The sequence below is a fragment of the Chiloscyllium plagiosum genome, unplaced genomic scaffold (assembly GCF_037043375.1).
Source record: "Chiloscyllium plagiosum isolate Xiang-an unplaced genomic scaffold, Cpla_swu_hap1 HiC_scaffold_3, whole genome shotgun sequence".
NCBI classification, from domain to species: Eukaryota; Metazoa; Chordata; class Chondrichthyes; order Orectolobiformes; family Hemiscylliidae; genus Chiloscyllium; species Chiloscyllium plagiosum.
This window is the reverse complement of record NW_028270141.1, coordinates 7,367,522-7,511,700: the sequence shown is the minus strand read 5'-3', so window position 1 is coordinate 7,511,700 and position 144,179 is coordinate 7,367,522. Positions and strand designations below refer to the sequence as shown.

At 41.3% G+C, this 144,179-nt stretch overlaps 1 protein-coding gene across 1 annotated transcript; it reads left to right on the top strand.

Annotated features, from left to right (window-relative positions):
- Positions 1-38,746: 38,746 nt before the first annotated feature.
- LOC122540659 (uncharacterized) lies at positions 38,747-141,069 on the top strand. The gene is made up of 12 exons (XM_043676683.2): positions 38,747-39,810; positions 63,063-63,161; positions 67,528-67,612; positions 71,754-71,927; positions 94,223-94,468; positions 98,607-98,681; positions 108,537-108,635; positions 116,517-116,632; positions 121,694-121,810; positions 129,402-129,515; positions 131,242-131,392; positions 137,679-141,069. Exons 1-12 carry the CDS (start codon positions 39,451-39,453, stop codon positions 137,744-137,746), a joined length of 1,704 nt encoding a protein of 567 aa, XP_043532618.2. The 5' UTR covers positions 38,747-39,450; the 3' UTR covers positions 137,747-141,069.
- Positions 141,070-144,179: the final 3,110 nt, after the last annotated feature.

Here is a 144,179-nt window from a genome sequence, read left to right as displayed (position 1 = left end):
TGATAGCATTTTTTTTCAAAAATTGTAATAATTCCTGCACCCTGTTATATAAAATCTCCCTGGTTTCCAAACTCTGATAGAAAAGAAAATGACAAAATTGATGCAGGATGAACAGCCTCTTCCTCTAGATCACACTATATCATATTTGGAATTGTTTTAAATCAACTAATCCTAATCACAATTTATTCCCTCTAATTTAATTTGATTTCCCTTCAGAGCACATTTAAATTATTTTCTTCTAGTCAGTGAATTGCTTAAAGGTTATCAAACAATTTAAATTCAGCTTTCAGACTAATTTGAGACTGGGCTCAATTGAAGCTAATGTTCTGAGAGGTTGGAAAGGATTGATTTAAAATGTAGTTCTGGTGTATGATGATTTTCCTGTTCATTTGTTTTTAATGAGACCAGTTCAAATTGGCTCGACAAGATGTAATTTTCCCACAGACCAGAATCCTTGTTCTTGTACAAACCAACAGATTCTTACAGTTCAGATAAAAGTCAAAGCAGAAAACATGTTCTTCTGGACGGAGATGTTGTTTGTTTGGAAGGTAGTGTTGAAGAAGCCTTGGTGACTTGCTACCTTGCACCAAGGTGGAGCGAGTCAATGTCTAGAGTGCTGCATGAGATGCAAATCCAATGTGCTGCTTTGTCCTAGACAGCTTCTTGGGAGTGTTGCTAATCTTGCTATGGTAGACGCTGGAATTGGAATTCAATAAATATCTGGAATTAAGAGTCTAACAGTGAACATGAATTCATTGTTGATTGTTTGGGAAAAACTCATCTGGTTCACTTAAGTCCTTTCAGAAAGGAAATCACACTGGTCTGGCCTACATGTGACTCCAGACCCACAGCAAGTGCTTGACTCTTACATGCCCTCTGGGCAATAAATACTGGTCGAGCCAGTAATACCGTCTTCCCATGAATGAATAAACAAAATGGCGAATGTGAGTACTGCAGATACTGGCGATTAGAGTCAAGAGTGTGGTGCTGGAAAAGCACAGCAGGTCAGGCAGCATCTGAGGAGCAGGAGAATTGACAGTTCGGGCAAAAGCCCTTCATCAAAAAAAAGGCTTGTCCAATAATATCTCTGGCCAAATTTTGACAATGAAAGATTCAACATTGGTTAGGTCATTGAATGTCATGGACATTGCCTATGTCATGGAGATAGTCATTGTTTTGTAGACTTTAGCAGTACAAATGTTACTTGCCATTTATCAATCTAAGCCTGAATGTTGTTCAAGTCTTGTTGTATGTGGGCATGACAACTTCATTAACTCAGGAGCTGTTAATGATACTAATGGAGTGAAGTATCCAGTGCATCACACTAACTGTAAGTGAAATGTTACTAAACTGCATCCCTCACACAGAGTTTGGTCCATCTGAATAACAAGTTAGGAATTCAGACATACCCATGGAATGTTGTATCCATTTAAAGTCAGAAAATCATTGTTATGCATGTCTGAGTACCTAATGTATACATCTGGCAAACAAAGATCAACACTAAGACCACAAAATCATATAGTTACCATCAGTGTAATTTAGTCTCAAACCCACAAGAGCAGTATATAAAAAGAGCAAACCAAACTTTGCTTGGTTCAATGGTAGCATTCTTGCCTCTGACACAGAAAGTATGAGCTGGTATTTTACCAATGCCAGGGGATGTAAGGGAATTGTTACTTCTTTTGAGGCAAACTTCCAGTAGGTTTCTAGGGGGAATGTGGTTGGGTATTCCCTTACAGTGGTTCATGACCTCACAAAGAGGCCGCTCAGCAACAACGGCTGACCCTACTGCCCCAGTGCTGCAGTATTGGAGGATTCATGCATCTCATTTCCCCACAGTCTCAAGGGTTTGCCTATTTGGCTCTTGAACAGCTCAAGAAAACTCTTCTCTCTCCTTTTGAGGGTTACTAGACGTTGAGGTGTTCTCTTCCTCTGCCTGCAATCTCAGTGATATGCTCCTATTTTCCCAAGTGTGACTTTGGTATACATTTCTGATCTTTCCTAGCTAATTATCTAGCTGAGTATAACTGACTGTGTTCAATGAGTGTCTGTGCCTCACTCTTTTCTCTCAAATATGTTTTAGCATATTTCATGTGCGCCAACAATATAATTCTTACTGAATCATGTCATTGCATTAAGAGAGCAACATGACATATCTGCATATGATGTTATCATCTTCAAAATGAAATTTGGCTGTTCCAGTTCTCCATCCTGGGGAGAAGGAAGTGGGCCTGATCAGGTCCTTTCAGATTCTATGGTTCATAACTTGTAGTTTTGAACACAATTTCCAATCTTGCTTCACAGATTTTTTTTTCTTAAATTTGTTTTGAGTTAACCTCCCTTAAAGTTCAAATCTGAAGCCAGTTAATTACTTTAAATTATTAGCATCATTAAGCCTTAGCCCGTAGTTTCTTCCTGTTTTCCCTGGTGATGCTATTTTCCAGTCCAGTGCGGCACTAATTGACATATTTTTAATAACTGTCCGACATTATCAGCAAATCCAATCTATTCTGAGTGCAATTTTTTTTTAAAAACTTCTCTAAGTGGTGTTATGCATGACTGCATGGCAATGATGCTGTATAATACTCATGAATAAATACTGAACAAACTCAGGTAGAAATTCTTTTCCTATATCTTTAAGTAGATACAGCAACCAATCATGTTCCTGATTCAGTATGTGGATGTACCTACGAGAGAAAGTGTAAAACTTGACCATCTCTTGGGAAATAAGGCAGGGCAGGTGACTGAGTTGTCAGTGGGGGAGCACTTTGGGGCCAGCGACCATAATTCTATTCGTTTTAAACTAGTGATGGAAAAGGATAGACCAGATCTAAAAGTTCTAAATTGGAGAAAGGCCAATTTTGACAGTATTAGGCAAGAACTTTCAAAAGCTGATTGGAGGCAGATGTTCGCAGGTAAAGGGACGGCTGGAAAATGGGAAGCCTTCAGAAATGAGATAACAAGAATCCAGAGAAAGTATATTCCTGTCAGGGTGAAAGGGAAGGCTGGTAGGTATAGGGAATGCTGGATGACTAAAGAAATTGAGGGTTTGGTTAAGAAAAAGAAGGAAGCATATGTCAGGTATAGACAGGATAGATCGAGTGAATCCTGAGAAGAGTATAAAGAAAGTAGGAGTATACTTAAGAGGGAAATCAGGAGGGCAAAACAGGGACATGACATAGCTTTGGCAAATAGAATTAAGGAGGATCCAAAGGAGTTTTACAAATATATTAAGGACAAAAGGGTAACTAGGGAGAGAATAGGGCCCCTCAAAGATCAGCAAGGCGGCCTTTGTGTGGAGCCACAGAAAATGGGGGAGATACTAAATGAATATTTTGCATCAATATTTACTGTGGAAAAGCATATGGAAGATATAGACTGTAGGGAAATAGATGGTGGCAAAATGTCCAGATTACAGAGGAGGAAGTGCTGGATGTCTTGAAACGGATTAAGGTGAATAAATCCCCAGGACCTGACCAGGTGTACCCGAGAACTCTGTGGGAAGCTAGAGAAGTGATTGCTGGGCCTCTTGCTGAGATATTTGTATCATCGATAGTCACAGGTGAGGTGCCGAAAGACTGGAGGTTGGCAAACCTGGTGCCACTGTTTAAGAAGGGTGGTAAGGACAAGCCAGGGAACTATAGACCAGTGAGCCTGACCTCGGTGGTGGGCAAGTTGTTGGAGAGAATCCTGAGGGACAGGATGTACATGTACTTGGAAAGTTGAAACTTTATTGCTGGAACAGCACAGCAGGTCAGGCAGCATCCAGGGAACAGGAGATTCGACATTTTGGGCACAGGCCCTTCTTCAGGAATCATTCTGCAGACCTCACTTTCTCCTCGATGTACTTGGAAAGGCAAGGACTGATTAGGGATAGTCAACATGGCTTTGTGCGTGGAAAATCATGTCTCACAAACTTGATTGAGTTTTTTGATGAAGTAACAAAGAGGATTGATGAGGGCAGAGCAGTAGGCATGACCTATATGAACTTCAGTAAGGCGTTCGACAAGGTTCCCCATGAGAGACTGATTAGCAAGGTTAGATCTCATGGAATACAGGGAGAACTAGCCATTTGGATACAGAACTGGCTCAAAGGTAGAAGACAGAGGGTGGTGGTGGAGGGTTGTTTTTCAGACTGGAGACCTGTGACCAGTGGAGTGCCACAAGGATCGGTGCTGGGTCCTCTACTTTTTGCCATTTACATAAATGATTTGGATGCAAGCATAAGAGATACAGTTAGTAAGTTTGCAGATGACACCAAGATAACAATGAAGAGGGTTACCTCAGATTACAACAGGATCTGGACCAGATGGGCCAATGGGCTGAGAGGTGGCAGCTGAGTTCAATTCAGATAAATGCGAGGTGCTGCATTTTGGGAAAGCAAATCTTAGCAGGACTTATACACTTAATGGTAAGGTCCTGGGGAGTGTTGCTGAACAAAGAGACCCTGGAGTGCAGGTTCATAGCTCCTTGCAAGTGGAGTCACAGGTAGATAGGATAGTGAAGAAGGTGTTTGGTATGCTTTCGTTTATTGGTCAGAGTATTGAGTACAGGAGTTGGGAGGTCATGTTGCAGCTGTACAGGACATTGGTTAGGCCACTGTTGGAATATTGTGTGCAATTCTGGTCTCCTTCCTATCACAAAGATGTTGTGAAACTTGAAAGGGTTCAAAAAAGATTTATAAGGATGTTGCCAAGGAGGTTGGAGGATCTGAGCTACAGGGAGAGGCTGAACAGGCTGGGGCTGTTTCCCCTGGAGCGTCGGAGGCTGAGGGGTGACCTTATAGAGGTTTACAAAATTATGAGGGGCATGAATAGGATAAATAGACAAAGTCTTTTCCCTGGGGTTGGGGAGTCCAGAACTAGAGGGCATAGGTTTAGGGTGAGAGGGGAAATATATAGAAGAGACCTAAGGGGCAACTTTTTCACGCAGAGGGTGGTACATGTATGGAATGAGCTGCCAGAGGATGTGGTGGAGGCTGGTACAATTGCAACATTTAAGAGGCATTTGGATGGGTATATGAATAGGAAGGGTTTGGAGGGATATTGGCCGGGTGCTGGCAGGTGGGACTAGATTGGGTTGGGATATCTGCTCGGCATGGATCGAAAGATCTGTTTCCATGTTGTACATCTCTATGACTCTATGACTCTAAATATGAACCCTGTTTGAAAATTTTTCTTTAGGTAACTAACAAATTGATTAGTCTGGTTAAATAGGTTATTCCATTGATAATTTTGAGAGTCCTGATTTAAACTCAGATTTGCAGTGGGGATGGCAGCGTGAGTATCTCTGGGTGAATCTTGGATTTAACCTGTAGTTGTCTGGGACAATGGGCTTCGCATTTCAAGTTAGAGGCAAAGAAACTGCAAATGCTGGAATCCAAAGGAGACAAACAGGAGGCTGGAAGAACAGCAAGCCAGGCAGCATCAGGAGGCAGAGAAGTTTCAGGTAAAACCCTCCTTCAGGTTTCAAGTGGCAGGACACCGTGGCTCAGAATATGGCTTGAGGTTGGGATAGGAAGCCTAGTGCCGGAGAGGTACAATGTTTCCTTGCCTAACAGCATACTCCCTCTGGTCCACGAGGAAAGTGTGAAAAATATAAAATTCTTTTTTCACCTTTTTCTGAGGTAGTTCTTTTCTGTAACCAACATTCTCTCGTGAGCCAGAAACTGGATGTGCAACTTGCACCACCTGCTAAAATCCTAAAAAGGTGGCTTTTGTCTTATAAGGCCTTGAAAGTTTTAGAATTCACGTCATGTAATAATTCAGGAAGCCCTCTGGAAAGGAGTATCACTTATTGTTAAACACCAGATTACAGCCATTACCCAGGGCACATGTAGGCTGTCCCCAACCTGGGACAGACAGTTCTACAGACCCATCCTCTGGGTCTGCTTTATTTCTCTCTTTTTATTTGTTTATATCCAAAAGATCTATCATGTATAACTGAGTGACTTTCCCACCACCAAGTCACCCTGATTTGTTTGGTTTGTTTAAACTACTAACCAACATTAGTAATCATCCATGTAGCCAATTAAATATTTAAAAGCCATGTCCATCATAGGTAAGGAGAGTGGGAAAGGACTTAGTCAAAATGGTGGCACGGTGGCTCAGTGCTTAGCACTGCTGCCTCACAGCACCAGGGACCCGGGTTTGATTTCAGCCTCGGGCGACTGTGAGGAGTTTGCACATTCTCCCAGTGTCTGTGTGGGTTTCTTCTTGGTCCTCCTCCCACAATCCAAAGATGTTCAGATTAGGGTGGATTGGCCATGCTAAATTGCCCATAGTGTTCAGGGATGTGTAGGTGAGGTGCATTAGTCAGGGGTAAATATAGGATAATGGGGTGGGAAAATGGATCTTGGTGGGTTGCTTTTTGGAGGGTCGGTGTGGACTTGTTGGACTGAAGGGCTTGTTTCCACACTGTAAGGATTCTATTCTATTCTATGAAATCAAAGAATTCCTACATTGCAGGAGAGGCCCTTCAGCCCATCAAGTCTGCATTGACCCTCCCAACCTATCCCTGTTAATCCACCTAGCCTGGACATTACAGGGCAACTTAGCCTGGCCAATCCACCTAACCTTCACACCTTGAACTGTGGGCGGAAACTGGAGTATCCGGAGGAAACCCACACAGATGTAGAAAGAACGTGCAAACTCCACACAGTCGCCCAAAGTTGGAATTGAACCCGGGTGCCTGGTGCTGTGAGGCAGCACTTCTAACCACTGAGCCACTGCGTCGCCCCCTGTGTTTTGATTCATGTTCAGTCTCAAATTGATCAGTAAACTGACAACAGATGTGAATGAAGTTCCCACCCAGAGGGATGGATATTGCACCAATGTTAATACATTGAATAATCTGTTATAGCCGACCATAGAAGTTTAAATTCAACCCAAATAGAAAACATTGAAAAAGCTCAGAAGTCCAGGTAATATCAGTAGAGAGAAGCAGGGATTGATCAGGCGATATCTGCTTGCACGTTTTGGAACCCTGATGTGAGGCTCATATGTGAACTCCAAGCCAGCCCAGATAATTGGCACACTCAAAGTAATGACCATCTGGGAGACAGTGCTGTTATTGGCCAGCTCCACATTTAGTCATAGCAATGGCAAGTGTCCGGATTTCCAAGATGGAGGCCCCAAGCAGAGAGCCCTGCAATCCCACCAGGACAGGTTATCCTCTTCGGAGCAGGAATAAAGGCGTGAGAGCTCAGCAACATGGAATTATCTTTGGTTGTGTACAAGGGGTTCTGGGGTTGCTCAGTGGTTAGCACTGCTGCCTCATAGCTCCAGGGACCCTTTCAATTCTAGCCTTGGGTGACTGTCTGTCTGGAGTTTGCACATTCTCCCTGTGTCTGTGTGGGTTTGATCTGGTTTCCTCCCACTGTCCAATGATGTGCAGGTCAGGCGGATTGACCATGCTAAATTGTCCATACTGTTCAGGAATGTGCAGGCTGGGTGGATTAGCCATGGGAAATGCAGGGTCATAGGGAAATGGGTCTTGATGAAAAGCTCATTGGAGGGTTGGTGTGGATTCACTTGGGCCAAATGGCCATCTTCCACACTGTAGGGTTTTAATGGTTCTAAGTAATCAAATAAAAAAGCCCAAAGACTGTCAGGCCATCAGGACAGAGAGGAAAACCCTCTGTCAAGTGTTAAGGGAAACAATTGTGATTTTTCAGTCTCTTGGGCTAGTCACTGCAGCCAGGAATCTACCCATTAAGCAGTCAGACTCCATGCACAGTAGGATCCATTCCAATAGCAGGCAAGCACTGACACTGTTTCAAAATGGCGTTATGTAGGGTCTTAATTGCCCTAATTGATGGCCTGCTTAAATAGAATAGGCACTTTCCCAGTTCTGACCACCACTCAGAAATGGGAATATTCATTTACAGGATCTAGGCATCACTGACGATAGTGAGAAAGAGAAAAAACTGAGGCTTGTACAGTAGGTAAGGGGAGTACATCTAACAGTCAAGGCAGACAAGAGCACAGCAGAGAATGAGGTAAGACTGATAAATTAAACTTCATTTACTTCAATGGAAGACGCCTGACAGATCAGGCAGTTGAACTCAGGGCACAGTTGGGAACATGGGATTTCATATCTATTACAGAAACATGGCTGAGGGATGGATAGGACTGGCAGCTTAATAATCCAAGGTATAGATGCTATAGGAAGGATAGAAAAAGAAGGCACAAGGTGGGGGGTGGTTGGGGGGTGGGGGGGGTGGGGGGGTGGGGGGGTGGGGGGGGGGTGGGAGTGGTGTTTTTGGCCAGGGAGAACATTACAGCTGTACTTCGGGAGGATATTCCTGGGAGAATATCCAGTGATGTTGTGTGGGTGGAACTGAGAAATAAGAAAAGGACATTCACCTTGTTTGGATTGTATTGTAGGGCCCCAATAAATGGGAAATTGAGAAGCAAATATGAAAGGAGATCTCAGATATCATTAAGAAAAGTAGAGTTGTAGTGGTAAGGGATTTTAACTTTCCAAATGTAGACTGGGACGGCCATAGTGTTAAGGGCTCAGAAAGGGATGAATTTCTTAACTGTGTACAAGAAAGCTTTCTTATTCAATATGTAGATGTACCTAACAGAGAAGGAGCAATACTTAACCTTCTGTTGGGAAATAAGGCAGGGCAAGTGGTTTAGGGTGAGAGGGGAAAGATTTAAAAGGGACCTAAGGAGCAACACTTTCATGCAAAGGGTGGTGCTTGTATGGAATGAGTTGCCAGAGGAAGTGGTGGAGGCTAGTACAATACAATAGTTAAAAGGCACCTGGATAGGTATATGAATTGGAAAGGTTTAGAGGGATATAGGCCAAATGCTGGCCAATGGGGCCAGATTAATTTTGGATATGTGATCAGCATGGACGAGTTGGACCAAAAGGTCTGTTTCCATGCTGTATGTCTCTATGATTCTATGATAGGGGAGTCAGTGGGTGAATACTTTGGACAAATTATCATAATTCTATTTGATTTAAAATAGCTATGGAAAATGATAGCTGGAGTAAAAGATAGTGTATTCCTGTTAGTGTGGAGGGCAACGCTGGTAGGTTTAGGGAATGCTGGATGATTAGAAAATTGAGGCTTTGATCAAGAAAAAGAAAGAGGCATATGTCAGGTATAGACAGCTGGGATCAAGTGAATCCCTAGGAATACAAGGGCAGTAGGAATATACTCAAGGGGGAAATCAGGAGGGCAAGAAAGGGCCTTGAGATAAAATCCCTACAGCAGGGAAACAGGCCATTTGACTGAACAAGCCCACACTGACCAAAGATTATCCCACCCAGTCCTATTCCCTTATACTTCCCCTTGACTAATGCATTTAAACTACCTGAACACTGTGGGCAATTTAGCATGGCCAATTCACATATTTGGACTGCAGGAGGAAACCAGAGCACCCGGATGAAACCCATACAGACACCGGGAGAATGTGCAAACTCCACACAGACAATCACCCGAGACTGGAATCGAACCTGGGTCCCTGGTGCTGAGAGGCAGCACTGCTAACCACTGAGCCACCGTGCCACCCTGAAAACGATGGGACCGATGTGACAGCTTTGGCAAAGGAATCCAAGGAGATTCCACAAATACAATAAGGACAAAACAGTATCCAGGAAGAGAATAGGACCTCTTAAAGATCAGCAAGACCGTCCATATATGGAACTGCAGGAGATGTTGAAATGAATATTTTGCATCAGTATTTACTTTGGAGAAGGATATAGAAGCTAGACACCTTGGAGAAATAAATAATGATATCTTGAAAAATGTCCATATTACAGAGGAAAGTGGTGTTGGATGTCTTATAGTGCATAAAGGTGGATAAATGCCCAAGACCTGATCTGGTCTATCCCAGAACTCTGTGGGAAGCTAGGGAAGTGACTGCTGGGCCTCTCGCTAAGTTATTTGTATCATTAATAGCCACAGATAAGGTGCTGGAAGATGGCTAATGTGATGCCATTATTTAAGATCCTCAGCTTTCTGACCCACAGACCACAATCAGTGAAGATAGGTAACTGCACCTCCTCCACAATAACAACCAACACTGGGACCCCCTAAAAGATGCATCTCAGCCCCCCACTATACTCCATGCACACCCGTGACTGTGTAGCTAAACTCCAAACAAACACCATCTACAAGATTTGTTGATGACACCCACCATGGTAGGACAGATATCAAACAACGACAAGTCAGAATATAGAAGTGAGATAGAGGGCTTGGTGTCGTGGTGCAATGAGAACAACCTTTCTCTTAACGTCAGCAAAACAAAAAAACTGATCATTGACTTCAGAAAGAAAGGAGGAGACCATGCCCCTATCTACATCAACAGAGCTGAGGCTGAGAGGATGGAGAGCTTCAAGTTCCGAGGAGTGACAATATCTTGTGTTTATAACGGAGCTGGTGTCTGTGTGGCTGGGAGAGAGAAGTGGAGAGATTTCATATAGACCTCATCCAGGTCGCCAATTCCAAATAAGACCCTCTGGGCCCTAGCTTAGGAGATCCAGGTCTTTATCTGGGAAAGCATGTGACAAGGTAGAGAGTGTAAACACAGGGCATTGAGCTCAGTGCGGGAGGGAGGCATGGCTGTGGCTTGTTCCATGGCCATTTCTACAAGAAGCTGCTTTGTGATTGAGGTGCTGCTGGTTAGATCTCAGTGAGTGTAGGTGAAGAGGGAGCAGCAACAAGGTAAGGGTAAGCTAAAACTCTTTTTTCCCCATCTCCCCACAAGTCTGTTAGTTGTTAAAGAGGCAGAGATGGCAGCCAGTGCAATGCTCTGCTCCTCCTGTCAGATTTGGGAGATCAGGGAGCAGTCTAGTGTCCCTGGCCACTATATCTGCAACTATTGTTAAATCACACCACTGGGTGCTCCGGTTTCCTCCCACAGTCAAAGATGTGCAGATCAGGGTGAATTGGCCATGCTAAATTGTCCATAGTGTTAGGTGCATTAGTCCGAGGGAAATGGGTCTGGGTGGGTTGCTCTTCGGAGGGTTGCTCTTCGGAGGGTTGGGCCAAGGGGCCTGTTTCCACACTGTATGGAATTTAATTTAATCTAATCTAAAAAAAACTGGCAACCTGTCCTGGACTTCCCACATAGATGCAATGGTCAGGAAGGCACAACAACGCCTCTTCCTCCTCAGGTGGCTCAGGAAATTCAGTATGTCCATAAGAAGCCTCACCAACTTCTACAGATGCACCACTAAAGCAACTGCCTGGGTGCAATGGTAAGGCAATTGCTCTGCCCAGGACCATAAGAAACTACAGAAAGTTGGGTGCATGGCCCAGACCATCACAGAAGCCAACCTTCCATCCATGGACTCCATTTACACAGCTCACTGCCACAGAAAAGGTGCCAATATCATCACACCCTGGTAATGCTCTCCTACAACCTCTTCCATCAGGTAGAAGATACAGGAGCTTGAACACATGCATCGGCAGGTTCAAGAACAACTTCTTCCCTGCAGATATTAGACTGATGAATAGACTCTCTAACTTCAAATAATGCTGATCTTGCTAATGTTGATCTTGCCTAGTACATGCACTGTGCGAGGTAACCTATATGCCTTTTTCTAAGTTCCTTTTTCATCTGTATTTCCTTGCTTACTATGACCTGCCCGTACTGCCCGTAAATAAAGCTTTTCACTATACTACAATACATACGTGACAATAAATAAATAAATAAATAAAAATGATGTAAAAGCCAGGGAACTGTAGATCAGTAAGCCTGATACCTGTGATAGGTAAGTGGTTGCATGGGATTCTGAGGGATAGGATTTACATGAATTTGGAAAGACAAGGACTGATTAGGAATGCTCAACATGGCTTTACGTGTGGGAAATCATGTCTCACTAGCCTGATTGAGTTTTTTGAAGAGTTTACAGAGAAGATTGATGAAGGCAGACCCATAGATGTTGTCTATGTCAGTTACAGCAAGGCGTTCGCAAGGTTCTGCATGGTGGACTAGTTAACATGGTTAGATCACATGGAATCCAGGGAGAGCCAGGTATTTGGATACAAAATTGGCTTGAAGGTGGAGGTAGAGGGTTGCATTTTGGACTGGAGACCTGTGACCAGTGGTGTGCTACAAGGATTGATCCTTTGTCATTGACATGAATGTTTTGGATATGAATATAAAAGATATGGTGAGTAAGTTTGCAGATGGCACCAAAATTGGTGGTGTGGTGCACAGTGAAGAAGGTTATCTCAGAGTACAATGGAACCTTGATGGGCTGAGGAGTTGCAGATGGAGTTTAATTTAGATCAATGTGAGGTGTTGCATTTCGGTAAGGCAAATCAGGACAATGTTTAATGGTAGGGCCCTGAGAAGTTGTGCCAAACAAAGAGACCTTGAGGTGCAGGTTCATAGTTTATTGAAAGCAGAGTCACAGGTAGACAGGATAGTGAAGAAGGCTTTTGGTATGTTTGCCTTTATTGGTCAGTGCATTAAGTTATGAGCAGGTTAGACCAAGGAGAGCCAATGGATGTTATCTACCTGGACTTTAAGAAGGCCTTTGGCAAGGTGCTGCACAAGAGGCTGCTGAGTAAGGTAAGGGCCCATGGTGTTGGAGGCAATGTGCTAGCATGAATAGAAACCTGGCCGTCTGGCAGAAAGCAGACAGTGGGGATGAAAGGGTCCTTCTCAGATGACAGCTGATGACAAGTGGTGTTCCGCAAGGCTCAGTGTTGGGAACAGAACATTTCACTTTATATATCAATGATCTGGATGAAGGAACTGAGGGCACTCTGGCTAAGTTTGCAGATGATACAAAGATAGGTAGAGGGACAGGTAACATTGAGGAGGCGGGGAGGCTGCAGAAGGATTTGAACAGGTTACGAGAGAGGGCAATGAAGTGGCAGGTGGTGTACGATGCAGGAAAGTGTGATGTTGTGCACTTTGATAGGAAGAATAGAGGCATGGACTATATTCTAAATGGGGAGAAAGTTCAGAAATCTGAAGTGCAAAGAAACTTGAGAGTTCTAGTCCATGATTCTCTCAAGGTAAACCTGCAGGTTGAGTCAGTAGTTAGGAAGGCATATACAATTATGACATTTATATAATTGAGTATAAAAGCAGAGATGTACTTCTGAGGTTCCATTAGGCTCTGGTCAGACCACATTTGGAACATTGTGCACAGTTTTGGGCCCCATATCTCAGGAAGGATGTACTGGCCTTGTAGCTTGTTCAGAGGATATTCATGAGAATTGTCCCTGGAATGAAAAGCTTAACATATGAGGAACATTTGAGGACTCTTGGTCTATACTCAATAGAGTTTAGAAGGATGAGAGGGAACTTAATTGAAGCATACAGAGTACAGAATGGCCTGGACAGAGCAGATGTTGGGAAGATGTTTCCAGTAGTAGGAAAGACTAGGACTGAAGGACATAGCCTTGGAATAAAGGGAAGACCTTTTAGAATGGGGATAGGGAGAGACTTCTTCAACGAGAGAGTGGTGAATCTATAACATTCATTGCCACAGCAGGCTGTGGAGGCCAGGTCATTGAGTATATTTAAGACTGAGATAGATAGGTTCTTGAGAATCAAGGGGATCAAGTTTTATGGGGAGCAAGTGGGAGAATGGGGTTGAGAAACTTATCAGCCATGACTGAATGGTGGAGCAGACTCAATGGGCTGAATGGCTTAATTTTTGCTCCGATGTCTTATGGTCATATAGGAATTGGAATGTCATGTTGTGGCTATACAAAACATTGGTTGGGCCACTTTTGGGATACTGTGTTCAATTCTGATCTTCCTGCTATAGGAAAGATGTTGTTAAACTTGAAAGGGTTCAGAAAAGATTTACGAGGATGTTGCCAGGGTTAGAGCATTTGAGCAATAACTAGAGGCTGAATAGCCTGGGGCTGTTTTCCCTAGAGTGTTGGAGGCTGAATAGTGACCTTGTAGATGTGTATAAATTCATAAAGGGCATGGATCGGGTGAATGGCCAAGGTCTTTTTCCCAGAGTTAGGGAGTCCAAAACTAGGCGGCATCATTTTAAGGTGAGAGGGGAAAGATTTAAAAGGGACCCAAGGAGAACATTGCATAGGTGAACTTAGGCAATTAAAAGCTTTTGCCACAATCAGCAAGAAATTGGCAAACACACACTCAAGACCAGATTGACATGGGGACTAGTGTTTATGGGACTTGAATCCAGCAGCAGTGACCCCCAATACCCACTCCTTCCTTGACCTTCAATAGATTGAGCTCCCCCCCACTCCCAGGACTGACAGTGGCCCACCCCTTCAGTGGCTTAACCTGAAAGCCTTGAATGCTGAGTGACCAGACCCCTGACCGATACCTGGACAGCTCCTTCACCGAGTCCTCTCTGGCTTCTCAGGCTGGTTACATCAGACCTAAAGGGCTGGCCAAGGACCACACCCTGGACTTTAGATGGACAGACTGCCTGACCCTGACCTGCCCCACCTCCCTGTACTCCCACCCCCACCACTACCACCCCACACTGTCCACCCCAACCCTTGGAGAGGTCCCAAGCCCCCGAACCGATATTGCAGTGCCTACAGTAGGAGTCACTCTGGATCTGACTGAGGACTGATCCCCTCAGACATTTGAGACATGGCTACTTGCCTGAAGCTCACAAATTGTCTCTGGCACATGGTGTAGGTGTAATGCCGATGTAACACTATGCCAGACTGTCATATCCCCATTCCCTTTTGACCGAGGCCTGTGACAAGCTGCCTGGCCTTGTGATGACTCTCGAAGGCAAGACAGGACAGATCTATTGCGGGCCCTTAAGGTGTTCCCGAGGAAGCGAACTGCCAAAAGGTGAAGCAAGATGAGGCATAGAGGCTGTGTGCATCGAGGCAGGCCCATGCTGAGTCAGTGCTAAGTGGGCGAGCAAGCAACCTTGAAGATGCAGCCAAAATACAGATAAAGCGCTCCTGCAGCAGAGAGGTGCTGATGTGCTTCAATGCACAGTATTGAAGAGCACTGTAGGTGGATTAGGGATGTGCCAAAGTAAAGCTGGTATGTGTCCTATGGCAAACCATTTGAAGCATATATATTTCATGTCCTCACTCCCCCACTATCCGCACTCAAATGGTCTAACTGAAGACATGGGTTTTTTTAAAAGTTCATTTGCAGGACGTGGACGTGCTGGCTGGCCAGAGTTTGTGGACCTTTCCTAGTTGCTCTTGGTAGCGATTGGTACAACTGAATGGCTTACTAGGCCATTTCAGGGGGCATGTGAAAAAGTATGGTGCTGGAAAAGCACAGCAGGTCAGACAGCATCCGAGGAGTTCTCCTCAAGCTTTCCATTCTAACTCAAAAACTGTGCACCACCCTCATTACTCTGCTCTTCATTGCCTTCTGCTGGTTAAATGTTTTATGTGTGTCTTTGTGACTGATACCTCATATTAAAGTTCTGATCTTTTCAGAGCACTGTGCTGCTTGATCTCTGACTTTTATACAGAAATTTTTGTTTTCTTGATTGTTGTATTGTAATTCTTCATAGATGAACCCTGATACTAACAGGAAGCTGATGAGCATAGAGGGGAGTGTGATAGTATCGGGTAAAAAGGGAGGATGACAGGACAGCAAAACCTCAGACAAGGCTGAGGCCATAGGCGTCTTGTTGAATTTAATGACAGGATCTGATCTTTGTTTCCCGTTTGCCCAACAGCCTGTTAATTCATCCAGTGATAGAAGGAAGCAGCCTAAACCATTGGGAATGTTTCTGGCATTTGGGAATAAGGGAGAGAATGAGAGACTGGATCGTATGCCACCAACTATGACAAAGGTGAGAGAGAGCAGAGGGAGGACGATGGGGTTCCTTGAACCATAGAGTCATTATGGCACAGAAAGAGTCCGGAATGTGGGGCTGGTAAAGCACAGCGGGTCAGGCAGCATCCAAGGAGCAGGAGAATCGATATTTTGGGCAAAACCCCTTTGTCAGGAGTGAAACTGGGAGCCTCGGGGGTGAAGAGATAAATAGGAGGAGGGGGCTGGGGTGGTAGCTGAGAGTGCAATAGGTGGTTGGAGGTGGGGGTAAAGGTGATAGGTCAGAGGGGAGGGCGGAGCAGGTAGGTGGGAAGGAAGATGGGCAGGTCATGATTCTGGATTAGAGTGGTGCTGGAAAAGCACAGCAGTTCAGGCAGCATCCGAGGAGCAGGGAAATCGATGTTTCGGGCAAAAGCCCTTCATCAGGAATATAGGCAGAGTGCCTGAAGGGTGGAGAGATAAATGAGAGGAGGGTGGGGATGGGGAGAAAGTAGCATAGAGTACAATAGGTGAATGGGAGTGGGGATGCAGGACATGGTTGAAGAGCTTCAGGACAGAGGAAATGACCTGGGAGTTGCAGTGGGAGAGGGACTCCCTGAGATTCTTGTAGAGAGAGGAGGAAAACTTCGTCAAGGCAGCAGGTCATGAGGACAGTGCTGAGCTGGAAGGTTCGATCTTGGATAAGGTGGGGGGGTGGGGGGGGAATGAGGAAACTGGTGAAATCCACACTGATGCCATGGGGTTGGAGGGTCCTGAGGCAGAAGAAGAGACATTCTTTCTCCAGCCGTCGGGTGGTTAGGAAGTGGCGATGGAGGAGGCCAAAGACCTGCATGTCCTTGACAGAGTGGGAGGGGGAGTTGAAGTGATCAGCCACAGGACGGTGGGCTTGGCTGGTGCGGCTGTCCCGGAAATGTTCTCTGAAGTGCCCTGTGTCGTCTCTCCCCAGTGTAGAGGAGACCGCATTGGGAGCAACGGATACAGTAAATGACATTGGTGGATGTGCAGGTGAAACTTTGATGGATGTGGAAGGCTCCTTTGGGGCCTTTGACGGAGGTGAGGGAGGGGGGGAGGTGTTGGCGCAGGTTTTGCAATTCCTGCAGTGGCAGGGGAAGGTGCCGGGAGGGGACGGTGTGTTAGTTGGGGCGCGTGCACCTGACCAGGTAGTCGCGGAGGGAACGGTCTTTGTGGAAAGCGGATTGGGGTGCGGAGAGAAATATATCTCTGGTGGTGGGGTCCATTTGTGGGTAGCAGAAATGGTGGAGGAGGATGATGTGATGTACACAGAGGTTGGTGGAGTGGAAGGTGAGGACGATGGGGGTTCTGTCCTTGTTATGGTTGGAGGGGTGGGGTTTGAGGGCGGAGATGCGGGAAGTGGATGAGATGCACTGGAGGGCATCTTCAACCATGTGGGAAGGGAAATTGCAGTTTTTATAGAAGGAGGCCATCTGGTGTGTTCTGTGGTGGAATTAGTCCTCCTGAGAGTAGATGCGGCAAAAGCGGAGGAAGTAGGAATACGGGATAGCATTCTTATAGGAGACAGGGAGACAGAGTGGGGGGGGGGGGGGGGGGGGGGGGGCGGTATACTCCAGGTAGCTGTGGGAGTCGGTGGGTTTGTAGAAGATGTCAGTGTTGAATCAGTCCCTGTTGATGGAGATGGAGATGTCCAGGAAGGCGAGGGAGGTGTCTGAGATGGTCCAGGTGAATTTAAGGACAGGGTGAAATGTGTTGGTGAAGTTGATGAACTGTTCAACCACCTGGTGGGAGCACGAGGTCATCAATATAGCGGAGGAAGAGGTGGGGAGTGGTGTCGGTGTAACTCTGGAAGATGAACTCTTCTACCTTGCTGACAAAGAGACAGGCATAGCTGGAGCCCTTGCAGGTGCCCATGGCTACCACTTTCATCTGAAGGAAGTCGGAGGATTCAATTAGAGGAAACCTTCAAGACCATCAATAATACCCTTACTGACATAAAATTCACTAAAGAGGAGGAAAACAACAACAAATTGCCATTCCTGTCACAGTAGAGCAAACAGCCAGTGGGGATCTTCAAACCAGCATCCACAGGAAAATAATATTGAACTGCAGAAGCAATCATCCCAACACCCACAAACGAAGCTGCATTAGAACATTATTCCAACGAGCCAACACATACTGCAGCACAGAGGAACTACGCAGAGCAGAGGTAAATCACCGTGTATTCAAAAAGAATGGGTACCCAATGAACACAGCATGCCGGTTTCTCAGCAACAAACCCAAACAAGCAGACAAAACACGTCCAGAAACCCTAGCCACTCTCCCCTACATCAAAGACACCTCGGAAATGACTGCCAGACTACTCAGACTCCTTGGCTTTAGGGTAGTCCACAAACCCACCAATATACTAAAACAGCAGCTAATGAACTTGAAAGACCCTATACAGACAACAAGCAAAACTAATGTCATTTACAAAATACCATGCAAGGACTGTAACAAACACTGCATTGGACAAACAGGCAGAAAACTAGTCACCAGGATATATGAATACCAACTAGCCACAAAACAACATGACCCTCCCTCACTAGTATCCTTACATATAGATAACTGAGGACACCACTTCGACAGGGACAATACATCCATCCTAGGACAAGCCAAACAGAGACACACACGAGAATTCCTAGAAGCATGGCATTCCAACTGGAACTCTATCAACAAATACGTCGAGTTAGACCCTATCTACCACCCCCTGAGAAAAAGAACAGGAAATGACATCACCACAGGAAATGACACCACCAATCCAAAGAAACTCAAACATATAAATAGAAAGCAGGAATTGGCAGCAGTGCTTTGCACAGAGACACACTGAAGATGTTACCTAATAGGGTGACAAAATGTTTGGAAATGAATCTTCCATCTTAGCGAGCAAACCTACATGCACATGATCATGTTGAACGGTGGAGCGTGCTCATTGGGCCAAGTGGTCTAATTCTGCTCTTATTGAGTTTGTTTTCTATGTTCTCTGTCCTAAAAAATCTGTAGAATTTTAATGCTCTCAAAATGAAAAAGTTTCCTTCTGGAATTCAGCTTCTCCCATGATCTGATGTCAGTGCCATGATTTATTTTTGACTTTCTGCAAATAATTTAAAAACGAATGATAAAACCAGATTGTTTGTTGTTAATGAGAATTCTTCAATATAATTAAATGTTTAGCCTGCTCTATTATGTTATTGTTGATTGTAACAAGAGATCTTGATTAGCTCATACCAGAATGAAATTAACGACATCAAAGTGGGAACACAAACCACAGAGACCCCTAGTTCTTTGTGAACAGCTTCCTTTGAGATCAGCAATGCCTTCACTGCTGATTTCAAAACCCAAGCCATTTTGTTACATGAGACACAAACACAAATGTCTAATGCCCCATATAATATAGAACACAGCCAAGGTAAAACAATATGGAAGAACACAAGAGATACCAAAACAATAATAGTATTTTATCATACTTTTTAGAAATATTTCAAAGTGTTCCATGAATAGCAGTGATTGTTATGCTGAAAATATCAGCAATTATCTTATCATTCCTTAGTACCATGGATTATGAAAGCCTGTAGACTAGTAGGGAAAGCAAAAATAACAAAAGGAAGAACAGTTTATGTTTGTATCGAGCCTTTCATATAGTGTTCTCAAACATAAAAGTACCATATATTTAAGAGAAATATGGGGGTCAGCACGGTGGCGTAGTGGTTAATACTGCTGCCTCACATTGCCAGGGACCCTGGTTCGATTCTAGCCTCGGGTGACTGTCTGTGTGGAGTTTGCACACTCTCCCTGTGTCTGTGTGGGTTTCCTTCCACAGTCCAAAGATGTGCCAGTTAGGTAAATTGGCCATGCTAAATTGCCCATAGCGTTCAGGGTTAGGTGAACGGGTCTGGGTCGGCACTCTTTGGAGGATCAGAGTGGACTGGTTGGGCTGAAGGGCCTGTTTCCACAATGTAGGAATTCTAATTCTAACATAAATTTAGGACAGATGCCAAAAATAGAGTTTGTTGGAAAAGCTCAGCAGGTCTGGCAGCATCTGTGCATCTGAGGAAGGGTCACTCAATCAAGTTTGGTGAAAGAAGTAGGTTTTAAGTTTCACCTGAAGGAGGAAAGAGACATGGAGTAATTTAAAGAGGGAAATCCGCTTGATTTTCCAAGGTAAGTGAAGACACAACAAAGAAAGTAAAGGGAAGTTTGTAGTAACTTCTTCTGTAGAGCTTTAAAGAGCAAAGTAGAATCATGATTGAACATGATCAAAATGACTAGAGTTTACAATCATACTGTTTCATAGTTTGTTTAAGAAGGTTTCCTTGTTAAATTGACCTGGGTTCATATGTACATGCAACATGAGCTCATTCTTAACTAATGCTTAAAGAGGAAATGTGTGTCTGTTTGTAACACACTTTCAATTATCAGAGGGTAAATATTTACCACAAGTGAAATTTTGTGAGTGAATGAACTCAAGTGTATTTGTACAAAATATGCTGGTTGCCACCCACTAAGGAATGGATTCAGATTGCCCAACTTTATTTCATGTTGGACTCTAGCTTGCAGCTGAGATTGGAAACAGACTCATTCCATCCATTTGAATTGGTTTAAACCCACATCCAGAGCCAAAAGAGTTATGTACTAACTCAGAGTAACACCCAAGCCTTCAGGTTTCAATTTTATTACCAGAATGAGTAAGATGTAACATGCCTTCACAGGATGTGTTGTGAAATACTGAATTCACATTCTTATTCAAATGACATATTATCACCTGATTTAACATGCATTTCCTGGGTTAGGCATTGCTTGGGGACTGGAATTTTATTTGCAAGATTAACTAACAAAGTGCCAAATTTACTAATTAAAATATACTTTGTGCACAATGTCTAGCTTCAGCAAACTGAGGGAATCAAACCCTTCTCACAGTTTACTTACAGTTGTAAATATATTTTTGGTTAACCCATTATATAGATTTAGTGTTGAATGAAACTCATATAGAACATAGAACATTACAGCGCAGTACAGGCCCTTCAGCCCTCGATGTTGCGCCAACCTGTCATATCAATCTGAAGCCCGTCTAACCTACACTATTCCATGTTCATCTATGTGCTTGTTCAATGACGACTTAAATGTACTTAAAGTGGGTGAATCTACTACCGTTGCAGGCAAAGCATTCCACACTTTTACTGCTCTCTGAGTAAAGAAACTACCTCTGACATCTGTCCTATATCTATCAGCCCTCAATTTAAAGCTATGCCCCTTCGTGCTCGCTGTCACCATACTTGGAAAAAGGCTCTCCCTGTCCACCCTTTCTAACCCTCTGATTATCTTATATGTCTCTATTAAGTCACCTCTCAACCTTCTTCTCTCTAACGAAAACCGCCTCAAGTCCCTCAGCCTTTCCTCGTAAGACCTTCCGCCCATACCAGGCAACATCCTAGTAAATCTCCTCTGCACCCTTTCCAAACCTTCCACATCCTTCTTATAATGTGGTGACCAGAACTGTACACAATACTCCAAGTGCGGCCGCACCAGAGTTTTGTACAGCTGCAGCATAACCTCATGGTTCCGGAACTTGATCCCTCTATTAATAATGGCCAAAACACTGTATGCCTTCTTAACAACCCTGTCAACCTGGGTGGCAACTTTCAGGGGTCTGTGCACCTGGACACCAAAATCTCTCTGCTCATCTACACTATCAAGAATCTTACCATTAGCCCAGTACTTTGCATTCTGGTTACTCCGACCAAAGTGAATCACCTCACACTTGTCCACATTCAACTCCATTTGCCACCTCTCAGCCCAGCTCTGCAGCTTATCTATGTCTCTCTATAACCTACAACATCCTTCGTTATTATCCACAACTCCACTGACCTTAGTGTCGTCTGCAAATTTACTAACCCACCCTTCTATGCCCTCATCCAGGTTGTTTATAAAAATGATGAAAAGCAGTGGACCCAACACCGACCCTTGTGGTACACCACTAGTAACTGGACACCAGGATGAACATTTCCCATCAACCACCACCCTCTGTCTTCTTTCAGCAAGCCAATTACTGATCCAAACTGCTATATCTCCCACAATCCCATTCCTCCGCATTTTGTACAATAGCCTACTGTGGGGAACCTTATCGAACGCCTTGCTGAAATCCATATACACCACATCAACCGGTTTACTCTCATCTACCTGTTTGGTCACCTTTAACTCAGTTTGTTAACTATGTTCAAGTCCATCTCTAATATTTAGAAATATCCAATTAGACTCTAGGTCACCTTTTTTGGGTTTTCACAAATTTGAATAAATATTAGCAGTAACTAATATTGTTTTTCAAACAGAGCCATGCTTCATAGTTAATGGCCCACACACTGTGTGTCTGATTAGCTTAAATCTATTCATACAATTTTCCATTCAAGTTTTAGGTGTAGGAAATGACTCATATAGATGATGAACTTCTTTTCAAATAGGAGTTTGACTAATAATTACAAAGATGATAAATTGAAAATATGTTTATTTTGAAACCCATCCACAAAATCTGTCACCCTGCCATTGATTCCACCCTGCTCCTTGGCCACTCTATCAAACTGAAACAGGTAGTTCCAAACCTCAGCATCCATCTGCTCTTGGCTAAGATACCAATTACGTGTTTTTCCTGATGCTTCCAACTCTGTAGCACACCTTCATTTAGCTGGAATCTTGAGGCTCAGTATGACAATTCTGCTCCTAGCCAACCCCCCCATATGTCTGACTTCCTTCATATTCTGCTGCCGATTGTGCTCAATCCCTTAATAGGTCTGACTCATCAACCAGCCTTGTCTTTGCCAATCTCCAATGGTTCCTAGGCCACGAAGTCTCTCATTTTAAATGCATATATTACATCCTTTCAGGCTTCACCTCATTTTTGGAAATGATGCCAAGTCTATAATCTACTCCCCTCCTTAATTGTCTGATCTTCTAACTCTGCTCTGATTTTCAATTCCTGCTCTTCAAACTTCCAATTAATCAAGCCTCACAGTGTGGAATTGTCTCCCTAGTCTCATTGCCTCCCCAGATAGAATACCTAGAGAGCCCATCAGCTCATTAGGTCTGCAATAACCCTCCAAAGAGCATCTGACCCAGACCACCCCAATTTACCATTGAATAGAATAGAATAAGAATTTGTTGTCACATGCTTTTACATGAAAAGTAGAATGAAATAAGTCACCCCATCATGGCACCTATATCAACGCCAGACATCAACCATAATAATAATAAATGTAAAATTAGGATAAAGTTCATCACACTTCAGTTAACAGCTCCTGGAATCAGGAAAAGGCTTTTAATGAACGATGGAATACCCTGAAGTCGCAGGAAGGACTAGAATGCTATTCTAGACCACTGGAATATTGGGCCATTAACCTCCATCGAATAAGACCACCACATTAGGCCAAGACCATCTTTCTCCTCCTTCAGGTACCCAGGCCTAGCTGTGGACCTGGAGCCTCAGCCTATGTTGTGAGTCTGGGCTAGGGGAGTCAGCCAGGGGCCTGCTCCTTGCTCACTGGGAGACCCCGGGCTGGGGTGTAGCCATATTTGGCTTGTCTTGGTGCTGCTGCCGCTGCTGCCAGAGGCCTCCTCCTTCATCCATCACTCTCCGGACTTTAAAGAAAAGAAAACAAAGAAAAGGGGACAAAGAGTAAAAGTAGAAAGAAAATAAAAAGGGAAAACCGACCAGCCCCAGGCTCAGACCCCTACTCTGTCACCATCTTCAAACATTTGATGGACTTCAAAGAGCAATTTATCATGGCCAATCCACCTAACCTGCACATCTTCAGGGCTGTGGGAGAAAACCGGAGCACCTGGAAGAAACCCACACAAACACAGAGAGAACATGCAAATTCCACAGAGACAGCCACCTAAGGCTAGAATCAAACACTGTGAGGCAGCAATGCTAACCACTAAGCCACAATGCCATCCTGTCTCTCCTTCCATTTAAAACCTTTCTGCACACCCAATGTTTTGACCCAATTATCAGCCTTTTTTCTAGTGTAGCTTGATAGGCATTTATTGTGACTACAGGGAGAAGAGGACTGCAAATGCTGGAGATCAGAGTCAAAACGTATGGTGCTGGAAAAACACAGCCAGCCAGGCAGTATTTATTGTGATTATGCTTTGGCATATTTTCTGCACTAAAGACACAGTGTATTGTCACAGCTCATTAAGAGACAAGACAAAAAAGTTGATTGTTTACAGAAAATTGTAATTTGCAACAAAGGATTATGAGTCAAGAATCACTGGGACCATGCTGCTTAGTGTCTCAGTGTTAGCCCTTGTTTTAATTTCAATTAAAAATTTAGGAATGGTTAAATGGCGCCATCTTCTGTTTGCTTGTAGAGTTGTCATACCAGGGCTGTGACCTCAGTCATTCAACATTTCTGGAAGCAATTTTCAACAAAGCTCAGCTGTCACAAGAAACAAGCTGAAATATATCTAAGTGAAAATATAGCCTATTCAACTACTCATCATCTCAAATGCTGTAATCAAAGTGTCTCTCAGTTACTCAGAGTAAACCTGCTGTGCTGTAGTATAGTAATCACCCCTTGAACAATTTTCTCTCCCTCCTTTAAGCAATCTTCTTAAATTTGAACTTGTTACCCACCAGTGTAACTGATATATATACATATATATGGAATAGCATAGCATAGTAGAAAGGACAAGCATTATATGAACAGCACATTCTTACCATTTCTCAACTGATGAGCATTTCACTACAAAAGATTAAAACGAGGAGGATGAGATAGATGGAATCAATTAAATTGATCCTCACAGTTCTCAACTAACTCAAAGTTCAAACATCCTCTGGCACAACTTGCACTTGCATATGTAGTCCTGTAAATAACAAACCTTCTGTTATGCATATACAACAGCCACTTAGTATTGAAACCCTTGATCATTTTAAATTGAATGAAACAAATCAAAATCATATTCTGAAAGACTTAGGTAACTGGACCAATAAATTGTAGACCCAAGTAATTTGAAGTAATTTGTATCAAAGCAAGTAATCAAAAGAAAGTATAATGTGCTGGCCAGGAAACTAGCCGAGGAATATGGCTATCAGCTAGCTCGGATGGATGGTATGTAATATAGAGTGATGTCAACATTACAGGTTCAATTCCTGCACCAGCTGAGGTTACCATGAAGGACTTTCATGCTCAACCTCACTCCTCACCTGAGGGATGGTGAGCCTCAGGTTAAACTACCACGTCTCTCCCTCCCTCTCTCTGATGGGAGTACAGCCCTCTTGGACTTCATGTTTACTGAGTAAATGTCTCCCTGCAGGTGTTTACACAATGACTGACATGAGAAAATAAGGATACAAGGTACTGATTTGAGTTTGGAAAGGAACAGAATATAAATCATAAGGTACTGAATGCATTTCTTGTCAACTAATTGTAGGAAAATATTATTGCTCTCCAGAGAATGAGGTAATCAAACAATTGAATCAATAAGAATGGCTGTTTTGTTTTATTTCAATCAATGAAATCTTTTAGCAGATTTAATTGGGATTTTTTTTTAATAACCTATTCTCCTAAACAACCTGATCAGAGATGTTATTACACACCTCTAGAGTAGTAGGGCTTGATCTGTCCGTCTTCTTTCCCACCTTTCCACGGATCCTCCCCACTGACTTCCTACCTGCATCCACCTATTCCCTTCCCGGCTACCTTCCCCCTCACCCCACCCCCACCCTCACCCCTCTATTTATCTCTCAGCCCCGTTCCCCCCTCCACAATCCTGATGAAGGGTTTACGACTGAAATGTCGATTCTCCTGCTCCTTGGATGCTGCCTGACCTGCTGTGATTTTCCAGCGTCACACTTTTTGACTCTGTATGATAAGTGAGTCTGAGAAGTGCCATGATGAGGTGGATAAGCTGGTGTATGTTTAATGCTAACCTCTTTTGGAGTGACCCACCAGTGACCCATTCTCTTCTGCTGTACATAAAACAGGCCCTTCATGTAATTTAGCCAAAGACAGATTGGTGGAAGTGAATTAAGTACACCAACACAAGCCCAATACCACTGGCAGTCACAGTGAGTGTCACAAGTAATGGAAGGCAAATGCTACTTGGGCCTAACAGGAAATGTTCTTTGAGGCTAGATTTATGGGATACAGTTAGTGCGTTTGGAGTCAGAAGCCACACTTCTTTTAAATTTTCAAAGTCTGCTTAAGGGTGGCAATACTTCCTGAACTGAAAAATACTTCCATTGTTCAGCTATAAGCACACAATGTGAGATTATAAAGATTGCAAATCAGGAACAATATCAACACTATCATGGATTTGAGCTATAAGTAGAGACTGAATAGGCTGGGGCTGTTTTCCCTGGAGCGTAGGAGGCTGAGAGGTGGCCTTATGGAGGTTTATAAATCATGAGGGGCATGGACAGGGTAAATAGATAAAGTCTTTTCCCTGGGAACTAGAGGGTATAGGTTTAGGGTGAGAGGGGAAAACGTTAAAAGGGACCTAAGCGGCAATGTTTTCACGCAGAGGGTGGTGTGTGTATGGAATTAGCTGCCAGAGGAAGTGGTGGATGCTGATACAATTACAACATTTAAAAGGCATTTAGATGGCTATATGAATAGGAAGGGTTTAGAGGAATAGGTGCCAAAAAAGTACAGCCAGTCAGGCAGCGTCCGAGGAGCAGGAGAGTCAATGTTTCGAGCATCAGCCCTTCATCAGGATTGTGGAGGGGGCTGAGAGATAAATGGGAGGGGGGTGGAGTTGGGGGGAAGGTCACTGGGAAGACAATAGGTAGCTGAAGGTGGGAGATGGTGGTGATAGGTTGGAGTGGAGGTGGAGCGAATAGGTGGGCAGGAGGATGGACAGCTAGGACATTTCAAGAGGACTGTGCCAAGTTGGATGGTTGGATCTGGGATAAGGTGGGAGATAGGGAGATGAGAAAACTGATGAAATTGACATTGATCCCATGTGGTTGGAGGGTCCCAATGTGGAAGATGAGACATTCTTCCTCCAGGCATCGGGTGGCTAGAATTTGGTGGTGGAGGAGGCCCAGGACTTTCGTGTCCTTGGTGGAGTGGGAGGGGGAGTTGACGTGTTTGGGGCAGTGGGGTTGTTAGTGCGTGTGTCCCAGAGATGTTCTCTGAAACATTCCACAAGTACTGTCTCCCCCATGTAGAGGAGACCATATCGAGAGCATTGGACACAGTAGATGGTGTGTGTGGAGGTACAAGTAAATCTCTGCTGGATGTGAAAGGATCCTTTGGGGCCTTGGAAGGAGGTGAGGGGGGAGGTATGAGCTCAGGTTTTACATCTCTTGCGGTGCCAGTGGAAGGCGCTGAGAATGGAAGGTGGAATTGGTGGGGGAGGGTGGTGTGGACCTAATAAGGGAGACATGGAGGGAATGGTCTCTGCGGAATGCAGATAGGGGTGTTTTGGAGGGAAATATATCTCTGGTGGTGGTGTATGTTTATAGGTGGCAGAAATGGAGGAGGATGATGTGTTGTATCCAGTGGTTAGTGGGATAGATGGTGAGGACCATAGGGGTTCTGTCCTTGCTGTGATTGGAGGGGTGGGGTTCAAGGTGGAGGTGCGGGATGTGGAGATGTGCTTGACTCTGGTCTCCAGCATCTGCAGTCCGCACTTTCCCCCCTAGCAGGATATGGGCTAAGTGCTGGCAAATGGGACTAGTTTAGATTAGGATATCTGGTCAGCATGGACTAATTGGACCAAAGGGTCTGTTTTTTTGCTGTACATCCCTGACTCTGTGTACTTTCATGATGAAAGTGTAATTAAAATCTCTGTAGCAGTTACATAGAACTCAACTCGCTATTCATAGCATCATAACAACATGGATTATTTTACGAACCATAATAGAATTCTCAATCACATGAGTGTTTCTGATTGTATATAAAGCAGTTGTGTCCAATGGAATCACTGAATATCTGCAGTCTGACTGCAGTGACATTGTGTTGATGATCCTCCTTATAAACTGTACAGGCAAGCACACTTTGCCTGCATCTCTACTGGCGTCAAATCTGCCATTTTGCTCCTTTACCAATGTTCTGAATTATAGTATGGAATTATCAGGCACATCGTATTTTAGTGCAGCTTCTAGGTTTTTGCCAAGCACTTGCCTTGACTAGATCCTGATGCTTGTTTAGGTTTACACAATACTTGACTGCATTGCCACCCCAAGTGTCTTATTGAAGCTGCTCATTATTGGTCAAACATTCTTTATTTGGCTAACATGGAATTTTTATTCTGATTAGTCAACCTGACCACTGTGGCAGTTACCCAGGCCCTACACCATGCTGGCTCAGTGGCAGAATTTTTGCCTGCCCTCTGAAAGGCCTAGGTTCAATTCCAGGCCAAAGTATAGCAGCCCTCTCCTTCCATTCTTTCATGCCAATTATATTTCTGAGTCCAAATTGTGCTACTCCATTATGTCTGTTGACTTTTGTTTGTAGCAGAGGGAGACAAAATAGCAATGTTTAAGATGCATTGTGACCAATATATAAATCAGCAGGGAATAGAGGGATACAGACTGCGTGGAGGCATAAGCTTTTAGTTTAGGAAGGCATCATGTGTTGGTGCAGCCATGGTGGGCCGAAGGGCCTGTTCCTGTGCTGTAATGTTCTTTGTGCTTTGTACATGGTTTCTGCATTGTGCTGGTGTCTTATGTTTTTATCCATATGACAAAACTATTTTTGTACTTGGCAAATAAGAAGATTCCCAATCAGGAGGAAGAAAAACACCCACAATGGTCAAAAAACACTTGGACAATATGTGTTTCAACTTACCAATTTACAATAAGTGTACAAAAAGCTGAACATATCCAAACACAGGAATGATGGTGGGGGTGAAAGACAGTTATCTGGGTTGGATTGACAGCTAATGTGGATCAGAATAATGGTAAAACTTTGCAAAGGCCTTTACACTCCTAGGATACATCTCATGATCTCTCCTTGTTACTCCTCCAAGTGTAGACAATATCTCCTCTCCTACACAGACTCAGCAAAGCAAGAAGCTGATGAAAAAGTTCCATCGCATCTTACAAATGCAAGGTCCACTGCTGTAGATATAATTACCTTGGTGAGATCTTGTATGTAGTTAAAAAGGGTGGCACTGAGTGAAAATCATGCCACAATTGGGCAGCAGAAGAGAGGATAGGAGCAGTCTCACTCAGCTGTGCAAAGAATCAGGGCCTCTAAGGTCAGAAGAAAGGAATCTTTACTTGGAAGAGTATCAGGCGATGTACCTTCACATGTCAGAGTTCTCAAGACAGTGAAGGCCTTGGGTGGAGAATGGAGGAATTCATCCAGTTCGTATGTACCACAATGGCCTAGAGTTATAAGCAAATGAGCTCCTCTGTTGAAGAGTGGCCTACCTCTTTGAGAGCTACATGCAGTGGCATTCAGAATGAATTAAGGAAGTACACATTGAGGTCCACTTGAGGTGCTGTGGTTCTGGCGGCATGATGATCTCTGAAGCAGATGCCATCATCCTGCAGCTGGTGATTTCTACCTGGCATGGGCTGAGGATGTGATCAAGCAGTAATGCAACTCATGGAGCATCCTCAGTCTCCTTGGTTCCTCCGGGAATAGGAACCTTTGTGCAGCAGGACCAAATAAAAGAGGACACCATGAGAATGAGATAATGTAGCAGTATCTGGAAAAGACACAATGGGCACCTCCACGATGAGGGTGACTAGCACATGCAGGTTTACCTCACATTGAGGTGGATTAGCAGGCTGGTGTAACCCCTTGGATACCAACAAGTGTACACAAGATAGGAGTGCCTGTGTTCATAGACCAGAGCACTCAGTGGGTCACTGTGATGTTTTCTTACTGTCTCTAGCAATTATGCTCCTTCCTTTGCACAATATCTACATAACAAGGCTTTAAGGTATACATTTGGGACTCCGTTCACTGCAAGTGTGACAGGAAAAGTGGTGTGACATCGTAAGGGAGATGATAGGTTACTCTATGGACAGGACAAAGTAGAGTCAGAGTCATAGAGATGTACAGCATGGAAACAGACCCTTCGGTCCAACCCATCCATGCCGACCAGATATCCCAACCCAATCTAGTCCCAGCTGCCAGCACCCGGCCCATATCTCTCCAAACCTTTCCTATTCATATACCCATCCAGATACCTTTTAAATGTTGCAATTGTACTAGCCTCCACCACTTCTTTTGGCAAAGTATTTGGGTAGTTGCCTATCCTACGTTGAGTCTAGATTAGAGTGGTGCTGGAAAAGCACAGCAGGTCAGGCAGCATCTGAGGAGCAGGAAAATCGACGTTTCGGGCAAAAGCCTTTCATCAGGAATGTCACCTGAAACGTCGATTTTCCTGCTCCTCGAATGCTGCCTGACCTGTTGTGCTATTCCAGCACCACTCTAATCTAGACTCTGGTTTCCAGCATCTGCAGTCATTGTTTTTGCCTATCCTACGTTGATGATAAGTGTTAGGTAGCTCAGGCCAGGTCTTCAATGTTGGCCAAGTGTCTCAGATTCAATGTCATGCTATGTCCGTCACCCAACGTCAGAGACACTCTGATAAAATGCTCCTGAATCGAATGATCCCTTGCATTTTGATAAGTTTGTTGTGCTCTGTTCTAGTTCTATATGCAACCAGAGTATTTCAGTGTTCTGCATTTTCCACCCTAGCCTTCTCTTCTTGCTCACTTCCAGTTCTTCACCTAATAACCAATTTATTTCTAGGGTCTTACCATTCTCATGATCCCATCCCTCTTGTGGGCAGAGGTCAGGGGAATGGTGGTGGGGTGGTGAAGGGAGGGCACATTATGGAGAGCACAGTATAGACATCACCACAACGACTAAGATTGAAGGTTGCCAGCTGACTGGTCTCAGCACTAAAACCAAGTATTTTCAGAAACGCTATGGCCTGTTCGGTAGCGGTCATGATGAACAGGTATCATGGTTTATAGTTCCTGTTGTGGGGTCAGTAGTCATGTCTTCAAAAGATATCTCTCCTCATCCAGGACCCATCCATCAGCTTTGGAGGTTAAAGTGAAGATTTGTGGCACATGGAACTTTAAAAGGATAAAGGAGTCATGCAGCTATCAGGAAAATGAACATACGCACACGTATACACTAACACAGACTCACAAAACACACACGCACACAAACATAGACATACACACACCCAAACACACATACGCATACATGTGCACACACACAGCCACACTCACACATACAAGCATATACAGGCACACAAAAACACAAACATACATAGACACACACACACCAACACACACAGGATACACACATACGCACACGCACCCTCCAGCCTTTGTTGATAGAGAGAAAAGCCTTATGCTTGGCAGGGCTTTGGGTGCCTTGATGGTTGTAAGGATGCCTTGCTAATGTACCCTATCCTGAAGAAATCCACCGCGCTCTGTGTCAGAGCTGCCACCTCCATTGTGAAATAATGTGCAATTCTGGCAAAAAGGACATTGTTAGAATATAATGGCTGCATGTAAGATGCCATTAGAATAAGTTGGATGGGCTGGTTATGTGGCTATTGGAGTTTAGAGGATTGAGGGCTGACTCAATGCATATGAGATCCTAAATGATCTTCACAAAGTTGACATGAAAAGGATAGTTCCTTTTGTGGGTCACTCCAGGATTGGGAGCACTGTTCTAAAACAAGGAGTTGCTGTTTTTGGACCAAGATGGGCAATGCCACCTGGAGGGTCCGTCATGCATTGACCCCTGATTCTGGAAGTCACTGCTGCTCACGGACCTTAGAGGTCCACGCAGCGCCAGGTAAAATGAAAGGGAATGTAGAAGATGAGGAGAATTTTTTTTCTCATAGAAGGTTGTGTGGCTTCAGAACTCTTCCTCAGAAGGTGGTGGAAGTGGAGTTGTTAAATATTTTTAAGATGGAGGCAGATACATTCTTGATAAGCAAGATAATCAAAGATTATGAGGTGTAGATGCAAATGTGGAATTTGAAACAAACAGGTGATTTTATTGAATGGCAGAGCAGACCCAAAGGGCTGAATAGCCTACTCTCCTCTGATTTGTATGCCAGCAACTGATCATTTGGAGAAAGCAAAAAAATTGAAACCAACAGTGACTTTTACGTCTACAGGCAGGTAATAGCAATCAGTATCACAAGATTTCATGCCTTCAGCAATGAAATGATTCTTGCCTATTACAATTGGTTTGGAAAGTTGTACTGTTCTGTTTAGGAGACTTCTTCAAATAGCTCTAACTTCAGCAGTAAATCCAATGCTGAAGTATAGCCTCCATTGCCTTCTCTTTCCCCTCCTGTCTCCTCCTGCTGCTCAGAAATCCACCCTTCCTGTGGAGCGTGCTGTTGCTCATTGCCACTCGTCTCAAAATCTGAGGGTCATGTCCCCAATGGCTGCTGCATGGACAGTTGTGGACAAGTATGGACAGGTGTGGACAGGTGTGGACAGATATGGACTGGTATGGACAGGTGTGGACAGATATGGACTGGTATGGACAGGTGTGGACAGGCATGGAGAATTATGGACACATATAGACAGGTTTGGAAAGGTATGGACAGGTGACCATCCTATTGCCCTTGGCAGCCTTGCCTGCTGAGGTAAGGATGGTAGTTTCCTTCCCTAAAGGACATTCGTGAACCATCGAGAATGCATTCACGATCGTTGTTAGACTCCTAATTCCAGATATTCTTATTAAATTCAAATTGTATCATCTGTCATGGTGGGATTCAAACCTGGGTCCTCGGATATTATCTGGGTCTCTGGGTCGACAGTCCAGCAATAATACTATTAGGCCATCATGTCCCCATTTAAAGGGCTGTTGTAATTCTGCAATGACAAGTTCCTTACTTTGTATCTTTAATTGTTCTGCACCAAATAGCATGTGTAATCTGTGCACCCTGCAACTTGTCCAATAACCATCTTTCATCAGCTTTTTAAAAAATTAACCTGTTCAGACATGGTACTATGTGACACACCTCAGTGGCAGGTAGGATTTTAACTAGATTTTCTGGTTCCCTGGGGTAGGTTTTAATGAGCCTTAATGGACCTTTTAACAAATATAATTGCCCTTAATTGAGGAGCAGATGGCTTGCTGCCCTGGTAAATATTTTCTGCACCAGAACAGTGTCACAGAACTGAAATGTCAGCTGGTGCCAGTATCTCTTGGCTCCATCTGCCTCCCTTTCTCACCTCCATGTGGGCTGAATATTCAGCACCATTTCTACCCACCATCATTACTTCAATCACCATTATACTGTTGGTCTTACACTACTCCCTCAGCTGCCTTTTTTTTTAAACCTCTTGATTTAGGTAATCAAACATTCTCCTGGCTCGGCTGGTAACTTGTCAAGCAAAGATCAGTCAAAACTTGCTGCCCATTCCCTAACTCACACAGTGTCCAATGAACCAATCATTCCTTGAATGATCTCAGTGAGCTACATTCACACCCAGCCTTGCACCTTCACAATTAAAAAATAAATCTCCTTCCTATTTTCAAATCCCTCTACGTCGTTGGTGATCACTGTCAGTACTCTTCTTCCGCCTTCCCCCTCTCTCTGATTTATGCTCTTGCAGATCTCTGATTTGAATCACTTCATTATTGTTCGGTATGACTTTGGTTCTTTAAATGCTAAGCTATGAAATTCCATGCTTAAATCTTTTTAACTCTCTATTCTCCTTTAAGGTAATCCCTAATATCTTTGTTCAAGGTTAAAGCCAACTGTTCTAATATCCCGTTGTCCAATTCCAATGCACGTCTGTGGAGAACTTTTAGACATTAGATTAAAGCTATTATTAATTGCAAATTGATTTTTGTTGTTAACACATTAGAACATCTTCAAATATCTTAAGAGGCCTATTTTATGAAATTACGGCTGGAAAACTCCCTTTTTTTAAAGTGATTGGAAAGCTGGTTGGCTTTAGGAATGAGATATCTCTCAACCCGACCTGTGAGGACGTCTTTCAGATCATGTGCTAAGCAGGGTGACCCAGCGGGTTTGGTGGTTGGTCAGTTCTGAGGAGAGTGATTTCCCGCTCCACCTGGTCAGTCGGAGGCAGGCAGTTACTGTGTGACACTGTGCAACTTCAGCTTCCTGCCACACCCCCCATCCAGTACCTGGCTGTATAGCACAGCAAAAGACAAGGAGCTATCTGAAGCCAAGTGGCAATTTTTGAGCAGGGGGTCAAGAATCGGTGCTCGTGGTGAATGATTTCAGCATCCACACTCCTGACCTTCTCCAATCACCCCAAAATCTGGGTATATCTAGGCTCCCACCTTCAACCCAGTAGCACCTGCTCTATTGTAGTAGTTAGGAAGGTTTAGTTTTCTCGCCTGCTGATTAATGTGAACACTTAAGGGTCTTAGTCCACTGTAGACAGGGCAAGTTGCCATCAGACATTTCTCCAGGTGGCAGAAAAGGGGCAGTTATCTCCTAGGTGCCAATCTGTCTAATTATTTGCCAATCCCATCACCTTCCCCATCTCTTCTAGAGAAGTGAAAATCCAAGTTCACATCACGGGCAAGGAGACTTGTTTTAGTAGAGGTATATATCACAAATTAAGGTTTGTGTTCTTGGTGGCTTCAGGTTTACAGTCCTTAGTCATTCTGCAGTAAGAATATTGCTCAGTAAGTCTTGAGGGAAAAATGCTGACCAATCTACCTTTCCTTTCATAATCTCAAAATCTTTAGATTTAGCGTGAAGTGTATGACCTGAGTTAAATCAAACATATCCTAAAGATTAGTTTTATATAGGCCCTAAATGAAAAACTCATTTAAAACTTTGTTCAGTTAACAACTAATTTGCTGCTGCAACAGGCACTGAAATTGCTCCTGCCAATAGTCAAAGCAAAATATAAACAATGGGAGATTCTCATTGGGATTTCTGAAGAATACTGATATTGGACTTCAAACATTAACTCTGTTTCTCTCTCCACAGATGTTGCTGGATCAGCTGAGCTTTTCCACCACTGTTTCATATTTTAAGAATCCCAGTTGCTTCTGTTTTAGAGAAATTCTAAAGTGATCAACAGAAGGAATTTAATTTCACGTATATATGCACATAATAATATGAAGAAAGGTTCAATTTACCATCTTTTTTTGCGCACTGTTAAGAATTAAAAGATGTCATTACTATAACAGATTTGTAGCCATTTCAGAAATTTCAAATTACAAGTTGGCAAATCCCACGTATGCATTCAAGTACTCCATCTCCCTATGGTTTTATGAGCTAATACACATGTATTCATAAATCTTAAGACTACTTAGCTAGCAATATTTGCAATCTTCATCCAAGCAAAACTTAATTTGTCAAATAAGTCAAAATGAATAAAGGCCAAAGTTTATTTTGATTATATCTTTCCAGCTTATGGCAAATAAAAGGACGGAACAAACTCAGTGACGAATATTCTGAAAACAGAAATTTGATCCCTACAATGCAGGAGTATATTCTGCAACCTCACTTTAGAAATACTATTTTTAGATACTAATGTAATCTGTTGATACTAATATCAGCATTTCCCTGTTTTGAAAAAAAACAATGGAATAACAAAATACTGAATACAAAGTGGATCCAACAATCTTAAAAGTTTTTGAAAGAACAACTGCAAATAGAATTAATTCTTCTTTCATAATCTCTGTCACGGTGATAGATAGCATGAAAATAATTTGACACCAATTTAACAAGTTCCACAGTCTCTGTGAAGCCACCTGTGAGACACATGACTCAGTCAGAAGATGTGTTTAGTCAACACATCGATATTTTCAGAAACAAGCTCAAAGTTTTAAAAAGTAATCAACAATAATTTTCATTTATGTAATGTGTTTAACATAGGAAAACATTCTATTACATTTACAGAAATATACTCAGATAAAGAGCAGAAGGAGATATCAGGAGCTATGATTTACAGCTTGGTTAATTTTTTTCTTAATTCACCACATGGGACATGGACACCACTGGCTGGCCAATAATTATTGCCTGTCCCTAACTGTACTTGAACGGAATATCTTGCTAGGCTGTTTAAAGGGCAGTTGAGAGTCAGCCACATTGCTGTGGTTCTGGAGTCACATGTAGGCCAGACCAGGTAAGGATGGGAGTTGAATTCCCGAAAGAGCATTAGTGAACCAAATGGGTTTTTCCAACAATTGGCCATGGTCTCACAGTCACCAGTAGATTCTTAATTCTAGACTATTTTCTAATGATTAAATTCAAATTCTGACCTCTACCATGGTGGGATTATAACACAGATTCCCCAGAACATTAGCTGAGTTTCTGATTTAATAATCTAGTGTCAATATCACAAGGCTTTCACCTCTCCTCAGAGTGAGAGGTCTTAAAGAGGGTTTTAGAGAAGAACAGAGAAAAGAAAATGAGGAAGGGAATCCTGACGGATAATGTATGTGCAGACACCACAATTCAGGATTCTCCTGACTGGTATCTCAACATGTAGGGAGCAGTATTGACTTGAAACACACGATAAAGCACGCAACCTCAGTCGATAGAACAATGACTGTGAACAGTCTAATCTAGGCCAAGATTTTTGCAGTTCTGAAGAAGAGTCATTGGAGTCGAAACATTAGCTCAAGTTTCTCTCTCCAGATGCCACCAGACTCCAGCATTTTCTATTTTAATTCAGATCGTAAGTATCCACAGTAACATAGAATCCCTACAGTGTGGAAACAGGCCATTCAGCTCATACCAACTCTCCGAAGAACATCCCATCCAGAACCACCTTATCCTTATACCTTATCCCTATAACCCTGCATTTCCCATGGCTAATCCACCTAGCCTGCACATCCCCAGACACTGGGCAATTTACCTAACCCACACATTTTTGGACTGTAGGAGGAAACAGGAGCACAAGGAGGAAACCCACGCAGACACAAAGAGAATGGGCAGACTCCACACAGACAATCACCCAAACAACCTGGTTCCTTGGCATTGTCAGGCAGCGGTGCTAACCACGGAGCCACTGTACTTTGCTTTTATTATTGTTTCCTTACAGCTAGGTGAAAATATTGAGTGAAGAAAGTGCAAAATGCTGGAGTGGCTAAAAAAAGGATAAATAATGATGGTGCACCAGTGTTGGAACATCAATTCACCATGCCATAAAGTGGAACACAAACTTCATTCCAGATTCAGTCTCAAGTGTATATGGTCAACTGCTATTCAGAAACATGTGATTTTCTCATGGAGTGGGAGTGAGTTATTTTACACAACCTTTACACACCTTCTGATACTACATTCATGGTAGTTTAGCTAGAGGGCACGTACTGGAGCTCCATTTGATTTCGTAGCCCTGGCATTGATACACAAGAATAGAAAAAATTGAAAGTCATATCCATAACTGTTATCAAAAGCACCACTAACCCCAATGTTTTACATCTTCCTACTTTAAGCTGAAGATGAATCCCTTGAACTATCCAGGAATGGGGAGCATATGACAGCAGTTATTTTACTTAAAAACAGATCATTTGGCGCCAATTTAAACAGAAATGGGTGGAAATCTTCCTCGAGGCTGTAATGATCCAGTTTGAAGCACAGCCCAAGGGGGTACAGCAGTAGACTGCCTTTGCTTCAGGACATCTCTGCAATAAAAGATTAAACATCTCAAAATGGCTTAAGTCCTAGTCCGTCATTTTTAGTTAGTAACATTAATAACTGTAAAACCCACAACTTTGCAATTCACACTCTTATCGATGATGTCTGTAATGTAGTCTGCATTACAGGAAAGGAATTCTTAATACATTAAAAAAAATTTTAAACTGAATAGCTGAGGGATGGAGAAATAGCAGAGGTGCTCTCCTGAGGTTAGGATTAATAGACACTGAAGTAATAATTGAAGTAATAATGATGTGGTGTAATGATATTGTAAGTACCATCACAATAATTTCCCCTGGCTGGCAATTTAGAAAAATGCCAAATGTATAAAGTGGTGTTTGTAATTTCACGAATGATATAAATTAAATCTATCTGGACCATGCTCGCGGTGTTAATTCCTACAGTACACTATTGCCACGCTGTTTCCAAGTGTTCCCGTTCTATACTTTCTGCAAATGAATTATTCTTGGACGCGTTTTTGACAAAGCTAACAAAGCAGGTGTCAAAGCGTAAAACAATGTATAGCAAGTCGTTTCTTTGCAAATTAAATCAAAATGCGCTTCAAGAGCAGAGAGAGAGAAAGCCTTTCCACAATGTGTGGGTTTGCATATCCTTTGATACAGCCGTGTGCCTGCATGTTTCACGGCATCTTGAAAACGTAACCTGCGAGACAAAAGCATTCTCGCTCAAAACATATGCAGTTTGGCATTTTTCTTTGTTGATGCAAATTGTCGATTGTTACTTGGGCACTTCCATTAGCACATGATTTATCTGCTTTGCTGGATGTTGCGTTCAATTCCCACGACTCCAATGTTCATCCTGCATCTTGCAGCCAAGCAAGCTGTACTCTATAAATGCCATCAATTGCGGGGGTGGTGAAATAAATCGAGTCAGTCGATTGCAGTTGTCCAATTGACATTACCATCATGTAAGCAGCTGATCGAAGCAGTTCCCCTCCTTTTCCCCAGACAGTTATTACATTTTAGGCAAACCGTCAGAAACAATTTGACAGCCTCCCACTTCGTCACAAGTAAAGTTTTAATTTGCAAACAACAAAAAGAAAACAATTTTAAACAGAAATTGCCGGAGAAACTCAATAGGTCGGGTAGCACCTCTGTAAAGAATGCAGTGTTCATGTTTCGAATCCCCCGACCCCTTCTTTTTGGAAATGCTTCCCTTCTTTGTTCCAAATGTTATTTCTTGCAAAGACAGAAATTTGCAGGAGAAGCTCAATCGATCCGGCACCATCAAGCGGAGAGGGAAAGCAGAATTAATTATTCGAGTCCAGTGACCCTTCTCCAGAACGGCATCCTTCTTTGTTTCGGATTTTAGCTTTGCATTAACAGAAATTGCTGGAGAAGCTCAGCAAGTCCGGCAGCATCTGTGGAGAGGGAAAAGGCGAGAGTTCACCTTTCCAGCACAGCGAGCCCTTCATTTCGGAAGTGCATCCTATTTTAGTTTTACAAAAAAGAACCCCAGAAATTGCCGGAGAAGCTCAGCAGATCCAGCAGCATCTCTGGAGAGAGAGAGAGAGCGAAAGAAAGAAAGTGCGGTTCTCGTTTCGAGTCCTTTTCGGAAGTGCATCCTTCTTTGTCATACATTTTATTTGTAGCAAATTTTTTTTAAAAAAATAACAGAAATTGCTGGAGAGGCTCAGCAGATCCGGCAGCACCTCTGGCGGGAGGGGGAAAAAGCAGAGTTCACGTTTCGAGTCCAGCGAGCCCTTCTTTCCAGAACTGCACCCTGCTCTGCTTTTGAATTTTTTTTTTTTGTTTTGCAATAATGTGTTTTTGGACGATTTGATCTCTCATGGCCACCGTCATGTGTACAGCACCACGCGCAAGTTGAGACATTGCAGGAAGAAAAGTTTGGGCAGACCCCCGCTCGCTGGGCTTCCCTCTCTTGTCAGTCTGTCTCTGCCTGCGGGAAGTGGAGCTTTTTGCATTTGTGTGTGTGGGTGAGAGAGAGAGAGACAGCTCGTGGGCAGCACCGCCGCGCGCCCGGCCCGGCCCGTCCCGGGCTCAGATTCCAATTTGGAACGTTGGGTCGTCCAACGGCTCCCTAGCCCCAACGTTTCCCTCACGAGGGGGGCGTTCCATTCGACCCCCCCCATTGTTCCTCCGCCATGCTCGAGCCGCTCGCGCGCTGGCTGCAGGTGCTGCTGCTGCGGGGCAGCGAGTGGCTGCTCGGGGGCGGTCTCCCTGATCCCGGTCTCGGCGCTCCACCCGCGACCGCTGTCCGCCTGCTGCCGGGCTCCGCCACCGCCTCGGCCGTGCTGCTGCTCGTGGCTGCCGCCGCCGCCGCCGCCGCCGTTGTTGTTGTTTTCCTCCTCCAGGGTCGAGGCCACGCCGCCGCCGCCACCACCACCAGCCGGGCCCTGCCGCTTGAGGAGCGCTCGCTGCTGGAGGAAGCCGCGAGTCCTCCCTGGAAGAAGCCGAGGCAGCACGAAGAGGCGAGGAAGAGGAGGAGGAAGGAGAAAGCGAAGGTGAGGAGGGGGGAGGCAACCAAAATAAATAACAAAGAGCTAAAGGCCAGGCGTGGAGAGGAAATGTAGAGAACAATGTGCACCGCTGGTCATTTCCAAAGGAGCTTGTGTGAGTTCTGACTGGACACACTGATGGGGTTTTGGGGGGGGAGATGCTGTCTACACTCACCCATAACTCACAAATAAAACACACACAATACCAACTGTAGTACTGGGAATCTCTAATACCACAGAGCTTTCACCCCCTGGGCCTGAGGAGTGGACATCGCGAATAAACATAAACCAACATTGTAGAGGCGTTTGGGTGGCCATATGAAGAGGAAGGGTTTGGAGGGATATGGGCCGGGCGCTGGCAGATGGGACTAGATTGGGTTGGGATATCTGGTCGGCATGGACGGGTTGGGCCGAAGGGTCTGTTTCCGTACTGTACGTCTCTATGACCCTATAACGTACATCTCTATGACTCTATAACTGCTCACAGTAGGATATCCTTTAACAAAGAGAAGTTGCTGGAGAAGCTCAGCAGGCCTGGCATCATCAGCAGATTTCTCTCCACAGATGCTGCCAGACCTGCTGAGCCTCTCCAGCAATTCCTTGTTTTTGATTCTGATCTACTGCGTACTTTTGGTTTTTTATTAACGGGATATCCTATATTTATTTCCAAGAGGATGTCCAGTAATTGTCAAGTCCAGTGTATCGGAAAAATACGTGGTTTGTATCTCTTTGTTCATGCAAGAATGTCTTGACTGAACTGTGTGGACGTGTGTGTGGAATACATTTTTTACATATAGTTGAAATAGTGCCTTGTGAGGTATGTTCACAAATTCTGTCTTTCACGTCACCTGTGGGATTTATTCTGCAAATAAAATACCTGGACTACACCTCTTCCCATCCTGCCTCCTGTAAAAACATCATTCCTTATTCCCAATTCCTCCGCCTCCACTTTCCAGAGTGACCAATTCCACAATAGAAAATCCCAAATGGCTTCCTTCTTCAAAGACCGGAATTTCCCCCTCGTGGTCGACGATGCCCTTCAGCACATCTCCTCAACTTTCCGCACCTCCGCCTTTGAACCCCACCTCTCCAATCAAAACAAGGACAGAACTCCCTGGACCTCACCTTCCACCCCACCAACCTCAGTATACATCGCATCATCTTCCGCCACCTGCAAACAGACCCCACCATTAGGGATATATTTCCCTCCCCACCCCTGTCAACATTTTGGAGAGACCATGCCCTCCACAACACCCTTGTCAGATTCACACCCCCCTCCAGCCCTCACCCCACTCCTGGTACCGTCCCCTGCCACTGCAGGAATTCCAAAACCTGTGCCCACGCCTCCCTCCTCACTTCTGCCCAAGGCCCCAAGGGGTCATTCCACATCTGACAGAAATTTACCAATATTTCCACAAATGTCATCTATTATATCCATTGCGTCCGTGGTCTCCTGTACATCGGGAAAACAGGATGCTGACTTGCAGATTATCCCAGAGGTGTTCTCTGAAACACCCGCACCAACCAACCTGTGGCTGAACACTTCAACTCCAACTCCACCCAGGACAGGCAGGTCCTGGGCTTCCTTCATTGCCAAACCCTTACCACCTGATGCCTGGAGGAAGAACACCTCATCTTCTGCCTTGGGACCCTGCAACCACATGGGATTAATGTGGATTTCACCAGTTTCCTCATTTCCCCTTCCCCCTACCTTATCCCAGTCCCAAGTCTCCAACTTGGCACCACCCTCTTGACCTATATTTTGTCTTTCCCATCGATCTGCTCCACCCTCCTCTCTAGCCTATCACCTTCTCCCCAACCTTCATCTACCTATTGCATTCTCAGCTAGCTTCCCCCCCCCCATCCCCCCCCATTTATTTCTCAGCCTACCGGCTCACAAGCCTCATTCCTGATGAAGGGCTTACTCCCGAAACGTCGATTCACCTGCTCCTCAGATGCTGCCTGACCTGCTGTGCTCTTCCAGCAACACACTCTCTTGACTCTGATCTCCAGCACCTGCAGTCCTCACTTTTTCCTCGCAAATAAAATGTCTCTGCCTACAAGTATGGGTGTACCTAGGGAGGTACAGATCCTCAGTTTTTTTTATCATACCGTATTGGTGTTTATTATGAATGAATAAAAACAAAATTCTATAGATGCTGGAAATCTGAAACCGATGTAGAGAATGCTGGAGAAACCTGTTGTCTAGCAGAACCTTTGGAGAGAAAGAGTTAATGTTTTGAGTCCAGTATGACTTCTTCAGAACTCCTGAAGATATTCTGGAAAACATAGGTGTGAAATGTTAACTCCTGCTTCTGTCTCTAGAGATGCTACCAGAACTGCTGAGTTTTCTGTGTTACTTTCAGTATTGACCATGATCATGCAACTCAGCAGCCTTTAGCCATTTTTTAATTTAACCTATTTTTCTAATCAACCTGTTCAGAGATGTTATTCTGGATCTCTGGAGCAGGTAGGACTTGAACCTGGGACTCTTAGTCCTGACAGAAGGACAATACCACTATGCCACAAGAGGGCCGATAGCAGATCCCCTTCTCCAAAGGGGGCATTAATGAACTCCAGTGGGGGGTTTAAATGAGATCAATGATAGTTTTTCATGGTCTATGTGACAAGCTTCCAATCCTATATTCATTCATCAGATATAAGTCCCACCAGAGGTCCTGGTGTGATTCAAACCCCAATGGTGGTGGGTGAGGGAGGATCTGGATTACTAGCCTAGTGACATTACCACTGGGCCACTGCCATAATAATACATTTTCCACATGGGAAGAAGAGATTAATCACATTCAGGATGTCAGTGATCAGTGACATTTTCACTTTTCTTTTGACACTTTGATGGTCATTAATGACAGTTTACTTAAAATTTTAAAAGAGAAACTACATTTTCATTCTGGCAGGTGCCAAAAGAGATCAGGATCTGTAGGAATAGTTTACCCTAGAGTGCTGGCTCAAGTTGCTGCTGAGGCTAAATGTCAGTGCTAATTTTACCGGCGCTATATATCTACCAAGTAAGTAATTGTAAATTCTCATTCCAAGCCCAACATTGCAGTGTGTGAGATTGTGGTAGTTCACTGCATACAACTACGGATCAGACAGGCAGGAAGGCTAAGATACATTTCATGATGTTATGCTCTTCTTGAAGTCGTGTGGTTAAGTGTGAGAAGAGTTCTCATTCATCTTAGTGTACAAGGGAGAAGTTTTCAGAAAACCATTGTAGAAATACAAAAATGGAAGCCAATAACAACAGCAAATTAATCTATATAAAAAGCAGATTCCTGTGTCTAAGCATATATGAATGTTAGGATTTGTATTTACTGCTAGTGTACTACAAGATAGAAAGAAACTTGCTCCAAAATTCATCTAAAGCCCTCTAAAAATTATCTGTTGGCAATGTAAGTAAATGTTCTAAAAAGCACGTGTGCACAGAATACATGTCATACTATCTTGGGCTATAGATAGCAAGATGAAGCAAGTTGAAACATCGAATGTTTATGATATAGAAAAAGGCCATTTGGTCCATTGTGTTTATGCCAGCTGAAAAATGAATTATTAAGCCTAATCCCACTGTCTAACATTTTGTCCATATCCCTACAGGTTATGGCAATTCAGAATTATACCCAGAAACTATTTAAATGAGTTTAGGAGTTTTAACTCTCACTACCATTTTAGGCAGTGAGTTCTAGACCCTTATTGTCTAATGGTTGAAAAATGATTTTCTCATCTCCCGTGGAGTGCTTCTACTAATCTGTTTAAATCTGTGCTCCCAAGTTATTGCTCAGGCCCTTCCCTTCCTTTTTCAGGTCTCCTGCAATTAATTGCACCTCAATCAACTCTCCCTTCAGCCAGCTTTGCTCTCAGGAGAATAACCCTAGTTTATCAAATCTTTCCTCAGGGTTGGAACATTGGGTCAGTGGTTAGCCTCACAGTGCGAGGCACCCAAGATTGATTCCACCCTTGGGCGACTGTGTGGAGTTTGCATGTTCTACCTGTGTCTACATGTGTTTCCTCCGGGTGCTTCGGTTTCATGCCACAGCCTAAAGAAGTACAGGTTAGGTGGATTGGCAATGCTAAATTGCCCATATTGTCGAGGGATGTGCAGGCTAGGTGGATTAGTTGTGGGAAATGCAGGTTTACAGGGATGAGGTAGAGAGATGGTGGGATGCTCTTCAGAGGGTTCGTGTGGACTTGATGGGCCAAATGGCCTGCTTCCATATGTAGAGATTCTTTGATTCTAGTTGCATTTTTCCAGTCCTGGCAATGACCTTGCATTCCGATCATTTAATCTGAACTATCAACCATCCTTTCTCAGCCAGCATTCCGACTCCCCCCTTCCCATTGCGTAAATTCTACTCCCTCCACAGTTCATGTCAGCTCTGATGAAGAGTCATCCAGACTCGAAACGTTAGCTTGCTTTCTCTCCATGGACGCTGCCTGATCTGATGTGAACTCCAACGTTTTTTGTTTTCAGTAGATTCCAACATCTGCAGTAATTTGCACCTACAATGTCCTCGCAAATTTGTACCCTGTCTAGTATAATTACATTGTTTTTATAGCGGTGACCACAATGGCACACAGTACTCAAGTACTAACTAATGATGTATGCCGTTTCAACATAATCTCCTTCTTCCACCAAAAAATGGAAAGATTCCATATGCCTTCTTAACCACCATTTTGACCTGACCTCCTATCTTCCAGAATATCTGGACCTTCACTGCATGGACTCTCAATTCCTTTGCACCTCCCTCTACTCTCCCACATATTATGTATTCCTTTCCTTTGTTTTACTATCACAAATACATTATCTCACAATTCTCTGGGTTGAATTCCATTTGTCACTTGTCTCCTAACTTAACCTGTCTGTTCATACCTTCCTATAGTTCACAGCTGTCCTCCTGTATTTATTGGAACTCGAACCGGGTGGAGCTCATTGACTGAGATCCTTGAATGGGGCTATTAACCTGGGCCAGTCAGGGAGCTCTGGCTGACAGATATAAACAGGAGATTAGCATTACCGCTGTTAGGCGGTAGTGTAGGGGTAATAAAAAAACAGGAGTGAAAAGAAACAGGAAGGTTGGGGTAGAGAGAAAAAAAAACAGGAGATTAATAGTGGTAGTGTTTATTCATTCCCCAGTATAGTTTTCTGCCTGTTTGTCCAATGTAGTGTTTGTTACAGTCCTTGCATGGTATTTTGTAAATGACATTAGTTTTGTTTGTTGTCTGTATAGGGTCTTTCAAGTTCATTAGTTGCTGTTTTAGTATGTTGGTGGGTTTGTGGGCTACCATGATGCCAAGGGGTCTGAGTAGTCTGGCAGTCATTTCCGAGATGTCTTTGATGTAGGGGAGAGTGGCTAGGGTTTCCTGGACATGTTTCGTCTGCTTGTTTGGGTTTGTTGCTTAGAAATTGACGGACTGTGTTCTTTGGGTACTCATTCTTTTTGAATACACAGTACAGGTGATTTTCCTCTGCTCTGCATAGTTCCTCTGTGCTGCAGTGTGTGTGTTTGCTCATTGAAATAATGTTCTGATGCAGCTTCGTTTGTGGATGTCAACAGGCAGAAAACTAGCCACCAGGATACATGAACACCAACTAATCACAAAAAGACATGACCCTCTCTCACTAGTATCCTTACATACGGATGAGGAAGGACACCATTTCGACTGGGACAATACATCCATCCTAGGACAAGCCAAACAAAGACACGCACGAGAATCCCTAGAAGCATTCTAACCGGAACTCTGTCAACAAACACATCAAGTTAGACCCTATCTACCAGCCCCTGAGAAAAGGAACAGGAAGTGACTTCACAGGAAATAACATCACTACAGGAAATGACATCACCAATCCAAATGTACAAATAGAAAGCTGGAATTTTTAGCAGTGCTTCACTTGGGGCCCACTGAAGATGTTACCTAGTAGGGTGTCGAAATGTCTGGAAATGAACCATACAGCTCAGTGAGCAAACCTACATCCAAAACTTGATGTCTAGATATTTTAATACATCTGGAGCAGCTGAAACAAATCCAGACCTTGCTTAGAGGCATGGGCATTACAACTGCATCACAGCCCTATATAATTTACAGTCTGCTAAGATTGGATTACCTCGTGTAATTATATGGTCTATCCCTTGCTCCTTTTTTAAACAAAAGTGAGTTTTGTGACACAGTGACAGTGTCTCTACTTCTGGTCCAGACAATCCATATTCAAGTCCTATTAGCTGCAGAGATGTGTCATGACATGTCCAAACAGATTGATTTAAAACTAAATACAACATTAGTAGTCCTTCAATCCTTCATCACACACTTGTATCCAGTTAACACTCAACCCAGAGAATTGTGAGATGATGCATTTGTGGAAGTAAAGCAAAGGAAAGGAATACATAGTAAGTGGGAGAATAGAGAGAATTGCAAGGGAAGTGAGAGTCCATGCAGTGAATGTCTAGATATTCCTGAAGATAGGAGGTCAGTTCAATAAGATGGTTAAGAAGGCACATGGAATCTTTCCCCTTTTTTTAGCTGGAAGAAGGAGATTATTTTGGAATTGTATACATCATTAGTTAGTGCTTGAGTACTCTGTGCCACATAGGAAAATGGTGGACCTTGCACTATTTCCTCCCTGGCTTCTTTTTATTTCTGTGGCACATTTAAGCAGGCTCTGATAATTTATCCACTTTCTAGGATGCTAATCAAATTAATACTATTTTTCTCTCATTGTTTATCACATCCAATACTTTACACATCATCTCCTTGACTACAGTATCTGTATCATTCCCTTTTTATGAGCAGACAGCATTTGTTAGGATCCTTTATATAAAATGTTTGTTTTGAAATCAGAATTAATTGCATCATTGCATGATTTGTCCAATGTCCGTTATATTCCACCCAGGATTACAAAATACATATATACTTTTTTAAAAACTGAGGATTGTGAGTGTTTACAATTCCCTTCCCCAAAAGGCAGTGGGTGCAGAATCTTTAATTATTTTTAAGGCAGAGATAGATGGATTCTTGATCACCAAGGGAATGAGAGATTGTTTCCAATTGCAGGAATGTAGAGTTGATATTTAAAATCAGATCAGCCATGATTTTATTGAAGGGCTCGAAGGGCCAAGTAGCTTATCCTTATTTGTTGTTTGTATGTTGTAAGAGTTCTTAAAGTTGGCAGTTTAATAGAATTCAAAAGTTCTAAACTATAATGCCTCTGAAGAGAGGCAAGTTTCTTCTCGTGCAATTATTTTATTAGAATGCTTTGACTCTTCCTCAACTCCATTGAATCCTAATGAAATTATGTACACAGTCTGTCCCCCACCCATTATGGAACATATTTTACTGGATCAGGTCATCTTCTGGAATGACTTATGCCTTCGAATTTTCTCTGCGTCCTTTAGCTACAAATTAGTTTTGCTCAGTAACTTGATGAAAATGCATGCTGACATTAAAATGGTGATGGGAATGGGGCATCTGGGATTTTAGTTAATGGCAGGACAATTGGTACATTTTCTGAAACAATTATATTTGTGGGTTAAGAAAGAAACGGGGGAATGAAGGCGCAGCAGTGAATTTAGCATGAGTAAATTAAAGTCAAATCAGGGGCAAAAATATATTCCAAATGAGAAAAAAGTCAAAGGCAAAATAAAAATAGAAAATGTAAACGTTTGGCATTTTTAACATTTCTTCTGCAGTGTTTGACTGCAGTCAGGAATGTGATTGGACTCTGCAGATTGTTTATTTTCTGGATTGGCATTACATTAATAATCACTACATTGCCATAAGGATGCTTACACTCTTAATTATTGTACTTAACTTCTTGTATTACGATTAAGGAGTAATTATTCTGAAAATCCAACAGTTTCTCAAAAATAGCAGGAATACTAAGGTTTGGATGTCTTTTGACTAAAGCAAATGGCATGGCACTGTAACTCAATCAGCAAGTTCTGGAGATTCTCAATTTGTAGCATAGCTTTCAATTCCTTGAACCTTCCAACTTATTTGCTTATTAAAACAGTATATGTTGTTAAAACACCATTATTTTTGCAGCCCAATCCAACGCAACATATTTTCAAATCAAACTTAAGATAAGTTCAGTTTGAAACCCTCTGTGATTAATAATCGGTTTCTACTGATTGGCAACAAAACCCATCAGTTACTCACGAGGAACCATCCAAATAGCATTCAAATATAAAAGAAAGCCAGCATTCAAAAAGTGATATTCTCTTAGGAAGTGGGTGTACTGTACTAATGAAAAAAACAAATGCTGCTTTAGATTCTTAAAGTAATTTCTCAGTTTACTGCTCTTACAAAGCTTTGTTTTAGATGCTTTTGTCCTAATGTGCCAGATATTGTTTTTTTCCAGTTCTAATTTTTATTGGTTTTGTTTTGCACTATAGTTTGAAGGTGTGAATGCCAAATTATGGGGCGGATTGCATAAATAAACAGCAAAATGGCTTGCATGGAATCTTACAATGGTGTCTCCTTTTCTCAGAACAATCCTTTTTTGTTTCTTTTGAACTTTCTGACACATTTGATATTGAACTCTCGTAAGCCTTCATGATGTGCAGACTTTTGACAAGTGCTAATGTACAATGTTGTAGAGCTAGCAGAATGCACAGAACTGTAGACCACTTCCTCATTTAGATGTGGTGGTTTGTCACAATTTTATGCTGTACTTTGCTTAAAATGTACCATATTTTCAAAATGCCAAAGAAATGCAGGTTTTAAAGATGAAACAATAATATTTATTATCAGATTGGGTACACATATGCAGAAGGCAGGCTGTGTAAAGCAGCTATTTAAAAAATAGTTGCCCATACTTCCCGTTTTGATCAGGGTTTGGCAGGACATTGGATTGGGAGCCAGAGTGGAGAAGGCTGCTGGGTGGAAAGATTACCTGCTGTGTCTAACTGTGGTTAAATATTAAAAGTTATAATAGAAACATAAAATATTCCTCCTATCTCCATCCCCTCACAATCCATGACCTGCATTCACCCCTTGCCCTCCCTCACTCCTGTATCCATCAATATGGCTTCTTATACTCTCCATGCCACCCATATCAATGTACCCATAACCCTTCATAGCCCCATGTCTTGATAATTCCCATGTCCCTTTATAACCCCAATGCTAACCTTTGTCCCCAATCTATGTGTTAAATAACCTGATATCCTAGGGCCTTCCTCAGGAGGCATGCTTACAAAAAATAAATTTAGTGTGTCTACTAATGATTTCACTCTTTAAAAAGAAGCCACTGTTATTGGTAAAAAAGAAATTTGATGCATTTAAATTCCTTCAACTAACCCCTTGTGTAGGCAAACATTTCACTCAAGTGCTTCATCCCTTAACTGTTTAATCTCTTAGATAAACAGACAATTTCATTCTACAAGCACTTTGAGCTGTCCATTGTGAAAGTAATGGTTCTGATTTTCCATTTGCCACCCAATAGTTATTCCAGTGCAGATTGGAATTGTGCATGAGATTCCTGTGAAATCCCTATCATAACAGACCCCTAAGGAATTGCATGGGAAATTGAAGATTCCACTGGGCAGTTTTCTCTCTGTTTAGAACCCACTGAGAGTATCCATTTAAATCAGTGACTTTGGAGAGTTATGTAAATATTATTGAGGAAATGTTAGACTATTAAATGCGTACTGAAACTCCAGAGTAAATATTCAACCGACCCAATGCTTAACTCATGTACTCCCTCTGCAGCACTCCCAGACCACATAAAGCCCCTGGACCCTGACCCGATACCCAACACCCACCCTACTCTAGACCTGACACTCTCCATCTCCTGTACTAGAACTGTTGCCCCTATTCTTCCAATCCCCTGTGCTCCCACCCCACCATGCCTCTGGATCTGACACACATTCCCCCACTCTGGATCTGATCTACAGCATCCCGCTCCCCAAACAATCCTCCCCTCCCCTGCTCTGGACTGGATCAGCCTCCTTTCTCAATCCATTCTAAAAGCTACATCCTTACCTGGCCATCTGACACCGTACCCCTTCCAACCTTTTGGCATCCTACCAACTGCCCACCTACCCCCAACATGCCTCATATCTTACCTACCTGATGTCCTAATCGTCAACATCCTACCAATATGACACCTTACTCCTTGGCAGTCTATCTCTGACCCAGGGAGTAACTTTCCCACCTGGCATCTTACTTGGTCATGGTAGCTTTTGGCTGACCATAGCATCAAGAAGTCCCAGCAAAACTAAAGTCAGTAGAAATCAGGATGAAAAGGTCTCCACTGTTTGAAGTCATACCTCACACAAAGGAAGATAATTGTGGCTGTTGGAGTCAGTCATCTCAGCCTCAGGACACCCCTGAGGAACTCTGCAGAGTAATGTTCTAGGCCCAATCATCTTCAATTGCTTCGTTAATGTCCATCCTTCTGTCAAAAGATCAGACGTGGAGATCTTTGCAGATTTGTTCCATTTACTTTCTTTGCCACCTGCTGAACTTGTATGCTAATTGTGTGTGAATTAAGCGCATGAATTACCAAATCACTTTGTGCTGCAGTTTTCAGCGGTCTTTCTCTGTTTAAATAATATTCAGTTCCTCAATTCTTCCTTTCAAAGTGAAAAACTTGATATTTTCTCACATTATATTCCATCTGCCAAGTTTTTTTCCTTTATATTTCCCTCTGCAGACACTTTCTGCCATCCTCTTCATTTGACGTCCTGCCTATTTTTATGTCATCCGCAAACTTGGCTGCAGTATATTCACGTTTCTCATCCAAGCTATTTATATATTATAAATAATGGTAGACCCAGAACTGATCCCTGTGGCACTCAACTAGTTACAGGTTGCAATCCTGAAAATACTACTTTATCCCAAATATGTATCTTCTATTAGTTAGCCAATTCTCTTACCATAATAATATATTATCTCCAACACTGTCAGCTTTAATCTTTTTCAGTAGGCTAATGTGTGATAACTTATCAAGAAATCCAAGTATACTACATCTAGAGTTATAGAGTCCTACAGCACAGAGACAGGCCCATTGGCCCAAACTGGTCCATGCCAACCAAAATGATCGAGATGGTTGGGTCCAAAAGGAGATAGCTGCAAGACTGGGTCTGTGGCGGGTGGGAAGGAAATGACTAAGAAGGAGAAGCATAATTGACCTCATCCTCACCAGTCTACCGGCTGCACATACATCGATCGATGACCATATTGGTAACAGTGGCTACCCCACACAGTATTTCTGAGACGCAGTCCCACTTTTACATTGTGAATATCCTCCATTATGTGTGTGACACTATCACCGTGGTAAAATGTGCATCTACTAGTTCGCTTTTATCTATCCTGTTTGTTGCCTCTTACTGAAAGATCTGAACAATATCCAGGTATGGGCTGATAATTAGCATGTAATGTTCACACCACACAATTAAGAGTCAAATTGAACTTGAAACGTTAGTTCCCTTTCTGTCTCCACAGATTGTGCCTGACCTGTTGAGTTTCTCCAACACTTTCTGCTTTGCTTTGCTGTTTTCCTAACTTAGAAACATTATTCAAATCATTTTTGTCACTGTTTTCTCTCATGGCATTTATCAACACATTATTAATGAGTTTGGGTGGAGATTTAAAACACACTAAAATGGACGAGAGCCTCTGGGTGGACTAGAAATCAAGCTTTTTTTTTTAACCCACACTCTCAAATCAGACGACCGGTATCACATTATTGTTACTCACTGGATCTTGCTCTGGGTCGAAAGATCAGTGAATTTATCTGCCTAATAAAATTCCCTGTGTTCTACTGTAATTTAGTGTACATGGCACAGCTTTAGATGTTTTAGCAGAACGTTACAAGTTGTTATTGAATGAAAACATTTTTCCTGTACTGTTGTATCCGCCACACGTCACATAACCTGATCTATCCACTGTATTGTACCATTCCTTTGTGTACCTTTGTATTTCCCTTCTTGAAATTGAATGCCTTCAGCACACAGAAGCTTCATCTCTGTCACTGTGCAATAATTGAATTGCTACATCTGGAACTTAACCAAGCTCTAAATGAGGCAATGAAAATGTTTGGTTTAATTCATTACAGAATGTATTCTTCACTTTTTCCACAAGCTAGAACAACAGGTACCAAATCGTATTTTTGTTGTTTTTGTTATCAGAAGTTCGTATTCTAAGTTACTCTATTCAGTCTCAACTACGATTCACAAATCTTCATTTTTAAAGTTCATTTACGGGATTTAGGCATTACTGACTGAGCTAGCATTTATTCCCCATTCCTAATTTCTCTCCGGAGGGTAGTGAGTAAGCTGTCCTTTTAAATTGCTATAATCCATGTGGTGCAGGTACACTCTCAATGCTGTTAAGAAGGGAGTTCTAAGGTCTTGATCCAGTGACAGTGAAGAAAGAGTTATGTCTCCAAATCTGGATGGTGTGTGCCTTGGACGGGAACCTTCAGGCAGTGGTGTTTCTATGTATCTGTAGCTTTTGACCTTGTAGATGGTTGAGATTACAGGTTTGAAAGATGCTTTGAAAGATCAAAGGTGAGTTGATAAGGCTTCATTGCTAAGGCTGCTATAAGAACATCCGATTGTCTTGTTACTAAAGAACTGATATTATCTCTTCAACTCCTCATAAAACGTCCAGAAACATCTAAGAGTTGAGTACTGTATTTGGTCTTGCTCTTTTTGCATTCATATTCCTGGGTGCATATTAGAAAAATTTTATGTTCAGATAATAAAAATGAAGAAAGCAGATATGTTCTATTTTTAGTTCATTACTTATTCGTAAAGTTTTTACTTAAGTGCTTTTGTTTATTTTGCAAACTTCGTTTTGGTATTCAACCAATTATATTCAGTGTGACAGACATTTTTAAATTTGATTCCTGATGAAGGGCTTTTGTCCAAAACACGATTCAATAGACAATAGGTGCATTCAGCCATTCAGCCCTTCGAGCCTGCACCGCCATTCAACATGATCATGGCTGATCATTCCTAATCAGCATCCTCTTCCTGCCTTATCTCCATAACCCTTGATTCCACTATCTTTGAGAGCTCTATCCAACTCTTTCTTAAATGAATCCAGAGACTGGGCCTCCACTGCCCTCTGGGGCAGAGCATTCCACACAGCCACCACTCTCTGGGTGAAGAAGTTTCTCCTCATCTCTGTCCTAAATGGCCTACCCCGTATTTTTAAACTGTGTCCTCTGGTTCGGCACTCACCCATCAGCGGAAACATGTTTCCTGCTGCCAGAGTGTCCAGTCCTTTCATAATCTTATATGTCTCAATCAGACCCCCTCTCAGTCTTCTAAACTCAAGGATATACAAGCCTAGTCGCTTCAGTCTTTCAGTGTAAGGTAATCCCGCCATTCCAGGAATTGACCTCGTGAACCTACGCTGCACTCCCTCAATAGCCAGAATGTCTTTCCTCAAATTTGCTCCTTGGATGCTGTCTGACTATAATTTTTAAATTATAGTTGAGTGATAGTAATACTTAAAAAATTAAGAGATATTAATTATGATATAAAACAATATGGTATAAATTACATTAAACTTGCAAATCCAGAAAATAGAATGTTAAAATTTGACACATTTATCTATATATGTGTCAAGTAACCTTTTCTTTCTCGTGCTTTGTTTGAGCTTGCCGTTTCCCAGTATTTATAGGGTATGTTTGTCTATTATTGTGTGGATTCATTCTTTAACAAAGGACCTTCTAAGTATTTTCTTCAGGAAAACATTTAATCTCTACTGGAGTTTAATCTGTGTGTTTTATAAATTACGACTTTATATATAGCCTTTAAGTGCTAAGAAATTAAGAAAATAGGTTCTTAATATTTTCTTCTATCATGGTATATCAAAGGCAGAAAGTATTCAACTGATCTGTTTCAAGGCATGTACCAATGCTGCTTTATAGCCCTAGCTGGTAACAGTCCCTATGAGGGATTGGTCAAGATCACTTCCTTTAATTCCTGGATCTCTGACCTGATCTGCTTAGAAAACCAGGTACAAAATCATTTCCTGTCTCTTGTTTGGTTTCTCTGCTGTAGAGAATGATATTGACATAGGTCAATTAAGTAAAAATCTCCTGAACAAAACTCTTCTAAAGGTGACATTTTCAAGGTGCGGTTTCATTTCTGCTAGGAATGAGAGATGGTGGTACAGGGTACACACGAATCAGAAACCATAATAATTAAGTAAAACTGGTATTCGCTCAAGGTGTTAGTGAATTTGTTGGTCCCTGGTTAAGATATTGGTTTAGACAACTTCACCAACAGAAGCCAGAACGAGCAGAAATTTGTACTTGTGTCACGATTGAAAAGTGGTGGTGGGGATTTCAACACCCTGGTGCGATGTTTAAATTTTAAAAGAAAAATCAAACCCAATTAAATTAAACCGTATCCTTGAATGTAAGTGATTCAGACATGCATAAGGTTCAGGTGTGGGTGTGGCGGAGGGGGTCAACCAACTTTCTCCCAGAAGGTCAGTCATACAAATATCTTTGTCAGGATTTGTGCTACGGACCTTGTGGCTTGAGTTTCCTGATCCTTAAGGATATCCAGGAGCCAAAGACACTTGAGACAGCTGCATAAATTTCTTGACTTTACAAATGGAATAGCCCCAGAGCCTTCACCCAAAGCATTCCTGGCCCTTTCCCAAAGCTAGGAATCCCTCCCTGCTTCCCCACACCCCCCACACACAGACACACACACAGGATTCCAACTTGTTTCATGTTATGACAACTGATAAATTTAAGAGACTGAACAATATGGATATTAATATTTTACTGAATGATGTTATCATCATACTTATGGTTCATGCCATTTATGGAAGCAAATGAACATTGCCTTATTTTTCTTTTCCGTCTGCGTGTCAATGGAATTAGAGATTAAATTCAGTTACATAACCTGACAACTCAAGTTATAAAGTTGTAGAGATGTACAACATGGAAACAGACTCTTCGGTCCAACCCGTCCATGCCAACCAGATATCCCAACCCAATCTAGTCCCACCTGCCAGCACCCAACCCATACCCCTCCAAACCCTTCCTATTCATATACCCATCCAAATGCCTTTTAAATGTTGCAATTGTACCAGCCTCCACCACTTCCTCTGGTAGCTCAATCCATGCGCGTACCACTCTCTGTGTGAAAAAGCTGCCCCGTAGGTCTCTTTTATATCTTTCACCTCTCACCCTAAATCTATGCCCTCTAGTTCTGGACTCCCCGACCCCAGGGAAAAGACTTTGGCTATTGAACCCTATCCATGCCCCTCATAATTTTGTAAACCTCTATAAGGTCACCCCTCGGCCTCTGACGCTCCAGGGAAAACAGCCCCAGACTGTTAAGCCTCTCCCTATAGCTCAAATCCTCCAACCCTGGCAACATCCTTGTAAATCCTTTCTGAACCATTTCAAGTTTCACAACATCTTTCCGTTAGGAAGGAGACTAGAATTGCACGTAATATTCCAACATTGGCCTAACCATTGTCCTGTACAGCAGTGACATGACCTCCTAACACCTATAGTCTATACTCTGGCCGATAAATGAAAGCATACCAAATGCCTTCTTCACTATCCTATCTACCTATGACTCCACTTTCAAGGAGCTATGAACCTGCACTCCAAGGTCTCTTTGTTCAGCAACACTCCCTAGGACCTTACCATTAAGTCCTGCTAAGATTTGTTTTCCTAAAATGCAGCACCTCGCATTTATCTGAATTAAACTCCATCTGCCACTTCTCAGCCCATTGACCCATCTGGATCCTGTTGTAATCTGAGGTAACCCTCTTCATTGTCCACTGCACCTCCAATTTTGGTGTCATTTGCAATCTTATTAACTGCCTCTTGTGTTCGCATCCAAATCATTTATGTAAATGACAAAAAGTAGAGGGCCCAGCACCGATCCTTGTGGCACTCCACTGGTCACAGGCCTCCAGTCTGAAAAACAACCCTCCACCACCACCCTCTGTCTTCTACCTTTGAGCCAGTTCTGTATCCAAATGGGTAGTTCTCCCTGTATTCCGTGAGATCTAACCTTGCTAATCAATCTCCCATGGGAACCTTGTCGAATGCCTTACTGAAGTCCATATAGATCACATATGTTTCCATGCTGTAATGTAATGTAATCTAAAAAAAATCTAATCACATATACCGCTCTGCATTCATCAATCCTCTTTGTTACTTTAAAAAACTCAATCAAGTTTGTGAGACATGATTTCCCATGCACAAAGCCATGTTGACTATCCCGAATCAGCCCTTGCCTTTCCAAATACATGTACATCCTGTCCCTAAGGATTCCCTCCAACAGCTTGCCCACCACCTGCGTCAGGCTCATTGGTCTGTAGTTGCCTGGTTTGTCCTTACCACCCTTAAACAATGGCACCACGTTAGCCAACCTCCAGTTCTGTACTATCAAACAACAATTTGAATAACAGTATAATTCTTTAATTTACATACATCAAATGTATTTAATGAACTATTCTATCATTCACGTTAACTAAAATATATCATTATATATGATCCAGTACATCATTCAAAGCTATCATCTAAGAGCAATATCTAATCCAAATTCAGAAGAGCCACTAATAAATTAGTATTTCTTTGCACACACTGAATTATCCAGTAAATATTTCCATATTTCATTAGCAACCAATTTAAGATTGTCAGTTGGCTTGCTTTGTGAAACACCTGCATATACTGGAAATTACATATATTAATACACAGGGCACTGTTCTTTTCAGATAGAAAGAAAATGAACATGTACCGTGTCTGTTTCAACCTAATAAAATAGATGGCAGCCTTTTGCTGATTCATTTTTGAGATCCAGGTTAAGTAATCAGTGTTAACCTGCCTGGTTCAACATCTTAACAAAGTCTGACAATTAACTGTCAATCAACATTAATGGATGCATTCTCCATGGCAATCTCTCCACCAATTGAAGTCCAAAGGCCAACTAATCAGCACTCTAACAGCATTAGGTGTTGCATTTCCCCTTGAATTCTTGTAAATTTTTCTGATGTGCGCAAGCTTTGACAAAATTTCTCTTTTCAGCAATTTGTCTTTTTGAAAAATTGCTTTCAAACTAATTGGTTTTCCATGACTTTGTAGTATTATCTTACTGAAGAGTAAGATTTAAACTCTAATCTGCTAAACCTTAAACACTATCAACTTGCATTTATATAGCTCATGTAATGTAGTGAAATGTCCCAAAGTTGCTTTGCAGATGTGCTATGAAGCAACATTTGAAACAGCTATATGAGCAAAATATTGGTCACAGTGGTAACTCAGAAGAAGGGAAGAGGTGTAGAGCTTTAGGGCTAGGCTACCAGAGCTTGTTGCCTAGGCAACTGGAAACACTATTGTGAGTGGCTTAAATCATGAGTGCTCAAGGGACCCACAAAGTAGGAGGATCTTGAAAGGTTATAGGCTGGAGGATATCATGGGTATTAAGTGATCTCTCTTTTTCAACAACTTTAGACATCCTGTCAGAAATAATGTTTAAGCAGAAGAAAAGCAGAATGATATGGAGGCCTGTTGTGTGATGCAGTGTTTCCTGTGGTGGAACATTAACTACAAAAGTGCATGCTGTGGCCTGACAGCTATTATTATGAAGGCGAATTATTAAGTGCCCTCATTGATGTTTTTGCTTATAGCATTGTTTCTAACTGGATTGTTCGCCAGCCAGTCTTGCATGATGGACTTGTAAGCAAGAGATTTAAATCTGTGGCAGTCGTTTAACAATATGAGAATGAAGTAGAATGAATATTTTAAGCATGTTGCTAACTTGCTAACCTGTTTTCAAGAGTCCACTTAAATACTGTGTGAATGTTCACTCTGATGAAACATGCAGAAAGCACATTCAAAATTTTATTTCCTTTTTTTGTTCAAATTCTCTGTTCCTTGGCACCTTCACAATTGGTATTCTGCAGTGTCCATTTCCGTTGTTAATTTCTGAATTCTAGTGCTGTTTGCTCATTCCTGATGGTGTTTTTGAGGAGAAATATTGCATGTTTATAAGAAAGGCCAACTAATGAGATCTATGGGTATTTCCAGAATGCACTTTGTAGAGACAAATAAGACACAGACTAATTCTGTGTTGCATTCTTAGCAGAACCTCTGACAGCTACACAATCAAAACGCATGCAAAAATAATAAAGAATCACAGTCATAGAGTTATATAACAAGGAAACAGACCCTTCTGTTCAACACATTCACGCTAAAGAGATATCCTAAACTATTCTAATCTCATTTGGCCCATATCCCTCTAAACCCTTCCTATTCATGTAACCATTCAGGTGCATTTTAAATGTCGTAATTTTACTTGCCTCCATCACCTCCTCTGACGGCTCATTACATACCAGCACCACCCTCTGCATGAAAAAGTTGCCCCTCCGTTCTCTTTTAAATCTTTACCTGCTCACCTTAAATGCCTATTTTAAAATTCATAAATAAATTTCCAGACATACATAGGAATAAACTAAATAGGAGCAGAAGATCATTCACCCCCTCAAACCCTCTCTACCTGTCAAAAAGATCATGATTGAACTTTTGAGTTTTGAATTCTTCAATCTATCTGATCCTGATAGCCCTGATTAATGTATCTAGAAAGAATCTATCCTGTCTTAAAAATATTCAGGGATCCCTCCACCATCTTCTGAGGCAGTGTCTCAAGGTTACACAGCACTGTGAGAGAGCAAGAAAAATCTCCATCTCCAGTCTTAAAGGAGATTCCTAGTTCTAAAGCAGTGTCCCATAATCATGGACTGACCCACAAGAGGAAACATCCTTTCCATAATTTCCTATTTAAGACTAATCAGGATCCTTTATACTTCAGTCAAGTCATCACCAACCCTCCTTCCAACTGCCTAAACTCTAGTGGAAAAATGTCCAAAGTGTCCAACCTGCTTATTCAAAGTATCAAACTGGTAAACCTCTTCCAATACATTTACATCTTTGCTTGTATTAAGGAAACCACAACAGCACACAGTATTAAATATGTGGTCTCACCAATGCACTGAATAACTGAAGAGAAGCCGCCTTACGTTTACGTTCACTTCCTGTCATAATGAAGGACAGTATCCACTTAGCCTTCTTGATTATATATTGGACCTGTATATTAAATTTATGTGACTCAAGTGTGAGAGCAACCAAATCCATCTGCACATTAGAATTCCATAATCCTTATTCATTTAAGCAATACTTCGCATTTTCATTCTTTCTTCCTTCCTTCCTTTTCATTCTCCCACATTATATTCCATCTGTTAATTCCATCCTATCTATATGTGTCTGCAATTTCCTTCTGTCTCCCTCATGGCATACTTGGTGTTGCCTGTGAATTTAGCTACCATGCCTTTGCTCCCTTCATCTAAGTGATTGAAATCAAAGTTGGGGCTGCGGCACAGACCTTTGTGGGACTCCAGTTACCACAGCCTGCCAATGAAGTAAAGGCCCATTTACACTAAGTCTCTTCTGCCCACCAGCCAGTGTTCTATCTATGCACATATTTGCATTCTACCTCTTCCAATAATATGAGCTTTTATTTTCTGCAATAATTTTTGCTGTGGCACCTTATCAAATGCCTTCTGGAATAACGAGTATGTTATATTTACAGGCACCTCTTTATCTACAGTGCATGTTACTCCTTCAAAGAGCTCCAATAAATTGGGTCGACATGGTTTCCCTTTGATCAAACTGTGCTGACTCTTGACAATTGCCTTGAGATTTTCTAAGAGCGCACTATAATCTCTTTAATAATCAATTCTAACACTTTTCGCATGACACCTGTTGAGGTGACTGGCCGATAATTTTTCTGTTTTCTTCCTCCCTTTACAGAGTTTGTTCTATGCATGCTGTCTGCACGGCAAGAATGGGGGTATAACTATAGCAGTAATTTCTGACAGATTAGCTAATGTTTCTTAGAAATATTTTAAGTGACTGGAGAAATTCCATCCGGAAATTCTAAGTGAAGTTTTAGTCTGCATTGCTCACTTGTGGCAGTCAAGAAAACGACTGCTCTCAGTTTAAATGCCAGATTTTTGATCCACTTGGAGATATTAGAAGCATGTGAAAGTCATCATGGTCCCAGAGGACTGTATTCTGCGCTCATTAGAGAGATAGCTGGTTGGGAATTTACCCCAAGGTCACCACATCTCACGTGAGAGGTGTGATTGGGAAGCCAGAGAACTTCATGGTGATCTCCCAGCACTGGAATTGAACCCATGCTATTGGTGTAATTCTAAATTACAAACCAGTTGTACAGCCAACTGAGCTAAACTATCCTAAGCTACTGCATTTGGTACCCATTATTCAACTATTGAATGTGCTGTTTATCCAGGCCCATTTGTATAGTCAACTTTTATCACACTATAAAATACAAATTTGTGCTCTTTAAGCTTTGAAAGAAGTAACAGATAAGCAGATTGGAAAGCAGTACACTACTTAATTATCACTGACAAATAAAATAGTTTTCCGCATTAGGTATGGTACATTTTTCAGAACTCTTGTGGTGTTTCTGTTTCTCAGGGCTTTTTTTATTCATTATCAAAAGTTTGCATAAATACATGTCTTTTCTAAGGCCATTGTACCTTTAGATTGTACTGCATTTGTGTGAAGGATGCATCAATTAATTTATGTTCTTTGCATGTCTACGTTAATGGCAGGATTAATGTTAATTAAGGAATTATTTGATGTAAATTGTGATTCTATTTCCTGGGAACTAGTTCAGTCTGAGAATTAAGTTGGGGAGGATGGAATTGTTCAAAGCCCTATTTGTTTTGTATTTGTCGTAGTAAGTATGTGATTGTGGATTGCCATCTCCCATCTCAGAAATCACTATTCTGAGAAGACTTTGTAGACAGTTCTCCCAGGGCAGCTAATCTTTTGGATTTTTACCAGCTTCATGGTCTTTGAAATCAAATTGGCCTGAAGCAGGAAAAGTATTCCTTTTTATAGTTGGTCTTGATACAGCAATGTTATACATGTTATCTGTGTTGGTGAGTCAGATTGCAATTTTGAATACAGCGAGAGCTTGAGTTATTTATATCCCATTGTACCAGGTCATACATAGGAAAAATAAATTTCATTAGTATTATTTGAAAAGTAAAATTCTACACAGCAATGAATATCAGTTCCTTTCTACATGGCATTGCTCACGCAATTTTTTAAAAAAGTGTCATCTGATTTTATTGAAAATTCTCACAGATATAAATTTGCAGTAGAACACTGGTTGAGGTTTCACTATGATACAACGAAGAACTGGGGATGCTGGAAATCTGAAATAAAAACAAATTGCTGGAGAAACTCAGCAGGTCTGGTAGTATCTGTGGGAAGAAAGCAGAGTCACCATCTGGAATTGGGTGACTGCTTTCTCTCCATGGATACCAAAGCAGCTTAGTTTCACCAGCAATGTCTGTTTTTGTTTGAAGTTTCACTGTGTGGAAGTCAGCAATAATCGTGGGCAATTTGCGTATTCCACAGTTATGCTACGTTGGCACTATTTTGTGATTAAAAATAACATTCACAGTCTATGCAGTCTGGCACAGCTGACCTCACAATCTTTTGATCCTTTTAAGTTTTGGTGTCATTTATCTTTGTCCTTTAAGCCACATCATTAAACCTCTTCTTATTAAGTGTTCTGTTTTGTTGTTTGAACAAACATGTCATCTGCAGAGGGTAGGAAAAGCTTTGTCATCATTACATTCTAATAATGATTAAAGAATGAGGAACAAGACCAGACTACTCAGCCCTTCGACCCACCTCTGCCATTCAATATTATGGTTGATCAGATATAAACTTCAACTCTGCATTCCTACATGCCCCCAATAAAACATCGTAAAACACAATTTTGTTATACTCATTAATAAAACGTAATTTCCTTTACCTAGTTTTTCAAAAGAGCACTTTTTAATGTAAGTCCAAGAAATGTATTTGTAGAAGAATTAAATAGAAAATACTTCAAACAAGAAATTTCAGTAATCTCTTTTAATAAATCTGTTTTTTTGCAGCTTGGCATAGAAATATTTTATTAGTGTATTGACTGAAAGAACAGCTATCTGTATAGGTATAAAAAGAAATCTCATTGACCTTAAGCTTACAATCACATCATGGTTTACAACAGCTTCAAGATAATCAAACCACATAGGCATACTCTGTTTTGATCCATTTTTGTTCGTATTCTAATATAAATGGTGCTCGAATCTTAAGTTTTCTGAGCTATTCTAAGATAGAAACCAATGCCACTTTCAAATGGATCAATTCAAATGGACTGCATCTAAAATAGCTGTCTCAGTATCAGATTGGCTTTTGAAATATGTCCATTTTTAACATTTTTTAATGTTTATGTTTGTACTACGAAGTACATCTTAAGTATTTTGCAGTTGGTGCATCCAAATCTGATTTTTGGTTTGGAAGCCGTATTGCTGGTACTCCAATAAATTAATTAAAATTAAAAACTAATTCAGTAATAAAAGCTCAGTAAAATTAAGTTTTCATGGAGTATACAGAATACAGAAAGTCTCAACTTGTGAGGAAGAGTAAAATTGCAGTTTATTGGTAAGTCCTATCAGGGATTTAATAGAAACTTAGTGGGCGAATGTGAAATCATTACAGCATGCAGTTGAGTGAAAAGAATAGAAGTTTTTAAAGGGCAGTTGGGTAAGCATGTGAAGCAGAAGAGAGGAGTAGAGGATTACATTGGTAGAATTAGAGGAGAAAGATTGGAAGGTGTGTGAGTGGAATGTAAACCTTTGCTGGTGGACTGAGTGAGCGAAGTGACTTGTTTCCGTACTATGTGACGTTTGCAATTATGTAAGATTTTGGACCTAATGGGGAATGTCCTCTGATATTGCAAGAGTTGGTTAGTTTTTCTGTGGTCAGTAATTCATTTATTAGTGAGCAGTATTTCTGATTTCAAACAGCAAAGTTGTTTCTGATTAATTTGCTTTTAAAATACATTACTTCATTTTTAAAAAAATGATCCAAGGCATCTGAATGGGTATATGAATACGAAAAGTTTAGAGGGATAGGAGCCAAATGCTGGAAAATGGGTCTGGATTTATTTAAGATACCTGGTTGGCATGGATGAGTTGGACTGGAGGGTCTGTTTTGGTGCTGTATATTTCTCTGACTCTGTCTTTCCAGAATGAGATTCTGCTTTTAATAATTAAAATAAGAGAATTGTCTGTATTTCCAAAGGCAGACTTTTATTTTGCCATATACTGTACTTAATGTTTTTGTTGGAAAATGAATCAATCTTCTACTCTTCTTCTGCATTTCTTTCAAGGTACCACTGAATGGACATCCTCCCCTTTCAAATGACATAGAGCTAATTGTTGCAGAAGAAACAAAAGAGTCACAAGCTACAGAGAAGAAAGCTCTTAAGGTACACTGGTGCCAATTCCAAGGTTGAATGAAAGTTTCAATGCTGTGAAAAAGAAAGAGAATATGTAATTGTAAATCAGTGACAAAGGAGTTATAAGTTTTAAAATCTCAAATGAGATGTTATAAATTTCTTCATGCAGTATGCTGTTAGTGCATAAATACTTTACTATGAAGTATAATTGAAACAACAATCACTATTGAATTGTCATTGAGAAGAGATTAAGTCCAGTAGGCCTACATTCCTTACAGTTATGAAGAATGAGAGGTGATTTCATTGATACAGAAAATCCTTAAGGAGTTTCACAGAATAAATGCTAAGAAGTTTTTTTACCATGCTGGGGGGTGTAGATATTAGGAGTTTGCATTCTCATATAGAGGGTCGGCTGGCTAGAGCTGAGATGACAAGAACTTTCTTCGCTCACTGAATCTTTGGTTTTTCCCACCTTCAGAGAGCTGTCCATGCTTAGTTATTGTGTTTATTCAAGACAGAGGTCACGTCATTTTAGAATGCTAAGGAAATTAAGGAGCATGAAGATAATTTGGGAACATAGAGTTGAAGTAGAAGATCAACCATAATCTCGCTGTATGGTAGAGCAAACCCCAGAGGTCAACTGGCCTGCTCTTACTCCTGTTTCATATGTATCTTTTAAGGGAAGAATGGATAAGCATTTGAGGTAGATTCATATCTAGAGTGTGCAGAAAAAGCAGGTCCATTGCTTTGATTTTAGTTTTCGATTGCTACATCAACCACAAAATGATGAGTGTAAAGACACAATGAAACCGTGGTTTTTATTCTTTATATGAAGATTAAAATCATATGATGTTCCCTTTCTTCTCTTAGAAGCTTGGTTCTGCCAGCATTAAAATGCGTTCAAGTAGCACATCAGCTGTTTGGGTGAACCTACATTATTATGAGTTTGCAGGGCATAAGCAGAACAGCTGCATGAATCTTTTGCAATTCTTTAGGTTGTCAGGGAAATTGTTCAAATTTTTAGGGTGTTTGTATTTCAACTTCTGTCTCAGAATTGCATGTTGCAGTGTCTTAGTAAATACAATTATGAAGTTGATGATTTAAACCTATCGATTTAGTTCATTCCATCCAGATCAGTAAGCAACTGGCCGAGTGTTAGTAAGGCAGACAAGATCAACAAATATACCAGTCTCAGTGAGACTAACTGTGTCCTAGTAACTTTCCATGAGATAGCAAGCCTTGTCTGTATTTTGTCTCAGATTTGCTTCCAGTATAATCTTTCTTTTATTGAACGCTGGTGACTTGAAAGAGTTTTATTGTACTCAGTGTTCTCTGTGGCTTCATTTGTAAGCTACTCCTTCAGTTAAAGCACCACTTGCACAAACTCTTCAAAATTGTCAATATTAGCACTTATTTTCTTACTAATGTAGTTGCTTCTTATAGATCAGGTAAATGATAGACAACACCTTCCAATAACCTGAACATTTGGAGATGAGCTTCCAGTGCTAGTTGAGGCTAAACTTTTCTGTTAGATATATACTGGGACATTATTGCAGCTTCATTAAAATTTTATTACATTTGCTTTGGCAAGTGTACACAGAGGTTAGTTATGAAACAAATTGTTGCCTGAGAAAGAGGAATATTAACAAGCACAGGGAACAGTCAAAGACATAGGACTAGGTACACAGCTTGTGGAGAAAGAAACCCAAATGGTCCAAATGATCCGTTTCTTGTCATAGAATCATAGAGATGTACAACATGGTTGTGTTCCTGCTTTCAGGGATACAATGAAAAACATATGTATTGACTAGACAAGGAGAGACTGAGCTGATTTAAGATTTATTTAATTGACGTTGTGAATGTGAGACAGGTGAGGGCTGAGGGAGCAGGACAGTAACCTTGATGGTGGGAGTCAGTTCTTAAAGAATTTATAAAACCTACCAGAACTTACATTTATTTTTGTTTGGAAAATCTGGTCAGTGCATTGTCCATGTTCCTAGTTCTTCTGTGTTTATTGTTTGATTTCCTCTTGAAGAACATTTTTTAAAAACGTCTGATCTGAAAACCCATAATCATGAAATGACCAGGTTGAAAACATGTTATAAGTATTAGATTGATTTTGAGTAATTGTTGCTGACTAGCTCTTTCACTGTTAGGCTTTTTAAGCTGTCACATATCATTGCCACCTGCTCAATTACAAGTGTAGGATTTCAGAGCATTGAATAAATTTGCTTGACAAGTTTGTTTTTTATCAGTCAGTGAACTGAACAATTTTACTGTGCTTGTCTCAAGGTCAAGGGGAAAATTGAGATCCAGACTGTCTCTGAGTCAAGGAGAAAGTGAGGACTGCAGATGCTGGAGATCAGAGCTGAAAATGTGTTGCTGGAAAAGCGCCGCAGGTCAGGCAGCATCCAAGGACCAGGAGAATCGACGTTTTGGGCATGAGCCCTTCTTCAGGAATGAGGAAAGTGTGCCAAGTGAGCCTGCATGGCACACTTTCGTCATTCCTGAAGAAGGGCTCATGCCCAAAACGTCGATTCCCCTGCTCCTTGGATGCTGCCTGACCTGCTGCGCTTTTCCAGCAACACATTTTCAGCTCTGTCTCTGAGTCAAGCCCATTCTCCTGACAGGCGATATATAATCTGTTCCTTCATACCAATACATTTTTCTGAGGAATCATTCTGCAAATATCTTGTAGCTTTCTAGCAAGACTGTAGAATGTCTACTCAATCTTACATTTTTTGACCAGATGCAAGCCATCTCTCAGCTATTGCATGGCAATATTCATTCTTAACTCCTAAAGCAGCAGGTAGTCTTGCAGCTGTTGTTTGAATGAGTTATTCAACATGTTAGTTGCTTCAGCTGAGAATCTATTCCACTTCATTGCCAAGTTTTCAATTGCTGTTTTTAAGTTCAATATTTTAATCATTTTAAATACGTATTATTAGATATGCAGCAGTGTTGAAAGTGGGTGTAAATTGAAGGATGGAATGTCACAGTTACAGAAATTTCATTGTGAAAACTTGCAGAGTAGCTCCAGGAAGACAGCTATGATAATTTACAGCATCTGCATTTTGATAGCTTGACAAAGGAAATTAGCATTAATCTACTTTTAACTTTGATATTTGGGGGTCTGTACTTAAGCCAAATTCCATACATAAAGAGCACAGAGACAATCTATTAGGAATATGTCACAGTAATTTGCAGCCCATCTGCCCTCATTACTATTTGATTTTCATTTGAAAATAACAAGCACCACCAAGTTTAATTCAGCAGCCTTTTTTGAAAATGTGTGCATGCACATGTTTGTGTCTGAAAATTCTGTGTGGAATTTTATCAGAGGTCTCGTTGTCAATACCAAAAATGGCTCTAGAGCTCGTGTGGGTGAATGACGAGACTCTGAGGGGATTTTACTGATATGGCCGATTTAAGAGGCTGTCTCTGGGCCTTCTGTGCAGCCTGCCCCTACAAATCACTGGTTCTATCAGAGGATTAGTAACTCGCAGACTTGGCAGTCTCATTGAATAGAGGTGGTCACAGCTGAAGTTGCAAAGAGAAGACAATGTTGTTTCCATTTTGAGGTGGCTTCAACAGGACAAGTGAGTTTTATTTGTGTGCTGCAGCCTGGCAGGCAGTCCCCACTTCCCGATCAATGGGGCTGAATCTCCAGTAGGGTGATGCTATGGGGTGCCTACATAAACACCGGAGTGACCATACCAGAATTACCCCTCCCTGCAGTCCACTAGAATGCCACCTTGATATATTTGGTAGTCTCCTCACACAGCGGGAAGGTTCATCTCAGTATCGAAGAAATGCTGGCATTCACATAAAGTGGCTATTAATCAGTCGATTAATTGTTGGCCACTGACCGGCCATGTGGCCTTTTCCTCCTAGAGCCTTTAGCAGTAGATTAGATTCCCTACAGTATGGAAACAGATCATTTGGCCCAACAAGTCCACACCGACCATCTGAAGAGTAACCCACCTAGACCCATTCCCCTACCCTATATTTACCCCTGACTAATGCACCTAACATTATGGGCAATTTAACATGGCCAATTCACCTAACCTGCACAACCTTTGGACTGTGGGAGAAAACTGGAGCACCCGGAGGAAACCCATGCAGACACTGGGAGAATGTGCAAACTTCACACAGGTAGTCGCCTGAGGCTGGAATCGAACCACGGTCCCAGACATTGTGAGGCAGCAGTGCTAACCACTGAGCTACCGTGCCGCCTGTGTAGTTTTGCCAATGCTCCTGCCTCCTAGCCTGTAAATGGGCTGGTGAAATCGTTTGCTCTCTCCCTTGAGTTCTCCCTCGTGCTCTAACTCTTATCATTAAGTCAAGCATTCTGCAGATTACTGGCTGCTGAAACAGTATTTCTGTTCTTTGACAGGTCAAGAAGAAAAAACAGCGCTTAGATGAGAAATCAAAGGAACAAAGTGTTTCAGGAAACAAAGAAAAAAATGTGGAAGAAGCTGGTGAGTTTGAATACCACAAGTAAGAGTGATCTTGAAATTGTAAAGTTCCAGTTAAGGGAGGAACATCTTTGGTGACATGGATAGATTTCCTTTTCCTTTGCTTTGTGAGGCAGTCGATGCAAGAAGTACTAAATTGTGAACTTAAGGAAGAGACCAGAGGGCACTGTTTTAAGTTTGAGGGAGCTGTCTTGATGATTTCCGTGGCACATGATGCCCAACACAAGCTGTGTAGAGATTATTTAAAATTAGCTCAGACTCTTAAAAAAGAAAACAAAGTAAGCAGATGCTCTCACACATATTATGAGATTAGCCTCTGTTATCAAAGACCTGGAAAAACCTTTTGGCAATAACCAGAGACATGGGGGAGGTATTTGCAGCACCACTAGATCACTTTGACCGTCACAGTTGCTGGAAATCATTCGAGGAATGAGTTTGATCATGGAAAGAAACACGAAGGGGGCTTGCTTCGAGCTTTTCTGTCACAGTAGTTGAGGCTTTAGAGATAAAGTGGAGGGGAGATGTACTCCATCTACCTGAAACTGAGAAACCTTTCAATCAGATACTGCAAAGGCAGGGAGACACAGACAGCCATTGTAGCCAGAGGTCAGTGATCTGATGTCCTATAGGGAATGAAGTACATCATTCTTGGACTACACTGTAACTCCAGAAGCACAGCAGTGTGTTTGACTCTTAACTGTCGTCTGAAATAGCCCTGTCAAGCTATGTAGTTGAAGAGCCATTTTGCGGTGGTCATTAAATGCCAATGATGCCCTTATCCCATGAATGACTAAAAAATCATCCAGAATACCTGAGCTCATTGGCATACCTCACTCTTAAAGGACAGGATGGCAAATTGCCACAAACAGCAGCCCGTAGTTGTCAGGGTACAAGCATGGCTACATACCCTCTTGCAGTGGAGGAGCTAGTCCAGGCCACTGCAGTGATGGCCAGCACTGAGGTTGTGACCTGACTGAGTCCATGTCTAAAAGTATGTAGTGATGATATGCTAAAGTCTCATTTTCCTTTGAACATTCAACTTTCTGCTGATACCACAAGCTATTCTTTGCACCCATTCTAAGCATGCACCTCTTGGTTTCCTCACCTTCCCTCACCATTGCTGTGAGATTGTCCCTTTTCTCTTTTCAGACACCCAGGGACTGCCACCTGCATTGTGTTGAAGGAACCAGGGTGTGGAAAAGAAAGAAAGCAGTGATAATGAAGAATCATAGAATCCCTGTAGTGCAGAAGGAGGCCATATGGCCACCGGGTTTGCACCGAACCTCGGAAGAGCACCCCACCTAGACCCACGCTCCAAACCCATCCCTGTAACCTCAAATGGGGTTTTTTCCATGGCTAATACTCCAAATCTGCACATCTCTGGACACTGCGGGGCAATTTTTAGCACGGCCAGCTTACCTAATCTGAACATCTTTCAACTGAGAGAGTACCTGGAGGATGCAGAAAAACACCTGAGGCTGGAATCAAATCTGGATCCCTGCCACCATGAGGCCACGGGGTGCCTGCACAAACCTGGGAGTGACCATACTGTGCAGCCCGTATCACTTTCACATTTGCAGCTGTCACACCAGATATTAGATGTACTTTAGCATAGCTTAGTACAGTTGAATCTGCACTTTGTGACACACATGACAAAAATGAGCTATACCCCATGGCAGAGGGAAGGGGCAGCACAGGTGCCAGTTCTCCAGAGTGCACAATTGCATGCCATTTCTGCTGTAAACAGTTCAGCTGAGGATGTTGGAGGAAAGGCATTCAAAAACAGGCTGATGTGTTCGCACACAGAAATATGGTGCACTAACAAGTCTGCCAGTAAACTTGACGGAACTCTCAAATAATGTGGATGAATTTGGTACTAGGCTTTGGCTGAGTTTATAACCCATTTTTTTTCCAGCTTTGTAATTGTGGGCCACCTCATTTTCACACCTAGACACAACTATGATGCAGGCTGATGTTTCGATTTCCATTGCAATGTAAGGAGAAACTATCCAAAAGCTGAGAAGTGCTGTTTGAAGCTCAGACTAAAGTCTGAATCAATGCAATTCTTGAGATTTTGTCTGCACCATTGAGCTTTATAATAGAAACATGCATAATGCTGTATGATTGGTTGGATTATTTGAATCCAAGCAATTGAGGAAACTGTTTCAAGGTACTTAAAGGTATTCGATGGAATTTTACTGAGGCAGCAGGAGTCCATATTAAGAAAAGATATTATTTTGTTGGAGGCAGTTTAGAGAAGGTTTGCTAAGATGATCCCAAGTATAAAGAGATTGTCTTATGAGCAAAGGTTAAACAAGTTGTGACTTTACCCGAGAATTTAGAATAATAAGAAGTGATGTCATTAAAATGTATAGGATTCTTAAGGGGCTTCACTGGGTAAATTCTAAGAAGACTTTTCCCCTCAAGAGAGAGTCTCGAACCAGAGACATATTCTCAGAATAAAGGGGCACCAATTTAAGACTGAGTTGAAGAAGAATTTCTTCTGAGATGTGAGCCTTTGGAACTCCTACTTTGGGGCAGAGTCCTTTTTTTTTTAAGACTGAGTTAGATAGATTCTTGATCAATAGAGGAACTAAGGACTATGGGGAAAGGGCAGGAAAGTGGTGCTACTGAGTGGTGGAACAGGCTCAAGTGGCAAAACAACTTACTCCTGTTTCTATTTTGTATGGTATTATATTCTTGCCATCAGGGTTGCAACTAGGAGTGACCTCACTTTATTGAGCAGTGAAACCTGTGACTACATTCTGTTGGACTTGCTACCCCCAAATGCTGCCAGTCTAATCAGAGACAACTCATTGCTGGAACTGTACCTTCAAGTTGAGGGCTAATTGATGACCATGTGTCCTCATAAGTGAGGTTTAGGGATCTGGGCTGATTGGGAGTTGAGTGTCACCATGGGTGGGCTACATCATCGTCACATATAGCCATTATTGCTGGGGTGGGGGAACTCCTCCATAGGCCAGAGAATGTTGCAAAAGGTGGGCATCCTATGGTTCCCATTGGGAGTTCATTGAGGTTTAAGGGGGTGGGGGGTGTCTCTAGACAATGGAAAGCTCCCACAACCACGGGTCAACAGCGAGCAGAAGTGAAAATAGGCGCTTAGTTGGTCATTTATGTGGCTCAGTGGGAGCCAGCTATATGCACCATCTGCCACCTTTCTTGCCACTGGCAAAATGAAAGTTGTGCCATTGTACCATCTTCCCAGCTACCATCCTGTCCCAAAAGGCTGGTAAAATTCAGTTGTTTTTTGAGTTAAAATCAGATGATTGCTTTGGCCCTAAACTTTGAAGATTCTAAACTCAATGTAACTTCTACAGTGGTAAAATGTTAAAGAAAAGGACCAATGTTTGAATAAAAGATATTAAATCAGTAGTCTTTTCGTGATAAGATTATAAGTGTTAATATTTCTTTTGCAGTTCAAGTGTATATAAATTATAATCAAAATTATTTGCTATATACTATTATTTACAATCTACCTGGTGTATCTTTTTGATAATATCTGCAGTATTGCTTTTTGTAGAAGGGAGAAAGACCCTCTGAAGGCAGAAAATAATTTCATTGTATAAAATAATTTGCATTTTTCCAAATAGATGCTACTGGGAACCAAATTATCATTGTTAGTTAATATGGTCTCAACATTACAGAGAAATAGGTCTGACCAGAATGGTAGTCTAAAATGTGGTAACTGAGAAAGCTAAAATAGAATAGAAAAGCCAACAAAAAGAAAACACAGTTAATGCTTACTGTAATAGTGACCAACTTCCAGTTGATTTGGATTTTCTATCTTTTTAATCACTGGCCGTGATTATAACAACAGCTTAAATTGAGCATGTTCACTTCGATGGTGTGATCTACTGTTTGCAGCAGTAGTTCCAAAAGTGTTGAACTGTTAAGTAGAATTATCACCAGAGGTAACTATTCTTGGATCAGATTCCTATTCTACTGTTATGGCGATCTTGCATGGAACAAATCTGTTATATCCAAATGGTGTTTATGTCTGTAATGCAAGCTTAATTTTGCCTGCATGACAAGATTCACTGCATATCAATATTCACTGTGTGAATTATTGAGCTGTTTCAATATTTTAGAGTGTTATACAAGTTACATTTTTATTATATTCTAGGCGACTGGGTTATGAAAATCAGTAATCGGGAGAAACGTCAGTTGAGAAAAGAGCGCCAAAAGAAGAAGTGTGACACGACAAGTTTCTTCGATCCTAATTTTCCTCTTTATTTTGATGGAAACAAAGTTGCTTCAAGATCAGCTAAGGACAGTAAAGGTTCAGATGATCAAGAAGGTATCAAAAGATGTTACCACTGGTCTTTTGTTGGCTATATAGGTTAAAATTTAAAGATGTACAAAAATCAAATCTCTTCAAAGATGCTATTAGATTTCTCTTCCAGTTATTATCCAGTTAGTAGAACATAAGGAATAAGAGCAGGAGTAGGCCATCTGACTCTTTCAGCTCCCTCTGCCATTCAGTAAGATTGTGGTTGAACTTTTTATGGCCTCAGCTCCAGTTGCCTGCCCTCTTACTATAACCCTTAATTCCTTTACTGTTCAAAAAATTATTTATCTTAGCTTTAAAAACATTGAATGAAGCCTCAACTACTGGGCACGAATTCCACAGATTAGAATCCTCTTGGTGAAGAAGTTTCTTGTCAATTTGGTCCTAAAGCTGCTCCCCCTAATTTTAAGGCTATGCCCGCTTGTCCTAGTTTTACCCGCCAGTGGAAACATCCTCTCTACTTCTTTTTTATCTCCTTCATAATTTTATATGTTTCTATAAGATCCCCCCATCATTCTTCTAAATTCCAATGAATATAATCCCAGTCTACTCGGTCTCTCCTCATAAGCCAACCCCCTCAACTCTGGAAACAACCTAGTGAACCTCCTCTGCAAATCCTGCAGTGCCAGTACATCCTTTCTTAAGTAAGGAGACCAAAACTGTATGCAGTACTCCCGGTGTGGCCTCACCAGCACCCTATACAGCTGTAACATAATCTCCCTGCATTTAAACTCAAACCCTTATTGCAATGAAGGACAAAATTCAATTTGCCTTAATTATCTGTTGCACCTGCAGACCAATGTTCTCTGATTCATACACAAGGACACCCTGGTCCCTTTACTTAGCAGTATGCTGAAATTTCTTACCATTCAAATAATAGTCCTTTTGACTGTTATTTATACCAAAATGGATGACTTCACATTTATTAACATTGTACTCCATCTGCTGGACCTTTGCCTACTCACGTAAACAATGTCCCTCTGCAAAGCTTAAGACCATAAGACATAGGAGTGGAAGTAAGGCCATTCGGCCCATCGAATCCACTCCGCCATTTAATCATGGCTGATGGGCATTTCAACTCCACCTACCTGCATTCTCCCCGTAGCCCTTAATTCCTTGTGACTCAAGAATTTATCAATCTCTGCTTTGAAGACATTTAGCGTCCCGGCGTCCACTGCACTCCGCGGCAATGAATTCCACAGGCCCACCACTCTCTGACTGAAGAAATGTCTCCGCATTTCTTTTCTGAATTGACCCCCTCTAATTCTAAAGCTGTGCCCACGAGTCCTAGTCTCCTCGCCTAACGGAAACAATTTCTTAGCGTCCACCCCTTTCAAGCTTGTATTAGCTTGTAAGTTTCTATTAGATCTCCCCTTAACCTTCTAAGCTCCAATGAGTACAATCCCAGGATCCTCAGCTGTTCCTCGTATATTAGACCTACCATTCCAGGGATCATCCGTGTGAATCTCCGCTAGACACGCTCCAGTGCCAGTATGTCCCTCCTGAGGTGTGGGGCCCAAAACTGGACACTACTCCAAATGGGGCCTAACCAGAGCTTTATAAAGTCTCAGTAGCACATCGCTGCTTTTATATTCCAACCCTCTTGAGATAAATGACAACATTGCATTCGCTTTCTTAATCACGGACTCAACCTGCATGTTTGCCTTTAGAGAATCCTCGACTAGCACTCCCAGATCCCTTTGTACTTTGGCTTTATGAATTTTCTCACTGTTTAGAAAGTAGTCCATGCTTGTATTCTTTTTTCCAAAGTGCAAGACCTCGCATTTGCTCACATTGAACTTCATCAGCCATTTCCTGGACCACTCTCACAAACTGTCTAGATCCTTCTGCAGCCTCCCCACCTCCTCAGTACTATCTGCCTGTCCACCTATCTTCGTATCATCGGCAAACTTTGCTAGAATGTCCCCAGTCCCTTCATCCAGGTCATTAATATATAACGTGAACAGCTGCGGCCCCAACACTGAACCCTGCGGGACACCGCTTGTCACCAGCTGCCATTCCGAAAAAGAACCTCTTATCCCAACTCTCTGCCTTCTGTCAGACAGCCAATCCTCTATCCATGCCAGTAGCTCACCTCGAACATCATGGGCCCTCACCTTACTCAGCAGTCTCCCGTGTGGCACCTTATCAAAGGCCTTTTGGAAGTCTAGATAGATCACATCCACTGGGTTTCCCTGGTCTAACCTACTTGTCACCTCTTCAAAGAATTCTAACAGTTTTGTCAGGCACGACCTCCCCTTACTAAATCCATGTTGACTTGTTCTAATCCAACCCTGCTCTTCCAAGAATTTAGAAACCTCATCCTTAACGATGGATTCTAGAATTTTACCAACAACCGAGGTTAGGCTAATTGGCCTATAATTTTCCATCTTTTGTCTTGATCCTTTCTTGAACAATGGGGTTACAACATCGGTCTTCCAATCATCCGGGACTTTCTCTGACTCCAGTGACTTTTGAAAGATCTCAACCAACGCCTCCGCTATTTCCTCAGCCACCTCCCTCAGAACTCTAGGATGTAGCCCATCGGGGCCAGGAGATTTATCAATTTTAAGACCTTTTAGCTTTTCTAGCACTTTCTCTTTTGTAATAGCAACCAAACTCAACTCAGCCCCCTGACTCCCTTTAATTGTTGGGATATTACTCATGTCTTCCACTGTGAAGACTGATGCAAAGTACTTATTAAGTTCTCCAGCTATTTTCTTATCTCCCATCACTAGCCTTCCAGCATCAGTTTGAAGTGGCCCAATGTCTACTTTTGCCTGTCTTTTGTTTCTTATGTATTGAAAGAAACCTTTACTATCATTTCTAATATTACTGGCTAGTCTACCTTCATATTTGATCCTTTCCTTCCTTATTTCTCTCTGTTATTCTCTGCTTGTTTTTGTAGCCTTCCCAATTTTTTGATTTCCCAGTGCTCTTGGCCACTTTATAGGATCTCTCTTTTTCTATAATACATTTCCTGACTTCCTTTGTCCGCCATGGCTGTCTAATCCCTCCCCGGATAACCTTTCTTTCCTTGGGGATGAACCTCTGTACTGTGTCCTCAATTATACCCAAAAACTCCTGCCAGTTTTGCTCGACTATCTTCCCTGCTAGGCTCTGCTTCCAGTCAATTTTCGTCAGTTGCTCTCTCATGCCCTCGTAATTACCTTTGTTTAACTGTAACACCATTACATCCGATTTTGCCTTCTCTCTTTCAAACTGTAGAATGAACTCTACCATATTATGATCGCTGCTTCTTAAGTGTTCCCTTACTTTAAGATCTTTTATAAAGTCTGGTTCATTACATAGCACTCGGTCCAAAATAGCCTGCTCTCTTGGGGGCTCCATGACCAGCTATTCCAAAAAGCCATCCTGTAAGCATTCCAAGAATTCCCTTTCTTTGGATCCAATGGCAACATTATTTACCCAGTCCACCTGCATATTGAAGTCCCCCATGATCACCGTGACCTTGCCTTTCTGACATGCCTTTTCTATTTCCCGGTACATGTTGCACCTCTGGTCCTGACCAGTGTTAGGAGATCTGTACATAACTCCTATTATGGTTTTTTTGCCTTTGTGGTTCCTCAATTCCACCCACACAGACTCCACATCATCCGACCCTATGTCATTCAGTGCCATAGACATAGTTTTGTTCTTAACTAACAAGGCCACCCTGACCCCCCTGCCCACCTCCCTGTCTTTTCGATAAGTTGTAAATCCTTGGATGTTTAACTGCCAGTCCCGAACCCCCTGCAACCACGTCTCTGTGATGCTTACCACATCATAATCATTCACGATGATCTGTGCTGTTAGTTCATCTACTTTGTTATGAATGCTACGAGCATTCAGGTAAAGTGCCTTAATGCTAACATTCTTATCATCAGAGATATTGGAAGTCATAAGATGTCCCAAGTTATTCTTCCTTTTTGTTGCATTCCTAATCTGACTCAAGGTTAAATCCACCTGCATACATGCTATCCTCCTGCTTATCTTTCCATTTAACTCCATACTCCCTGTCACTTTCACTTCCCCCCCCCCCCCCAACTCAGAAGTTTAAAGTCCTACTGACCACCTTATTTATCCTCTTCGCTAGAACATTGGTACCAGATCGGTTCAGGTGGAGACCGTCCCAACGGCACGGTGGCACAGTGGTTAGCACTGCTGCCTCACAGCGCCAGAGACCCAGGTTCAACTCCCACCTCAGGCGACTGATTGTGTGGAATTTGCACGTTCTCCCCGTGTCTGCGTGGGTTTCCTCTGGGTGCACCGGTTTCCTCCCACAGTCCAAAGATGTGCAGGTCAGGTGAATTGCCATGCTAAATTGTCCGTAGTGTTAGGTAAGGGGTAAATGTAGGGGTAGGGGTGGGTTGCGCTTCGGCGGGGCGGTGTGGACTTGTTGGGCCGAAGGGCCTGTTTCCACACTGTAATGTAATCTAATCTAAAATGGTACAGATCCCCCCGGTTCCAAAACTGATGCCAATGCCCCATGAAATGGAATCCCTCTTTCCCACACCAATCCCTTAGCCACGTGTTTACTTCCCAGTTCACAGTTCTCTGCACACTTTGCTCTTACCATTTATCTTAGCCTCATCCGCAAACTTTGACACACTACTTGTGGCCCCCAACTTCAAATCATCAATGTAATTTGTGAATAATTGCAGTCCCAATAATTATCCCTGAGGCGCACCACTAGTCACTAATCACTAACTAGAAAAGGACTCGTTTATCCCCACTCTTTGCTTCCTGTTAGTTAACCAATCCTCTATCCATGCAAAACATTACCCGTAACACCATGCATCTTTATCTTATGCAGTAGCCTTTTGTGCGGCACCTTGTCGAATGCCTTATGGCAGTAAACTGCTCATTTAAATATTTTTACCAGTTAAGCCCAGGAGCTAGTACTGGTTTACGATCCAACCCGTTCACATTGAAGCAACCACAAAACCATTATGTTTTGAGAATATTCTGAATATTCCTAAAAATTTTCTTCAAACTGTTTCAACTTCTATATTTTTAAATCTGTATATTTGACTAACATAACAGTAATCTTTTTAAATGTATTAGATCTTTAGTTGAAATCAAATTATTTATGGCAGAGTTGGTTTTGTAAGGCTGATAATTGCTAATCTAATTATTTTATACTTGTTCTATTGAGTAGATTGGGGTTTTTCCAGTCATCCTTCAGCAGAATGGTGGTTATGCTGTATCGTCAGGTCAATAGATCTGCTGAATTTACAGTGGATAATGAAGAAACCCATACTGAAATTCAATCTCTTAATAGTATTTAACCTGCTCATGTAACCTTTCCTTTGAACATTTATTTTTACTACTTCTGTAGCTTCTAAATCCAACTTAATGCTGCGATATCAGCTCACTCCTCCCCACGCATCTTTTAATAATATATAAATTTGCAAGGTGCATATTGAGGAATTTCATTTCGCTCCAGCTAAAAATGGAAAGATGAAAGGATTATTTTCAATCCCACTTCACCTCATAAACTCTGTACCTTTTTAAGAGTTTGTGAATTCTTCATCATTGAGTATTTTTAAGATTGGGATAGATAGTTTTGATCTCTCAGGAAATTGAAGAATATGTGGAGTGAATGGGAAAGTAGAGTTGAGCTAGAAAGTCAGCCAGTCATATTGAATGACAGAGTAAGGTTGAGGGACCATATATCTGGTCTAAGCCTTCTTTGATTCACAAACAGGATGGGGGCATCATTGACTGGCCCAGCATTTATTACCCATCCATAATTGCCCTTGAAAACATAGTGATGAGCTGCAATCTTGAACTGCTGCAGTTCATTTGGCGTAATTATACCCACAATGCTGTGAGGGAGGGACTTCCAGGATTTTGACCCCGAGACTGATAGAATGAAAATACATTTCCAAGTCAGGATGTGTGGTTATAGAGTTAGGTTGTTATACTGATACTAGGTACTGGTACCATTGCCAGTAATTCTTTAACCCCCCGAAAATCACAATGTCAGGCTCAATATGTTGGATAACAATCCAAGCTTCCAATCCCACATATTCTTGATCACAGATTGTCAACTTTAGCTTCTAACATTATGACCTTCACCTGAAAATAAATCTCACTTGCTCACATTGACTGTGAATCCCATTGGTTTGAATCCTTCATCACTTAAGTATTAAATTTATATGTATGTTTTAGAATCCCTTCATTGTTTTGCTGTTTACTATGTCTGCAGCTTCATACAGCCCAAATTCCCTGTTAATTAACGAATTGACGATACATTAACAACAAGTCTATTCCCCTTGATCAGTGTGATTGTGCAGTCCCTTTCCTTCAGTCATCTGTGTAGCCATTCAGCTTTTCCGAGCGACATGCTCTACCTGCAAATGCCTTTTTAAGACCCTTCCTAAAACTCTTTGTCCTTAACTCATCTTATTTTGTTCTTTGGGAATTGGGTGTTCTTGACTAAGCCAGCATTTGTTTCCCATCTGTAATTGCCTACCATCTGACTGGTTCACTAGTCTATTGCAGAGCGAAGTTAAGGATGAACCACGCTGCTTGAATCTGTATCACATGTAGGTAAGGAGCAGATCAAGTACAGAAGGCAGATTTCCTTCTCTAAAGGGAATTTGGTGAACCAGATAGGATTTTGCGGTAGTTTCGTATCTATTATGACACAGGGTAAACCCCTCTGCTAATTTAAACCAGCAACACAGAAAAGGTTCACCCCATGCTGTAATCTGTTAAAATTCGAGAGGCAAAGAACTATCCCAAAAGTCACTATTTAAAGTAAAAATTAACAACTTTATCTGGTACACTTCGGCCCATTTCTCCTCTGCACTAACCTGCTGTAGTCTCCATTTCCATCTTAGGATTCTATCTTTCAGATAATAACCCTCAGGAATATTCTCTGCCTCCTTTTCGGAGTACGCATTCACAATATATTTTTTATCATCTTGTCTTGCTGCTGCAAGAGCAAAAGTTTACAGTGTGATGTAACTGAAATTATATATTGAAAAAGACCTGGATTGTTTGTTAAGTCTCTCATCTTTTAGAATGGGAATGTTGGTTTTAGTTGCAATACACTAAACCTTTGCTATAAATTCTGTGTCCTCCGATCTTATACTCCACAACCACCTGACAAAGGAATTGCGTTCCAAAAGCTAGTGCTTCCAGATAAACCTGTTGGACTATAATCTGGTGATGTGATTTTTACCTTTGTACACCCCAGTCCAACACCGGCACCTCCAAATCAAAATTATAACTATTTGTCCTTCTCCACTTGTTCTTTTTGAGTAAACTTCACTCACAGAGGTGAATGTTTTTATAGAGATCAAGTACTAACTCCACACCCAGCCCCTGCCTTGGCTGTGCACTGTCCTGCAGTTCCTTGGCTCTTCTTGGGATTTCCTTTACTACATTCACTAATGTCACTGGCTTAGCTTCTTTTGCCACAACTTTTCCCACAGTGCCTTTCTTTAACAACCAGCACTGTGACTTTACGTGTCCCACTTTACCACAGTGGAAACTCCTGAGGCCTTTCACCTCCTTTCTATCCTCTTGGGCTTCTTTTTTAACCTGTGGTAAACTGGAGGACACAAATCTAGATTAGATTAGATTACTTTACAGTGTGGAAACAGGCCCTTCAGCCCAACAAGTCCACACTGACCTGCCGAAGCGCAACCCACCCATACCCCTACATTTACCCCTTACCTAACACTACGGACAATTTAGCATGGCCAATTCACCTGACCTGCACATCTTTGGACTGTGGGAGGAAACCGGAGCACCCGGAGGAAACCCACGCAGACACGGGGAGAATGTGCAAACTCCACACAGTCAGTTGCCTGAGGCGGGAATTGAACCTGGGTCTCTGGCGCTGTGAGGCAGCAGTGCTAACCACTGAGCCACCGTGCCGCCCACAACTCTTACCAATGTCCTCTACTCTTTGTTTCATAATGTAGGATCTCCCCTTCTCCCAACTTCTATTCCTCACAGGATGAAATTCTGGCTGGAAACTTGTCTTATCCATGAATGTGTATTCATCTGCTAACTCTGCTGACCTTTTCACTTCCTGAACTTTCTGTTCTTCCGCGTAAATTCTTATCATCTCTGGAAGTGAGTTTTTAAACTTCTCCAGCAGAATAATCTCCAGACCTAACCCCGCCCCCACACTCAGCTCCAGCCCCACACCAGGTCCTAGCTCCCAGCCCTGCCGTGTTTTCACCATCCCTCCAGACCTACCCCTCTCTGAGGATGAAAGATCAGTCCTCAGCAGAGGCCTCACCTTCATTCCCCTACGCTCCCGGATTGATGAATTCAACACGCGGCGTGACGTCGAACAATTCTTCCGCCGCCTTCGCCTCCGCGCCTACTTCTTTAACCAAGACTCCCGCCCACCCTCTGACGACCCCTTCTCCCGCCTCCAACACACCCCATCCACCTGGACACCCCGTGCTGGCCTCCTACCTGCCCTGGACCTCTGCATAGCCAACTGCCGCCGCGATATTAACTGCCACCTGAACTCCCCCACCCCTCACACCCACTCCAACCTCTCACCCTCGGAACGCGCAGCCCTCCACTCACTCCGTTGCAACCCCAACCTCACTATCAAACCAGCAGATAAGGGAGGCGCGGTAGTAGTTTGGCGCACCGACCTCTACACCGCTGAGGCCAAACGCCAGCTCGCAGATACCTCCTCCTACTGCCCCCTTGACCATGACCCCACCCCCCACCACCAAACCATCATCTCCCAGACCGTCCATAACCTCATCACCTCGGGGGATCTCCCATCCACCGCCTCCAACCTCATAGTCCCACAACCCCGCACCTCCCGCTTCTACCTCCTGCCCAAAATCCACAAACCTGACTGTCCCGGCCGACCCATTGTCTCAGCCTGCTCCTGCCCCACCGAACTCATCTCCGCATACCTTGACACCGTCCTGTCCCCCTTAGTCCAAGAACTCCCCACCTACGTTCGGGACACCACCCATGCCCTCCATCTGCTCCATGATTTTCGCTTCCCCGGTCCCCAACGCCTTATTTTCACCATGGACATGCAGTCCCTGTACACCTCCATCCCCCATCACGAAGGACTCAAAGCCCTCCGCTTCTTTCTTTCCCGCCGTACCGACCAGTACCCTTCCACAGACACCCTCCTTCGACTGACTGAACTGGTCCTCACCCTGAACAACTTCTCTTTCCAATCCTCCCACTTCCTCCAAACGAAAGGAGTAGCCATGGGCCCCAGCTATGCCTGTCTCTTCGTAGGATATGTGGAACAATCCATCTTCCGCAACTACACTGGCCCCACCCCCCACCTTTTCCTCCGCTACATCGATGACTGTATCGGCGCCGCCTCGTGCTCCCACGAGGAGGTTGAACAGTTCATCCACTTCACCAACACCTTCCACCCCGACCTCAAATTCACCTGGACAGTCTCAGATTCCTCCCTCCCCTTCCTCGACCTTTCTATTTCTATCTCAGGCGACCGAATCAACACGGACATCTACTACAAACCAACCGACTCCCACAGCTACCTGGACTACACCTCCTCCCATCCTGCCCCCTGTAAAAACGCCATCCCATTCTCCCAATTCCTTCGACTCCGCCGCATCTGCTCCCAGGAGGACCAGTTCCAAAAACGCACATCCCAGATGGCCTCCTTCTTCAAGGACCGCAATTTCCCCCCCGACGTGGTCGACGACGCCCTCCACCGCATCTCTTCCACTTCCCGATCCTCCGCCCTTGAACCCCGCCCCTCCAACCGCCACCAGGACAGAACCCCACTGGTCCTCACCTACCACCCCACTAACCTCCATGTACAGCGCATCATCCGCCGCCATTTCCGCCACCTCCAAACGGACCCCACCACCAAGGATATATTTCCCTCCCCTCCCCTATCAGCATTCCGTAAAGACCACTCTCTCCGTGACTCCCTCGTCAGATCCACACCCCCCACCAACCCAACCTCCACTCTCGGCACCTTCCCTGCAACCGCAGGAGGTGCAAGACTTGCGCCCACACCTCCCCCCTCACCTCCCTCCAAGGCCCCAAAGGAAACTTCCATATCCGCCACAGATTCACATGTACCTCCACACATATCATCTATTGCATCCTTTGCACCCGATGTGGCCTCCTCTATATTGGGGAGACGGGCCGCCTACATGCGGAGCGTTTCAGGGAACACCTCTGGGACACCCGGACCAACCAACCCAACCACCCTGGAGCTCAACATTTCAATTCCCCCTCCCACTCCACCAAGGATATGCAGGTCTTTGGACTCCTCCATCGTCAGACCACAGCGAAACGACGGTTGGAGGAAGAACGCCTCATCTTCCGGCTAGGAACCCTCCAACCACAAGGGATGAACTCGGATTTCACCAGTTTCCTCATTTTCCCCTCCCCCCAGCCTGTCTCAGTCAAATCCATCAAATTCAGCACCGCCTTCCTAACCTGCAATCTTCTTCCCGACCTCTCCGCCCCCACCCCAGTCTGACCTATCACCCTCACCTTGACCTCTTTCCACCTATCACATTTCCGACGCCCCTCCCCCAAGTCCCTCCTCCCTATCTTTTATCTTAGCCTGCTGGACCAACTTTCCTCATTCCTGAAGAAGGGCTAATGCCCGAAACGTCGATTCTCCTGTTCCCTAGATGCTGCCTGACCTGCTGCGCTTTTCCAGCAACACATTTCCATCTCTGATCTCCTGCATCTGCAGACCTCACTTTCTCCTCTAATCTTTCTAAGAGCCTCAAAGATCCTAACTATCTTTAAAGCATGCATCCATTTATCAAAATTACTATGTTTAATTCTTTCAAGCTCAAAATAAATCTGACCTGATTCCTCCTTTACATTTCTGAAGCGTTGTCTATACACTTCTGGTACCAATTCATAAGCACTTAAAATAGCCTATTTAACCTCTTCATAATCTCTTGAACCCTCGTCTGACTGTGGCAAATACCTCACTGGCTCTACCTACCAGTTTAGTCGGAATTAGCATTACCCATAAATCCTCAGACCACTCCATCTGCCTAGCCAATTTTTCAAATGATACAAAGAAGGCTTCAACATCTTTCTTATCAAAATGTGGCAGAGTTTTAACATATTTGTATATATCACTACATTCTCTTTTAATCTCCATCCTGTTATCTTGACTTTGCTGACTAAGTTGCAACTTCTCAAGTTCAAATTCTCTCTTTTTGCTCAGCGAAGAACCTTCTCTGTCTTTTTCCCTCTCTCTCTCTTCTCTCTCCCTTTGTTTATCTTCTAACTCCATTTTCCTCAATTGTAATTTAAGTTTTTCTACCTCTACTGCACTTGTCTATTTCTCTGACACAATTAAGTGTTTGAGTAATTCCCTTACAATTTCACCTGTATTTTGCCCTTGGTTAAACCCAATTCTAACTTCTTTGTTAATTCTAAAAGTATGGCCTTTTTCTTTCCTTCTAAACATTTTTGGCAAATTTGAGAATCATCTTCAAATCCCAGAATCTCGTTAGCAATTTTAAGAGCCATTTCTCTCACTTTTAATTTAACTAACCACAAATAAACAAGTTGTCTCACCGACATTTTATTTAAAGATCTAGGACACTAAGCTGCAACTGCTTAAATCTACTGGGCTTTTTCATACCCCAAATCTATTCATATCTCGGACTGGATCTGTCTAAACCTGTTCAAATCCTGAATCTGAGACCCAAACTGTTCAGACCCGAGATGAACCACCAAACTGTTGCAACACGACGTAAACCCCTCTGCTAACACAGAAAAGATTCACCCTGTTCTGTCATCTGTTAAAATTTGAGAGGCAAAGAACTATCCCAAAAATCACTATTTAATGTAAAATTAACAACTTTTTAAAAGTCTAACAGAGAATAATTAACTAACAACTATTTACAACTCCTTTCTCTAAACCTATCTTTTACTTTCTCCTCTACAATACTGGTCCGATAAAGATCCCAATTACGATTTACAAAAAAAAAGTCACGTTTCAAAACCAGTCAGCTTTGACGAGTGTCCTCTGTAGATTTTCCTCTGTCTTCTTTTCTTCTTAGGGATTCTGCTTCACAGGTCATTGATAGATAAAGGGTACCTTTAAGAGAGCAAATCTTTCTATAAGCAGTCTCTCTAGTTATTGGTGCTCGCTACTCTTTGCCACTCTGGGTAACTGTCCTAAACATCGGATCATTTCATTGGTTTACTGTTGCCAAAACATTATTTTTCAAATTAGTTTGGATTTTGATAACCTGGGGTATAAATTAAACTGATTGTCGAAATTCAAATTTGTTTTTGCATCCTGGCAACACAGCTCTTAGCTGTTTTGACCAAATGTTACATTGTTACCTTGTTCAGAACATTTTGTGCTCGCCAGAAAGTTCAGCTCCCTTAAAGATACAGAATACCCACAACTTCATTAAGGTGACCCTGATTCTGAGATTAGCTTTCAATTCCAGATTTTATTAGTTGAATTTAAATTCCAAGTTTCTAGGTCCCAGGTGCATTACTCTTTCCTCTGGATTTTAGTCCAGTGATATTACTATTATGTCAGCACGTTCCTCTGACTTGCTGAAATACTCTGGAATGTTCCTCTACATTAAAAGGTATATAAGTACAAATTCAGCAAATGCAGGACACTGATTTCACAATAAAATATACTTCTGATGGCAAAGTGAGGGTGTTAAGAGAGCTAGAGTTCAGCCTTGGAGTTTTGGTAACATCTATCTGCCTGAAATAACCTTGTCGGACACAGATACTATAATTAGTACAGCGCCAACCAGACGTAAAATGGAACATTCTTTTCTCGTAACTAAGCATATTTTTTGTGTTACTAAAATATAACTTCTCAGCAAAAAAGCAAATTGGACTGTATTAAATGTCTTTTTGGATGGAAATCCCTAGTTAGAAAGTAAAGGTTGGGAATTTGATTGCGAGGGCCTGCATATAATTTAATGTGAGAATCAGTTAAGCCACTAAATTGGTAGAAATAATAAAAATATTTAGATAAACTAAGGCATGCCTAAGAAATACATTGTTCCGAATATTTTGTAGAATTATTCAGCTATTTTGGAGCTGTTGTATTAGACTAGACTTGAAATCTTATAACTGTGAGTGAGTGGACTGATGATACTGTAATAAATAGCTACAGTTGTCATGTCCTGTATACTGATCTGAATTGAAACTGATTGAAATAGAATCCTCTAGGCTAACACGTGCAGTGTATGCATAGTTCCACAAACCGTTGCATCTAGAGGCTAACGATTTGATGTAAACTGTAGCATGGAGCTGGGATGTAAACTGTAGCATGGAGCTGGAGTAGTATAAAATAGCTGCAAAAAATACATTAATAGCAAGCACTAGCTTATCTATATGTCAGGGCAAAACCTTTAAAATATAAAAATTAATAGTAGGAATCTTAATCAAAGGGAGTAAAGGTGAGGCCCAGCAATCAGTCAGTATCTGAACAAGAAAGACAAGTTTAGCCTTTCAGCTGAGATTATTCTTCATCTACAGTTAATACTTATCACTTTAGCCCAGCCCTTGCACCAAAATGCTAGTCTGCTTTCCTCTGTCACATGCTGCTTACCTGCAGAATGTTCTATTATATTTCTCTATTGTAAGCACTTGCAGATAATGCCCTTATTCACCACTGTCAGGGTGAATACTTCTGGGAATAATATTGATCTCTCCTCTCTAATACATTTTGGAATAAAACTGTCCCATTGAGTATAACTCTAAGTAGTCTCAGAGTTCTATTGACTTTCCGCGTTGACTTTTATACAACCCAGTTTATTAAAATGATAAAACTAAACCGGAAGAAATTTCTTCCGGTTAGCTTCTTGGCTTATGATTTGTCTTAATGAATAGAATTGTTAATGAAGTTACTACTGATCAATAACATTCTGCCGGCACTGTCAGTGAATCATATCTATCACCGTAAAGGCTTTTTATCAATGACTGTAAGTCTTTACAGAGGAACACTTCAACACAGATAAGCTGTAGAATAAAGGGGGTGATTTTGACAGTGCCAATTTGTGGACTGAAGTGCTGGGGAAATTCAGCAGATCTGGTAGCTCATGTGGAGAGAGAAACAGAGGTGACATTTCAAGTCTCATATGACTGTTCTGAACAGTGCTGCCAAGCCTGCTGAGTTTCTCCACCACTTTTTTGCTTCAGACTTGCAGCATCTGCAGCATTTTGGTTTTACTGTGCTGAAAAATGATGGATTACGTTAGGTCTTCATCTTGACATTAAGGCTGTATTTTGGCTGAGGAAGTGGGACTCTGGAGACAGGTTCATATTTGGGTCGTGATACTGCCCTGAACAGAGAACAACTGATTTTGGTGTGGGCGAGGGGTTAATTGTTGGGATTTGGGACAGGAAGCCATTTAATGGCATAATGAAGCAGGAGTAAAGGCAGGAATTCCAGGGAATCCAAGAATGTGTTGCAACTTTGTGCTCCATTTTATCAACAATTTGGGGGAGAATTGTCATGTGAAACACCTGGTACGTAATGGAGTATTAGGGGCATTATATTCTATCTGCAGGATCTTATTTGTAGTTATATTATTTTGATTTTAAAATCCTTTCTGCATTGGAAATAGGATTGTTTATTTGTGACACAAAACACTGGCCTGTGCTGAATCATGTTATATTTATGTGCCGTGTTATACCTAAGTCCTGTCACCAGCAGTTGAACTGTATCATTGCACAGGCTCATCCTTGCATAGACAAATTGTGCAAGCTATGATAAACTTGACAGTAAACGAAATAACATTTCCTTCTACTTGAGGTCCCTCTCCTGTAATATACCATTCACTATCTGATGGTATGAACGGGATATCCTTGAAATCTCCAGTAATGTTCCTCGATGCAAAATGTTTACCTTGTGTGCTTGTTCTTTACCTTGCACAGCTGAACGCAACTTCAGCAGCAGGAGGGTCTTGGTCTCCACCTGAACCAACCCAGCCAAAGATACCAGATATTGTTTGATTTTTGTTTTGTCCATTGCTTTAAGTAATGGTCCTTTCTAATAGTTGTTTGAAGTTATGAAAATCGGTAGTGCGCATAGTGAAGGAAGTTGACCTCATGGCTTCTGTGTAAACTGGTTGCTGCCAGATATCTTCTGCAAATGGCAATGCAAGTTGGATCAGTTACTAATTTTAAATCTGAGATCGATTTTATTTTGTTAAGCAAAGGTATTAAGAGATAGGAGGCAAAGGCAAGTAGATGGAGTTAGGTCATAGATCAGCCATGATCTTATTGAATGTTGGAGCAAACTTGAGGGGCTGAATGGCCTACTGATGTATATTCCTCTGCAATGGTAGGCATGCTGTTAATTTTATAACTGAGCTGGTCTTTTGTTAGATAATGATATTAAGGGATTTTGGGACATAGGTGAGTTGTAAGAAGGTTATGTGACGTTTGTTATATCAATCATGGTCTCAAGTTCCATTCCTACCTGCCAACTCTTGATATTTAGCCTTGTCAGTTTTGATGGTATGTGTGCATTTTCAAGTACTTCTGAATGTTTTGAAGGTTTCTGTCACTGCAGATCTGAAAGATGGTGAGTTTCAGACTCCTGCCAGTTACTGGGTGCAAAAGAATTCTCATTAACTTCTCACTAATCCATCTATCAGTTGCTTTAGAGACAAAAAAAAAATCTGCAGATGCTGGAATCCAAAGTAGACAAACAGGAGGCTGAAGGAACACAGCAAGCCAGGCAGAATCAGGAGGTGGACAAGTCAGTGTTTGGGGTATTAATCCTTCTTCATGACTCTTTTCCAGGCAGCTTCAGAAATATCTGAAGAAGGGTTAATACCTGAAACATCGAGTTCTCTACCCCCTGATGCTGCCTGGCTTGCTGTGTTCTTCCAACCTGCTGTTTGTCTACTACCATTTGCTTTAAATACACATGGTACTGATCTCTCTTGAAAAGGAAGTAGACACTTCCTTTCTATCCAGACTATTGAATTGTAGCTTATACACTTCATTTACATCTCTGTTAAACCTTTTCTATTTCTGAATAAATGACCCAAGTTTATCAAATCCTTTCTCATTGCTAAAATTCTCCATTCCTGGCAACATCTTTACAAGTTTCTTATTGTACTCTATCCGATGTAATCATATTTTTCCTGTCATACAATGAGCACAATTGTATGTAGTACTCTAGCTGCAGCATAACTAACATCTTCAACACCATAGAATCATAGAATCCCCTCATTGTGGAAACAGGCCCAGTCAGCCCAACAAGTCCACACTGACTCTCTGAAGAGCATTCAACCCAGACTCACCCCTCTACCCTATCCTTTGTAACCCTGTATTTCCCCTGAGTAATGCACCTTCCCTATACACCCCTGAACACTGGGCAATTTAGTGTGAGCAATTCATCTAACTTACATATCTTTGGACTGTGGGACGAAACCGGAGCACCCAGCAGAAACCCATACAAACACTGGGAGACCGTACAAAGTACACATAGACAGTCGTTCATGGTTGAAATCAAACTTGGGTCCCTGGTGCTGTGAGGCAGCACTGCTGAGCCACTGTGTCGTCCTTTGAGCCACCATGCCACCAGTGCTGCTAGACCTGCTGAGTTTGTCCAAATTTCCTGTTTTTATTTTAAATCTCAGAACAACATTCCAACAATAACCCTGAAGACCTGTATTCCAGAACTTGCTGCTTCCCTAGTCACACTGTTCCATTACAACTATAAGGAGAAAGTGAGGACTGCAGATGCTGGAGATCAGAGCTTAAAAATGTGTTCCTGGAAAAGCGCAGCAGGTCAGGCAGCATCAAAGGAGCAGGACTTCTGAAGAAGGGCTTATGCCCGAAACGTCGATTCTCCTGCTCCTTTGATGCTGCCTGACCTGCGTTTTTCCAGCAGCACATTTTTAAGCTCAGTACAGCTATAACACTGGCATCTACTTAACAGTGGGGAAAATGGCCAAGATCTGTCCTGTACACAATGCATGACAAATCCCATCCAGCTAGTTATTTATCTAACAGTCTACTGTCTGTCAACAATAAAGTAATGGGAGGTGACATCAATGATGCGATCAAAAACTATCGACTAACGGCAGGTCAGAGACTAGGAATACTGTGGTGAGTAACTCACCATTTGACTCCCCAAAGTTCACCATCTATGAGGAACAAATTAGGAGTGTGATGGAAGACTCCCCATGTTTGCTTCCTATTTCAGATTGCCTTTGAATTCAGTTTATTGATTATCTACTGAAATGCTCAGTAACATGAACTGTTATTGTAGCCAGTTCTATTAACTGAAATAACCACTCCAGGCCAATAGAAGGAATCCCATGCAAGGACTGCACAAAACACTATATAGGACAAACAGGAAGACAGCTAACGATCCGCATCCACGAACATCAACTAGCCACGAAACGACACGACCAGCTATCCCTAGTAGCCACACACGCAGACAACAAGCAACATGAATTTGACTGGGCCAACACTACCATTATAGGGCAAGCGAAACAAAGAGCAGCCAGGGAATTCCTAGAAGCATGGCATTCATCCACAAACTCCATCAACAAACACATAGACCTGGACCCAATATACTGGCCACTACAGCGGACAGCTGAAACTGACAACCGGAAGCGGCAAGGACAGGCCACTATAAATGCCGGAGGAAACACCACAGAAGCGCTTCACAGGAGGCTCCCAAGCACTGAGGATGTCACCTAGACAGGGGACGAAACGTTTGCAACAAAAACTTGCAGCTCAGCGAACAGAACCACAGCAACGAGCACCTGAGCTACAAATCTTCTCACAAACTTTGAATACTGAGTAGTTCTAGTGGGGCATGTCATGGCAAAGGTCAAACAACAATCTCAACATTTATTTTATCCCCTAACTTTAATCCCAACTACATTTCCTTAAGTACTTTTCCTACCCAAAGAAAACAAATCCAAATTCCTTAACGTTAACATTTTAACAGTTTGATTGCTTCTTTTCTTCTCAAGTAAAATTTTCATATGATTAGGTGAAGAGAACTATACCCAGTATCACAGCTCCTTGTGATATACATTCTGTTCCTTTCCTTTCAAATTATATCTTGTTACCATTTGGTTTGACATCTGCCAAATGTCTGTACAATGGTAAGATGAAAAAAGGAAAATATTAAATATGTAAAATATTTGAAATAAAATTGGAAATACTCAGCAGGTTTGGCAGTACCTCTGAAGACAGTTAATAAGACTCAGTGTTTCAGGACACTGATCTTTTTGAGTGTTATTTGGTAGTGTGAGTCCTTTTACTTCCTTGGCTATTGAATAATGGTGGATGATTGTATAAAAGTACACACACATGCACTGCAATTCTAAATTGTATAATGTATTTGTGACATTTTCTACTATGACCAGTCCACAGTTGGTAAAATTGGGTGTCACTATTAGCCACATTTGGTGCTTCTCAGCCAGTTCTTTCATAAGGTAATGTTGTAAGGGAACTAGAGAATAAACTCATTCCCTAAAGGCTAATTAGAAAAGAACTAAGAATAGCACAATAATAAATGTAATGCCATGTATTTGGAGGGTTAATGTGTAACTAAAATGCTACTGTTTGACATTACGTCTGGTGATTGAGATTAATACAAACTGATTACATTGTTGGATTGATATATTATTTTGAATCTTTTTCTCAAGACCTTGAATTCTCCTGGGAGGATGCACTGGCCAGCTATCGCCACTCTACAAACTTTAATTGAAAACACGTTTTTTGATGCTATCCTGTTTAAAGGTCTAGTAACTCACTTTAAGTGGAAGAGGAAATGAAGTTTTGTTTCACAGCAAACTTTGACCACAGTGGTAAATTTGAAGGCTGAGCAGAGATAAGAATAGCTGCAGGAGAAAACCATAGTTACTGTGATTGCATGATTGATAATAGCAGTCAAAGACATTACACCCTTAGAACCGATATCTTACTTTGTGTCACAGGAAGTCTTAACTGGTACTGATTATTTGCTGTCAGTTTTTAATGTTCAAAATTGTTGCTGCAGGCAAGTTGTTGCGAATGGCAGTATTGACCATAAACTGTTACAATTGACCTCTAATCTCTCGATTAGAAAAGAATTGAAGATATGCCATTAGACAACCCACATATTTAAAGTCTATCTTGGTTTCTGGATGTCAAGAAAATGGGGACAGAAGAATTATAACCCATGAAATACTTTTGTACATCTCAGTTAGCAGGAGATGTGGTTAGATGCTACAACTACAAAATAAATGCAACCAAGTGTTTACTGTTGTTATTGTGTAAAATTAAGCATACAATTGCCTGCAGATTCAATTCACTTAAGATCAGGAGTGAGCCTTTTCTGCTATTTCAGAACTCCAAAAAGACATTGATAAGTTGGTAGAAAGGGCAGTTAATTATATTGACTTTGTAACTCTTCACAGATACTGACATACCTGCTGATCTTTTCCAATTTTATTTCAGGCCTCTTACGTCTGTGATACTTTGCTTTCTTAATTTTCATCTGACAATTTTACAGACATTTGACAGATGTCGAAGCAAAAGCAGATGATGCTTAATACAAAAAAGTGTGATGTAAAGCATTTTGATAGGAAGAACATTATAAAATAGGGGGTACAATTCCATAAGAGGTGCAGGAGCAGAGGAAACTGGTTCACAGATGATTAAGAGTAGTAGGACAGGTGCAGTTAATAATGCATCCAGTGTCCTTGGATTTTATTAACAGGGAAATTGAGTATTGGAGCAAGAAAGCGATGTTGCACTTGTATAACAGACTTGTTAGACTTCAACTGACACATTGTGAACTGTTGTGGGATCCACATTATAGGAAAGATGTGAATACATTGGAGATGTTGAAGAAGTGATTTACAAAAATGGTTCCAGGAATGAGAAGTGTAAGTTATGAGAATAGATTGAAGACGTTGGGATTGCTCACCTTAGAGAGAAGGCAGCTGAGGGGAGATTTCATGGAAGTTTCAAAATTACGAATAGCTGGATAGAATAGGTAGAGAGAAACTTTTTTCCATTCAAAAAGGAATAAGAGCAAAAGAGCATAGATTTAAACTGTTAAAAATCATACAACACCAGGTTATAGTCCAACAGGTGTATTTGGTAGCACTTGCTTTCGGAATGCCCTTGCTTTTGGAACGCCGCAACCACCTGATGAAGGAGCGGCGCTCCGAAAGCTAGTGCTTCCAAATACACCTGTTGGACTATAACCTGGTGTTTTATGATTTTTAACTTTGTACACCCCAGTCCAACACCGGTATCTCCAAATCAGATTTAAACTGATGTGCAAACAAAGCAAGTGTGATATGAAAATTAAACTTTTCACTCAGTCAGTACTTAATGTGTGGAATTCACAGTCTGAAAATGTGGTGACAGCAGTTGCGTCATTCAAGATTGGATGATTGTATTGGATGATTATTTGGATAAAAATAGTGTGCAAGAGTGTGGGGAAAACACAGGAGATTGTCACTAGGTAGTCTGTACCTCAAATCCATTAATCCACATTTGCACCATACTCATCAGCATTTCTCTGCAACAGAAGTCTATCAGTTTCAATGATTAACATCTCAATGGATCTTTTGGAGTAAGAATTGTATATTTCCCTGAATTGTGTGCAAAATATTTATTGATTTCACTTTGTGATTTTCATCATAACTTCTGGGCCTTCTAATTTAATGCTGTCTGAAAACCTGGATCTCTAACTATCAGTGACTGGTTGAAGGAATATATATGGTTTGAGATTACAGGAGTCTTGCATTTGTATAAAGCTGAGGCCTCGTGTGTATTTCTGGAAATAATGCTTTCTACAAATCACCATACATTCCCTTTGTCCCCATTCTCCATATCCTGCTACTACTTATCAATCCATGTACATTATTTTGCATGCTTTTAGTATTAACTAAAACTCTTATGTATCAGATGCCTTCCACATGTGCAAATATACACCATTTTTGTTTCTTTTCATGGGATGTGAGTTTTGCTGGCTTGGCTAGGTAAGGCTAATTGTTGCACATTCCCAATTGTGCTTGAAAAGGACATATCATTGTCCTTGATCTGACATCCTCAAAATATTCAGCTGGGTTAGTCAACCGCCATCAAAACACACACGCGTTCATTAGAATGTTTTTAGAATCTGGTGAAAATTCTGTATGTTAGCTTGCAAACTCATAACATTGTCCTAGTTATTCTAATCTTGACAGTAAAATCCACACTTTTTGTACATCCATAACCTTATACAGTAAAACTCATTAATCCAAGACTCCTTTACTTAATAGCCATGAAGCAGAAAATGAGCAATTATAGAGTCATACGGCATGGAAACAGATCCTACAGTCCAACCAGTTCCATGCCGACTATAATCCCAAACTAAACTAGTCCCACTTGCCTATGCTTGGCCTGTATCATTCCATTTTATTCACATATTTATCTAACTGCCTTTTAAGCATTGTAACTGTACCCGCGTCCGCCACTGCCTCTGAAAGCTCATTCCACACACAAACCGTTCTCGGTGTAAAAACCAATCACCAATGTCTTTTTAAAATGTTTCTCCTCTCCTTAAAAATATACCCTATTGTCTTGAAATTCCCCACCCTCGGGAAAAAGATACCTGCCAATTACCTTATTTACGCTCCTCGTGATTTTATAAACATCTGTAAGGTCACTCCTCAAACTCCTATGTTCCAGAGAAAAATGCCAATCCAGCCTCTCCTTATAACTCAAATCCTCCATTCCTGGCAACTTCCTGTTAAATCTTTTCTGAACCTGCTCCAGCTTAATAGTATCCTACCTATAACAGGGTGACCAGAATTGGACACAGTACTCCAGAAGAGGCCTCATCACATCTTTGTGCAACCTCAACATAACATCCCATTACTCAAAATTCTGAGCAAAGAAGGGCAAGCATGTGAAACAACCTTGGGTAAATGTGAGATTTTCAGTCACCAGTAAGACAAGGAGCGAAGGCACAAGTTTGTAACAGATTTGAGGTTTTTTGAAGATACTTACAGGCATTTTTCTGAGAATACTTACATTACCATAGAAAAAGGATTTTCAGGAAACTTTCCTGAAAAGGATTGGTCAAATATTACCCAGAAAGAGGAAAGGTTTGTGGCTCTGCAATAGTTCATTGAATGTTTGAATGTTGGCCTAAAGTTGATTGAATCACATTTTGATTTCCACTGCATAAACAGTATATCCTTCATAATTATACATCTGCGTTTTAACTAGACCATTTGTTTTATAAATAAATGTGAAATTGCTTGTAAAATATTGAAGATGCTATAGCGAATGATATTTGGCCAACTGTTATATTTTTCACTCTTTTCCAGAGACCATTGCATGGAATGCTTCGTCTGATTCTTTAGCTGATACGGTTTCCAGCTGGAATGAGGCCACTGACAAAGCTGTCACGTGGCAGTTCACAGGGAGAGGAGATACAAGCTCTGTGGCTTGGGGACCCTCAGATAGACCAATGGCTACCTCAGGTTGGAGCATGACAACCAAGGACTCGACTAGTAGTGGAATTGACTGGGACACTGCAGATTCTGCTGAGCAGGACATCTTCGCTAATATAGGTCAGTATCCTTAGAATTACTTACAACTGCAGTAAAATCAAAGGAATGAATGAAGCAGTAGGTTAAAATAACAGCTCAGACAGATGGATGAAACTGTTGTGACAAAATTTTTCTCGTACACAGGATTAGGAGCTCAAATGATTAAGGTTGAGTAGTCTCCAAATTGTCCCTAGTTTGATTCCAGGCAAAAGAAAACTATCCATAATGAAACACAAAATTGTTCATGCAAGTGTTGAGAGTGAAAATCTTTGCCCTCCTCTCTGCCTGTTCACTAACACCTCTAGGTCTCTTTCTGTGAGTTGGAGAGTAAGCTTTCCTTCTTGGCCATGTAGGAATGTCGAGGCTCGAGCACCACTGTGTGAGTTGTAGTTCCCGGCATGCAGCATCTGAGTGCTGTTCAGCTGGATTTTAATTATGGTGCCAGACGTGTGAAAACCAAAAGGTCCGGGCAATAGCATGTGCTTTGGCCTCTCTGGCTTCAAGGAGCCTGAGAGTCCAGTAGCATAATAAATATGGAGAAGAATGGCAGGTTGTCTGAAAAGAGTCACTCTGCACAGCAGGCTGGACACCATGAATTTCCCTCAACAAAACACTTTAGCTGCAAATAGGAAAATTTCATTCACTGATGAGGAATTTACCTAACCCATGTTAAATGTGATGTGAAATTGTACCTGCCAAAACTGGTAAATCATGACAGGGAAGAACAAGAGATGCCTCAGTTTTGACCTGGTAATGTCAGACATTCCTCTAAGTTATTTATATTAGATTTGAGCTTTTGTACTCAGAACTAGAGGGAACCTTGTAAAGTGTGTATATTCTATTACAATTATACAATGAAAGAAGCAAAAGATGAAAATACAAAGTTAAAATTTATATCATTTTAAAATAAATGTGCCACTCAGCATCTAAATTACTTTGACGTGATCAATCTAGAATGACCTTTTGGTAACATAAGCTTGCCTCGTCTCCCTTCTAAGATTTTTCAACTCTTATGTGCTTTACGCCTGCCTTATGAAAATAAGATCACCCATATAATGGGACTTCTGTGCCTGTGGTGTCAATAAACTTTGCCAAGTCAAGCAACTTTCTAACTACTCATACATTCTGAAATTCTCTCACTCCCAATTCAATATAGACTGTCCACCATCTACAATGTACAAGTCTGTAATGTAATGGAATACTCTCCATTTATCTGGATGAGTACAGCTTTGACAGCATGCAAGAAGCTCAACATCATACAGGCCAATGCAGTTCACTTGATCAGTACCCTGTTTATTCACTTCCTCCATCACTGCACACATTGACACCTGTGAAGCCTCCTTTGACAGCACCTTCCAAACCTGCAACTGCTACCACTTAACAAAAGCATAGAAGCACCATTCTGATCTCGAATTATGTCGCTGCTCCTTCACTGTCACTGAATCACAAAACTGGAAATCCCTTTTCATGCTACCTGCACTGAAGTAGTTCATCAAGGTGGTTCACCACTAGTAAAGGGCATTTAGGGCTGGACAGCCAATGTTGACCTTATCAGTGATATCCCTATTCCATTAATGAAGCAAAGGTTGGTGGAGTAGCAGAAAGCATAAGGGACTGTCTGAAAATACAGGAGAATATAGAGACTGGAGAGTTGGGCAGAAAAGTGGCAGATGGCTTTCAATCCAGACAAATGTGAGGTGATGCATTTAAGCAAGACTAATTCTAGAGCGAATTATACAATGAACGCAAGAGCCTTGGGAAAAGTTGATGGGCAGAGAGATCTGGGAGTGCAGGTCCATTGTACCCTGAAGGTTGCTGCACAGCTGGATAGAGTGGTCAAGAAGGCATATAGTATGCTTGCCTTCATTGGACGGGGTATTGAGTATAAGAGCTGGCAAATCATGTTAAAATTGTACAAGACATTGGTTTGACCGCATTTAGAATATTGTGTACAGTTCTGGTCGCCACATTACCAAAAGGATGTGGACGCTTTGGAGAGGGTGCAGAGAAGGTTTACGAGGATGTTCCCTCGTATGGAAGGTGCTAGCTATGAAGAGAGGTTGAGTAGGTTAAATTTATTTTTACTAGAAAAAAGGAGATGGGGGGAGGGGGGGGGCGCTGTTTGAGGTTTACAAAATCATGAAGGGTATAGACAGGGTGGATAGAGACAAGCGTTTTCCCAGGGTGAAGGATTCAGTAACCAGAGGTCATGCTTTCAAGGTGAGAGATGGAAAGTTTAAGGGGGATACACGCGGCAAGTACTTCACACGGAGGGTGGTGGGTATTTGGAACGCGTTGCCAGCAGAGGTGGTAGAGGCAGGCACGGTAGATTAATTTAAGATACGTCTGGACAGATGCATGAGTAGGTGGGGAGCAGAGGGATACAAATGCTTAGGAATTGACCGACAGGTTTAGACAGTAGATTTGGATCGGCTCAGGCTTGAAGGGCTGAAGGGCCTGTTCCTGGGCTATAAACTTTCTTTGTTAAGTAATCAATCAGTGGTTCCTATACTACAGTCCTAAAACAAAGTGTCTCATGACTTGGGGGAAAAGACATTTATGCAAACTGCTAACAGTGATAGCTCTGAACCTAAAAGTTTGTTCTAATGTAAAACAAAAGTCTGCTAAACACTTTTCTTGCAGATCACATGGTTACTTCAGCATAGGAGAGAAATAGTGTCTGTGTCAAGCAGTAACTATTGTAACGACAATGTTTACCTGACTTGGGACATTTAATATGCAGGGCTATAATATAAACTGTTTGTTGATTCACCCTCACACCATTACTGGATAAAGATGCCTGCAACAATTGTTTTCCACAAGTACTTATTTTTTGACCTGTTCAAGTCAGATTTATTTGCCGCACAAAAAAAAGTGACAAAAACAATTTTATTCTATTTTTCCCTTGAGCAATATTCAAGAAAGATCATTTGAAATGCTTTTAAGTCTGTCAGTATCTGCATTTGGAATCTTGTGCAGGAGTTGGAATATGTGGGAAAGAAATGATGAGGGAAAGGAGACCTACCTGGACAACAAAAGAAACCAAAGAAAAAAAGGGCATAGAGGAAAGGGAGGGAATCAAAGGGAGAGGAGGAGGAGCTGGAAGAGAAACAGTAAGGGAAGTTGGTCGCTTGCATTGTTAGATTAATAGTTTACAGTTAATATTATCAATAAGATTTGTAATTTTTTATTAAGATTACTGTAGAAAATTTGAAAGTGCATGGACAGATATGGTCAGTATTTACAGAATTTGACTTTGCATTTCCACCTATCCGTGAGTTATCAGGGTGTAGGAGTCTTACAAGAACGTGTTAGGTGTTTTTGTGTGTACTCTTCTATATTAACATTACAATATAAAGAACTTTATAAATTAACCATTTGTAAAATAATTATAAGTCACCATCATCTCAGAGAGAACCACAGAGACGCACTCTCATTAGAGAGAGAGAGAGGGAGAGGGAGGACTGCTGGTGGTTTAACCTGGGGGTCACCACAATTCGGGAGAGATTGAGAGGGAGAGTCTGTTATGGTAACTTCAGCCAGTCTGAGAATTGAATTAACATTGTTGGCATCTACATCGTAAACCAGTTGTTCAGTCAACTGAGCTAAGCAACCCTCAGTAATTAGAAGATTGCACTTAAAAAAGAAACAACTCAACAGGTCTGACATCATTTGTGGAGAAAAAAATAGAGCTAACATTTTAAGTCCAGTCATCTTTATTCAGAGCTGGACTCGAAATGCTAACTCTGCTTTCTCTCCACAGATGCTGCCAGACCTGCTGATTTTCTCCAACAATTTCCACTTTAATCAGGAAGCTTGTTTCCAAATAAGAATTTGATTATAAATTTAAATTCCTTCAGTCTTTGGCACATTGAAATGCAGAATAATTAAATGTTAATGGTTTTCAAGAGCCATTTTTCCTGATGAGACTTTCTTACAACAAGTGACACTCGCACTGATAGCTGGTTTGAAAATTGGAGTGTTCCACAACCTTGATTTAATAGTTATTTCTGCAAGCAGACAGTGCTTGTTGGGAGAATGAGCCCTTTTATAAGCACTTTTATTCCAATCGCAGTGTAACAAAAAATTCCACACCTTCATTTCAGGAACAACTATTTTGTTGCTTTGTCTTGAATTGATCTTGCTGATTTGTGTTTAGGTACATGGGAAAACAAGGCAGGTGTTAGAAGCCCTCCTGTGACCTTTGGAGCATTTACAGATCCTCCCGAAGCAAGTAAGTGACTAAGAACACGCCTGTCAATATGCTGCTTTCATTTCATTGCCAGCAGTGAGCTATATTGAACTGCTTTAGAAATAGAGATTGCTGAATTGTCATCAAAATATTATAGGACATTAATGCAGTTGAAGAGTTTAAATTATACCATAAATTGAGATGGTAATGAATTTTTGATATTTTTAATAAATAGCATCCACAACAGCCTGTTTATCACGAGTTTCTGTTTTAAATAAGTGCCGTGCGATGCTGGATTCCACAAGTAGTTTGTTGATGTTTCACCACACAATGTATGAGTTGTTTTTAATACAGCAACTCACTGCAATTGAATCTAGTGCCACAGACATTAAATCCCATTTTCCAAGATTCTACTTGTAGCCTAAAGCCTTGTTGGGGGTAAGCTTGGATTCAAAAAAATGGACCCCAGTTTTGTAGGTTAAAATTTCCAATATGCAATTTCGGAAGGAGCAAAGCATCAGTACTGTTAAGGAAAGCTGGATGAGCAAATGATTTAAATTGGGTCCCTCATTTAATTTCATGACTCTGCAAGTCTCTTTACTGAAGTTGCACTTGCTCATTTGAAATGGGTTAGAGATGATTGTACTGTGCATGGACTTTCAGACATAACTGAAATAACTCTGCCGATCCCATCAACAAGTCACCCTTTATTTACCACATGGAGAGTCTTTGACACTAATCCAGCTCCCTCAGAGCCAGCTTTCAGAGTGAATAGGATATCTCAGGAGCAGAGATGTTGCGATTGTAACGAGGTCAGCCAGGTGGACTTTGTAGAATATGAGTTCCCTCATTGGACCAGATTAACAACCCCAATGAGCTCTGGTAAATCTGTTCTGAACTGTTTCCAGCTTAATAAAGTCCTTCCTATAACAGGGCGACCAGAACTGGCCACAGTACTCCAGAAGAGACCTCACCAATGCCCTGTACAACCTTAACATAATGTAACAACTCCAATACTCAGGGTTCTGAGCAATGAAGGCATGTGTGCTAAATGCCTTCTTAACCATCCTATCTAAATGTGATGCAAGTTTCAATGAATTATGTACCTGAACCCCTAGTTCTCTCTGTTCTACAACATTAACCAAGGCTCTACTTTTAATTGTATAATTCTTGTCCTTGTTTGTTTTACCAAAATGCAATATCTTGCATTTATTCACATTAAACTCTATCTGCCACTCTTCAGCCCATTGGCCCAATTGATCAAGATCTATTTGTAATCTTAGAAAATCTTAGATAACCTTCTTAGAACTGTCAATCTGTAATTCTTCAAATTAAAGATCTAATCTCTTTATTTCTCCCCCTTACACAACACATGCACAAACAGATACAGACCAGGAAAAACATGGGTTATGGATGGAGAGGAATAAGCAGGAAACCAGTTTAGTGGTATCTGTTCACAGGGGATCAGATGTGGATCAGAACACCGCTTTTCAGTCATCCTTCTCTAAATGATTCCATTGGTTTACCAGAGGTACAGAGTGGCTGGTTCACTTGCAAAAAGGTCTCTGACTTGTTAATTAAAAGCCACAGCTTTGACCAATTGCTGGTGGAGTTCTGATAGCTTCTCTGTATCTTGCTTGCAGCCCTAAGCTTTACTATTAGATGAGAACCAATCACATGGTTATTAGCAGGCTGAACGTCTCTGTCATCAACTGGTCACTCAATCACAAACCAAACAGCTCTTGTTGTCAGTGAAAACTCCATCTGTACATAACCCCTCAGCTCCAGTTCACCTGCAGACACTATAACCCATAGCTATACAAGCAGTACTCTGAATGTGTATCAAATTAGAACATAGAACATAGAAGAATACAGCGCAGTACAGGCCCTTGGGCCCTCGATGTTGCGCCGATCCAAGCCCACCTAAACTACACTAACCCACTATCCTCCATATACCTATCCAATGCCCTCTTAAATGCCCATAAAGAGGGAGAGTCCACCACTGTTACTGGCAGGGCATTCCATGAACTAACGACTCGCTGAGTGAAGAACCTTCCCCTAACATCAGTCCTATATCTACCCCCCCTTAATTTAAAGCTATGCCCCCTTGTAATACCCGACTCAATACGCGGGAAAAGGTTCATATTGTCGACCTTATCTAACCCCCTAATCATCTTGTACACCTCAATCAAGTCACCCCTAAACCTTCTTTTCTCTAGTGAAAACAGCCCCAAGTGCCTCAGTCTTTCCTCATACGATTTTCCTTCCATACCAGGCAACATCCTGGTAAACCTCCTCTGCACCCGTTCCAATGCCTCCACATCCTTCCTATAGTATGGCGACCAAAACTGCACACATTATTCCAGATGCGGCCGTACCAGAGTCTTATACAACTGCATCATGACCTCAGGACTTCGGAACTCAATTCCTCTACCAATAAAAGCCAGTACGCCATATGCCTTCCTCACCGCACTATTTACCTGGGTGGCAACTTTCAGAGATCTGTGTACATGGACACCAAGATCCCTCTGCTCATCCACACTACCAAGTATCCGACCATTAGCCCAGTACCCCATCTTTTTGTTATTCTTCCCAAAGTGAATCACCTCGCACTTAGCTACATTGAATTCCATCTGCCACCTTTCTGCCCAGCTCTGCAGCTTCTCTATATCCTGCTGTAACCTGCCACATGCTTCCTCACTGTCAACAACTCCTCCGACTTTCGTATCATCCGCAAACTTGCTCACCCAACCTTCTAACCCCTCTTCCAGGTCATTTATAAAAATGACAAACAGCAATGGTCCCAAAACAGATCCTTGCGGAACACCGCTAGTGACGGCACTCCATGAAGAAACTTTGCCATCAACTACTACCCTCTGTCTTCTTCCATCCAGCCAATTCCTAATCCAAACCTCCAACTCACCCTCAATGCCATATCTCCGTATTTTCTGCAGTAGCCTACCATGGGGAACCTTATCAAACGCCTTACTAAAATCCATATATACCACATCTACCGCTTTCCCCTCATCAACCTCCTTCGTCACCTTTTCAAAGAATTCAATAAGGTTTGTGAGGCACGACTTGCCCTTCACAAAACCATGCTGACTATCCTTGATCACATTATTCCTATCCAGATGTGCATAAATCCTATCCCTTACAATTCTCTCTAAGACTTTGCCCACAACAGAAGTGAGACTCACCGGCCTATAGTTACTAGGGCTATCCCTACTCCCCTTTTTGAACAAGGGAACCACATTTGCTATCCTCCAGTCTTCTGGGACTACTCCTGTAGACAAAGAGGACATAAAAATCAAGGCCAATGGCTCTGCAATCTCCTCCCTTGCTTCCCAGAGAATCCTAGGATAAATGCCATCAGGCCCAGGGGACTTATCTATTTTCACCTTTTCCAGGATTTCCAACACCTCTTCCCTACATACCTCAAAGCCATCCATTCTACTTATTTGTGACTCAGTATTCTCATCGACAACAATGCCCTGTTCCTGAGTAAATACTGAAGAAAAGAAATTACTTGTTTTCAAACCAGGCAGCTTGGTTTTTAAATCTGTTTTTCTTTTGCATTTCAGTCCACAATTGAAAAAATATACAAAAATAAAAATGCACAGTCTTTGCAAGAGAAGTGTGAGGTGATTCTTTTGGTCTTGGATATAAGTCTGCATACTTAATTGAAGATGGCAGAATAAGTGCAGAGTGCAGTTAATAAAACATAGTGTATCCCAGGCCTTATTACTTGTGATCTAGAATACATAGGAAGGAATTCATGGAATCCCTGCAGTTCAGAAGGAGGCTAATCAAGTCTGCACCAACTCTTCGAAGAGCATTCCACCCCTTACTCTGTTACCATAAACTCACATTAACCTGGCAAATCCACCGAACCAGCACATCTTTGGATTATGGAAGGAAACCGGAAGAAACCCACGCAGACACAGGGAGAATGTGCAAACTCCACACAGGCAGTTGCCCGAGACTGGAATTGAACCTGGGTCCTTGGCAGTCTGAGGTAGCAGTGCTAACCACTGTGACATTGTGCCATCCCAATTAATGCCTAACTTGTATAAACATTTGTTAGATGTCAGCAAGCGTATTGTTCTGGTTGCCACAATATAGAAAGGATGTGAATGCATTGGAGATTATAGACAAGGTTCACAAGACTGGTTTCAAGATGAGAAACTTCAGTTATGAGATTGAAAAGGTTGAAACTGTTCTATTTGGAGAGAAGAGGCGAATAGGAAAGTTAGTAGAAGTTTCAAAGTCATAAAAACGTTGAATGGATGGGAGGGGAGAAACTGTTCCTGCTTGTAAAAAGGTCAAGAACGAGAGGGCACAAATTTAAAGTACTTCATAAAAGAATCAAATGCAAGATGAGAAAAAAAAGTTTTTCCACATAATGAATGGTTCAAGTCTGGAATGCACTGCTCAGTGGAGGCAGGTTCAATTGAGGGATTCAAGAGGGCATTGTTTTTATTCAAATAATCATCCAAAATGCAAGGGTACAGAGAAACATCAGAATAATTGCACCAAGTTCATGATTCTTATTTGGAGAACCAGTGCAGATACAGTAGGCCCAAATGGCCTCATACAGTGCTGTAGAATTTCTGTGATTGTGTGAAGAATTTATTGTTACCAAAGATGATACCAGGAATGAAAAGTTATAATTGTGAGGAAAGATATGAAGTACTGGAACTGTTCCCATTAGAATAGGAAAGCACTTTAAATCTGTGCCCTCACGTTCTTGACCCTTTACATGCAGAAACAGTTTCTCCCCTCCCACCCATACAACTTTCATATGATCTCTTCTGGTTGGAGACTCAGCAAGTGGGGGAGAACAATGTAATCTGCCTATAAGAAAATGAATGGAGTACTTTGGAGATGTCTTTACACAGAGGGTTATCACAAAGTGAATGTTTTGCTGCAGAAACTAATTGAGGCAGATGATTTTTCAGTTATTTGGAGAGTGTGGGGTTAGTTCTCAATTGCTTTAGCAAGTAACTGCACAAGCGTAACAAGCCAAGTATTTTTTAATGCTGTAAACCCATACGGCTGTATTGTTCCTTGTCAGGAAAATAGGGCTGGCTCGCTTTCAAGTATCAGATAAACCAAGATTGCTGTGTTTCATTGGAAAAAGTCCAGAGATTTTGTTTTGCATATTTTATATACACTTTTAAAAATTTTCTGTAGTTCTAATTCCTTGCTGAAAGCTTCCGTTTGATAAGGTATATTTCCCTGGAGATATGCAGCTGTACATATTCCTGCTAACAAAATTGTACTGTTTCCTGTTATGGAGGAATCTAGAACTAAGAGTCACTGTTTAAAAATCAGGGATTGCCCTGGTTCTCACCCTGAATCTTTGAAATACTCTCTTCCTGAAAAAGTAGTCAACGCAGTGTCCTTGAATAATAGAGGTAGATAGATTTTGTTAAGCAAGGATTTGAAAGGTTATCAATAATAGGCAAGAATGCAAATTTGAGGAGCCATAATCTTATTGAATGGTGAAAACAGATTTGAGGGATTGAATGCCTTACTCCTGTTCCTAGATCATGTGTTAATATATTATTGACTGACTACTGTGCGAATTGGATGAGGAGGACCATTTCATGAGGAGACATCTGCAACTTTGCTAGAACTGTTTGGGAGGATTTAAACTAGTAAGGTTGGAGGGTGGGACCCAGGGAGATAGTGAGGAAAGAGATCGATCTGAGACGGGTACAGCTGAGAACAGAAGTGAGTCAAACAGTCAGGGCAGGCAGTGACAAGGTAGGACTAATAAATTAAACTGCATTTATTTCAATGCAAGGAGCCTAACGGAAGGCAGATGAACTCAGGTCATGGTTAGGAACATAGGAATGGGATATCACAGCAATTATGGAAACATGGCTCAGTGATGGGCAGGACTGGCAGCTTAATGTTCCAGGATACAAATGCTACAAGAAGGATAGAAAGGGAGGCAAGAGAGGAGGGGGAGTGGCATTATTGATAAGGGATAGCATTACAGCTGTGCTGAGGGAGGATATTCCCAGAAATACATCCAGGGAAGTTATTTGGATTGAAGTGAGAAATAAGAAAGGGATGATCACCTTATTGGGATTGTATTATAGACCCCCCAATAGTCAGAGAGAAATTGAGAAACAAACTTGTAAGGAGATCTCAGCTATCTATAAGAATAATAGGGTAGTCATGGTAGGGGATTTTAAATTTCCAAACATTGACTGGGACTGCCATAGTGTTAAAGGTTTAGATGGAGAGGAATTTCTTAAGTGTGTACAAGACAATTTCCTGGTTCAGTATGTGGATGTACCTACTAGAGAAGGTGCAAAGCTTGACCACCTCTTGGGAAATAAGGCAGGGCAGGTGACTGAGGTGTCAGTGAGGGAGCACTTTGGGTCCAGCGACATAATTCTATTCGTTTTAAAATAGTGATGGAAAAGGATAGACCAGATCTAAAAGTTGAAGTTCTAAATTGGAGAAAGGCCAATTTTGACGGTATTAGGCAAAAACTTTCAAAAGCTGATTGGAGGCAGATGGTCGCAGGCAAAGGGACTGCTGGAAAATGGGAAGCCTTCAGAAATGAGTGAATAAGAATCCAGAGAAAGTATATTCCTGTCAGGGTGAAAGGGAAGGCTGGTAGGTATAGGGAATGCTGGATGACTAAAGAAATTGAGGGTTTGGTTAAGAAAAAGAAGGAAGCATATGTTCGGGATAGACAGGATAGATTGAGTGAATCCTTAGAAGAGTATAAAGAAAGTAGGAGCATACTTAAGAGGGAAATCAGGAGGGCAGAAAGGGGACATGAGATAGCTTTGGCAAATGGAATTAAGGAGAATCCAAAGGATTTTTACAAATATATTAAGGACAAAAGGGTAACTAGGGAGAGAATAGGGCCCCTCAAAGATCAGCAAGGCGGCCTTTGTGTAGAGCCTCAGAAAATGGGGGAGATACTAAATGAATATCTTGCATCAGTATTTACTGTGGAAAAGGATATGGAAGATATAGACTGTAGGGTAATAGATGGTGACATCTTGCAAAATGTCCAGATTACAGAGGAGGAAATGCTGGATGTCTTGAAACGGTTAAAAGTGGATAAATCCCCAGGACCTGATCAGGTGTACCCGAGAACTCTATGGGAAGCTAGAGAAGTGATTGCTAGACCTCTTGCTGAGATATTTGTATTATCGATAGTCACAGGTGAGGTGCCGGAAGACTGGAGTTTGGCAAACGTGGTGCCACTGTTTAAGAAGGGCGGTAAAGACAAGCCAGGGAACTATAGACCAGTGAGCCTGACCTCGGTGGTGGGCAAGTTGTTGGAGGGAATCCTGAGGTACAGGATGTACATGTACTTGGAAAGGCAAGGACTGATTCGGGATAGTCAACATGGCTTTGTGCGTGGGAAATCATGTCTCACAAACTTGATTGAGTTTTTTGAAGGAGTAACAAAGAAGATTGATGAGGGCAGAGCAGTAGATGTGATCTATATGGACTTCAGTAAGGCGTTCGACAAGGTTCCCCATGGGAGACTGATTAGCATGGTTAGATCTCATGGAATACAGGGAGAACTAGGCATTTGGATACAGAACTGGCTCGAAGGTAGAAGACAGGGTGGTGGTGGAGGGTTGTTGTTCAGACTGGAGGCCTGTGACCAGTGGAGTGCCACAAGGATCGGTGCTGGGCTCTCTACGTAAATGATTTGGATGCGAGCATAAGAGGTACAGTTTGTAAGTTTGCAGATGACACCAAAATTGGAGGTGTAGTGGACAGCAAAGAGGGTTACCTCAGATTACAACAGGATCTGAACCAGATGGGCCAATGGGCTGAGAAGTGGCAGATGGAGTTTAATTCAGATAAATGCAAGGTGCTGCATTTTGAGAAAGCAAATCTTAGCAGGACTTATACACTTAATGGTAAGGTCCTAGGGAGTGTTGCTGAACAAACAGACCTTGGAGTGCAGGTTCATAGCTCCTTGAAAGTGGAGTCGCGTGTAGATAGAATAGTGAAGAAGGCATTTGGTATGCTTTCCTTTATTGGTCAGGGTATTGAGTACAGGAGTTGGGAGGTCATGTTGCAGCTGTACAGGACATTGGTTCGGCCACTGTTGGAATATTGCATGCAATTCTGGTCTCCTTCCTATCGGAAAGATGTTGTGAAACTTGAAAGAGTTCAGAAAAGATTTACAAGGATGTTGCCAGGGTTGGAGGATGTGAGCTTCAGAGAGAGGCTGAACAGGCTGGGGCTGTTTTCCCTGGAGCGTCAGAGGCTGAGGGGTGACCTTATAGAGGTTTACAAAATTATGAGGAGCATGGATAGGATAAATAGACAAAGTCTTTTCCCTGGGGTCGGGGAGTCCAGAACTAGAGGGCATAGGTTTAGGGTGAGAGGGGAAAGATATAAAAGAGACCTAAGGGGCAACTTTTTCATGCAGAGGGTGGTATGTGTATGGAATGAGCTGCCAGAGGATGTGGTGGAGTCTGGTTCAATTGTAACATTTAAGAGGCATTTGAATGGGTATATGAATAGGAAGGGTTTGGAGGGATATCGGCCGGGTGCGGGCAGGTGGGACTAGATTGGGTTGGGATATCTGGTTGGCATGGACGGATTGGACTGAAGGCTCTGTTCCATGCTGTACATCTCTATGACTCTATAACTGACAAAATCCTCAAGAAATGTGTATCCTTTCATTACTGCCCAGGTGTATAGGTTTACAGACCCAAACTGGTGAGCCTCAGGCAATCTCTTTCTTCATGCTTTAGTTTGATTGAACAGTTAAATGACAAAAGTATTCAGGTGCTGCCAGCTGATATGTCGGTAACATTAAGGACTGGGATGGTTCCTCTTCTTTGTGAAGACCACTGGCAACATCTGTCAGATAAGCCAGTCTACATTTCATTCCTGTTTAAAGCAGGTGACTGACATTAAGTTTGATAAGCTAAGCACCTTTAACACTTTCCCACTGAAAAGGATACAACTATAACTCTAATTGTGATATTGTAAAAATTTTACCATATCCAAGCTGGCAAATAATCCAGGCCACTATAGACTGAATCCGTTTGACCATTAAAACTCCACATGTCAACCCAGATGCTCCTATAGGCCTGGGTATTCTCTAGTGATGGACTGGAAAGCAGGTAAAACGAAAGTCGATGGGGTGGTTAGAGTGCCTTCTCACCCAGAGGCATTCACTAAGTTGTGATTGACACTTGCCCACACTTCAAGTCCCTGCATTCTCCAGAGGCTAGTTTTTCTTTTGGTGCCATGGCTGGATAAAATATCAAACACAACATTCTGGAAGTTAGCTCATACAATCTTGTCTGACCTCAGCATCGTGAGGGGAACGTAAATCAAAGAGAAAGGGAAGGATCTGCAATGCATCTTTCTAATAGTGACTTTAAAATGTATAAGATTGTAAGACTTTTAACTGCTTTATGTAGCAGTTTTGATAAGGCAGCCCCTTTTGTGAATAGTTAGAAAGGAAACCAATGCCATTTCATGTAATTTCTCAATGAGGCAGTAAGCTAGTAGGCCTAGTTCAGCCCCTTGGCTGACACTATGGTTTAATTTCAGTCTCCTTATTCCAATAATTTCACGATTATAAATGATGTACTTTGATTATGTCAAGTTAATTATTAAAATGATAAAATGCCAAAATTAAAATGTTAATTTTCAGTGGTGGTTGTACGAACAAAATTAAGGATACAATGATGATGCACAACCTCTTCTCCCTCAAATTGCCAATTCTTAGTAAATTAATGAACTGTCATATTGTCTTCATAAATGTATGAAATAGCATTAGTATGACATAATTATATATCATAGTTAGATTGTAAGTTAACACTTGTGTTTTAAGGATACTGTGAACTGGTTTGACAGAAATGTTCTTTTTACCTTAAGTTACCCAAGACACAACTTCATCTCAAGATAGCCCATCAAGATGTTACTTGAGTGCCTCATTGCCTTCTCATACAATTGATGAAGCATGGCTTGGATTAGGTAAGTAAGTCTCATTATTTAAACATTTTTCTTAGCACAAATTTATTGCATGATTAAAATATTAATATAATTCCTAAAGAAGGTGACAACTTTTCTGTTGACACCAGTATGAACTCAGTAAAGTTCCCAGCTGATGCTATGGTGAGAATTAAAAGAAAATGTTCTAGTTCATCTGACAATAATGTCCAGGTTTGTAAGTGCATTTTTTGCAGCTCCATGTGCAAGTATTCAAATGAGTTACTTTGGTTTAGAATGTTGAAATTTGCCTTTTTAATGGCCACTTTTATCAAACTTTAAGGAAAGGTTATTGACTTACAAAGAGAGTGAAGTGAAAATAGATGGAGATGTGTGTCTTACAATCATGGACTGCCTACATCTCTTGAAATCTTTATTTTCACTTTATTACGGCTTGACCTTCTCCAAACAGGAAGTCCTGACAGGTCAAAAATATTGTATCATGTCATCATCTCTTCTCACTGAATCCTTGTTTTATTGCAATCGAAGTGAATTATACATTTTGCCTCTTCACTCAATCCTTCCTGAGAACCTCAAAATTAAAACCCGTGACCTCGTTCAGGCTTCCCTTCCTGCTAAAGCCTCAGACTCTTAAGACCCAAACACTCTCACCCACTATTTTCTGACATGTGATTTTGTTTTTAATTAGAGTGATAATTTTCAATAACTGCTTAGTATAAGGGAGCTAGGCATATAGTGACCACAGGGAAAACACCAGGATCTGACTGATCCCAGTTCCAAGCCTAATATTTGATCCCTGTGCCAGACCTCTACTGAGGTAATGGTGGGAAGTTAAGATATGGTATATCATGGGTGACTAACCATTGCAGTCAGCTTTGAATTACATCCAAATTGACAATTACTTTCAGATCTTTCCACCCCAGCTTAAGCCTGGCTGTGATATTTATGTCTTTAGTGGTAATACTACCCGTAATTAGTGTTGGTCACCTGACATTGAGTTTCTAAATAATATAAATTCATAGCACAGATGAACACAATTTGGCACAAGCTGCTAGTCACTTTCAAAGAACTCAGCAGAGTGAGTTTCTAGAGAAAATATTCTGAAAGGATACTGAACTGTTGCATGAGATAAAATATATTGTTGGCAGGGCAGAAGCTTATTTGTGCATATGACAATGCTAAATTGAACTTTGTATTTGATGATTACACTCTGCAGCCCTTCCTCTCAGCTGAAGCTAAAATAACCTCAAACCTGTTGATCAAAGGTGAGGACTCTTGTGTTCCTGCCCTCTGGGTCCTCTTACCTACCTCAGCTGTACTTAAGTTCCCTTGTCCCTGACCACTAAACAAATTAGAAGACTTTATCCTAAGGGGTGTGACCACTTCACAGTACAAAATATCCAAGCAACCTTTCCACACCTTGATATATTATGCTGTTCGCAGCTCAACCTCAAGTTCAGTTACTCTGAGCCAAAGCTCCTTGAGTTGTAAACACTTACTGCAGATTCATTGCCCTGGGGTGCGCTGGCATCCAAGAGTTCCCATCAACTGTATCCACAACACATAACCTGTCTTACCATCCTTAATGTATTTTAGTTAATTATTTTATTTGATTGTCTGTTTTTATTTTTATATTTGGTTTCAACCTTATCACAGTTCCTGTAGTATTTGCAATCTTAGGAATAGAATGTCCCTTAACCATTTATCAGATTCAGGCCAAATGGAGTAGAGTATGAAAGAAATTCTACAGGATAAAACATTTGTTAAAAAAGCAAAAGCAAACCACCTTATCATCTTTACTAACTCACTTGACTCTCAGCACTTTGGCCTAAGCCCCACTGAGATTTGTGTGTTTAAATGCTCTGAGTTAGCTTAGCCCCAGGTAGAGAAAAGATCGATTAAGCTAATTTCCTTAATTAGTTACTTTCACAAGGCTGATTTCTAAACAAGAAGACACAATACGCCCAGAAACTCTAGCCACTCTTCCGTACATTGAAGGCATCTCAGAGATGGCAACCAGATTACTCCGGCCCCTAGGCATCATGGTAGCCCACAAACTTAACCACCACACTAAAACAACTCCTGATGAATTTAATGGACCCCATATCAACAACCAGCAGAATGAATGTCCTAAACAGAATACCCTGCAAGGACTGCAACAAACATTACATTGGACAGATGGGCAGGAATCTAGCCACCAGGATACATGTACACCAACTCGCCACCAAAAGACATGACCAACTATCACTAGTATCCATACACAGCCTAAGAGGGACACCAGTTCGACTGGAACAACACATCCATCCTGGGACGAGCTAAACAAAGACACTCACAGGAATTCCTAGAGATGTGGCATTCAAACCGGAACTCCATTAACAAACATATCGATTTGGACCCCATTTACCAATCTCTCAGAAAAAGAACTGAAAGTGAGAACATCCACCACAACAGACCAAGACAGATAAATAACAAGCGAGACAGATCACCAGCGATTCATCGGAGGCTCACTGATGATGTTACCTAACATGGTGAGGAAACGTCTGAGAACAAATCTACCAGCTCAGCGAGCAAACATATAACCTAATGATCTTCAACTGCTCTTCAGTGGAGATCTTGCAAATCCCTGCTTGTATTATCCTGCCCACAACTGGATAAGCCACCGGAGTGGCCACACAATGGTATACAATCAGAGGGAACTTACCTTTGGAAGTCTCATGGCAGCAAAGAGGGGAAAGGAAACCTCCTGCTGATTACCAACCACTTCTCTCTGTCAGAATGATGACAACCACTTTGGAAGAGCAACTGAGGGAAACCTAATACAGAATATACTGTGATTGGGGAAATCCAATGTCCGTCACCAGGAGTGGTTCAGTCACACTACTACTGATTGAACTAATGCACATAGTTGCTTTAGCAAATTCTGAGGGAAATGAAAGATGGAAACTAAGCTAACTGAACATCACCCATGGGAAGAAAGTGAGGTCTGCAGATGCTGGAGATCAGAGCTGAAAATGTGTTGCTGGAAAAGCGCAGCAGGTCAGGCAGCATCCAGGGAACAGGAGAATCGACGTTTCGGGCATAAGCCCTTCTTCAGGACCTGAAGAAGGGCTTATGCCCGAAACATCGATTCTCCTGTTCCCTGGATGCTGCCTGACCTGCTGCGCTTTTCCAGCAACACATTTTCAGCTCTGAACATCACCCATACCAATCTGCTAGCTCCAGATGCCAAGGGTACTTGTCGAAACAAAGTCCTGTCTTCACGCAGAGCATACTGTAACAATGCTGTGGCTTTAAGGAGTGTACTTTGTCGTAGTTTCTTTTAAGAGAGAGATTGAACGAGTGGAATCAAGCAGACTGTGGTAACAAACAGTTAGTGAGGCCTTGGGATTCTTTTGGAATAAGAGAAGCAGCCAGGATAGGTGTGGCCAGCGCTCATAACCCAGGATTTCTATGTTTTTCAGCTTTTAGATACAGCAAAAGCTGCTGGAGTCTTGAAGAAGTAGGAGCTAGTTTTCCCCTCCTACACTTATAGCTAGAAGCTGCGGTTTCTTTTCATACAATGGGCATTGCATGTGAGAAAATCTATTTTCTGAATTTGCCTTTTTGCCAAGAGCTGTGTTTATGGGATGTTACTATATTGAAACAGTTAATTAGTAATAATTATTGTATCTTATATTCTGTTAAGTATTCCAGTACATTTATTTCAAGTTCTTCTTTCTTTAGTTGTATTTTGACTATAGTGTTTGAATAAATTGTGTTTTGCTTAACGTTGAGTAGTTTGACCAATCAGGTTGCATCTGAAATAAGGCACCTGACATTTACCTTTTATAAAAAGAAAAAGCTAGAGTCTAGGCTATCTTCTTAATATGTTTTGAGAGGGTGTAGTCTAGCTCATGACAGTACCATCTGTTGTATGGCTAAATGAGGTAGATTCAGAACAAATCTAGCAGCTCAAAACTGGGCATTGATGCAGCCCTGTGGCCATCAACAGCAATGGAATTTTATTTAACCACACCCTATAATCTCTGATGATGCTACCACCTTTAAAAAGATTATTTTGTCCTTTTTTTTCAAGAGAGGTTGTAACAGGAAGGGGAGTGGTCAGTTCTGCCAGTTCAGGTATTTTCTAGTTCATTTTAGGTGTAACAGTCACAAGATGTTTTGAGTACCAGAAGTATTGCAACCTACAGAAAAGAATTCCTGTCTTTCTCTGAAATCTCTCTATGGATATTGGTCGCTCCTGTCTGTAAGATTCAGTGTTTGAATTTACCTTTTTGCCAAGGGGTCTGTTTATGAGATGTTAATTAGTAATAGTTACTGTGTCACATTGATTAAGTTTTTCAATAGTTATGTTATTCTAAATTCTGCTTTCTTTGTGTTTTACTGTATGTCTAAGTAAATTGTTTTGCTTAAAACTGAGTGGTTTGACCAGTTGCATCACACCTGGAACACCCACTTCACAGTTATCTTTAAAATAAGAAAAAGTTAGGGTCTCGGCTATCTTCTTAAAATATTTTGAGAGGGGGTCTGGCCTGGTCCATAACAAATCTTATAGCCTAGTGTGTCCTTCACTCTTCCATTATTATCAAGTCAGCTGATTACCTTTGGTTCAGTAAGGAATATTAAAGAGTATGCCAGAAGTCGCACTTGTATTCATAAGGCTAAGGTGTCAATCTGTTGAAAATATAGCACTGAATTATATGTATGTGAACTACTAGAAACAGCATGTGAAAAACAGAACTAAGCAATCCCACAGTTAATGGATGAGAACAAAGCTCTCCTACTTGCTGTATCCAATCATGAATGGTATTGGGCTAAGTATGAAAGGAGACTATATCAATACTTCTTTCCTCAGTAATTGGGGAGGTCTGCATGTAAGTGCAAAAAGACAAGGCTGAAGTATTTGCTACCATCTTTAGTCAGAAGTGCTGCATGGATGATCCATCTTGGCCTTTTTCTGAGCAATCCAAAATCACAGTTGCCTGTCTTTTTAGTCAACTTGATTCAGTCCACATGATATCAAGAAATGGCTGAAGGCATGGGATATTGCAAAGGCTTTGGGCCTTGACAACATTCTGACAAGAGTAACGAAGTACTACTCCAGAATTAGCCATGCCTCTAGCCACGCTGTCCCAAGACAGCTATAACACTGACATCACCCAACATTGGTAAATTCTCTGCATGTATCTTGTTCCTTAAAAGCAGACTATCTAATCTAGTCAATTACTGCCACATCGGTGTGGTCTCAGCCATCAGCAGAGTGATGGAAGGGGTCATTGCCAGGTTCAATGAGTGGAACTTGCACTCATACCTGCTGACTGACACTCAGTTTTGGGTTCCACTCGGACCACTCAGCTCTTGATCTTGTTACAGCCTTGATGCAAGCAGGAACAAAAGAGCTCCAGTCACCAAAGGTTAGGTAAGTGTTTGCCCTTGACATTGCGGCAGTGTCTGACCAACCATGGCATTGAAGAGCCTTAATAAAATTGAAGTCATCGGGGATCAGTGGGCAAGCTCTAGATTGGCTGGAGTCATATCTATCACATAAAAGATAGTTATTGGATGCCAGTCATCTCTGCAGTGTTCTTGGGGACAACCATCTTCAGCTGCTACATCAATAACCATGCTTCCATCATAAGATCAGAAATGGAACCATCCGGCGATGATTGCGTAATGTTCAGCACCATTCATGACTCCTCAGATATCAAAGCATTCTGAATGTGGACAATTTTCGAACTTGTGCTGACAAATGGAAAGTAACATTCGTGCCACACAAGAGCCTGTCAATTCCATCTGAAACAAGAAAGTATTCATTACCCCTTGACATTCAGTGGTCTTGCTATCCCTTGATTCTGCACCTTTAAATTGGACACTTTGTGTAACAGTTCCTGTCTCCCCAGTCCACATGGCAGTGGAATGACATTTTCTTCATCATTTGGGAGACTAATACTGCAGGAAAGTCAGTTTTGCAAGACACAAAGAATCATTATCAGTCACTAACTGTGATAGTAAAATATAAAGTATTTTAGTTACAACAAGCTTAAGGATTCTTGCTCATGATTGACAGATCTCGCTTTCAATTTATGACAAGGCATCAGTTCTTAAACGTGAATTTATGGTGTTCAAGTCAAGGTGGGCCTACCTAGATCACCTAGAAACCATTTTATGGTTTGAGACAATACTAAGAATAAGCTCCAGACCTGAGAATATCGTGGCAAGCAACTGTCTTGTGATTGGGGATAGTCACTACTGTGGCTATGTTGAGTTCTCAGGAAAAGTTAGCCAGGTGCCCAATTTTAGCCAGCTCACATACATCCCTCCCTGTGAGGCTATAAAACTCAGTTTCAATGTTTAAGCATACATTTTGGAAGTTTCCCTTGTCATAAATGTTTTTAATCTTCACCCTCTTTGTGCATTTTCAGCTGCTGTTGGAATACTGTGTTGAGTGACCTCTTTATTAGCAGAAACTCTGGTTTGCTATTTTTAGCCTCGTGCATGTTGGTATGGGAGAACGGACTGAAAAGGTTCAAACTTTTCCCCCAAATGGACATTGAGAGATATGTCTAGGGACATAGGAACAGGAGTAGGTCATTTGACCCCTCAAGTCTTTCAACCGTGACTTATCTGTGGCCTGACTCCATATACCTGCTTGTGGCCCTGTAACTTAATACCTTTGCTTGACAAAAGATTATCAATCTCAGACTTAAAGTTAACAATTGATCCAGCATTCATTGCCACTTGTGGGAAAGCAACTGGTTTTGAGGTCAACTTCCTTCATGATGTACAGCCTTTCACAACTTAAAACATCAATGGTTAGCACCCTTAACCCAAGCAAAGGACAAAACAAAAATCAAATAGCACTAACCAGCACATATCTTTCAAACGGTTGGATGAAGGTGGGGACCAAGACACTCCAGCTGCTGTCGACATCTTCAGCTGTTCAAGGTTAAGAACAGGCATTAGCTGGAGTACTGATCTCTGAGATGACACTGCTAGCATCAAATCAGTAACGTGGGCTGGTGGCTGCAAACTACTTGACAGTGTGCATGTTATACCCCTATCAGTGTGGCTTCCAGCATGATAAAGGTCAGCATTCCATTAACTTTCTTGATGGTTTTCTGCACCTGTTTGTGACACTTTAAAGATTCATGCACCTGAATGTCCAAGTTTCTTTGCACATCCACTGTATTTAACTTGATGTGGAAATTACCCTGATCAATTCAAAATGGATAACCCCATACTTATATTGACCTGCCACAGTTTTACCCATACACTTAAGACTGTCAATGTCTCTTTGTAGTTTTATGCTGTCATCTACACTGACCACAGTGCTGCCTAACATATCTGAAATAGCTCATTGTCTAAACCCTTCTCTTTCACAATCAAAGCACATCCACTACTACAAAATTGACACTGAAGAGAGAATAACCCCAAGGAAGCAATATTATAATAAAGTGCAGCTAGAAGAGTCCTGTTGATTCTTCCTCTTCGTACAAGGCATGTGTTGCTATCAGTATATTGCTCTTACATTGGTAAAGCCACTGAGTTTAACTCTAGTTTTGGCAGGCTTGTTCTGCTCCTTCTTTGGTGGGTTAATGATTGTGAGGAAGCAATTCTTAGAACAAATCTAATAAATTTAAATATTGAAACATTGAACACTTAACTGACAATAAAAGATATTACAGCAAATCAAAATAAAGCTTTGGCCACAGGCCATCTCTGACCTTGGTAGTCAAACAGGAAATGAACAAACTAAGGCCTCAGACTTCACGAAATAATTTCATAAAATTGTGAGTGCTTAATTTTAATATTGATAATGGAGCAGTTATTGCCTGAATTTGTAAGTTATGCAGGGTGCCCAGAAAAGATCATGATGTGTTAATATAATAGTCCATTGCTTTACAGATGACCCCTTTGCTGTTGATCTTAACTCTGATTGGAGTCCACCGACAGAAGAATGGGGTAACTGGACAGGGGAGGAAACATTAACAACCCAGGAACTAGGAAAAGAGAAACTGAAGGTAATAATGAAAAAAGGACTAACTAATCAATACACCTGAGAAATGATTCAGAACTCCTCAGTGTTCTAACATATAACTTACAAGGTGCCCTAATTGTGCTCCAACTACCTATTAATACTGCAAGACAGTTGTGGAATACTGTACATGAACCAGTGAACAGCATGTGTCTGACGTATGCACAGAAAAATATTTCTCTTGTGTCATTCCTTTAAGCTTTGTGTATAAGTTTTATTTTTAAAGCTAAACTTAATATTGGCTGTTGTGAAGGTGCGGTTTTGAAATTTGCAGTGATGGCATCAGTACAGAACTCCAGTAGCTCTTTAAAACCAACCAAGTATCTCTGAAGTATCATCACTGTTGAAATGTTATGTGGCAGTTTGCACACAGCAAGATTCCAAAATCACAAGCAAGATGAATGACAAGACAATGTGAGTTGAACTTTATGTTGCAAAAATGGGCAGGTTGGGTGAAATGTTAAACGTCAAAAAGCTCAAACCATCCAAGGCAGATTGGCCAATCAATTAAATATTCTAATGAAGCTGGAAACCTCTGATTTATATTGGCTTTCAAGTTCAGTTATGGCTGCAAGAAATTCTTGACCTTCTGGGAAACATATGACTAAAGGAGGAAGACAAGGATAGCTATGAAGAGAAATGAAGTGCTTCCCTCTGGCCACCAAACTGCAATCTCCACTGTCAGACCATGCACCACTCCTCACTCGTTTGTGTCAGTGTTCACAGTGGAAGACATGAGTAATATCCAAACAGTTAAGTAGAGTCAAGGGGCAACAGTTGAGCATGGTGGCCATTACAAAGGAGAAAGTACTTGATAAGCTGAAAGGTCTAAAAATTGATAAATCTCCTGGCCGGGATGGGCTACATCCTAGAGTTCTGAGGGAGGTGGCTGAAGAAATAACAGAGGCGTTAGTTATAATCTTTCAAAAATTACTGGAATCAGATGATTGGAAAATTGCTGTTGTAACCCCCATGTTCAAGAAAGGATCAAGTCAAAAGATGCAAAATTATAGGCCGCTTAGCTTAACATCGGTCGTAGGTAAAATTCTAGAATCCATCTTTAAGGATGAGATTTCTAAATTCTTGGAAGTGCAGGGTCAAATTAGAACAAGTCAGCATGGATTTAGTAAGGGAGGCCGTGCCTGACAAGCCTGTTAGAATTCTTTGAAGAGTAACAAGTAGGTTAGACCAGGGAAACCCAGTGGATGTTATCTGCCTAGCCTTCCAAAAGGCTTTTGATAACGTGCCTCATGGAAGGCTGCTGAGTAAGGTGAGGGCCCATGGTGTTCGAGGTGAGCTACTGGCATGGATTGAGGACTGTCTGACAGAAGGCAGAGGGTTGGGATAAAAGGTTCTTTTTCGGAATGGCAGCTAATGACAAGTGAGTTCCCGCAGGGTTCAGTGTTGGGGTCGCAGCTGTTCACTTTATATATAAATGATCTGAATGAAGAGATTTGGGGGCATTCTAGAGAAGTTTGCCAATGATACGAAGTTAGGTGGACAGGCAGGTAGCTCTGAGGAGGTGGGGAGGCTACAGAAAGATTTCGACAGTTTAGGAGAATGGTCCAAGAAATGGCTGACGAAATTCAATGTGAGCAAATGTGAGGTCTTGTACTTTTATAAACGGTGAGAAAATTCATAAAACCAAAGTACCAATGGATCTGGGAGTGCTAGTCCAGGATTCTCTAAAGGTTGACTTGCAGATTGAGTCCGTGTTTAAGAAAGCAAATGTAATGTTGTCATTTATTTCAAGAGGATTGAAATGTAAAAGCAGTGATGTGCTACTGAGACATTATAAAGCTCTGGTTAGGCCCCGTTTAGAATACTGTGTCCAGTTTTGGGGCCCATACTCAGGAAGGGTATAGCACTGGAGAGTGTCCAACGGAGATTCACATGAATGATCCCTGGAATGGTAGGCCTAACATACGATGAACAGCTGAGAATCCTGGGATTGTATTCATTAGAGTTTAGAAGGTTGAGGGGAGATCTGATAGAAACTTACAAGATAATGCATGGTTTAGGAAGGGTAGACGCTAGGAAATTGTTTCCGTCAGGCGGGGATACTAAGACTCGTGGGCACAGCCTTAGAATTAGAGGGGCTCAATTTAGAATGGAAATGAAATGTTTCTTCAGCCAGAGAATGGTGGGCCTGTGGAATTCATTGCCACGGAGCGCAATGGAGGCCGGGGCGTTAAATGTCTTCAAGGCAGAGATTGATAAATTCTTAATCTCGCAAGGAATTAAGGGATACAGGGAGAGAGAGGGTAAGTGGCGTTGAAATACCCATCAGCCATGATTGAATGGAGGAGTGGACTCAATGGTCAAATGACCTTCCTTCCATTCCTATTTCTTATGGTCTTATAGTCTCCTCTGGATTTCGGGTCATAATCCATGGTCGTGTTGTGGAACAGAGGGACCTAAGGGTGCAGGTACATAATTCTTTAAAGTTTGTGTCACATATAGACAGGATGGATAAAAAGGTGTTTGGAATGTTTGCCTTCATTGCTCGGTCCTTTGAGTATAGGAGTTGGAACTTTATTTTGAGGTTGAACAGGATATTGGTGAAGCCTCTTCTGGAATACTTTATCCAGTTCTGGTCGCCCAGTTATCGGAAAGAAATTATCAAGCTGGAGAGAGTTCAGTAGAGATTTACTGGATGTTGCCAGGTATGGAAGGTTCGAGTTATAAGGAAAGTCTAGGACATTTTTTACTGGAGCGTAGGAGGTTGAGAGGTGACTTGATAGAAGTTCATAAAATAATGAAAGGTACAAATAAAGTTGATGGTAGTGGTCTTTCTCTTAAAATAGGGAATTTCACAACTATGGGGCACATCTTTTCAAGGAGAGAAATTAAAAAAAAAGACGAGGCAAATTTTTTAAACAGAGGGTGGTTCGCATGTGGAATGAATTTCCTGAGGATGTGGTGGATGTGGAAACAGTTACAATGTTTAAGACATTTGGATGGATACATGAATAGGAAAGGTTTGGAGGGATATGGGCCAAGAACAGACAGGTGGAATTAGTTTGGGATTATGTTCGACACGGACTGATTGAACCGAAGAGTCTGTTTCCATCCTGTATGACTCTATGATTGTATTAGCAGGTGACTTACTTGCACTTACAAACCTTTTCACTGTGCCTTGGTAAACGTGACAATAAATTCAATTCAGTGTGTCCCTGGTATGACTGGATACCAAGTCTGTAAATCAAATCAAAACTATGCATTGAAGATTTCAAAACAACTGAGAATCCCAAGCTTCCAGTTTTTCTGGCAGAAACCAATCCATCCCCAACCTGCATCCTACTCCTGTCAAAATACAGCACTCCACCTTTTTTTAATGTGGGTTAAGGGCAATGACAAATGGCCTTTGCTCTTATTCAAAATATTGCCATGGTGTCTTTTGCACCTACCTGAAAGTGCAGACAGGGCCTTGTTTTAATATCTTAACTGAAAGGTGGCACCTCTACGACTGCAATTCTCCCTCACTGTTGTGTTAAAATGCCTGCCTAGTTCCTGTCACCTTCACCTTTTAAAATAAAACAAAGATTCAAACACTGTACTGTGATTCTGTAAGTATGGAGTTTTATTCCTGAGATATGCAGCTTGAGTTGGGAAATTCTTTGACTTGCCAGACCTGACACCATTGAAAGTACCCTGCATCATGGAAATTTCACACAGCAGGAGGAGGGATGAAATAGGTGTGGATGGAGTCAAGTTTGCCAGTCCCCAGAAACTAAAGGGGGCTGTTTAAAATGTCCGCCTTGATTCCCTGTAGCTTGAGTTGATTTTGTAAACATCGTACTCTTCAGTCCTTGCCCCTTTTTGTATACCCCTCATACACTGCCCCTTTCCATACGTGCCAGTTCATCCCAACCAAGCCACCTACCCACCTTTATGAACCTTGTGCCTCTGTCAATGTAGTGCCACTTTGTGATCCCCTAACTATCATCGTGGCCTCTTCTAGGGTCCTTCCAGGCTCCTTTGCTGTCATGTCCTCCACACCAACTCACCCAGGACCCATCAGAGATTTAAATCAAGAACCAGGCTGAGATGAAATAAAGTAAAGCTCTAAATACTTTTTACAGAGTTTACTGTATAAAAGAAACTCCTACTGACAAATGCATGGTAGCACAGCTGTCTTACAGTACTGGGGACCCAGGTTTGATTCCAGCCTTGGGCAACTGTCCTTGTGGAGTTTGCACATCCTCCTTGTGAATACTCGAGCTCCCCTAGATACTCCAGTTTTCTCCCACAAGCCATACTAAATTATATCTAGGGATGTGCTAGGGTAAGTGGGTTAACCATAGTAAATGTGTGGTTACAGGTTACAGAGGTGGTTCTGGGTCAGATGCTCTTCAAAGGGTCGATGTAGACTCAATTGGCTGAATGGCCTCAATCTGCACTGTAGGGATTCCGTGAAAAGCTGCCTATTAAGTCTAAATCCCCTCAAGTACATCCCCTATACCAATAAACTCAAATCAGTTTATAGTCTCTGAGCTACCAATGAAACTGAGAACTTCCAAAACCACAGTTTTGTGGAAAATAACCAAACTTCATTAATACAATGATAATAGAGCTTAGGATTATGTCAACAAATGGCTATTTAAATTGCACAGAGCTGGTGGTTATTTTTGAACAAGGGATAGGTATTTCAATATCTTGTGAGCTTGACTGTTCTACAAATCCTCTCTGCCTTTGAAGAGCACTTATCACCACTTTAAATATTCCTAAATCTTCCACTGAGTTATAAGGCATTTATACAAAATTGGAGTCTGGTTAAACTGAACACTGAATACAAATGGCCTGGCTGAGTTCAGGATTCTTATATGTGGAAGCCATGTCCAGTTCCAATTCCCTCTGTCTCCACCGGCGAACATTGGATCTGTCAGGAATCATCGATCTGGATCCCACTTGCCATTTGTAAAACTCCCCAGAGTATCTATAATTTGGTGAGTATCCAGCTCCATATATCTAATGTGGCTCAGAGAGCAGTGCTTTTAAAAGGGAATTTTGCAACTGACTGTGATGCCTTTTTTTAATTACCTAGGTGTCCGATGGGGAGGAAGAAAGATCTCAGGTTAACCCTGCTGGCATTGGGAAATCAAAACGAAAAAAGAAAAAAAAGAAGGGCAAGCAAACGGAAGATTCTGTTGCAAGTGAAGAGGTATAAAAAGTTCATAAAACCTTAAAAGGAATAATAGCTTTAAATTGATTTGCCTTCAAGTAAGTCAAAAATGAAACAGTATTTTGAGAATTTAAAGAAACATCTTGTTCTTAATCATATTAATCACAATGAATGGCACTTAGTTAGCATACTTAATAAGCAAAGCTTTTCAAGGCACCATGAAAGGGAGGAAAAGGGGGTAGGCACTGGAGTGGAATTTTTATCTGTTCAACACTTTTGGCTGAACGTTGAACACCATCAGCAAAAGGAAAGTGCTGTCTAGTGTTGAAATTTTTATCTTTTTAATCTGTGTCAGTACCTTCTGTTTGACAGTAAGGAACTAATAGAATGATTTGCAAAATCAACTACATAAATCATTTATTTTGCACTCCTAGTAAGATCCTTTTAATGTGGTTTTCTGTTGTGTACGTTAAATTATAAGAATAAACTACATAGCTATTAGCTTTCAAATAGATCATGACTACTGGAACCTTCACGTAGTCTCTTAGTGGCTAAACTTTAAAGATATATTTAACAGTAAAAAGGTATTGTAAGCAAGTAATACATATGAATACTTATAAATAAAAGAACTGATCCAATCCAAGGTGGCCCTTAGCATAGTCTATCAAATGTTTGTATCTTGCATTAAAACCCATTTCTTGGGTCACCAGATTTGATGTATCCCTACCATCAGGTGCTAGCTTTATGTCTCATCCTGACTTAAAGCATTCCCAGATGGTTCTCAGTTTATCATATGACCTACCAGGTACTGTATTATGGTCCAATATTTCAACTCTTAGCTAGATTTTCCAGTCTGGAAATAGTTCACGTATTCTTTATGTCAACCACATTTACTGACAGTGTTAGCACAAGATCATAAATATAAAATATTCATCAGCAGACCAAAATAAGATTTTAGGAGGAATTTCTTTACAGTGAAAGTTCAGAATTATTTGATCCAAGATAACCTTTCCTTTATCAAAAGTTGGATTTACTTGCCCTGATGTTTCTCAGGCCTGCAACAGCTGACTCTCAAATGGAAACTGCTCTCCAATCACTGAACTACTTAAATGTTCTTCAAGGTTGGCTGAGCTTTGCAGAGTGCATGGTAGACCCAAACTGGTACCACATTATCAGTCCCACAATAAAATCCAGACATCCAGATTTCATCTTGGATTCTTTGTTAGTGGCAGATGGACTTTAATTTAGGTAAATGTGATGTGCTGAATTTTGAAAATGCAAATCATGACAGGACTTACACACTTAATGGTAAAGTCCTGGAGAGTATTGCTGAACAAAGAGACTTTGCAGTGCAGGTTGATAGTTCCTTGAAACTAGAGTTGCAGGTAGATAGGATAATTAAGAAGGTGTTTGGTAGGCTTGCCTTTATTGGTCAGTGCATTGAGTATAGGAGTTGGGAGGTCATGTTGCAGCTGTACAGGACATTGGTTATGCCAGTTTTGGAATACTGCATTCAGTTCTGGTCTCCCTTCTATAGGAAGGATGTTGTGAAACTTGAAAGGGTTCAGAAAAGATTTACAAGGATTTTGCCAGGGTTGGGGGGTTTGAGCTATAGGGAGAGGCTGAATAGGCTGAGGAGTGACTTCATAGAGGTTTATAAAATCGCGAGGGGCCTAGATCGAGTGAAAAGCCAAGGTCTTTTCCCTTGAGTGGGGGGAGTCCAAAGCTAAAGGCCATACAGGTTTAAGGTAAGAGGGAAAGGCAACTTTTTCACGCGGAGGTTGGTGCGTGTATGAAATGAGGAGAAAGTGAGGTCTGCAGATGCTGGAGATCAGAGATGGAAATGTGTTGCTGGAAAAGCGCAGCAGGTCAGGCAGAATCTAGGGAACAGGAGAATCGACGTTTCGGGCATTAGCCCTTCTTCAGGAATGAGGCCTCATTCCTGAAGAAGGGCTAATGCCCGAAACGTCGATTCTCCTGTTCCCTAGATGCTGCCTGACCTGCTGCGTGTATGAAATGAACTGCCAAAGGAAGTGATGGAGGCTGGTATAACTACAGCATTTAAAAGGCATCTGGATGGGTAACTGAATAGGAAGGGTTTAGAGGGATATTGTCCAAATGCTGACAAATGGAACTGGATCAGTTTAGGATATCTGGCCGACATGGATGAATTGGACTGAAGGGTCTGTTTCCGTGCTGTACAACTCTATATCAGCAGTGTTAACAGTTAAATATCAGTCTCAGCAGTTTCCTCAAGCCCAGGTGTAAACAGTCCACAGAGAATCAGGTGGCTCAGGAGGAAAGATCATTTGGCCCATCGTTTGCTGATGGTCCTTAGAAGGATCTATCCAATTATTCCTAGGCCCTTGCTATTTTCCCTATATCCCTGAAAAGTATTTTTTCCTTAAGTATATATCTAATTCCTTTTTGATAGTTAGTACTGTCTTTCTTTTCACCACTTTTTCGGGCATTGCAGCATAATTTGTGCAGTAAAGAAAATTCTCAGTTCTCTTCTGATTCTTCATTTGAATAAAGGGTTATTAAAAACAGGAATAAAATATCATTCTTATTTACACATTATTTGTGAGACTATTATTTTAAAAACTCTCAGGAATAGGTAAAAGAAAACAGCCAATGAAAGGAATAGAAGTAATATTGGGTGCTTGTGATAAAACTATTCATGATCATTTCCTGTTTCTTTAATTTACATAAAAACTAGTAAAATTATACTGGTAATAGTAGCCTGGATGAGGAATTTGTAGAATGCTTTTGAGATAGTTTCTTCAAGTGGCATGTTCTGGAACTGATCAGAAAGCAGTTTATATTAGGGTAGTTTAATGTGACATGGTTGATTAAAGACCTTGCAGTAAAGTCATCCTTAGTGGTAGCAATTATCATAAACATGATTAAATTTCGCATCCTGTTTGGAAGGAAGAAGATTGAGTCTAAGACTAGTATTTTAACTTAAATAAAGGATGATTACGCAGGCATGAAGGCTGAGTTAACTGAAGTGAACTGGCATGCTAAATTAAGGGATAGATCAAGAGATACCGTGGCAGACATTTAAGAGAATATTTCAGAATAAGTACTTTCCTATTATTTTAAAACAAAACTTTAAACAGAAGACCCATCATTTGTAGTTCACTAAAGACGTTAGCATCAAACGTAAGGATTAAGCATATAACAAAGGTGAGTGGCAGGTCACATGGTTGTTTGTATTCTGACCAATGTTAAAGAATGACTTTAAGGTTAATCAGGAGAAAGAAATTAACAGTATAAGAGCAGCTAACTAGAAACGTAAAAAGGGATAGTAAGAGCTTCTGTAAGTATTTAAAAAGGAAAATGTAAGCAAAATGACTGCTAATCCTCGAGAATGCGAATGGGGAGTTAATAATAGATAATAAGGAAATAGTGGGTACAAAAATAAATGTATTGCTCTGCCTTCACTATAGAGGAAAACTATAGAAAGAACACTTTCCAGAACTGGCTGTTAAACAGGAGGTGGAAGAAAGCGAGGAATTTAGCATAATTACAATCACTAGGGAAGTGGTATTAAGCAAACTGACACCTTTGTATCTTAATGGACATCATCCTACGGTTTTGAAAGAGGTGACTGATGTAGCAGACTGGCAATTGTCCAAAATTCTCTAGATTCAGGAATTGTTTCAACTGACTAAAAAACAAATGTAACTCAAGGGGCAGCGCCAGAACACAGGAAACTTTAACTTGATGTTTGTTGTAAGGAAGATATTAGGATCAGTCATTAAGAATATTATCATTGCATACTTAGAAAAACTCAAAGTAATCAACAAACTTCAACATGGTTTCATCAGAGGAACCATTTGACCAATTTATAAGACTTCTTTGAAGAAGTAATGGGTTGTTGATAAAGCGGCGATAGACGTACTTACTTGGATTTCCAGAAGCCACGCGATGCCAGAGCAAAGGTCGTTGCAGAAACTAAAAGGTGCAGTGAGTACCATATTAGCATGGATAGAAGTTTGGCTGGCCAGCAGAAAATAGACTGGAGCCCACCGTGCTCTGTACTGGAGACTTCGCCTCTTACAATGACTCAGATGGGGGGAACAAATACATGATAGCTAAATTCACTGGTGACACAGATAGGAAAGTATGTTGTGAAGAAAATGTAAGAAGCTTGCAGAAGGATTTAGATAGGTTAGGTGAGTGGATGAAAATCTGACAATTGGAGTATAATGCAGGAAAATGTGTATTTGTTCATTTCAGCAGAAAGAACAGAAAAAGTAACGCAGTGAATGACTGCAGAGGTTCAAGGTGCAGAGGAATTTGGTGTTCTGGTACATGCACCACAAAATGTTGGTATGCAGATACAACACTTAATCATGAAGGCAAATAGGATGCTATCCTTTTTTACAAAAGAAATTGAATATTAAAATAAGGATTTTATGTTTTAGCTATACAGGGCGTTAGTAAGATCGTATCTCCGATATTGTGCAATTTTGGTCGTCTTATTTAAGGAAGATGTAGGTACCTTGGCCGTAGTTCAGAGGAGGTTTACTATATAGAGGAATCCCAATTATCTGAACGAGATGGGCAGACAGTATTTCATTTGGATAATTGAGTATTCAGTGCCTCTCCTCTGGTACTCTGAGTTTTCTGAAGTTTCCTTTTTCCTCGCTCTGCCTGCCTTGCTCCCTCTCTCTGTCTCAGGGTTTGTTTCTGAGCAGACACACACTTGTGTGCAAGAGTCCTGCAGCATTACTGTAGCCTGTCCCTTCACTTCAATGGGATTGACAGTGTGAGCACTTGTTAAGCTCATTTCCCGTTTATGAGACGAGGCAGCAGCACACTGCGTGCACCCCCTAACCACCACCACTACCAACCCCCCCCCCCCCCCCCGCCCCCAAAAAAAAAGCTGTGTATTTTCGACTCTCCATGTTTCCAGTGTTGGATGGAGTGAAGCGACCAGATGCCTCTTATCTCTTCTCCCCAATGGGACTCCAGAACAAAATGAAGTTACTAAATGGAGACGGCAGTCAGACTGGACACCAACAGCAAGACTGCTGCTGACTTTGGGGAGGTGAATCTCAAAATAGCACACACACACACACACACACACACACACAACCTTTTACTGCAACGTTTTGGCAAGCACCCACTCTGCCCTGTCCAGGACAATGTTGAAGAGATTATCTGGGGAAGGGGGGTGGGGTGGGATTCAGGGTACTAGAACTCCAAGGAAAGTGTGGGGGAGGAGAGAGAGGGCAGGAGGTCAGTCATTTAGAGACGGTGACTAGGCTTCCATCAATGTCCAGCAGCGTTTCAATAAGCCAAATTCACTTTTAATCATTGAAAGCAAAAGACAAGAACAGTGTTGGTAACATCTCTTTGATGCAATGTTTCTTTCGGGATCTTGAGATCGCCTTTGGGTAATCCAAAATTCAGGTAATTGATATTTGGGTAATTGAGGTTCCTCTGTATTGATATCTGGAATAAGTGAGTTATCATATGGGGAAAGGTTGGACAGTTTGGGCTATTTACACTGGAGTGTAGAAGAGTGAGGGGTGACTTGATTGATGTGCATCTGATCCAGAATGGTTTTGACAAGATGGAACTAGAGAGAAGATTTGCTCAGAGTTCGATAGATTCGGGATCAGTTCCTGCAGATTGGAGGGTGGCTAATGTTGTACCACTTTTTAAGAAAGGTGGGAGAGAGAAAGCAGGAAATTATGGACCAGTTAGTCTGACCTCAGTGGTGGGAAAGATACTGGAGTCTATTATAAAGGATGAAATTACGACACATCTGGATAGTAGTAACAGGATAGGTCGGAGGCAGCGTGGATTTATGAAGGGGAGATCATGCTTGACTAATCTTCTGGAATTTTTTGAGGATGTAACTCTGAGGATGGACGAGGGAGATCCAGTAGATGTAGTGTACCTGGACTTTCAGAAAGCTTTTGATAAAGTCCCAGATAAGAGGTTAGTGAGCAAATTAGGGTGCATGGTATTGGGGGCAAAGTACTAACTTGGATTGAAAGTTGGTTGGCTGATAGGAAACAAAGAGTAGTGATAAACGGCTCCATTTCAGAATGGCAGGCAGTGACCAGTGGGGTACCGCAGGGATCAGTACTGGGACTGCAGCTTTTTACAATATATGTTAATGATATAGAAGATGGTATTAGCAATAACATTAGCAGATTTGCTGATGATACTAAGCTGGGTGGCAGGGTGAAATGTGATCAGGATGCTAGGAGATTACAGGGTGACCTGGACAAGTTAGGTGAGTGGTCAGATGCATGGCAGATGCAGTTTAAAATGGATAACTGTATGGTTATCCACTTCGGTGACAAGAACAGGAAGGCATATTACTACCTAAATGAAATAAATTTAGGTAAAGGGGCAGTACAGAGAGATCTGGGTGTTCTTGTACACCAGGAGAAAGTGAGGACTGCAGATGCTGGAGATCAGAGCTGAAAATGTGTTGCTGGAAAAGCGCAGAAGGTCAGGCAGCATCCAAGGAGCAGGAGAATTGAAGTTTCGGGCATGAGCCCTTCTTCAGGAATGTTCTTGTACACCAGTCAATGAAGGTAAGCATGCAGGTACAGCAGGTAGTGAAGAAGGCGAATAGCATGCTGGCCTTCATAACAAGAGGGATTGAGTATAGAAGCAAAGAGGTTCTTCTGCAGCTGTACAGGGCCCTGGTGAGACCACACCTGGAGTACTGTATGCAGTTCTGGTCTCCAAATCTGAGGAAAGACATTCTGGCTATTGAGGGAGTGCAGCGTAAATTCACGAGGTCAATTCCTGGAATGGTGGGATTACCTTACACTGAAAGACTGGAGCGACTGGGCTTGTATACCCTTGAGTTTAGAAGACTGAGAGGGGATCTGATTGAGACATATAAGATTATTAAAGGATTGGACACTCTGGAGGCAGGAAACATGTTTCTGTTGATGGTGAGTGCCGAACCAGAGGACACAGCTTAAAAATACGGGATAGACCATTTAGGACAGAGATGAGGAGAAACTTCTTCACCCAGAGAGTGGTGGCTGTGTGGAATGCTCTGCCCCAGAGGGCAATGGAGGCCCAGTCTCTGGATTCATTTAAGAAAGAGTTGGGTGGAATCAAGGGTTATGGAGATAAGGCAGGAACAGGATACTGATTAAGGATGATCAGCCATGATCATATTGAATGGTGGTGCAGGCTGGAAGGGCAGAATGGCCTGCTCCTGCACCTATTGTCTTGTGAATGAGTCCGTAACTAGGGTACACCTTTTTTTTTAAATTAGGTCTGAGATGATTTTTATTTTTGGATCTCTCTGCCTCAGAAGGCAGTGGAAGCAGGTTTATGAATATTTTTGGGGCAGAAGTGGATCAATTCTTTTTAGGCAAGAGAATCAAAGATTCTTGGGGTTGATGATAAAATGGATTTTGGAACATTAATAGATAAACCACAATCTTATTGAATAGTGGAGCATGGTCGAAGGGTAAATACCCTGATGCTGCTACTAATTCCTGTGTTTGTTTGTATGTTTTAATGCACGATTGAAAAATTTTGAAGTGACACTGTAGTTTTGACGAGTGTTGTCTTCAATTGATAAAAAAGGAGAATTTTAACAACAGCAAAAATGATGTTGACTTTTTAATTCCAGGTGACATTGGAAAAGCCCAGCACTAAACCACAAACTGAACATGGAAAAATCCATCCAGTTATTACTAATTCTTCTGAAGTCCATTTTATTTTAACGGGTTCAGAAATAAACAAGGTATGGTAAACTTGTATGATTGGGAATCTTTCATGACTGAAGCTAAAACTGACCATTCTAACATAATTTGCTGTTTGTCAGCAGCGTTTTCAAATTCTGTTAAAATCACTGCTTTTTGTTTGTTATTCTGCCAATTGATATCCAGTATTGGATGAGAAGAAATCACCTTTAGTTAGCTATTGGAAAGTCTGAAGCTACTGTCAAAGTCTCCACTACAAATTCCCTCCCTTAGTCACCTATTCTATCCCTATCCCTTGTCATTGTCTAAAAGCTAAATCAAATTGCAAGCGATTCTGATGTCCTGTAGAACCAGATGGCAGGGTCAGGGATATATCACTGGTCTTATATTCCAGAAACCTGGCAGATACGTGTTAAGGATATTGGTTCAAATCCCACCATGGCAGCAGGTGGAATTTAAATTTGTTTCATAAAAAGATCTAGATTTGAAGCTAGTTTTAGTAATGATTAGATTAGATTAGATTAGATTAGATTAGATTAGATTACTTACAGTGTAGAAACAGGCCCTTCGGCCCAACAAGTCCACACCACCCCACCGAAGCGCAACCCACCCATACCCCTACATTTACCCCTTACCTAACACTACGGGCAATTTAGCATGGCCAATTCACCTGACCTGCACATCTTTGGACTGTGGGAGGAAACCGGAGCACCCGGAGGAAACCCACGCAGACACGGGGAGAACGTGCAAACTCCACACAGTCAGTCGCCTGAGGCAGGAATTGAACCCGGGTCTCTGGCGCTGTGAGGCAGCAGTGCTAACCACTGTGCCACCATGTTAAGGATATTGGTTCAAATCCCACCATGGCAGCAGGTGGAATTTAAATTTGTTTCATAAAAAGATCTAGATTTGAAGCTAGTTTTAGTAATGATACTCAAGAAATTATCATCATTTATTGTAAAAACCCTATCTGGTTCACTGATGTCCTTTCGGGAAGAATATCTGACATCGTTACCTGTCTGCCCTACATATGACTCTTAACCCATCTAAAATGGCTTAGTAAGCCCCTTAGTTCAAGGTTAAAATTTGACCTTCAAGGGTATAGCCAATGATTCCCACTTACCATAAAAGAATAAAGAAAAATAAGTTGACCCTGAGTTGAGCTTCCAACCCCATGTCATCTCCATTCTGCCTCAGTCCATCAGGTCTTTTGGCCAGCCTTTTAACCTTTCACTTTCCATGCACTTCAATTCATTCAAAATGCCTATAAGCTAACTCTCACCTAGTTGCACTCAGTCATCACCCCTGTATTTGCTGAGCTGCATTGTCTTTTAGTCCTGCAAATCCATCAATATAAAACACTCAGCCTTCTGTTCAAATCTCACCATTGGCTTGCCTCTGCCCAATTCTGCTTCTTGCAACCTTTTAATGCACCACACTTCACCCCTCTAAATAAAGACCTCTGTCCTTCTATAATTATGCATTTTTTTTTTAAATACAATCTCCATCGCCTCTCCATTGGCAGTGTTGTTCTTAGCTGTTTAGGTCTTATGTTCTGGAATTCTTCCCTAATCCCCTCCAGCCCTCTACTCTCTCATTTCACGTACTCATTGGAGCATGCCTGTATGAACAAGCTTTCGACTAGCTGTCTTAATATATGCCTTTGTGCCACATTTTACTGGATAACAGTCCAGCAAAGTGCCTTGGCACCTCTTACTGTGCAAGTTGTTGTTGGAGAATGTATCATGTTTTCTTTTTATATGAAAGCTCAAAGATAATTCTGAAAAGAAGATTCTGAAGAATGAGGATCCAAAGGGAACGGTGACAGAAAACCCGGGAATTGGAATAGAACAGTGTTTAACAGAGATTGCTTTTTCTGATCCGTGGAATACAGGGGGCAGTACATCATCCAGTAAAAGTAAGCAATGTTAACAGGTTTTCTTCTAGGGTCTGTTTGAAACTTACAAGATTCTGAAAGGGCTTGATTTGGAGATGCCGGTGTTGGACTGGGGTGTACAAATTTAAAAATCACACAACACCAGGTTATAGTCCAACAGGTTTAATTGGAAGCCCACTAGCTTTCGGAGCGACGCTCCTTCATCAGGTGGTAGACTACCTGATGGATTGAAATGAAAAATTTCTTGCCTCAGAGTTTGGTAAAAGTGCTCAGTTCTTTTGCAGGAGTGTCACACATTGGTATCACATCAACCAGTCCCACTGCCTTATAGAATGTGCATTCAATGTACTTTCATATTCATAGGAAACAAGTCCAATGTTGCTCACTATTCCAATGCCACTTAATATGCAGGAGAATTTAGGAGAAAGAAAGAGGGGAAAAAATAGTCAGAGGGGAAATCACCTTGGGAAGACCACTTGAACCTATTGGAGACAGTAATAAAGTTATATCGACAGAGATTTAGAGCAGGGCATCTTCTGATAGTGCTGAATTTTCCCATTTTGAGTAAAAGTATTTTTGTCGAGTGAGATTCGTGATGCCCTGTTGGCTATGGCTCACAGTGAATATTTCTCAATATTCCACAATTCATTCCATTAATTATATATTTGAGCTGTATGACACACACTAAATGGAATCACAGGACAGAAGTTTATGACTTGATTGAAACACACAGGACCCTGAGGGGTCTTGACAGGGTTGGTGTGGAGAGGATGTTTCCTGTTGTGGAAGAATCTAGAACTAGGGGTCACTGTTAAATATCAGGGTTACTCATTTGAAACCATGATTATGCTTTTTTTCTTCCCCTCCAAGAAGATCATGAGTCTTTGGAACTCTCATTTTGAAATGGTGATGGAAGCACAGTCTTTGAATATTCTTAAGGAAGAAGTAGATAGATTTTTGTTAAGCAAAGCAGTGGAAGGTTATCTGTGATAAATGGGAATGTGGAGTTGAGGTTACAATCCAATCATTGGTGATCTTACTAAATGGTACTGAAGGCCTGCTCCTGCTCCTTGTTCTTTTGTTACAAAGAGCGCATAGTCGTCATGGGTGGCACATCATAATTAAATAATCATGTAAATAATCTTGCACTTTTGTAGGTAAATATTTGTTTACACTCCTAAAAATTGACTGCACTATTGTTGGTGAAGCTATACCCATGTGAAAGATGCGCAGCTTCTTCAGACATTCTAAGGATTAAAGGAATTGTAATAACCCATCATTGCTTATGTCTCACAAGCTACTAACTCTTTAAATACAGATAGTTTACGTGTTGCGCTTTAACAAGGATAGCTCTGAGGCATTAATACAATATGCAGAGATTGTGTACGAGCTTGGCCTGCATATAACCTTGAGTGAAAATATGAAATCACTAGTTATTCCACAAAAATCTTTGGAGGAGATGGTTCATTCTATCTGTCAGCTTTTCAAGGGAGCACATTACCATACAAGGCTAATTGATATGCAGTCATCAATCACATGTCAAACACCCCTCTTTGTGCATTGGCCTCTTGAGAAAAGTGACCTCACACATGTTCAATACTTGAGAATGCTCAAGTATTTCAGGGGAGCATAGTAGTCTACGTGCACTTTGAAACATTCATGTTTAACCATTCATGGAAGTGTCAGTAGGATATTCCTTAGGATTCCTCCTAAAGTTTTGCCTATTTTGAGAGACTTCACCACACAACACTCTGGAATGATATACTGACTGAAGTTTTAAGAGCTGCCTAACCCCAGGACCATTTGATGTTAGTGCCTTGTCTCACTATAAACTGTGCTTTGGGGTCAGCATGGCGCAAAACTGGGAGATAACAGTCGGTAACATTCACAGTACGCTCTGGGCCAGTAGAACTGGAACATGAGACCAACTCACCAACCTAGAGCAGCAGTGCAGGAGTACCAACCTAGCACAGTGGCATAGAAACACCAGATAAGCACAGCATCACTAGAACTGTTTCTTCGATGACCCCCTTTCCATTCAGCCCTTATTTAGCTATTAAAGTTGCCAATTTGATCCCATAGTCCATGACTTCGCAAATTGCCATGAATCTGTTGGCTATATACTTGCCCTATGTAGAGGCCAATCTGATAGTGATGTGTGAAAGCTCTCTTACCAGAGCTCCCCATTTCTACCTACACTCTGTGAACTGCGACCCATCTACCTTGAATTGCCCCTTTTCATTGTCATCATTCCCTTAGCAACCCAGTCCAGTAACTTGATCTAACCCATCAACTTGAGTTTCCTGTTTTCCTGAGAACTTGCCCCTAACTAGAATTGAGCAAATCACCAGGACTGATCATTGTCCACTCCTCACACTGATTTGTTAGAGCACCTCTGACTGAATGCAGCAAGCTCTGGACTGATGTCTCCACAGTATCACAGTTCAAGTACCAGAAATCCCCAAACTGGTTGCACTTCACCTGGAGGAATGTGGCCCACTCCCTGGAATCTGGTAGAACCAAGAACCTGCCTGACAGTAGCCATTCCTGGCATCAGTGGGCATCTTGACTGACTGTAGTCTCCTTTGACTCCACTAAGGACTGCTTCTCTTTGACTTTCAGACAATACCACCAGGTTGAAGTGTGTCTGGTGTATTTGGCATGTAGGCTGCTGGCACCTGCTGAAAATGGAGCACTGACATATAGTGTTACACAGTGACATGTCTACCTGCTCAGTAGTTCAGTGAGCCTAACTCTGACAAGCAGTTTGCCTGTCCCTCTGCACTAGACAGTAGTGCAAGCCAGAGTCTGGCAGCCTCCAAATAAACATGGAGTGAGTGAACACTGAGGAATGAGGATAAGATGCATCCTTTGCAGGTGCATAAGATGTGTGTGTCCCTGCACAGAAAGCAACCTGGCAGAAATCTGCAAGACATAGTGTTCATAAGCTCCAAAGAGAAGTCCTGAAGAGCTGATGTGAAAGTTGGATTACATGCAAAGAGGATGATATGGTGATGCTCATGGTTTGTCAATGCCAACGTTTGGATGAAAGGATGGTGGAGGATGGCATCCACGGAGAATGCAGGGACATTGTGGTGAAGACCGTATTGGATGATAACAGGGACAAGTAATTGGTGAGCTGAAGCCACCAGTTCCTTGCTCAGAAGTTCCTTTCGGGAATTTGTGCTTTCTAGTTTCTCAGGGGAAAAAGAGAGAGATTCAAAGTGATGTGTAAATGACGGGTTTAGCTAATAATTAAATGCACTATATGGAAATAACGTATCTGCTGCTTAATGGTGAGATTCTGAAGTCGCTGTTTAATGCTTAAGGGGAATGTTGAGACATATTTTCTTGATATCAAGATTCAATTTTTAAATTCTTGTCCTTTTTCCCAAATGTCTTGCCATTATCTGCCCACTCCAGGGAGGGGAAATCTCCACTCGTCCATTGTGGACTGGATAATCAAGTGAGATGGGGGACGTTTCTAAGTTGGGACAGAATGCAAAGAAATACTTCAAACCAACTGCTTCAATGGTCTGTGAGTTGTCTCGGCTCTCGACTAAGTTTGTTATGTATTCTTGGTTGAAAGCCCAGACATGTCAGATTGTTGAAATAGCTACACCCCAAACTGATTGTTAGCTCTGGCTGCTTGATCTCTACAAATCATAATGTTTGTTTACAGAACATTAAGTAATTTCACATTCTTTCAGAGGTTTCAGTTTTGAAACTTTAAAGAGTCTAGATAATTGACACTTGTAATATGTTGTAATAGTTTTCTTTAAATTAGTGAAAAGTTGTGAATTAATCATATTTTTAAAAGTTTCATTTGCATTCATTCAGTTACCAGTGTAATGTTCATTGTTTAGGAAAATTTTATAGTGGGTTAATGGACATGGATGTGACATGGGGAATAGAAGGAGAACCAATCATGTCATTGGGATGTTTGGGAGGCCTTACTGTGCCACTGGAGCATGTGGTCAACCTTTTGAACTTGCTCTTCAAAATATTCCCTCATGTAGACTGCGGTTCAAGAGCCCTCTGAAGGGCCATGAATCCTGACCCTTTAAAGAGCTGAACCAGTGCTTTTAAAATGGAGGAGAACTAGTCCATGTTTATCTCTGCAATGTGCCAGCCAAATCAGGAGCGCAGGGTGAGAACTTACCTAGCCCATTCTTTTAAAAAGCTTGTCAAAAAATCAGAAAGCCCAGGACAAGGTCAGTAATCCTGGAATTAGCTGCCATTTTTAAAGGACTCCTGAGTCAGTCTGGTCCTAATTGTTTGCCCTTACATCTCCTTATGGCTCAATTTATAACTTTGTTTATCTGTGGTTCTATGAAGTGGCTAAGAACGTTTTACTGCATTAAGGGTGTTTAGCAGAACATGTTGTTAGTTTGAATGTCCAATACATGTTTGCTTAGTTGTTAAAATTGTACCACGCCTATCACAAATACAGTCGAAATTTTTAATCCTAAAGCTGTAAACATAAAATACTGAACTGACAATTTTTCTTCAGATTTTTCTTCTTTTTTCCATGAGGGACATATAAAGTAATTGTGCAGCATTGATTATTGTTCAAAACACAGGTTTTGAAAAATTTTGGATTAACAAACTTGTTAAAGATTAAGCTACAGTCCTAAAAAGCTTGTAAAACCCTTTAAATGTACTTAGGGTTTCCTGTATTCAATTCTTATATTTTTTCCTATTTTGGTGGCTATTTTAACTATATTAATTTGCAGCAAATTCAATGCTTAACCAGCTATAAAGATCACTTCTTTTTGGATTGTGGACTTAAAATCAGAAAAGATACTGCTCTAAACCAAGAAACCACTGAAAATAAAGGTGTTTTCAGTTTTAAAGGCAAACTACTGGAACACATTGTGAGTTGTGTATACAATATTGCCTTATTTGAGCAACAGGTAGAATTCCGAACAAAGCAGCATAGGTTGTGGGATCAGAAGAACTTAACATAGTAACAACCTCCCAATTGGTTTGTGAGCAGGTAACTAAAGCTTTGTGTGGACAATACAGCAGCAACACCTAGCCTACAAAAATAAAGTATCCATCTCTCTTTTAGTGTATGGAAAAGTAAACAAAACCTCTAGCCGCTAGTTGTTATTTCTCACTTTTACTTTGTGACCTGCTGTTTTTGCAAACCCCAATCGAAAGGAAATGGGTGAGAGGGGGAAAACTATCTTCAGTAAGGGAGAATCCTCAACCAGTGAATGAAAGACTGAGAAGTAGTATATACTCAATGTCAAGTCAAAAGGAATCTTGAGGAGCTAAAAAAAGAGGAAATGCATCGATGTCAGTTATCTACACTGCACTGCTTTGACTTCTTTCCTTCCCCACCAGCTCAATATCTTTTTGTGTTTCAGTTTGTATGAGTATGGGAGTTTTTAAAAAAGCAGAATTTAAGTTAGAGTTATAAGTTAGCAATTCACATTTCCTTTTTGCCATCATTTAAAAGCAATTTATTTGCAATTATTAGTTTTTTGTTAATGGGATAAAAATACTAGTGTACGTCTTCTTTCAACGCAGAGCATTTAAGTAGATTTGAACAATTTGATGATTTAATCAATTTTTCACAATTGTGACAATTCTGAGTATTATAGGGCATGATTTCTAAGTCACTACCACAGTAAGTCATGACACAGTGCTTTCATTGTATTATTAACAAAAGCCACCATAACACAGGGTAAGTGCTAAACGCTTTACAGATCAGTCTTACTCTGAGAAGGCACCTTCAAATAAGGACAGCCGAAGTTTAATTGTCCACTGTTGGAGGCTTCCTGTATGTTCCTCAATCTTTGGCCCCTTGCCAAGCTGTCTGTGAGAATCTGCATTCTTTCATTTAAATGAAGGATCATTATTTAGATTAGTAGGCATCATAGAGTCATACAGTACCGAAACAGATCCTTTGGTCCAATCCGTCCATGCCAAACATACCTTATTGCCTTTTTCTTGCCTCCCTGCTCACATCACTGTTTTGAAAGCACATCATGGGGCTTGAATGAGCAGATGACTAGGGTTTTTTGCCTGAAGTAAGTTTGAAAATAGTATTCTTCTGATTCAGTTTTTATTCCTCTGATTCTTCTAGTCACAATTTAGATTGTATATTTAAAAAAAAGACTCTAATATCACTTGCAATAATTTGCATCCTTCAGACCAAATTCAAAAATTCAGTAATGAACCTGGATTATAACATGCTAGCCCAAAACTAGGAGTTGTAAACTACTTGCAGGTAGATGATAAATAATCATGTGAGCAGTATTTAATTTCAGATACCTTTTTCTTGGATTTATTTCAGATAATGGCTTCACTTTAGATTGTGCCAAAACAGAGAAGAAGAAAATGAAAGCAAGAAGAGAAACTTGATGCTGCCTTTTCATTTTTGTAAATGGTTCAGGTTTTTAACTCTGATCTCGTCACCAGTTACTGCTAAATTAGCTACAAGCGTTCCGTTGCAGGAAGCATTGCACTAAGTTCATAAAATGAACAGGGGGACAAAACAGTAGGAAACTCTGGTCTAGTCATGGAAACCACAGAGGAGAGGAAAAGGAGTAGTTAAAGCCAAGTTCTTATTGTTACTGAGAGGTGAAATTCAGACACAAAAGGGAGATGTCTCCTACATTCCCTGCAGATTTTTCTTTTTTAGCATGACAGGGAATGCAAAGTCACTTTGCCAGTTCCAAGCAGCCTCAAATGTATGTTAATATAGAAACAGGCAAGACTTTTTTAAATGTTGTATATTTACTTGCAATTCATTTAAATCTGTCCATGCTCATTTCATCTCCACAGGAATAGATATATTGTGTCAGAATCTGTACTTTTAAACTAATCATGGCTGCATGTCTGTGTCTTAAGTGATTACTATTGCTTTCTTGCAGTTAAGATCATACTGACAGTGTTGAGGTATAAGTATGGAATCAGCTGTTGTTTGTCTACTGTCAGCTCATAGCAATATTATAGCACTTCAGGTATTACTCGGTAACTTTACTTGTCCAGATTAAGTATTTTAATACTATAATTTTGCATCTTTATGGATGAAAATTGATAAAATCTGTTTTTGCAAAATATGCAGGAGAGCCATAGAGCCCCAACTCACTCAACATGTTTTATACCTTTTGTCAGTGGTGCCAATGCTTTTGCTTTATTTTTTGGTAAATCCATTCTTTCACATTTAAGTGTTCTGTTATTAGTCAGACTAATGTATTTCTGATTCCTGGAAAGAGTTAATCTTCAAATTTAAAATAGTTATTAAAGAATAAGATTATTTCATTCCAATCAGCAGGGTAATCTTTAATGGCATAATAAAATCAAAATACTGCAGATGCTGGAAATCTGAAACAAAAACAAAGTGCTGGATAAATTCAGCAGGTCTGGCAGCATCTGTCGAAAGGGTTGGCAGTACAGTTATTGACCTTAGTAGAATTCAAGGTAGATATTTCCAAGAAATAGGCCCATTTTAAACCATTTTGCTGTAACAGTCAGAGTTAATATACAAATATGAAAGTCTAAATATTAGCCAAATTGGGGCCTTCTGAAAAGAGTGCTTAACTTTGTTACCTTGAAATAGAGCCTGATAATTTTCACAAACTAAGTGTCAGTCATAGGCAGTCACCTTACAATTTAATGACCTGCCTGTAGCCTTCTGAAATCTAGCCTTTTTCCCATGGAATTTTTAAATTAATAATTTATTTTCACATTTCATCCAACATGCTTAGACTAAATGAACCATTGACTGGCAATATGGTAAAATGTGAGATCTCTGGTGAGATTTGACAACTTACAATATAATGATAACCGTTTCAACTAGAAGGATAAATTGTTTACTTGCTGTGTTGGAATCTGACAACAGCAAAACCAGAGTTAGTGCAAACAAAACATGAATATCTCAAAAGGTAATCCAACAACATTGACTATACACTGGCAAGAGCACAGTTATCATACAGAAAGTAAATCAACGCCTGTGACCTTTCTAGGTATACATCTTGCATATTTATTTGCTAGAGTAGTCAATATTAGATGTGATTGTATGTAAAGTAGGGGTGATTTTCCAATTCCATTTGGAAGAAAATTCAGTTAAAGGGCAATTTGAAATCAAAGCAACATAGCCTATGTTATGTAAATAGCCTAACAAACAACTGATACCTCCTAAACCAGTATCCTTAAATATAGCATTTACTATTTGCAAAGAGCTAAACTATCCACATTTATGAAGGTGTTTGTTACAGTTGCTCACCCATTACATTTTTTTTAACGATCAGTGGTAAACAATTATAAACTCATGCCAGATTCTGATTATCTGCATGACCAATGGATTTTTTTTCCAGCTGTACAAAGAACAATTTTTTAAACTGGTCATGTGGTGGCCATATCAGCCTTAATGATGACTTAACAATTTTATAGGAGAAGGTTTAACTGTTCTCACTAATGTTCTTGTTAAACAGTATTTCTTTCAGTTTTTATAATTGTTGGAATGCTTTATTTCCTACCCCTCCCCCAATGGCAACAGTTTATATTGAATTATGATGTACTTCTGTGATCTATTTTTCAAGATAAGATTTGACTTCTTGTCAGCTATGAAGTTTTATGCCTGTTTGGTTTAGCTAAATAGTTTACTTTTATTTCATAATCATCCCGATGCAATGATAACTTGCTACATTCATTAATGTAAAATTTAAAATTGAAATATTTAGTAGCAAATAATAACTACTTAGTCAAGTTGAGGTGTTTTATTCAAACCCATATGTACCTAAAATCTAGTTTATGCAACCTTTCTCTGTTCTCGTCACCGATTTTAGTCCACAGAATTAATGCTAAGTGAACCAGTACATAAGGCATTCCCTTAAAGTTTGGGAAAACTAAAACATGGAGGAATTTGCAGCACAGAAAATGTGATGGCAGGTTTATGCTACACAAAATATGTTAAGTAAGGGAGTTACATTTTTATGATAACGAAATTGCTTTTAATTTTCATATTTGAATTCTGAGTTACTGAAGCTTACTGTTTCCTACTTGTAAAATACTGAACGGTTATTCAGTTAAAGGTAGTCCATAAATCAGTTATTGATTTTTTGATAATATGGACAATTTTTCTGTACATGTCTGCATTACTGTATAATATGTTTGCACTTTATTGTAGAGTTTGTGCGATATTTTTAGTTTGTGTTGTATAACGAATGTTCTGTTTCAACAAGTATTTATCATGAGGTAAATACGCTACACAATGGGGAATAGTGGAACACAGTTTATCCTTTTCATAAGATAGACCTTCACTTCATGAAGGTCTTAAAAAAGGATAATAAAAATATTTTCATTATAGTAAACCATGTGTGTGATGTAATTATTGTGTTATGTTGATTTATGTAGAATAATTTGTTTTAACAAGTCTTTTACAATACTTTTGGAGATATTTCTCATAATGAACATATAGCTGTGAAAGTGGAGTTTGTACAGTAGTATTGTGATTTGCGATATAATGAATATGGTGAAGGTGTACTCAGCCAAGCTGGTAAATGTATGATCATTTTTAATGTGTAAAGAGAGTGACAATTTACTTGACAGCTAATAGTAAAATCAGTATTTCAGTATACATTTTGTTAGACCTACATAAACTGTTTACGTAAACATTTGAATATTTTCATTAAACATCAGTTGCCATACTCAGGCAATATTAAACATTTATCTGAGCAATGTATTGTGCTTTTCTATTATGTTTTTCATCATTGATAAGTGCTAATATCTCAACTAGGATGATCGTAGGGATACGACAACTACATCATCAACCAGGGTATTGACTATTGTTTGAAGAATTATCTTGTGAAAATCTGATGATGAAATGATCAGGTGCAAGTGTGCGCTATTCCTGTACCTTGCCTATATCATTGTCCCAGCTGACTTTTGGGGGAAAAAAGCCATTTGAGCAAAGTGCCTCGGGCATTGGGGATATTGAAACCATCTTTCCATTTCTCCTGAAGGCATACACTTATTTGGAAAGAATATTGACAAAGAATTTACTCTTGCACATTGGCATTGGTGAATTACCCAAAAACTGTTTAACATCCCTCCTCGAATTGTTTTGTCACTACCATAAAAGTCCTCATACGAAACAGATACAGGAAACAAATGTGATATTGATCAACAAAAGTTGTACTGTTTTACAAAAGTACATTTACCTTCTCAAACAGTTAGCATTTTATTTGTAACTTTGGTTTAAACATTTTGAGGCCAACAGATCTTGTTATTTTTGTTATTTTTTAATTGATTGGAAGTATGGAGAAAGATGCTAGATCACGTAGTGCTGGTTTGGCTCAGTTTATTAATAACCAAGGTCCTGCCCTATTAATCTGCAGATATAAGTATAATTGTGGGCTATCATGCCATTCATTATGGTACCTGAGGCCAACAGTCTGTGCATCAACCACTTCAAACAAATGGAAAATCATGTTATTGAAAAGAAAATAAAGTGTTTTGTCCTTTGTGAGGTAGGCTACTTGTCTGGGAGGAGAAAGTGAGGTCTGCAGATGCTGGAGATCAAAGTTGAAACTTTATTGCTGGAACAGCACAGCAGGTCAGGCAGCATCCAGGGAACAGGAGATTCGACGTTTCGGGCACAGGCCCTTCTTCAGGAAATGAAGCCTTTCCTGAAGAAGGGCCTGTGCCCGAAACGTCGAATCTCCTGTTCCCTGGATGCTGCCTGACCTGCTGTGCTGTTCCAGCAATAAAGTTTCAGGCTACTTGTCTGACATCCTATACTAGATGAATAGAAATTTCCCCAAGCTAAACAGTAGTCATTGACTTTTGTCCCCATGACAGACTTTTTTCCCTCGCTGCTGATTTTCTTTTTTGCCACCTGGCAATTGACTGATGTTGAACCAAACTATTCATAATGTTAGTCTTGTATTCAATCATAAGGTGATATTCTGACCACATTTCTGCATAATCGGCTAAGACTGTTTATTTCCTACCTCCATAATATTGTCTTACTTTGTCTTCATCTCTGCCTAAACTTATCCACTGCTGAAATGTTTTTTATGTTTGTTTCCTCTAGTCTTGACTGTTACAAGGCACTCTTGCTCACTTCCCACATTTTATCCTGAGTAAATTTAAGTCACACACTGCCCAAATAAAGTTGCATTAACCCACCAACGCTGTGCTAACTTACCTACAGCTAGTGCTGACATGATGGACCTGAATAGCCTTCTCACAAAAACAATTTTGTGATATATTGGCTCCCAGGTAACCAAGGCTCAACTTTGAAATTCTGAAGAACCTTTTCATGGCAAATCTTTCACTCACTTCCTAGCTCTGTAATTTTCTTTAATCCTTCAACCCTCCAAGAAAGATATCTGTGATCATCTGATTCTAACTTTGTGATCATCTCCCACTTTTGTACACCACTATTTGTAGCAGTTCAGTTACCTAGGCACTGAGCTTTGGCATCTCCCACTTTGTGATCATCTCCCACTTTTGTACACCACTATTTGTAGCAGTTCAGTTACCTAGGCACTGAGCTTTGGCATTCTCCCCCTAAATCTCCCCTCCACCCCCAACCCTCTCTTTTGGGTCCTCCTTTATGATATAATTCTTTACAGCATACCACTGTAATCTTGGTTAATGTTCTCGTTTGCATCTCAGCATCAATTTTTGCTTTCAAATGAACCTGTAAAATGCCTTAGCACACTTTATTATGTTAAGGATGCTATATAAATAGAAATGATTCCAGTTGTTGGCAACTATCTGGACCTTTAAATTTGTGTCTTGCCTGAACTAATTTTTTTTCCCCCCCAGGATCTACTTAGCAATAAGATTAATTGAAAGGTTAAAACTTTGTTTTATGTCGGGATGGGGGCAAAATTGGTGCAGTTGTTCCCATTTTTTGGATATGAAATGCGAGCACAACTTCCTGTGTCCAAAAGCCAGTATGAACAGGTCTGCACCATATTGATTCAGAAACTTTACGAACCTTCCTGCCAAAAACTTTAATTAATGCTAGATTAATTAATAAATAATGAGCCTGGTTATGCTTTCTAGGCTACTGGAGGTCTTTGGGTCAATATCGTAGCCACTAATATTTAATCTGGTTTTAAAGATTGATTTCAGGAATTTGCTGCAATCCTTATTCGATTACCTTCATTACAGTAAAGGAAGATGGGGTTACTGCCTAGCTGAAGCTTTTGAGAGTAATGAGGAAGAAGAATATCAAGGACTACAGTAGAGAACTGGAGAGACCGCTGGAAGGAGGGGAGGGCCAGGAGATATTAGCATGTGGATCTTCAGGAACATTGCAAGATCCATCATGGAATGCTAATGTAATTGTGTTTTTCATTGTTCCAACAGGCAGATATGCACTGTATTACTTGCACCTTGATTAAAAATTGATCACCTTCCCACTGAAGATTGTCAATAGGCAAGAGCTTTGGGATGACGAAAAGTTGGCTACACTTTCCACAAGTGTTCATGTAGAGTTATATATTGCCTGTAACCAACCAGGAGTTTTCTGCAATTCACCTGTGATTCTGGGCTCAGAATACTGCAAGATTCATTCCTGATGAAGGGCTTTTGCCCAAAACATTGATTTTCCTGCTCCTTGGATGCTGCCTGACCTGCTGCGCTTTTCCAGGACCACTCTAATCTAGACTCTGATTTCCAGCATTGGTCGTACCCAGAATAATGCAAGTCTTTGCCCTAGCTTTCTGGCAGTACTCGTGATAGTTTCATACTGTGCCAACCAGATCATCATGTCATAAATGAGAACTGCATTAGTTTTAAGAAAGAATCAGCTTGAAACATTTGCTCCACTTCT

Excerpts from the sequence above, each read along its gene's own strand:
- LOC122540659 (XM_043676683.2), top strand. The coding sequence starts at position 39,451 with ATGCTCGAGCCGCTCGCGCGCTGGCTGCAGGTGCTGCTGCTGCGGGGC. Across the intron at positions 67,613-71,753 it reads AAAAAATGTGGAAGAAGCTG|GCGACTGGGTTATGAAAATC; the intron begins GTGAGTTTGAAT and ends ATTATATTCTAG. Across the intron at positions 121,811-129,401 it reads ATTCTGTTGCAAGTGAAGAG|GTGACATTGGAAAAGCCCAG; the intron begins GTATAAAAAGTT and ends TTTTAATTCCAG.